Source organism: Lygodium microphyllum, chromosome 4, assembly GCF_053477565.2.
Source record: "Lygodium microphyllum isolate KBCC chromosome 4, Lygodium_microphyllum_v1.1.10, whole genome shotgun sequence".
Classification (NCBI taxonomy): Eukaryota; Viridiplantae; Streptophyta; class Polypodiopsida; order Schizaeales; family Lygodiaceae; genus Lygodium; species Lygodium microphyllum.
This window is the reverse complement of record NC_141138.1, coordinates 87,872,302-88,016,480: the sequence shown is the minus strand read 5'-3', so window position 1 is coordinate 88,016,480 and position 144,179 is coordinate 87,872,302. Positions and strand designations below refer to the sequence as shown.

General features: G+C 41.4%; 1 protein-coding gene and 1 pseudogene across 2 annotated transcripts; one reads left to right on the top strand and one right to left on the bottom strand.

The window, feature by feature from the left end:
• The first annotated feature begins 57,447 nt into the window (after positions 1 to 57,447).
• On the top strand, positions 57,448 to 143,122 carry APC2 (anaphase-promoting complex/cyclosome 2). 2 transcript variants are annotated; one of them, XM_087676193.1, is made up of 15 exons: positions 57,448 to 57,741; positions 70,607 to 70,705; positions 71,696 to 71,939; positions 72,120 to 72,556; positions 72,655 to 72,726; positions 72,805 to 73,049; positions 79,859 to 80,278; positions 80,359 to 80,560; positions 80,651 to 81,004; positions 81,108 to 81,227; positions 81,309 to 81,397; positions 81,611 to 81,692; positions 81,872 to 82,075; positions 113,090 to 113,158; positions 142,571 to 143,122. In XM_087676193.1, exons 1-15 carry the CDS (start codon positions 57,526 to 57,528, stop codon positions 142,691 to 142,693), a joined length of 2,976 nt encoding a protein of 991 aa, XP_087532319.1. In that variant the 5' UTR covers positions 57,448 to 57,525; the 3' UTR covers positions 142,694 to 143,122. The 2 variants fall into 2 exon arrangements, with proteins under 2 accessions (XP_087532319.1, XP_087532321.1); XM_087676195.1 differs by lacking the exon at positions 70,607 to 70,705.
• On the bottom strand, positions 90,216 to 92,962 carry LOC148037276 (uncharacterized; annotated as a pseudogene).
• Positions 143,123 to 144,179: the final 1,057 nt, after the last annotated feature.

Here is a 144,179-nt window from a genome sequence, read left to right as displayed (position 1 = left end):
AACGGTTCATCTCCCCAAATGTTGTCAAGGAACGGAAAGAAAAGGGCCTATGCTTTAAATGTGGAGATAAGTACACTGCTAATCATTCCTCCAAATGCCCGTACAAGTCAGCTAAGATCAAAGTTCATAGCATGTATGTCATGGAAGATTGGCACAATGAAGAGGATGACCTGGCCATTGACCAAACTGAGCCCACGGAGGATGTTGATCATGAGTAGTTCTATGACTTGGAGGATGGGTTTCCCTTTGACCCAGGCAGTGCACCCTCACAGATACTTGATTTAACATTCCACCCACCTCCCACTTCCCTTTGCTCGATCTCCTTGGATGCTTGGACAACTTCGCGTAGCCCTAGTACCCTTCGCATTCAAGGTAGTATCAATGGGAAGCATGTTTTTATCATTGTGGATAGTGGAAGCACGCACAGTTTTGTCAATAAATCAGCCATTGATCGGTTGAAATGTATTCCTATGGCATTACACCACCCCTTGAAGGTCCAAGTAGCAAACCGACAAGAAGAAATCACTACACATGTATGTCCCGCAGTTCCCTTATGCTTGGCTTAAAATTATGTGGCACTGGTTGATCTAATTGCCCTATATATGGGCCCCATTGATGTTGTCTTGGGTTGTGATTGGTTGAAACAATTGGGGAAAATTGCTACGGACTTCTCTCAGCTTTACATGGAATTTATGATGCATGGGTAGCCTATCCACCTAGAGGGAGTTCGAGACCATGCTGATTTTCAGCTCATTACAGCAAAGCAACTCGAACGGGAGTTTATCCTCCGTGAAGAAATCTATGATAACCAAATTGAAAAGTTTTATATTAGCATGTTTATAATTTGCAAATGTTCTCTCCAAATGAAATGAAATTTAAATGGAGTAATTTTAAAATAACATTGTACACATGTAATTCTTTTCACAAAGCCCAGAGATGTTGAACAAGAAGTTGACTTATAACAAGACCATTGTTCCTTCACTGACAAATTCCTAGAGTACAAAAACAAAAGAAATATCGAGTCAAAGCATACATATAACTTACATAGGCTTTGTCCAAATGAATTGAAACTTAACCATGGAGCAATAGAGATAAAGTGGCAATATACCTCTGACTCTCTTTGCAAAGAAGCCCAAAGATATTAAAGAAGTTGAGTTTTTAAAAAATCATTGTTCTCCACCCTTGAAGACTCTAGGAGTAAAAAGACAAAGGAAAACCTTAGTATGCATATAGCTTGCATACCTTTTGTCCAAACAAGATAAAATTTAACTATGGAGCAGCAAAAAAACAAGACAACATACCTGTAACTTTGTTTATGAAGAAATCATGAGATGTTGAAGAAGAAGTTGAGTGTTCAAAAGATCATTGTTCTTGACTGTAGAAGACTCCTAAAGTACCAAAACAAAAGAAACTACATGTCAGAGAATGCAGATAACTTGCACAGGTTTTGTCCAAACGAGATAAAACTTTACCATAGAACATCCATGAAAGAGAACAATATACCCATAAAGTTTTGTGATGAAAATCTTAGGGCTTTGATAGAACAAGCTCTGCTCTCATAAAACATGTGAAACTCACTCTATGTTTATGTAGAGGAAATGAAATTTCATAAGGTTACAGATAGGGCAAGCGACAATGAGGCTGTAAGATTTTGTTAGAAAAGAAGAAGCGGAGAAAGAGATATGATAAATTTGAGTTCCACCTAAGAAAGAGGGTGTTCACTCCTTAAGGGGTGAAAAAGAGAGTCATATTTCTCCTAATAGGCTAGGGATTCATAGCTACTTGCCCAAGAGATGGAAGATCAACATGTACTTTTACCTTATCTTTTGGCATCATCCTTTTCTTTTGGTAGCTAATGTACTCTGTTGGCCTAACATTATATTTATTTTTGTAACTTTTAAAAAGTTTGGATCATTTTAGAACATTTTAGTACTTTTGGTATTTTTTTGCCAGAATAGTTTTACACACTTTGAAACCCTTTAGTAGATTTTGGTATATTAGGCTTGGTGTTGATCCTCATGTGCATTGAACACCATATGGATAACCACCAAGCAAGGGAAGCCCTTCACTGTGGTGGAGGGTACCCACATTGCTTGATGGTGATCCTCATGTGCATGGAATGTCCTACGAGTCACCACCAAGTGAGGGAGGCCCCTCACTAGGACAAAGGGCCCCTATGTCGCTTGGTAGTGACCCTCATGTATACTAATCATTGTATGGGTTACCACTAAGTGAGGGAGGCCCTTATTGCATAGAGACCCCCCCATTGCTTGTTGGTGGTGACCCTCATCTAGACTTTTTAAGAGGAAACCCCATCGCTTGGGGGAGGACCCCCATTGCTTGGAACTTTTTCAGTATTTTTGGTATTGTTTGATCCTTTCTTATATTTTTCAATATCAAATATTGTTTGGTACTTCCTATTGCTTGGTGGAGGATCCCCCATCCCTTTATAGAGGCCCCCCATTGTTTGGTGGGGTGACCCTCATGTAAACTTTTTCAAAGGCCCCTCCATCGCTTGGCAGAGGATCCCCCCATTCTTTGATACTTTCTTGTATTTTTGGTACTATTGGATCCTTTTTATTTTTGAATATCAAATATTTATTGGCACTCCGTGGTACTATCTAATACTTTTTACACACTTTTATTTAATATATTTTAGTGCATTTTGTACCCAACTATTTTTGCATTTCAATACCTTGTGAAACATTTTGGCATATTTTTTGTGTATTTTGGTACATTATGATTTACCTTTTGGTGCTTTTTGATAATATTGGTATTTTTTTATAGTCTTTTATTGATGACATTTTTATGTCTATCATGTAGATGGAATGTGATTTACTCGCACCAGAGAGTCAAGAGGTTCAGGTCTAGAGTGATTTTCTTGAATATTGATTGCAAAATTGGAGGGAAACAGAAGGCTTGCATTGTTTTTTAGACCCCAGGTTGTGGATGAAGGCAACACAATCCATGTTTTAGGGACTTGCATTGCTTGTGGAGAGTCTTTAGACTCTGCCTATGTGGTGGATTCTTTCATAATGGCCTCCAGGCAGCACTAGTGCCACCCCTTGTGTTTCACTACCACGCTTATGACAAACGACGTGTGAAAGCTAGATGCAATCATCGAATCCTGAAAGGGCCCAAGAGTTGGGCTCACAAGAGATATACTTAAGAGAGTAAGTAACTATTTTCTTCTTTTTCATATTATGTGCATTATTCTTCTTTTTATTATTTGTTATGGGTCATCTTGCTGAACTTTGTAGATTGTGGGGCTAATGTGGCATATGTAGACAACCATCCTATAGACAAGGACTCGAAGGGTCTTGGGCATGACTCTAGTGATGTCAAGGAAGAGGTGATGAGGGACCCTAAACCTAACAATGACTAGGAGTTGGTGTGAAAATGCATGCAAAAATACACATTGAGACTACTATTTGTGAAGAGTAGAAGGGGGAGCAGGAGGAAGAGAAGGAGGTCACTATGGTTCCTGTTTCTAGAGAGTAGAAGGGGGAACTAGAGGAAGAAGGGAAGCCCACTATGGTTCCTGAAAATGAGTAGAGATTAGGAGAAGATAATATGTAACTCAACCATTTTTTAAGTTTGACTATTTTTTTAGTCTCCTGCACATACCTATTTTTTAAACTTATTTTGTAGCCTTAAGATCGTGGTAGCTTGAAGAGGAGTCTACCATGGAAAGTAAGCTTTCAAGTGATGTTCCTACAACCAAGGGCAGATTTATAATCATTGATATTCAATGTGGTGCTCTTGAAGGAATCAAGAGAACCTTTTAAATAGGATTGGTTATTAGAGGGGTCCAAGCTAGTCCAAGTAGTGAGGATTATTACTATATGGTTAGGCCTAAAGCCAAAAGGTTCCTATTGGCACTAGGAGCCAAAGCAAGTATCATGGTTTAGAGCTCTTGTAGAAAGCTAAAGCTGATGCAGATTTTGTTTGCACGCTTCCCCTTCATATTGGCCAATGAAAAAAATAGTTAAAGCTACTTGGAGACCGATGGTATTTCTATGTCATTTTGTAGTCTTCTTATTGATTAATTCTTACATTCTTGTTTTTGTATGAACATATGTATTCTCTTAGGATGATTATGAAGTGTGGCAAAAGAGTTTTTTCTATATCCCTTATGTTGATGATGAGCAACATTGGAAAAAGCATGTGTTACTAAGAGCTTTCGAAAAGCGTAGAAAACCTTTGAGAACTGTTGCTATAAGTCTCTAAAAAATGAATATGAAAACTAAGTTGTATGTTCCTACATACCAGAGATTGAGTCTTGTAGTAGTTTGGCATATCTGATGGTGGATAATGTCGAGCCTTGGCTTCAAGGGTGGATTGAAGATTCCTATCCATTGGCCTACTATAGGTAAAGTCCAATGTATGATGTCGAAGATGACTTGAATTGAGTCGTGATAAATTTCTTCATTTAGATGGAAGGCTATTCATATCAACCTAAAAGGCCAAATGTATGAGTTATTCTACCTAGCATGTGACATCCTATACAATACAGCCCCAATGTATAGAAGCATCCTAATACTACATGTTGTTCTTATTTCTTATATCAAATTATCAACATCACTCAGGCTTCTTCACCCTACATGGGTTCAATAAGGCAAGGCTCTCTAATTGCACCCTTACTATTTGCATTGGTGACTCAACCTTTATTGATGCAAATAGATTATAAGGTGCAGTGCAGACTAGTCAAAGGGCTTCCTAGAGGGCCTTAGGAGCTGGAACCTTGAGGGACTCTCTAAGTTTATTGAAAGGTTAGAAGCAAGAAAAAGTTTTACACTAGGGCTTCTATGTCACTAGACTATTCTAAAAGTGCATCATTGGATTAGGTTGCTACATTGTACGATACCACATTATGTACTTATTTTTGTATCAAATTGTCAATATCAAGACCCTTTTGGATGATTATGTGGTGTACGTTGTGATTATGAGATGATACGATGTTATGGGTGGTAATAGGTGGTGATATCTGAGATTAAAAATGTCAATGTTGATTATGGTATCTTGGGGAATTATGTTCAAGAGGTGATCATTGTGTTGATATGGCCTTTTTATCACTTGGTGGTGACCTTTGTATACTGTGAACCGCACATGGATCACCACCAAGTGAGAGAGCCCTATCACAGTAGTGGATTTTCCACTTATAGATTAATGGTGGCCCTCGTGGATAGCAAGGGTGAGAATCACGTTAATATGGCATGTTTATTGCTTGCTGGTGACCTTCGTACTATGAACCCCACATGGATCACCACCAAGTGAGAGAGCCCTATCATAGTAGTTGAGTTCCCTCTTATAGCTTAGAGGTGACCCTCATGGATCGCAAGGGTGAGAATCATTTTGATATGGCCTATTTATCACTTGGTGGTGACCTTCATATACTATGGACCCCACATGGATCACTACCAAGTGAGAGAGGCCTATCACAGTAGTGGATTTCCCTCTTATAGCTTAATGGTGACCCTCGTGGATAGCAAGGGTGAGAATCACAAATGCCAAGTGTAGTATATGATATTGTGGGTGGCAATACGTGGTGATCTTGGGGCTCTTAAAAATATCAATGTTGATTATGGTATCTTGGGAAGTTTTGTTAACCCCCATTGTATGTGAGTACCTTTGAATGGATCACTACCAAGCTAAGGAGGTTCCTCCCAAGGGCATTATGGCCCATTATCACTTGTTAGTATGCTATGTGTGGTGTGAATCCCACATGGGTCACCACCGAGCAAGAGAGTCCCATCCCAATGGTGGAGTTCTCTCCTATCACTTGGTGGTAAACCTTGTGGATAGCGAGTGTGAGAACCATATAGTGCCAAGTGTGGTTTTAACAATGTTTCATCTTAGTATTATACAATAACCCTCTATTATAGAACCCAACATAACTTTGGTACTATATTTTGAAATTGAATGTCTATTCCAAGATCAAGAAGAGTGCACAAGACAAATAGAGAACAATCTTGGGGTTTTAAAACAAAAGGTGATTGAAGGAGACAAAAAAGCTCATGTGCATTACATTAGTGACAACATTGCTATATTGGGTACAATTTGCAAACACGAGGCTTGATATAGAAACCATAAGGGCACTTCTTCCCTACCTCAACAAAAAGCTTTGATAAGGTGCAATTTCTTGGATATTTTGTCACTGCACCAACCATCTTCGGATTAGCATTTGCCTTGGTATCTCCTCCAATGTCACCATGTAGGCTATCAATTGTATCCTCGGCTATTTGTATGTCCGTACTTGCTCCTGAGTAGTTTCTTCATAGATCACTAATCCTACAATCATCCACTAGCTTTATATGATTGTTAGGGACCATGTCCTTCTTGGTGACTTTTGCCTTTTTCTTAGCCCCCCTGCCACCCCCTTTCAAACCCATTAATAGCCCCCTCCCCATTTTTTGTATCAATAGAATTTGGATCCCCCTCAACCCCTAATGGGGTGTGGCACCGCTTCATCAATTGAAGAGTATTTTCCAACCCTAGTATACTCCACATCTGTCTTGTCATCCTTGATGTTCTTAGGTTCAATAGCACCAACTCACAAGTTTAGGTCTTATGGGACGTTTGTCACCTTCTCCATACTATAGGACTCCTTGACTAGAAGTAGATTTTGTTGGCCATGGCCTATCATATATCACATTATCTACTATCTTTCCATATTTGATGACCCCAACCACATGTTTCTTATTTGCACAATAACCGCAGGCAATCCCAAATGCATGAGCACACTGAATTAACATTGTAATCCGTATGTAAAATAACATTGACAAATAATCATGCCAACTTACTCTCACACTATAGTGCCTAGTGATCCATGCCTTTTCCACCACGCAAGTACTTTAATGTTGCACCCTTCCAATGAAGCAAAGGAGATGGTATTGATGTTGGCACTCAAGCATGAAGCTTTCCATGACATGTGTTGCTTCAATCAACTCCCCACACACATCACAAATGCCAAACACATGGATTGTCTACAATATGTGGCCTGTGGAAGAGGGTGAACCTCTTTCCTTTCTTCACATTAGTGATCATCTGGTTGACAAAGTCCATGTAGACCTTTCATTCCTTTTAAGAGGCCTCTAGTTTGTCATATTGTGATTGTTAAGTGAAACAAATAAAGAGGATTAAACTTACAAAAAAAAAACATCACAAGAACCAAGTACCAAGGATCAAAAATTCCAACCATAATACCATTACCAACCATTGTAGCAATGATAGCCAATGTATCAAATGTACCAAAGAGCATCAAATATCCACCAAAATATACCAATAATAGTTAGAAGTATTACCAAACGAAATATTTGTATCAAAAATAGCACGAGAAAGTACTCATAAACACCAACAGTACCAAAGAATACAAGAAAACACTTAGTACCAAAGGAACCAAAAGGTACCCAATATACAAATTCAATAGGTTGCTTCATGTACCATAGAGCTTTAAGTACATTGAGTTGCATAAGAACTACCAAAATATACTCAAAAGAAATAGATGCAATACTAATTAGCTTTTTAGTAATGAGAATAGCTAGAGAGTACCTAGAAGCTCCAAATGTTACTGAAATGGCTTCCAAAGTGAGACATGTATCCAATAATACAAAATGCTACAAAAAGATTAAGAGAAAGTACCAAAAAGCACTAATTGTACCAATGGTTCAAAAAGAATGTACTAAGTTCTACCAAATGCTTCAAGTACTAGAGAGCTTAAGATATAAGAAAGCGTACAAGAACCATCAAAATATCCTAAACAGGGCATGAGGCAATACAAATAATCATTTTAGTAATGAGAATAGACAAGAGAGTTTCAAGAAGCACCGAATGGTACTAAAAGGGTTCCAAGAGTACCAAATGCATCCAAAACAACCATGTGCCACAAAAGGATTAAGAGGTAATAAAGGACCAATTTTACCAAAGGTTCAAAAAACACAAACAGAGCATGAGGCAGTACAAATAATCATTTTAGTAATGAGAATAGACAAGAGAGTTTCAAGAAGCACCGAATGGTACTAAAAGGGTTCCAAGAGTACCAAATGCATCCAAAACAACCATGTGCCACAAAAGGATTAAGAGGTAATAAAGGACCAATTTTACCAAAGGTTCAAAAAACACTTATAATCCTAGAGTACCAAAAACCACCAAATGCACCCTACATTTTTAAGTACCAAATGCAACACTAAACGCAATGCACCAAAGAGAACCAAATGTATCAAACTAGATCAGATCAATTAAATACTTTGAGAATGTACTAAGTTCTACCAAATGCTTCAAGCACTAGAGAGCTTAAAATGTGTCAAAGAGTACACAAAACACAAAAATATACTAGAAAGAGACAAAGTCTATACCAATAAGCCTTTTAGTAGTAGGGAGAACAACCAAAGAGTGTTCCAAGGAGCACTAAATGGTAATAAAAGATTTCAATAGTACTAATTGTATCCAAAACCACCAAGTGCTCCCAAAATATTAAGAGATAATACTAGGAATAAATGAAGACAAAGTATATTGAGTATACCTACTCAACCTCAACCTCTTGTTCGAGTCATTTTATGTTCTCACTAACCCTGAGACATTGCAACATTATGGTTGGCTTGTTCCTAGGTCAACTTCCACCTCCTTTACCTCTGTATTATTATACAAAGTTTACTATCAGAGCTCTTGGAGGCACACTTTTAATGTCATCTTTTATGTGCTTGGCCACTACATTCGACCTCTCGTACATGAGCAATACCTCCTTCTCTTGCTAGATCATAGCCTTTAGCTCCAACAGCCTATTTAGTATACTCTTGGTCTTGCCAAGCATCCTCTCCAATAATGACTCCAACTCAGCAATGTAATCACAAATCGGCCCTGGTTACCTAGACCTTGACTCTATACAAATGTTGCTCATAGATTTTGTGAAGTGAGGCTTCTTTCTGGGAGGGACATTGGCCTCGAAGGCACCATTTTCCCTTCTCCATGTCTCAATATTCATTTCCAACCCCCTAGCCTACTCTTGCACATATGAATTACACTTTTCCCAAACTTAGCCCATGCCAATTTGTGGCTTGCAAGGTTTTCTGTCCCATCATGGAATTGCTTAAACTCATAGTAGCAGATTTTGAAGCATTGGTTCCCTTCAGTTGCTCCTCTTGGTCCAAGACCGTAGGAACCAACTCTTCCCACAGAAGAGTCTCAGACCACCCTGAAGCAATCAAGGCGGAATAAAAGCCACTGAAGCAAGATAGTAACTAAGAAAGAAGGGTTAGCACCATGTCTTCAGATGTGATCACCTTCCCTACATTTTGAACCTGCATCTGAAGCTGCCATAGCTTGTTGATATGCTCCTGAATGGATAACGACTTGTCACATTTGTGGCAAAACAAGTCACTAGAAGAAGGATTGCCCCGACAAGGAGAAGAAGGAGAAATCCTCAAAGGATTCCGGAGTGGTGGTTGCTCCCTTATCAGCTACTTTTCCATTTGGAGATGATTTAGGATTCGACCCTGCTGGCTTTTGATGCTGCGTTGACGGCCCCATTTACTCAGGAGTTTAATAGCTTTAAACTCTTAAGGGCCATTCATATTGTGATAAGTCAATCAATAAGTGAGAAGCTACAAGGAAGTGAAAAAGTAAAGATCTCGTATTCAAGATGACTGAGTAGAAGGTAAGACATTGGCTGGACTGTGGGACGCATGCCTCTAAAGACAAAATTTCGACTTATGTGTTTTCAAGTAAGCACTTGATCCATTTAATAAAAATATGTAATATGAAGTTATAACTTTCTTGGTTTAGAATTTTTATAAAATGTCTTAAAACCTTTCTTTCCACTCTAAATGGTTGTTAGTATTTATGTATGTCTAATTCTATTTTTTTTAAATAAAAAACTGCTAAAAATGCTTTAAAATGGCATATATAAATTTTTATCTCTCTCCATCAACAATTATGTGATCCATTTAATAAAAATAAGTAATATGAAGTTAAAATTCAAAAATAGTTTTTCTCGAGTAAAAATTATAATTTTTATTTTAAATAATTGTGTTTAACATTAATTAAAAGTGTGATTTTTTCATGGAAAAGCTGAAAGTAAAATTTTTAATGCTTTAGTGAATTTTCTAGAAATTAAAGAAAAAATTAATATTTTTAAAAAAAATATCCATATAAATCATGGTGTTTCTGATTTGACACGATTAAGAGTATACACATTGTGTTAATCTATGTCATATGGGGAGCAAATAAAAGAGAAGTGTAAGGGTATTTTATGATTATTGCTAAGGTTGGAAATAACTACAATCACTAAAAATTTATAAACAACATAAAATTTACAATTTATTTATATGATGGCATGAGGGAAAGCCTCAACGTTTATGCTGAAATTTTACATGTTATTTATATAAACAATGCTTTGATGATCATTAAGATAAAGAGTGGAGGGCCACTAAGATAATTGATAATTAAGGGGGAGATATTGGGTTTCAAATGAGCTCTGTGTGTACACGAAAGGGTGTGGAAGGAACATGTCTTTATCTTGCTTGATATTAGTTAAAAAAGAGAAAAAGAAGGACATTACCATCACAAAATAACAATGAATTAATTATTTCAACATTAAGGAGCAACTGTGAATTTCAAAATATGGAGAGGGGTTATGCTTTTAAATAGAGACATAAGAATTATAAATTTCTGGAATGTTAGATGATTATTTTAAATGTTTGTCGATTAGTTAGTAATAAAAGGAGTTTATTATATACAGGCAGAGAAAAAATAACTTAAAAGGAACTTAAATGGAGATGTGCAAATAGATCTATTGGATCTATGCCCTAAAACCAATTCTCTTAAGGATAAACATCCTAGGCTTAGTATCCTAGTGCCCAGTATAGAGACTTAGTTGTGAAGATTTAAGAAGTGAAGTGCAAGACTAAGTAAGCTTATTGAGTTCTAGACATTAGGTTAGTTGGACTACTACGAACGAGTGTCGTAAATATGAGGGAAGGTGAGATAGAGTTAACAAGATTAGTGCCAAATATCACATATCTAGTGCAACAACCCTTAGGTGTTGACTTGGCAACCTGATTAAAAGTGGCTTCTGTCATTTTTTGGTGCATTTGCTAGGTGACCAAGTGTAGTGGAACAGGTGGTGATTCTCCTTAAGATATTTGAATCCTAGGGCACATTTGTAGGAAGTTAATGAGTGATTAGGAAGTCTCTTTCTTAAGAGAATATTTTTCAAATTTGCCCCATGATTGCCAAAGGCAAGTGTTAGATTAGGCAAGGGAGACAAAATTAGTAGAGGGTGGCAATTATTTTGTCCCGCAATTCACTGTGGACATAGAACAATTATCTCATTGAAGTTGGGGCTATAACGATTGCACGCAAACCATAGTTTTATTGGCAGCGCATTTTGGGCTAATAGATGCAGTTGAAACAAATACAGTTAGTGTGTCATACCACTTTGATTGGTATTATTGTAACACTTATCAAACTTTTAGAAGAGTGGTATGGGATGAGGTGGTGCCTTGGATACATGTATCTAGAGGTTTAAAAGTTACATTTGATACAAAAGACATTAGAGAGGTCGCAGAAATTTTAGGCTTAATTCCTGAGTAAGAAGAAAAGTTACCTTATGGAGAAATAGACCAAGGGTTACCAACCATTCTTAAACTTCTAAGCGCACATGCAATCAAGAACCTAACTTTAGAGCTCTAAATAAAACATGCAAAATTTTGGAGCATGATAGTAATAGCTATTTCATTAATAGTGGATGAATTCAAAGGAGAGATGGAGACAACAAAATGAAGCTCGAGATCAACGAGCTAGAGAACGTGCGGCATGACAGGAGGCTTGGCTATTAGAAAGGCTTGAAAGGGTGAATACATTACTAAACCTGGGGAGAGACGCTATCTCTAACTCAAACATAGAACCTTTTAGGCCTAGCATATCATTCAATAGAACACCATCAAAGGAAAGTGAAGCATATTCATATCAATGGGATCGAGCGGCCTCAATGGAGTAGACAAAGTAGTGAAAGTAGAGAGATGAAGCTAATGCTATAGTAGGGAGTACCGAATTGCCCTTTGATTGGGATTTAGAGTTAAATTTTGGATTTTGCCAATTATTTAAGGAGCCAAAAGAGGTTCGGTGGTGGATAGAGAAAGTAGCAAATTTTGAACTATGGTCTTTGTTTAGAATTTTCCACCAAGGAGATTCAATTCAAGATGTGCCTGATTTAGATTTAAGATCCTTACTTAAGGAGCCCAAGGAACCTGCATGGTTTGATATTACCAAAGATTTAGGGCTAGAGATATTATTTAGAGAAACAATAGCTTGTAATCCAGTAAGATTAGTTGAGTTCACCCAATTTGGAGGGTTGTGGGATGAAGATCCTGATGCACATATGCAAAGGTTTCGAAGTGACTTGTGTCGCAAATGAGATAGTGGATGATGATCAAAAACTCCATATTTTTTTGGCAACATTAAAAGATGAAGCAACAAGATGGTACAGTAACCTAGCCGTTCAATAAAAGGAAACCTATGCTGGCCTATCAAGAGCTTTCCTAGAAAAATTTCGACGGCAAGGTTTCCAAGATAGACTAGCCCTTCAATTGGATTATTTGTCCCAAGGAGCAACCGAAAGTGTCAAACATTATATTGAGCATATGGAGACATTTATTCGAAAGATGAATCCCATGCAAAAACATAAATTTATTGATGGGCTTAATCCTAAAGTTCATTAGCATGTTAGCCTACAACAGCCAACTACACTGGCCGATGCTAAAACACATGCTAGATGGTGGGAAGAAGTGCAACTTAGCCAAAAATGACGAAGGGATTTATTTAAAGAACCTCGGATGGAATATCCAAGCACTTCAGGTAGGTTACCTAAGAATGTCTCTTACGTGACTATTCCCTTAAATCCATATGTACCTCAATTCTGGCCTATATGATGTAGACGGGAATGCCCTCTATGCCGCAACCTCAGTCCCCTCTTGAAGAAGTGAAAGTAGCTGATATTATTGCAAAATCCTTAGGAAAGTTGAAGGAGGAAATCATGGGTGCAGTACAAGCACCCTTGAAAGAAATTTATTCAATAACAACACAATCTTCTAGTGCACAACAATCTTTGAGCAATTCAACTCCAAACCCACCTAGATCTAATATCTGGTGTGGTAAGTGTCATGGTTATGGACATGTGGCTACAGAGTGTCCAACACCTTCCAAATTAATGCATGACCATCCATTGTTTTGCACTTTTTGCATTAAGACAGGGCATTTAAATACAAACTGCTAGCATAAGATAGGTCAAGAGCAACAACAAGATCATTCAATGCAAACAAATTATAATTACATGGATTGTAATAACACAACTTATGAGATTGGACCACCCAATAAACCTTTTAGGCCGCAAGGATGGCCAACCTAGGGTAGAAACCCTAAACCACAGCAAGACAACCATAGCCACAGATATGGAAGCTCAAATTTCTTCAAATTTTGGACTTTCCCAACCTCCAAGGCTTCTCTACTGCTATGTACAAGTCGGATATACTTCAAGATTGAAGACATTGAGGAGATTTCAACCCGTGGAGGACATTGGAGCTCAAATGTAAGGATTATTTTGGGGCTTTTCTTCAAGAGGCTTGAATCTTTGATATTCAAGTGTTCAAGCAAGGCCGGGGTATTGATTCTTCATGGATTTAATCATATTGGAGCTTGTATGGACTGATTCCATGGAGATATCAAGCTTTATGATGGATTTATGGTGGAATTGGAAGAATTCTTCCATCAATGGGATTGGAGCTGTATCTACCATATTCTTTAGACTGAGGGCTACTCTTTAGGCTGCGTTCCATGATCTGATGGAGGTTCTTAGTGATGCACCTGATAGCAAGTCTCTGACCTCTGATGTGCCTACACTAGAGGCTATTCCTAAGCATCCTATATTTGATAGTTTAGTTGATAGGTTTGACTTAGATAGTGTAGATGATTTAGGGTTTACTTTTATTGTTTGTGTTAAAAGATTTTAGGGAGTTTGAAGATTTTCATTTAGATCTTTTGTTTTCTTAGTCTTTTGGGTTTTTAATTTATTCTATATTATAAAAAGAAAAACAAAACAACACAAATAATCCTTTTTTTTTTAACTTTTAGAGTTATTGATAGCTTGTAGGTTTTAGCGCACTTTAGTTTAGTTAGTCTTCACATAGTTTGGTAGTTAGTTACACACACAGTTAGGGTTCTCCTTTTAGTGCTATGAGTTAATGATGTTTCAGTGTCGATAGGGGAGTGGCTATACATGAGACTAGGACTTACAAGGAGATCCATAATCTTGACAAATGTTAGTAATTTTAGAAAAATTGCAGTGGATAGCATGATTGATTTTTTTTGCTAAGGGGGGCTTAACAATATTATTTTTCAAAGGATTTTTATTGTTTACTAATCTACCCGTTAATGGTGTATTGATTAGCATGTGTGTTATGTGTAGATTTAGTTACCATATCCAGTGGAGAGCTACTATTTCAAAGTTTTATTGATGATGGTTCTATACAAGTTGTTTCATATCTATCTTGAATATAATTGTTCTTTTATGATAAAGTAGAGAAACGAGTATAACTTTCGTTACTAGGAACTCTTTGAAGACAAGTTCGTAAACATAAACACCAAACTAAAATTACCAAACTAAAATGTTGAAGAGCCATATTTATAAGTATTCAACCTATGTAAATTTTGAGACGTCCACCCACAAGGGATGGGATTTAGCACCAGGGAGTGATTAAAAAGGGGGTGAGATGTGTGCATGACTTAGTGAATTTCATTCCATGGGTGTCTGATTAGGAATTGAATAGAGTTTTCCCTTGTCTTTTCGTCACTTTTCTAGCGATGTGGGGTAGCTAAGCAACAAAGTTCTCTCCATGAAATTTTGATAGGAGTAGCATGGAAGAGAGATGTTGAGCTAGTGGGTAATCTTTTGCTTATCATTTGCCTAGGCAGACTGACTAGTATTATGTGCTAGATTAGATTCTTCGAGCAAAGTTGTTGAGCTGAACTTTTTGACCGTTCAATTAAGTGATGCATATTTAGCCTTCTAGTTCATCCTTTTTTTTAAAAACCCCAAAACTCTAATCCAAATAATAAAGTTTGGAAGAGTATATATATTTATTCTTCGAAATTAAAAAAATAAAGAAAGCAAGAAATGAAAAATGAAAAAAATGAAAAAAACACCCTAAGACTACAATGTTTTTTTTTAAATTTAAAAACAACCAAAAGAATATAATCATTGCCTCTCAGGTCCTAGTAGGCTGTAGGGATTTCCTTGACGGGTGCCCCGCATCCGATGCCTTGCATCTCTTTGGGCTTGGACCTTTTGGGAAGGAGAATAAATATATATACTCTTTTGACTTCGAAAAGAAAGTCCCTTATAAAAGAAAAAAAAAACTCTGGATAGTTGGAAGTTAGGGACCATTGGTTGGTTATTCTAGTAGAACATAGAGGGTTAGCAGCTTAACCCTAGGTGTCCTATTTGGTGTTATAGTATTAGCTTGCCTTGTTTGGGTTCTTTGTTAGGCATCGACCTTATCTGTGATGTTATTTCAAAAGCAATATTTATAGTAGGATAGTAGTGTGGCATTTTATTGTCTAGAGGGATTATTGTTGTTTAGCGGCTCTAGAAAGCTTCCTAGTTGGTATATTCTATGCAATGGACGAAGCTATGTTATGCACTTTAGTGGGGTGATTGAGTAAGGGGAATGTTAGTTTTCATAAGCTTTTGCACAACTTAGTTGAAACATTTATCTTGCTTATTTTATTATATGACCCAAATAAGTATTTTCCTACCTTTTCAGTGTCTACTAGTTTTGTATGTGCAATTTTGCATATCTTGTCGATGTGCTCACGAGGACGCTTTGCAATTAAGTGGGAAAGAGTATATTTTTTCTTGAAGTTGAGTAGTAGTGCTCGTGGTAGTAGCTATGTTCGTGATATTGGATGTTCATGATGTCAATGTGCTCGCAAGGACACTTCTCATTTAAGTGGGGGAGAATGACAACACATAGAAAGATACCAAAACATTTCCTTTTTTTTTTGGCAATATTGTATACAATTAGTACATTGTTATCAAAAGGTTATATTAATTCTATGTAGATGCACTCGTAGTTATTGTCTTTGAAGGACGGTCTAGCAGTCCAACAAGAGGAAGGATGCTACATTGAGCATAGTGCTTTAGGATTTATGTTGGAGAAAAAGGGGTTATTGTTAATCTTCATAGAGGTTATAAATTGCAAGGCAAGCCAATAGGAGCAAGTTACCAAGAATGAAAAAATCTATTTCAAATTCTGGGTGGACTATTATTGGAGGTGCAATGAGATCTGGATGCCTTGACAAATTGCTTGAGTTTGATGGAACAAATAGAGGATGATCTTACAAATGAGGTGAGGGAAGAATATGGACTAAAGCTTCCTGATTCAAAAGGCATGAATGTGGATAAAGTGGAGTTGTTGTTGTGTAGAATAGAGGAGCAACAAGGTTTGAGGGCTAAGTGGGAAGAAGATATGCAATGCCAACTAAAGAAGATTAGCATATTGCAAGCAAATACTCAAGCATCCCTGTGCTTTAGTACTCCCGTGAACAAAACAAAGTTTGATCGTGCTGCAAGTCACCACCATCTTGTTCTCCAACAAAATAAACATGTGCATGAGATGAAATTTTATCACAATCCTACTCAAAGCAGAAAGAGCATTGGAGTTTTTATTTCCTTGATTGAATGGATGCATGGGGAATATAATTTTTTATTTTTTCAAAAAAAAAATGTTGCAATACGATAGTAAGCAGGATGAGAAGGGGTGTGAGACATGTCGTGGAGAAGGAAAGGGGGATGCCAAGAGGAGAAGGAGAAGGGGGCACCAAGAACCAGAGATGGAAAGGGAGAGGAAAAGCCATGAATTAGAGAGAGTGGAAGTAGAAAACACGAGGAGGAGAGAGTAAATAAAACCTTGGGCCATTTGGCAGGAAGGGGGGATGATTATGAAAAGGGGGCGCCATCAGGAACACATCACCATGGAAGAAGGAGAAGAGGGCACCTTTAATGGAGGGATGATTTGGCTCAAAGACCACACGATTGATGCTCCTAAAGCTAGAGAGGATTCATAAATCATCATTAGTACCAATGGAATCCAAATTTCTCTTATGCTCCTCCATCGCTCTCCCTTCTTCATAATGGCCAATTTGGAGCCTCAATATACTTGGGCAGACTGAGATTATAGGCTAGTAGAAGTTCTCCTCTTCAAATCGCCCTATCTCAGGTGCAGTTTGGTGGAGAGATGGGAAAGATATTGAAGTAGTTACCTTCTCCTCATTTAGACGTCACCTGTAAGGAAGCCATAGCCATGGATTTTAAGCTTTTAATTATAGCTTACTAGGTTTAAACTCTTAACGAGGAAGTGAAAAAGTGAAGAGCTCACCTTCGAGATGACTGGGTGGAAGGTAGACCTTGGCTGGGACTGCGAAACTCACTCCTCCAAAGACAAAATTTTGACTTGTGTGTTTTCAAGTAAGTGCCTCATCCATTTAATAAAAATAAGTAGTATCAAGTTATAATTTTCTTGTTTTAGAATTGTTATTAAACGTCTTAAAATCTATTTTTCCACCCTGAATGGTTTTTATTATTCATGTATGTCTGATTCTTTTTAAAAAAAGCAAAAACAGTTAAAAATACTTTAAAATGGCATATATAATTTTTTATAAAATCTCTTGCTAAACAATTATGAGATATAATATTTTTCTCATAATTTGTATATTTTGAAAAGTTTACTAAAAATTTTCAAAAAATTTTAATATGTTTTAAAATTCAAAAATAGTTATTCTCGAGTAAAAATTACAATTTTCATTTAAATTTTTATGTTTTACATCAATAAAAAGTGTGTTTTCTCATGGAAAAGTTGAAAGTAAAAACTTTAATTCTTTAGTGAATTTTCTAAAAATAAAGAAAAGGAAAAAGTAATTTTAATATTTTAAAAAAAGAAAATATCCATATAAATCATAGTATTTTTTATTTGACATGATTAAGAGTATACACATTGTGTTAATCTATGTCATATGGGGAGAAAAAAAAAGAGAATTGTAAGGGTATTTTATGATTGTTACTAAGGTTGGAAATAACTAAACACATTAAAAATTTATAAACAACATAAAATTTACAATTTATTTATATGATGGCATGAGGGGAAGCCTCAGCGTCTGTGCTGAAATTTTACATGTTATTATATAAACAATGCTTTGATGATCGTTACGATAAAGGCCACTAGGATAATTGATAATTAAGGGGGAGATATTGGGTTTAAAATAAACTATGTGTGTACATGAAAGAGTGTGAAAGGAACATGTATTTATCTTGCTTGATATTAATTAAAGAAGAGAAGAAGAAGGACATTACCATCGGAAAATAACAATGAATTATATACTTAAACATTAAGGAGCAATGAGGAATTGCAAAATACAAAGAGGGGTTACACTTTTAAACAGGGACATAAGAATTATAAATTTCTGGAACGTTAGATGATTGTTTTGAATGTTTGTTGATTAGTAAGTAATAAAAGGAATTTATTATATATATGCAGAGAAAAAAAACTTAAAAGGAACTTAAATGGAGATGTGCAGATAGATATATTGGATCAATTCTCTTAGGGATAAACATCCTATGCTTAGTATCCTAGTGCCCAGTATAGAGACTTAGCTGTGAAGATTTAAGAAGTGAAGTGCAAGACTAAGTAAGCTTATTGAGTTCTAGATATTAGGTTAGTTGGACTACTATGAACGAGTGTCATAAATATTAGGGAAGGCTAGACAGAGCTAACGAGATTAGTGCCAAATATCACCTATCTAGTGCAACAACTCTTAGGAGTTGGCTTGGCAAGCTGGTTAAAAGTGGCTTGGTATTTGGCCTGGTATTTGGCCAGTCAAAAATGTCCTATGAAAAGTCGGGGTGCATGTCAAATCCTAACACTGCTTGGGATGCGTGAAACATGTATAAGGTGGCTACTAAATTTTAAAGCCTTTAGCAGGCTTTGACTTATTTTTGAGAATGTAAATTTTACATTTATACATCAATACAAATCTATGTTAGTATTTTTTTCTTTAAATACTAGAGGGGACAAATCTTCGAACGCATGTTTGTGCATAGAGCACTTCTGGTCAATGGTGACATCAAAGTAAAATTATTGCATAGTTTTAGTTCTTAAGAATTAAAATCGAATAATAATGTTGCTTTGATGTCACCATTCACCAAATGTGTCAGTATGGTAGACTACATGAAGTCCTAGATAAATGTGGAAAAACACAAAACAAACAAAGTGAATCCCAAATAAAGTAATACCATGGAAGCTTGCCTCTAGGTTTTGTTGAGGACTTGTCTTCATCACCAAAGAAGATTAATGTTTTCTCAGATTGCTCTATGGAGTAGCTATCCTTACTTACACCAGTGTTTGGGATTTGCTTCTACTTTGGAACAGATCATGATGTCTTGTTGGTGCTTTGAGGGGATTTTCATCCCCTCCTCATGCCTCATCATTGGGGGTTTTAGTGGGGTGGATTTTAACTTTTCTTATCTAGGGATTTCTCTCCAAAATCCAAATTAAGAATTAATGGAAGCACCAATTAGGCATAGATAAAATCGATCCTTTTCTTGTACCACCAAACTATGCTTTCACTCTCCAAGGGCTAGCTTTCCCTTAGATTGTGATTTTTTTCCCAATGGTGTATATTATAAGTTGCACGACACTTTCTCTATCCTTAATTTCTTACAGGGCCAATAATTGACCTCAAATCTCCCATAATGCAAATAATCCTTCTTTTCTAAAGTCCTCAATGTTCTTGAGCTTCTTGATTAGGCCTCCTACCCCATGCAAATGACATTCCTTTGAAATCAATGCTTCTCACAAAGGATGGCCACCCTCCTTTTACCATGGAGTCTCTAGCCCATGCAAATGTTAACTTTCCCAAAATGAGCCATGGCTTTAGATAAGCCCATATAGAGTGCAACAACCATTGTCTTTTTTCAAAATGTCTCGTCTCTGAGTCCTTTTTATTTCATGCCATCCATTTAGTACCCTTGGTTCCATGCATTAGAGCAAAATAAGGACCTTTTATATTTTGCATATTTACACATCCTTTAGTCTTATACACTTGAGAATTTTTTCGGCATTACTAATAAGGCAATCGGCTTCTAGCCTCATGAAATTTTTATGACTTTTAGTAGTAGGATCTGAAACCATATCGGTCCTTCTACTTCTTATTATGCCCATGTGATAGGACAATATGATGTGTAGTCTCAACTGCAAAAGGTCTACTTTCCATGACATAATGTATGAAATCTTATTTCATTGCAAGGGCATGCCACTAGGTGATTGTATCTTGAGCATTTCCTTCTTACTTGTACATAGAATAAAAATGCTTCTCTATATATTTTGCTATGTGTACTCATTTGTGCTATCTTCACATTACTTAGGGGATTTTTTGACTTATTTATGGTAGATTGGTCTTTGCATGTAAATATGTGACAACATCTTTTGCTTTATTTTGTGTGTAGAATTTAGTGTCTCAAATCTAATCTCAATAGCCCATATTTTTGCAGTATATATTGTATGCCTAGGGATCATACTTTTTCGAGAAGTATAGATCCTTGAAAATGTGGAGCATGCAAGGTATGGAGAAGTCACATTATTGTGCTTGTGGTGCATATTTTAAAAATATTTAGTACAAAGAAGGTCATTAAAAATGATTTTTTCTCATCAAAATATTCAACTGATTCTATAGATGCACTTTCATCATTCAATCACATTAGAAGGTGCAAGGGTGACAACTTTAGCAAAATCTATTAGAAATGAAATATGAGCTCACAATAGTGAAGGATGGAGAACTAGTAATGTAGCAAGTACACATACCACATGGTGTAGAGATAATACTAAGGCTCCAAATGGACTTCTCTCTAAACCTCTCTCTCTCTCTCTCTCTCTCTCTCTCTCTCTCTCTCTCTCTCTCTCTCTCTCTCTCTCTCTCTCTCTCTCTCTCTCTCTCTCTCTCTCTCTCTCTCCTTGACCCACTCACCCTTTAATAAGAAAGCATGTAGTTCATTTTCATATTCACTCTTATTCATCCCTAGGGCTCTGAACTTGCTCTCTCCATAGGATGGCTTGTATGAAGCAAACCATATGGTTGCATATGCTTCTTGGGAAACCTCCAAAGCTACCACAAAGGCAAGGATGAAATTTTTTGAATTTCTCACATCATGAGGCTCTTCTTTTGCCTTTGGTCAAGGACATTTGACAACACCAGAGAGAAGACTATGCTCGATAAGTAGAAAGGGAAGAGACCATGGGACAACAATGATGAGGACATCTCCATCGAAAAAGTGAGACCTATGTGCCATTTAATGAGGGTGGAGATGAGGAGCACGCTTTTGGAATGAGAAACCACAATCAGATAGGGTACACTGAGATGAAAGGAAACATAATGGACATGGTAAATGGCTTATGGGGATGCTTGCCATCAAAACCTGGCTCTTGTGCAAGAATCCCTTATGCTTCTCGCACCATAGTAGCAATCGACCAATCTCCCCTCCACCCAACCAATCACATAAGTAACACAATCTTGCCAATGGGGCCAAAGAGTAGGTTTATTTGCATTCATGCACATACATGTACTTATGTGCAAATGTGTGTACTTGTGCACACTTATGTGAACTAGTGTGTACTTGAGGGCACTGGGACTTGCATTTGTACTCAAACGTGCACATGCATATATACTTGCAATAGTCCGCTATAGTACACAACATTGGGTACTTGCACATAGTTGCACTTGTATACAATACATATACATTGTGCACTAACTTAGCAAAAATAATTTAAACCCTTGAGCACATCTTAGTATACCCTTCTTCTCAAACTACATCCTCTTTTCTTAAGGAATGAGAGGGAGCTCGTAAAATAATAGTGCACTACAATAGTGTACTATCCTTGCACATACACATTAGGGGCGTTTTGAGGTCTCGAAATTGCCTTTTAGGAGATAGAGAGAGAGTGCTCTAGACATATAGGAGCAAAGCCTCAATAACATAACTCCTATTTTTAAAAAGAAAAAAATAATTTTATGTGTGTGTATATATATAAAATAACATTACAAATTTGTATTATCAATATCTATTTTTAGCCTCTTATATTCGTGATTATGATATTCTTTGCATTAATGGCATACAATCTCAACATCTTTTATTTAAATTTGATATGTCTAGATTAATGATAATGACTTATGTAATCTAAATTCAAATTAGTAAAAACCTTCGCACTTTATTTTTTTCCTCCTTTCTTTTATCCCTCTCATGTTTTTCCCTCCTTTATGGTAGCCTAGTCCTCTCTCTCTCTCTCTCTCTCTCTCTCTCTCTCTCTCTCTCTCTCTCTCTCTCTCTCTCTCTCTCTCTCTCTCTCCATGGCAGATGTACCTGTCTTTGGTGTTCGATGTATGGGCAAGAAGAAAGATGATGGGAAGGCAAGAGCCATTGTACGCACTCTATTGGATGCATGTAAGAGAACTATACTTTTAGAGAGTAGTTGAGTATACCTCAAGGGAACATATTTTTCTGTAAATGAGGATTGCACCCGCACGCAATAGGAGGAACATCGAAAGTAATACAATAAGCGAAAGAAATCTAGTGACAGCACTTCAAAGGATGCATAGGGATGCGCGACCCATGAGAGTTACATGCTTGTGAAGATGTTGTTTTGGAATTACATAGGGTTTCCATGGCATAAAGGTGAAAGCATTAATGCTATGGTTGGTGATAGTGACATTGTGTTCCTCTCTGAGACATGGGGGCAAGAGACATGTAGAATTCTAGATATCCTAGGGTACATAATTCATAGTGCATATCAACCACATGTAGGAAACAGAGGGCAAGGAGGAGTTGCATGCATATAAAAATGTCATTTGGAAGGAATGATTGATGTATGTAAAATAGACTGACATAACTGGTACATATGGATTATGCTCAAGCACACTACACTGATGTACATTGCGGGATGTTACATTCCACATAAGGAGTCCCCCTTCTATACATGACATGAAGTGGATTCGCAAAAACCTTTTGAAGATTTGAGTATGGATGCATGCACATATATGCAATAAGGACATATGATGGTCTTAGATGACTTAAATGCGCATATTGGACGTATGCGAGGAAGGCTCTTTGCTGGGCACCGAAGGCCACTTGGGCGGCTTCTGCCTTGCTCTCTACAATGATCTTTTCCTTTTCTACTAGAGCAAGGCGCCGTGCCAGTGTCTTCACCCTCTTTTCATTATGCACTGCCCACTCCTCTGCTTTCTTGTTCATTTCCTTCATGCTTTCCCCTTGCTTCAAGGTCAGTATCATGAGCCTTTGCTCTTGGTCCTCCAATTCCCTGATCATCCTCTCCTATTCTTCTCTCTCAGAGTTCAACTGATCGGTTAGGCACTCAATCTCTTCTTGCTACTCCTCCATGTCCTGCTTTCTTTTCTCATCCCTGGTGTTGAGCTCAGCCATGAGCTCTTCAACTTTAGCAGTTTTTGTAATGAGCTCCTGGTATTGCATTATCAAGAGCTTATGTTCTCTTTGCATCTTCACCAGCTCCTGTGTTTCATTCTCGAGTTGCTGCCTCTAGTGCTCTTCTCTGTCATCCTTAGCCTTTATTTCTTGCTTGAGATCTACGATCTCCCTTTGTTGCATGGCTATTATCCTTGTTTTGTCAAGCTAGAAGGTGGCTATTGATTCCTTCTCAGCTGCCAACTCAGCCACCGCTACCTTTCGTTCCTCCTTAGCTCTCTCCAACTGCGAGAGTAGCTCAGCGACGTATTCGTCCTAATTAGCTGGCGACGTCATCGTTGTTTGGATGGGTGTTGTTGAGGCCTCCACCTTTTTTTGTTTAGGATCTTGCCTAGACTCTGCATCTGTGGCCGGCCGCTTTTGCCCTGAAGACGTGGTTTCAGTGCTCGTCCCCTGGGCTATCTCCTTATTAATGAAGTACTGCATCCATGCCATAAGATTTGATACGTCTGTAGTGGTGGGGATGCTGGGAGTGATGGAGGTTGGCTCTGTGGGAGGCACCAATAAAGTAGGAATTGGGTGGATTGGGGCCTTGCCCTTGCCCTCAGTAACAGTGGGCGGCACAATCTCCGGCATTTTTGTGCTTGACCCTGGCCTTTCTTCTCTATGTGGGCTTAAACTCCCCAGTTCATCAGCTCTGCATTGTTCTTCGATGGACCGGCATGTAGCTTCAGTCAGGTCCTCTTCCTCCTTCCTTCTTAGTTCTTCCTCTTCTTCATCAACCTTTCTTCGCCTTTCCTCTTCTGCTTTTCTCTGCTCTTCCTTCTTTTTCTCTTTTTCTTCCTTTTCCTTTCTTTTTCTCTCCTCTGCCTCCTACTTTGATGCCTTCTTAGCCTTCTGTAATTGCTCCTTTTCCTTTTCTTCTTCCTGTTTTTTCTTCTTCTCCCTCTCCTTGGCCTTGCTAAGGGACTCTCTCTTGGCCTTCTCTAAGTCCTCTTTCTCTTTCCTGTGGCCCTCATCATCCTTTTTCTTTTTCTTTTGTGCTGCCTTCTTCTCGGTCTCCTTGACCTGCTTTTTGCTTCTCTGTTCTTCCCCTTCTTCCTCAATGTCTCACTCCTATCACTGGACCTCTCTTGCTGTTGATGAGGAGGTGATCTGTCAAGTGTTTCCCCCTCCCCCTCTTCTGCCTCCTGCGCCTCCTTCACGGCCTCCTGGATAAGCGTCATTAAGACACCTCCATACCTGATGTAAGAGGCCTTGGATGAAGCTTTCTTCCTCTCTGTAGCCTTGGATGCTGGAGACCCTCCATTTGCTGGCACACTTCCTAAAGCCAATGCTTTGGCTGCCTGGTCGATAGTTTCGTACATACCCGTTCAAGTCAACTTCATCCAGAGTGTGGGCCGCTATGTTCTCCAGCACAGGCATGCTGATTCGATGCATCAAGGAGTTGTAGCACTGGTTGGAAAAGAGGACATGTACTAGCTTTGCTTGCAGCCTAGCTTCTGCGTCGGGGATGTCTAGGATGTTGATGCCATCATTGGTGAGCACCTCCTCCTTTTTCATTTTCAGCATCGCATAGACATCCCTCTTCTGTTTTCTCTCCACCTTTGGCTCCAATCCCAATGCCTTCTCCACCAAAGCTGGGTCTAAACGGACCTGCACCTGCTTGGCACTTTCTCCTCTACCCATTGTCACTGTGGCGCATTCTTGGTCTGGGTCGTATGATCTAAGGAACTCTACACACTTCAGGTGGTCTGGCTCTTGTGAGAATTTTTCAAGGTACTTTGCTGAGGTTACATTGCTCGACCACCCTCCTTGCTGCTTCCTTCCTAGCCACCACAACTTCTATGTTGCGGACGGTTCGAAACTTAAGCTGGCCGAAGGCGCGGTTTTCTAGGTGGATGTGATATTACTCTCTTTCCTCGTCTGTGAACAGGAGTCGGTGGGTGCGGTCTTGCTGCAACATCTTTTGTTCCTGTCATAAACTGTAATTTTCATTAGTGCTTGCGGCATAACAATTTGCTGAAAAAGAAAAACTCTATGCTTTTGAATGAATTCATTAAGATCCAATGTAGATTCTCATTTTCAGACTTTGACTTTTTGCCCTTTACTTCAAAATTTTCATGCACTTTTTCTACCCCATCCATTTTCCATAATATATGTCTATGTGCTTCACTGACTTTCATTTGATTTACTGATTCTGATTTGATTCACCTTACCCCCCTCCCCTTCCAGCTTGAGAAGAATTCTTCCTAGGATTTAGGGTCAGAAGGTTAAGGGCCTTTGGCATGGAGGTGTAGGGGTTACTTGTGAAGGAGCCAAGTATAGAAATTGGGATTGTATTCCAATTGAGCTTCGCCGTCCAGATCAAAGGGTTTGATCCCCACTTGGGTGATGTATGTGAGAACATCTGTTAGGAAGTCACCAGAGTTGACTTGGCTAGCAACGTGTAACTCTTCCTCGGTCTCAACAAGCGGTCAAGGTAGGGGTTTCCTTTGATGTGCTCTTCTATAGGACAGCCCCGAAGAGTGGTTAACACTCGATATGAGGTTGGTGTGACATATGTGGGGTCGTACTCTGTTGTTTTGATAGCGCGGCGCTGCTCAGCGTTGGTCATTATTCGGCATCCTTCAACTTCCCATTGCAACCTAAGAGCGTACCAATGCTTTAAGAATTGGGATTCCGTCTCAACAAGTCTTAACAGCTCTGCAACTTCTTGGTCAGTGATGGCAGAAGTGGTTCGCTGATCATAAGACGTGATGAGGCATTGTTTAATTGCTTGATCTTTAGAGATCTCACTACTGAGCAATTTAGCAGCGGAGGTAGCGGCTTTTGCAAATGCGAATTCAAATGTTTCTCAAGAATAAGGCATCGTTTGAACTTCGATTGTGAAGGATTCATCCAATAGGCCTAAGTCCAAGCGATCATAGCTCAGAGCTAGCGATACAAAAGTGGCGTCCAATCGCTTAATGCAATCCACCACGTCATCCCCTGTTTCTTCAACTAAATCAGCTGCTAGTGTGAGAAAGGATTTCCTCTCATAAGAGGGCCTAAGGCCTGTGGGTGGTTGGGGTTTGGTAGGACTTGAGCCTTTGGCAATGAAAAGTTGCGGTGGTGAGTGCTCTTGAGCTTACGATTGGGTCGTTGGGACTATGGCTGGGTTAGCAATAGCCTCAAGTGACGGCCTACTACTTTCAAGATGGATTTGGGAAGTCGGATCGACTCTGGCTGGTGATGACTCTTGTGACGGCGGTTGTCGCTTGGGTCAATAGGCTTGGGCGACTCTCTTGGGTTCATGCGTGGATGAACTTTATGGTTGCGGGTCATGGAAGCTCTGCGGCTTGTGGTTTTGAGGTTTTACAGTTTTTGGGATGATCAAGCTTGAGGCTATCGTACGAGTGGTGCCTTTGGTCGTGTGGGCCTTAGGTATCCATAGCCAAGCATTGCCCTCATAGTAGCCTTGTCTGTGCAAGAGGGCTTTGGGGACCCATCTTTGACTGATTATGCGTCTATTCCTGTAACTTCATTTGGGCCTCCTAGGTTTAGAGTTTCTGGTCTTATGAGGGTAGGAGCGTCGACTTCGAGGCGGTTGTTGCGGCTATTTAGGCATCCATTGAAGATGAGGCTGTTGGGCCTTAGCTTTAGCTCCTATGGGTTGTGGTCTATGAAATTCGGGGAGTGGCGGCCATGCATTACCCCCCTCCTTAGACTTGACTATATATGTTTCTATCAGTGGCTTTGTGGCCGGGATGAGGTCGGCAGCCCTTGCTGAAAGCTGTAACAATGCGAACGTTGCCTATTGCGAGATGGATGCACTGGGACGCGTAATCAACATTGCAATGAGCCTGCTTTTTGAAAGTTCACCCCAGCAGCGACTCCGTGCCCGTGTCTTTAGTGTCTGGCAACATGTAAAAAATCAGTGGTACAGTCACAAACTCGATAGAGACGACAGCTCTGCACTTGCCCAGAAGTGCGTATGAGTGGGCCCCATATGGGTGTAACTTGGCGGTGGTAGGTTGAAGTTGTGGTTTGCCAAGTTGGGTCCAATGATCATGAGTTAAGACATTGCAGTCTGCTCCCTCGTCAATCATGGCATTAAAAGTGCATGTTTGGTTGGCAGTGACCGTGATATGGAGGTATGCGGGCTCTACAACTTTCTCATCCTCATCATCGATTTCAGTGATTGAGGCTACTCGAACTTTGACAGGCGGTTCTAACATCGGTGGCTCATGTAAAGGATGCGTAGGAGGGTAGTACTTCTTGACACGACTGCCATTGAAGAAGCCTATTCCTTCACCGTCTAGGGTCTCAAGTTCGACATTGCCTACTCGGCTGATTGCACAAACTTTGAAGGGTCCAAGACCTCTAAATTTCATTTTTTTCTTATGCCCCTTAACTGAGTAGAGGAGCACTAAGTCATTCGAACTCGCGCTACTTGATGTGCTAGTCAAACCAGCTCTTGCATCGGGCTTTCTCACGGATCAACGCATGGGTGGCTAGAAGACGAGTCTCCGAGAGGCATTCGAGTTCAACTAGGCGTTGTGTCCATGCCTCCTTCCCTTCCCATCGTTCTTGAAGCGCTATTCTCAGGCTAGGAACGAAGAATTCTAATGGTAGAATCACTTCTATTCCATATGTCAGCCCAAAAGGGGGGTTTAACCGACAGCCATTTTATAAGCTGTGCGGTAAGCCCACAAAGCTGCCATCAGCTTGTTGTCCCAGTCACTACGTGAAGCAGAGACAACTTTGGTTAGGACATTGACAAGAATCTTATTCGTCGATTCGGCCTGGCCATTTGCCTGGGGGTAGTATGGCAAGGATTTGTGATGGATGATGAGGAAGGTGGACAGGAGATGCACGATCACTTCATTGATGAAGTGCGTGCCTTGGTCACTGACCAGTTCGATGAGGCAACCGAATCGTGAGATCACTTGCTCCCACAAGAACTTAACAGTCGTTCTAGCTTTGTTTTTTCAGGTTGCTCTCGCTTCTGTCCATTTAGTGAGGTAGCCCGTGGCTGCAACGATGTACTTGGCCTGTGAATACTGTGCCGCAGGAGTAATCGGTCCAATGAAGTCAATTCCCCATTTTTCGAAGGGTTGTCGAGGTTAATTCCATTTGATCCTTGCGAATCGGAACCTTCGTCCATTGGCACTCATCACAGTGTTTGATAAATTGTGTTGCATCGCGGAAAAGCGTGGGCCATCGAAGTTGAGACTGCAGCACCTTTCGTGATGTCATATCCCTGCTAAAGTGCCCTCCGACAATGCCGCCGTGCGCTTCTGAGAGCACATCGTGCATCTCATATTCGCATACGCATCTGCGCAACAATCCATCTTGCCCCAGCCTATAGAATTGGCCTGCAATCAGCTAATAGGGCTGGATCTTAAGGATTAATCATCTAAGTTGGGCTTTTTCTATCGGTCGGTCAGGCAGTCCGTGCTCCATCACATGGACTATGTCATCTGGCCAATAGGGCGTTAGATCAGCCTTAAATAGATCTCTTTCGCTAGAAAGGTTAAACAGATGGGTGTCGAGTAATTCATCAGCAACACCTTGTCCCGCGGCTTCTCCAGTGGGAATGCGTGACATGTGATCAGCCATGTAATGTTGTTTTCCCTTCCGTACCACCACGGAGAAGTCAAACTCTAAAAGCAGAAGGAGCCATCGAGCTATACGTCCTGTAGCGCAAGGTTTTTTTACTAGGTAGAGCAAGGCTTGATGGTCCACGAAGAAGGTAAAGGGCATGGCCAAAAGATAATGCCAGAATTTCTTCACCACGAATACCATGGCTAATCCCTCTCTTTCCGTCGTTGAGTAGTTCATTTCCATCTCAGTGAATTGTCTGCTACCAAAGCTCACCAGTTAGTCTAAATTGTGTTCTCCAGGTTTACACAACACTGCCCCCATGGCAAACTTAGAAGCATCGATATGCACGTGGAAGGTAATGGTCCAATCTGGGGCTCATAGGATTGGTGCTGTGGTTAGAGCCTTTTTCAACTCTTCGTATGCCCGTTGGCATGCTTTGGTCCATTCGAAGACAATAAGCAGCTTGTACAAGGGTCTGGCGATCAACGCATAATTCAGTACAAACCGCCGATAGTATCGAGTATGGCCTAGGACGCATTGAACTCCCTTGTAGTTGTTTGGGGGTGGAAGGTCAACAATGACCCTGACCTTCAAGAAGTCAGTGTCAATGCCGTTATTCAACACCACATGCCCTAGGATGCATCCATGCTTCACCCAAAACTGGCACTTTAAGGGGTTCAAGGAGAGACGATATAAGCGACATCGCTCGAAGACTGCTCGAAGTTTGTCTAGGTGTTTGATCCAGGTCGAGTGGACACAGAGATCGTCGACAAAGACTTCTAACTCCTTATGAAGCATGTCCTTAAAGATGGTTCACATGAGGTGTTGGAAAGTGGCAGGGGCATTAGTCAACCCAAAGGGCATGACTATGTAAGCAAAGACGCCCCACTCAGTGGCGAAGATAGCCTTATGCATGTCCGCAGGATGCACTTGCACCTCATTGTACCCTGAGAAGTCGTCCAGAAAACTGTAGGCTTCCTTGCCTGCCACTCTCTCAAGCATGTGCTCGAAAACGTTTTGGTCTCCATCTCTCTTATTGTCTCTTGAGTGAGCTTCTCCTTGTGCATTCTGTGTGTGTTCAGCGCAGCATCTTGAGCAAGTCCCCCCACCACGCGATTCTTGACATGGTATCAGAGCCGCGCCACTAAGAGAGGCTGATTTCGAAGACTAAAGTGAAGGAGAAGAAGCAAGGTTGAAGCAAGCAAGCAATGGGTAAAAAAGCTCTTACATTCTCTACTTCTTCTCTTGGATAGTACCTGTGGAGGCACCCGAAGAAGGGTCGGGCAAAAATCTCAGATTAGTGAGATTTGGTGTGCAGGAAGAGCACTCTGTATTTTGCAAGTAAACCCTTTAGGGCCTGCCACAGTTATTTTGGGCATTTGAGGCCGTTTTAGTCCCCGTTTTAGAGCCACAAGGTTGTGGACAACAGTTTCAAGGTATACTGTGACTTCGGCTGTATTGACCGAACATGGGTGCACAGGTTACAGATTTCAGATCTATAAGTTCAAAGGTGTTTATCAGCTAATAAACACAAGGTTTATCTCCAAACTGGTTGCAGATTGCATGTATTATTGAGCAGACAGTGAAAAAGGCTGTCTGGTGTATTGCTCTGCACTACAGGTCGAGGATTGCAGAAGATTTGCTTGCTGTTTGGTATTAGTTTTGTGATAATGGTAGAGAACAGTGGAAACCCCATCATTGAGAAGCTCGACAAGAACAACTACCCTTCATGGAAGTTTTGTGTCACGAACTTCCTTATTGGAAAAGGCCTCTACAAGTTTGTGTCAGGTGAAGAAAAGGAGCCAGAGGTGAGTGATCCTCCAACTACAAAAGAGACAAAGGCACGAAAGGAATGGAATACAAAAGAAAAAAAGGTCATATATTGGCTGTCTACAATAATTGACAATAATATGCTGGGACATATTAGAAATGCAGAGAATTCATATGCAGCTTGGACCATACTTGAAAGTATGTTTTACGTAAATACAAAGGCACGAAAGATTCAACTCAAGCAAGAGTTGAATACATTGAAGAAAGGGAAGATGTCTATCAATGAATATGCACTGAAGGTAAGGAGCATTGCAGATGCCTTGGCAGTAATTGATGCAATGCCCAATAATGATGATTTGGTGTCGTCTACCTTGGGTGGACTTAACAATGAGAAGGCTTTCGATGAGTTGGTCTCTCTTATGATCACTGAAGAGATCAACATGCAGAGTGAGACATCTGAAATAAGTGGTGAACAGGTCCAAGCTTTCTACTCCACTTCAGGAAGGGGACGTGGCAGGTTCTCTTCAAGAGGCCGTGGTATAGGACATGGTAGTGACAACCAGTAAAACAGATTGAATCAGCAATTTGGCGATATGCAGGTTTCAGGAGGTCGTGGTAACTTTAGAGGCAGGGGGAGCTTTAGAGGAAGAGGTGGATGGCAAAATAAAGGTTCTAACAACTCTGGTATTGTGTGTCACTACTGTGGCAAAACAGGTCATATTGGAGCCCAATGTTATGTTAAGAAAAATGATATTCGCAGTGGTAAGTTGCAGCAAGGAAACTATGCATCGTTATCATGACAGAATGAAGACAAAAATGAACGTCTGTTTGTTATGCAGTATATGCTGAATGCTGTTACAGGAAAGGGAACACATAATGATGTTTGGTATATTGATTCAAGTGCATCCAATCATATGACCAGCCATGCAGAATGGTTTGTAGAGATGCAGGATTTGCAAAATGCAGGTTATGTGCAGACGAGTAATGATTCATGCCACCCAATTTTACACATTGGAAAAGTTCCATTGTCCTTGCATGATGGTAAGACAAAGAGTCTTTCAGATGTATTACATGTGATATCTATTACAAAGAACTTGGTGTCAGTAGGTCAAATGGTAGAGCAAGGGCTGCAAGTCAGATTTATTGCAAAGGGCTGCTTTGTAAAAGACTTCAATGACAAGTCCAGGTTGGTAGCAAAGGGAAGCAGAGTTGTGGACGTATGTTTACTCTGGATGCTGGAATTCCTACTATGAATGCTGCTATGTATGCTAAAGGAAAAGGTGTTGTTGCAGATATTGAAATTTGGCACAAACACATTGGACATGAAAATGTACAAAGGCTGAAATTAATGCAGTCCAAAGGGTTGGCTACAGGTTTGTCTACATTTAGAGTTTCAGAATTTCATAAGCTATGCGAAGTATGTCAGTTTAGTAAGCAGGCAAGACAACCCTTTTCACATGATAGAGATGTAAGCAGAAATATCCTTGATGTTGTGCATACAGATATTTGGGGGCCTACACAAAATGTATCTCTTGGAGGCAGTTCATACTTTGTCGCATTCATTGATGATCGTTCTAGAAAGCTGTGGGTATATTTTATGAAGGAAAAGAGTGAAGCGTTTGAGCACTTTAGAACTTTCAAGGCTGCAGTTGAAAGAGAAACAGCTTGAAAGTAAAGTGCTTGAGGTCAGATGGAGGGGGAGAGTACCTCTCGAATGAGTTCAATGATTTTTTGAGGTCTCATGGGATAAAGAGACAGCTCACATGCAGGTATACCCCACAGCAAAATGGGGTTGCAGAAATGAAAAACAGGCATATTGTAGAAGTTGCACGCGCCTTGATGGCTGAAAAGAATATACCTAAGCATTTTTTGTCTGAGGCCGTTCATACTGCTATTTATATTATGAACAGAACTCCCATAGCTGTAGTTCATGGGATGACTCCTGAAGAATGCTTTACTGGCAAGAAGCCTGATGTATCACACTTGAAGGTATTTGGATGTGTTGCATATGTTCATGTGCCAGATGAGCTACGGAAGAAGCTTGATCCAAAGGCAGAAAAATGTGTTTTTATTGGATACTCTTTAGAGCAGAAAGGGTATCGTTGTTATAACCCTGTCACATGTAAGTTCAGAGTGAGCAAGGATGTCATCTTTGATGAAATGAGTAGTTGGTATGCATCTAGTGGTGATGCATTGGATGATGATGATGATCATGACACTTATGTGCAGGCTGAAAAGCAAGAATCGCGGACTCTTAGTGGACCAGAGACATCATCTGGTAGTCCTTAGTCTGGGAGACAAAGGAGTAGCTCTACATCTTCAGGTGTATCTAGTAGCACTACAGGTAAAGACGAAGGAAATAATAAAGTGTCAGATGGCATTGATGCAGTTCTTGATGGAGACTCCAGTGGCTCAGAGAGCTTGGATGATGAGCTTGGTATTCCTTTTGTCAGGACACCAGGTGTGCAGAGAGCTCATAGTAATGTAAAGGCTTCATTGAGTGATCTGGTGGTACGCAGATCTAGCAGGGTCAGATACCCTATTAAAAGATTTGGTTTTGAAGGTTATGCAGCTCACCATTATGTTTATATGGTGAAACTAGTTGAGGATGTTGAGCCCACTTGTTTTGAGGATGTTGTTGGTCATACTCATTGGGATGCAGCAATGGATGAGGAGATGGCTGCATTAGAGGCCAATAAGACTTGGGATCTAGTATCATTGCCGAAGGGCAAGAAAGATATTGGATATAAGTGGGTTTATAAGATTAAGCACAATGCAGATGGTTCTATTAGTAGGTACAAAGCTACGCTGGTTGCAAAAGGCTATGCCCAGACATATGGCATAGATTATGAAGAAACCTTCAGTCCAGTTGCTATGATGGCAACTGTCAGATGTGTGATTGCTTTGGCAGCAACCAAAGGTTGGAGGTTGCAGGAAATGGATGTGAAGAATGCCTTCTTCGATGGTGATTTGCAAGAAGAAGTGTATATGGATCAGCCAATAGGTTATGAAGATTTAGAGCATCCCATGTATGTGTGCAGGTTGAAGAAGGCGCTCTATGGGCTCGAGCAAGCACCTAGAGCATGGTCTGACAAGATCAGAGAGTATCTTTTCAATATTGGCTTTTATGTTTCTGATGCTGATCACTCACTTTATGTGAGAAAGGGAGATGCAGGTTTGGTTATCATAGTCATCTATGTGGATGACTTGATTATTACAGGTGATAGTGATAGTGGGATTGCTGAAGTTAATGAGTTTTTGAAGAAGAAGTTTGAGATGAAGGATTTAGGTGAGCTAAGGTACTTCCTTGGCATTGAGATGATCAGATGTGATGATGGTATATGGCTGTCCTAAAGACAGTATGGCTTGGATATGTTGTCCAAGCATGGTATGATAGCATGCAAACCACTTTTAGTCCCATTAGAGCAGAATGTAAAGTTGAGTGTTGATGTTGGGGATGAGATAGAAGACCCTACTATGTTCAAGAGGATAGTGGGAAGTTTGATCTACATGACCATTACAAGACCAGACTTGAGCTATGCTATTGGTCTTGTGAATCAGTTTATGCAAGTACCTAGAAAGCCACTTTTGGATGTAGTCAGATGCATATTGAGATATGTGAAGTCCACATTACATTATGGACTTTTCTATAAGGTAGGTACAGATGTACAGGTGTTTGGATACACAAATGTAGATTAGGTTGGTAGTATGTCTGATAGAAGATCTACCAGCGGATACATGTTCTCTCTTGGTAGTGCAGCAGTTACTTGGAGCAGCAAAAAGCAACCTACAGTTGCTTTGTCGAGTACAGAGGCTGAGTATAGAGGTGATGCTATTGCAGCATGTGAGGTAATATGGCTACAAAAGTTATTGGTTGATTTAGATGTGCAGGTGGAAGGTCCAATTGTCATTTATTGTGACAACATGAGTAGTATACAATTGGCTAGGAACCCTGTGTTCCATACCAGGACAAAACATATTGAGGTACACTACCACTTTGTGAGAGAGAATGTACTAGCAGGTGAGATTGACTTGGTGTATGTCAACACACAGGATCAGATAACTGACATCTTCACGAAAGCATTAGGTACAGAGAAGCTTCAAAAGTTTCGAAGCTTACTTGGAGTTGCAGAGATACAGTTGAGCTTGAGGGGGAGTATTGAAATGACAAGCTCAACACATGCGGACATTGATAATGGACCGCCTGGTTTGATGGGTCCACATATCTACACTTAGCACATCGATGGTCATTATGACTTTCACATGGTGTGGGAACCTTCACTCAACCGCCAAGACCCATGGACCGCTTATTGTTTCAAGCGTTCCAAGCCAAGCACTAATGGCTACCTTTCACATAACCGACGCGCCATCCATATCTACGGGTGTAGTGAGCTTACCTCCGTGCCATTCGAGTTACCTCCTCTCCCGCACACTCCGGTAGCTCCACGATCCAAGTGCAAGCTTCAAGCAAGCTCAATCTTCCCGCTCCAAGTTCCAAGCTCCATTGCCGCGAGCAAGATAAGAGAAGAGAAGAGAAGAGAAGAGAAGAAGAGAGGAGAAGAGAGGAGAAGATGGAGAGCTTCTCCTCCTCGGTCCCTCACCCTCACACACTCACTCCCTCACACTCTCACACTCCCTCTCTCAAGCACAAGCTCAAGCAAGCAAGAACAAAAAGAAGAAGAGGAGGAGGAGAGCTAATTTTGGCCACACACAAGAATGAGCTTCTCATTCACTTTTCAACTTTATATACAAAACCCTAAATCCCTTTTGGGCGGTCATCCCCTTTTCCCCTTTTTACATGGCCGGTCGTAGCCTAGGCCCTTTTTTCCATTGTCATTCTATCTTCCTAGCTTCCTTTCCACCACCCATCTACATTTACAAATTGCATGGGTCAAAGCCCGGCGCTCTTTTACAAGATTTCAGGGTGCACCTTTTTATTTTAAAATGCGCCTTTCCCCTTTTGTAATTGCCTTGGACTTTTAAGGTTGCCCTTGCGCTTTTGGCCTTTTCTCCTATTCTTCTTCAGTCGGGCTACCTTTTTTCTGCCTTTGCCCTGCGTCTTTTTTATTTCCTTTTGCTTTCTTTGTGTTGGGGTTAACACATGGCCACTGACTCATTACTTACTATATTCAGGTTGTTACACCTATTTACAACTAGCATAGTTATAGCGCCAGTCGACTAGTGTAGCCGGTTATGCATTGTTTGACTTAGTAGGCCACTTTCCTTTATGTTGTATCTTATCTATACTTTGTGTACATTGTAAAGTGTATGGAAGAAGAAGAAAAAAACCAGCAAGAAAACATTTTGGCCTCCATCTCTCTTCTTGTCTCTTGAGTGAGCTTCTCCTTGTGCGTTCTGTGTGTTCGTCGGTGCAGCATCTTGAGCAAGTTCCCCCACCACGCAATTCTTGACATCTCTCAGGTCTGCATTTTCTAAAGACGACCAATTATCAGGGCTAAAATCCCATGACTGGCATAATATATGTTAGGTTTGTACTACAAATGGATTGTAATTAGCGTGCGCATTTTGCTATTTGGAGTGTAGTCATTATTTATAATGCTTTCTCATTTGTGGCAGTTTGTACTACCGATCGCGATCGCAGGATGTCTTACTCCAGAAATACGCGGGGCCATTTACAGGTTGTTGACATTGGTGCAATGAATCTTACAGAAAGAGATTAAGACGTTCTCTATTGAATCTGCAAGGCAGGGAGTAGTGGAGATGGTCTCTCTCTTTGAGAAATACCTACCCACCAGCATGCTCACGATACAAATCCACCTTCTTTTGCATCCTGTAGATGAAGTGGAGTTTGTTGGACCTGTCCATACGCGATGGATATTCTTCTTGGAGCGCTTCATGAAAACCCTGAAAGGCTTTGTGCGACAACGAGCTCGGCCAGAAGGTAGCATGGCTGAAGGTTGATTGGTGTCTGAGGCGTTAGTGCATATTTCACAATGGCTACCAATGGTGGATCCAGACAACGAAATGCTATGGTCGCTAAAGGATGATGATAGACTGACTGGAGATATGGTGGTTGAAAATGGGATAGAAAAAAGAATGGATGCCTCAATGGAGAAGAAGGTGAATCGCTTTTGTATGTTGCACCATGCCTCTATGGAGACGTGGCTCGCCAAGTACCAGATCCCTAGGCAAGATCGAGAGGAAGCGCGAGCTGAATTCCGACACAGTATGCATCATCGACCAATTTGATATCTCGAGGGCATGGAGGAGATGCCACAGTTCATATCAACGCGATGGTTGCATGGAGCTTTGACCGCAGTGTCTCGCGAAGGGACAGAGGTCTCAATGGAGGAGTGGAAATTCTCCAGGGGATGTAGTTCAAAGATGATGAGGGGTTTAGGATTTGTAGTATCTAAATTTTATATGTGACATATAATTTGAGTGTTTCAATGTACAATACAAAATGCATAGTGTAGCGTAGTCGCAGGGATGGCATTTTCGCATGGAGCGTATTGACAAAATGCACTCCACAATGGACTGTGGTATCATGGCAAGGTTCGAGCAAGAGAGCCGGCGATAAGCAACGGATCCAAACACGGTTGTGGATGAGATGGAGTATTTTGGAAACTTGCAAAGTATTGTTACGGTGGATTACCATAGCTTCTCCATGATACTATTCGATGTGCAGTGGTTCAAAGTGGTACTTGGAGGAGCTGGAGCAACAGTTCGACGAGGTCCATCTGGATTTCTCAAAATAGATTCCGAAAAAAAATGGATGGATTTGCGCGACACCTTTGTGTTGCTGGCCCATTGTGAACAGGTGCATGGACTCATTTGTTTGCTAATTGTATTATGACATGGTTTATGTCACAATGGTTTGAACTCTCTTGTACATGTTTGTGAACAGGTAATCTTCTATCCAAACCCCCGACAACCTCGATGGTGGTATGTTATACCTTCAACTCCCCGAAGTGCAAGAGTATATGATCAAAGTGATGTTCCGAGCATAGATGAAGATAATATGCAAATAGAGGGGTCGATATTGCAAGGGGTGGAGGCCACCGAAAGCTTGGAGCCAGCATTGGCTAACAATGATGGAAATACAGGAGTCCAAGAATTCTTTGAGAACGAGGTGGACTCATCCTTTTGTGGTGACATGTCTATCGACCTTCCAGTGTATGCGGAGTTGTGTCAGGAGATTGACATGGGACCATAGGATACTTCATACTTGGAGCATCCACTTACTCAATTCGTTGACCAATCGCTTATAAGAGTACATAAGATATGCATTTTAAGTGAGATCTTTTTTTTTAGGATTTATATTACTGTACTTTGTATGATTTAAATTGATTATTCTAACATTATTTTTTATCTGTGCAGGTGACATTTTCAAGATGAGTCGAGGGATGAGCGATGAGGAGTTACAAGATATCTTCACATGCATGTCTCCAGACCAGATCGTGAGATTCAGAGATATGGCAGACCAGGAGCTGTCTCGGTCTTCGTCAGGTTACTCTACTAGATCTACTTCAGCGTGATCGAATGCTTCAGCTTCGAGCAAACGAGCTCGATGCTCCAAACTTGGGCCAGAGGAAGGGAGTGCTTCGGGGTCAGGGGGATGCTGCAGAGATACGGATGCAGTGAGCCCGTGGTTGACACGGGATACAAGTGCGACTCCTCACTCTTGTGTCCCTTCCAGGGAGCATGGCTCAGGCTCGGGTGGATAATGTGGAGGCACGGACACGATGTCTCCATCTCATCGTTCAGCTGGAGTTGCATCACCTGAGGGATTTGTCACACTTGTGGGAATGTCTACTCCAGTTACTCCGGCTTTTGCTTAACCGTCAGCAGGTGGCACCCCTATGGGTGCCACTCCGAGAGATATTACCCCGGTCGGTACACCAGATGCACAGGGGTCTCCTAGATATGCCCAAGAGCATGGTCGCAGATGGGAGAGGACCCATCTTAGGCAGACTCCAGGGGGATATGGATATCTAGTCGATGATAGGTCAGGAGCCATCATCATGAATGATGAGGGGAGGAGGGTGATGACTCGCATGAGAGAGTTATGCCAACAAGTTTTTCGGCACAACGTCTTAGATCATTGGAAGAACATACTAGAGGGGAGCAAGGACTACATAGTAGCATCCTTGCATGAGGAGTTTCCAGTTCCAGCCTCAGTAGATAGATTTTCTACGGGGTGGATGATGGATTGCATGCGTGCATATATGTCACACTAACACAAGGCAATCAAGAGTGGGGCTACAAAGCCCGAGTGGTTAGATGCGGACGACTGGCGCCAACTGAGGAAGGAGGCTACAGATTCTCCAGGACATTGGAGTCAGCAGTGCGAGGCGACGAGGGCATGACTCAAGGCCGGAGTGGTCCATCATCTTGGGAGTGGCGGCCACAGGACATATTTGGAGGACTTTGTGAGTTTTTCTTTTGTTTTGCTTGCTTATTTTTTTGCAATATCCTTTATACTGACAATCATGTTTCTAACAATTAGCATTTTGTTTTCTTTGCAACACTCCATTACAAATCGCGATCCGACCGGCCTTGAGACTCGATATGCAGAGAGACACGGTCTCACTTCATTGATCGATCGACTGTATAGATGCGGTGGCCCTGTAAGTCACTCATCTTTCTTGTTTGTAGTTACCGTGTTTAATTAGAATGCATTATTGTATGGTGGACTGATGTGTTGTTTCTTTTTTTGCAGAGTCTGTTCGATGCTCCTTTGCGGTGAGATGAGCTTTCGGAGGGCGAGGATATGTAGCTCGCCCTTGGATCCCTGGAGCTAACACACCTTTATTTTTGGGTCGCCTGATCTATGTAGACATATTCTATGTATTAGTGATATCTTGTCATGATTGTACTAATCGCTTATTATGTGATCATGTATTTATTTCATGTATCAATGTTATGATTTCAGTATACTTTGTTTTTGTTTGCAAGCGCATTGTACACAGTGGAGAAACTATTTTGTATGGCTCTAATAAAGCACACAGTGCTACATGTTTCCTTGCCACAAATTTTCCCCCCCTGTTATCGTTGCTATTAGCGTCGCAAATTTTATTGCTCATGTCGTTATTGGCGTCGTTATTTTCATCGCAAATCGTCACTATTAGCGTCGGTATTGGAGTCGGTATCGACGCTGATACCGACGCTATTTGCGACACTTATATCAACTCCAATACCGACGTTATTTGCGACGCTGATACCGACTCCAATACCGACGCTAATAGCGACAGTGATACCGATTGTTCTATGGCGTTGCCAATAATGACGCTTTTTGCGATGACAGGGGAAAATTTTGTTATTTGCATTTTCGTCGCTTTTAACATCGGTATAAGGCCTATATCTTGTAGTGCAAGATACCAAACTATTTGAACTTTGAAACCAATCTTTCAATGGCTACAAATCTTCTTCTTCTTTCACAATGTTATAGCCTTTAAATTTTATTAAGATATGTTAAGCAAATGAGGAAGCTATATCTTCTTGATTCCACATCCTTGCAATCTTCAATCCCAAGCCTTGAACCTCTTAAGCAGTATCTCCTTGTCTTTTTTTGAGCTTCTTCAACCTCATGTGCAACAATGGTTGCCTTTCTACCTCACAACCTCAAGGAAAGTGGCTCTCATACTATGTCAAGACACATGGTAGAGTAGGAGTAGAAAGTAGATTAGGGAGAAAATAAGAAGAAGTGGAGAAACATGATGACACAAAGTAGATTTGATTGAATTAATAATGAAGCTAGTACATTATTTTATAGCTTTTTAGCTGTGCCACTCTTTCTTCTCTTTACTTATGGGATACATTGCATACATTTGTGTCTAACCTCTTCGACTGCCACATCATCCATCATTATCCATCTACATCTCTTATACCTAGTTCCCATACGCATCAAATATGCTAACAAGCATGATTTGTTGGTTACCACCCATATGACCCATACCATAACCTCTTGAAGAGGATCTACCATGTCCCCTTCTTGAACTTGAGTAAAATGATTGGACCTTTTCACAACTTCTTTAAAATGATTCACCTTGCATCTTGATATTTTAGTGATCATAAAATAGACCAACTCATCAAAATCTAAAAACAACTTACATGTATACACAGAAGTAACAAAAGATTTCTATGCCTTATTATTAAGGCCACCTAAAGTAGATGTGACCAAATCATGGCCATCAAGCATTACATCAATAGCTATAAGGCATCTACAATGCTTCTCATTTTTAAAGCATACTCATTTACAAGCATCTTCCCTTTCTTCAAGAAATTCAACTCTTGTTTGAGTTTAATCTTCCATACCTTTGTATTTACTGAAAACATATTCTCAAAGGTTGTCCCAGATGAAGTTTTTGCATTTTTGATATACCGAGGCATAGTGTTATCAATGATCGCAAACAACCAATACATGAAATTTTTGTCTTTTGCATTCTATTATTTCCACACCTTTAATTATTTCATAGGATTACTTAGCTCTAGTCCCTTTTCATCACCTAAAACAAATTCATAGAGTCCTTTTCCAATAAGGAAGTTCTGTCACATGGAACTTTCATGATGGGTAATTGTTCTTGTCTAGCTTCTTAATGATAGGATTTTCATTGTTCTCAGCCATTATGATATAATAAAGTACCAAATAGTAAGGAAAACTTTTGTGCTTATTTGTAGAATATGCACCATTCTTTTTGCACACTAAATCTCACAACAATTTGAGATTTTTACTTTGCCCTGCTTCTAGTGCCTTTGCATGTGCTATCCAAGGGAAAGAGAGAGAGTATGGGAGAGCTTCTTATTGATTTCTTTCTTTCTTGAATCCTTACTCCTCTTCTTTACTTTAGCCTTCAAAACTAACCTCTCTCAATGGCATTGCTAATTCAAGAACACAAGAAGAGAGATGGAGGCCAAAATTTTTTCTTGCTGGTTTTTCTTCCTTACACTTCACACAATACAATGTACATATAGATAAGATACAACAAAAAGGAAAGTGGCCTACTAAGTCAAACAAGGCATAGCTCACTATATTAATCAATTGGCACTATAAATATGCCAATTGCAAGCAGGTGTAGCTAACCAAATATAATAAGTGGTATGTCAATGGCCATGTGAGGATCCTAATGACCATTGATATACCAACAAGTGTAGATGTGAAAATCTATCTAACCAGGTGGCCCATCATCAATATCCACATATATTGAGCTTGCTATCTCAATACGAAAGAGTGACTGCATCAAATTGTGTCATTTGGGTCATGGAATAATCTTTGAGCCTTCAAGCTTTTGGACTACAATGCATGAAGATAAGACAGATGGGTTCACAATACCTCGAAGCTAGTCTTGTATTCTTTCTTTATTGGTTTGGAGAGAGGAGTGCACTACTAGTTATATTAGAGCGTCAAGAAGATAAGGTGAGAGATTGTCACCAATGCAAGTGAAGAAGAAACAAGAAAAGCATGGGTAACATAGATATGGGGATTCATTATAAAGATAGCAAGATAGCAAGAAGAAGGCCATCTTTGTAGATGAACAAGAAGATATATATAAGCTATAGAGATCTTCTTGAAATAAGAATGTGGGTTTATGATCTAGGAGAATATCATGATGCTCATGATCTATGGCAATTTACTTACTAGTTGTTTGTTCCAAGTGGTGAAATTTGGTTTGTGTGCTTGGTTTTTGGGAGATAATTATTTGGATTTTTGATCCAAGTGGATATTAGATCGATTGAGATGAAGACTAAAAGATGTAACATATACTAAAGGATGCATGAGTTAAGAGAGGATGGATGTCATACAATTATGAAGGCATGCCTCTTGGAGTTAACTACTTTTAACAATGTGCTATCTTAAATTATTTCAATATCGATGCTCTTCATACAAGCTCTTTTTTGTGTGAAAATACTTCATATTTGCGAGTCTTGAGTTAAGGTTTGAACTCTTGTGGCTAAAGGATAGGAAGAGATTTCTTTTTAGATTAAAAAGGCATGACTTTACGAGCAATATCAAGGCATGAACTAAAGGGGAAAAAGGGAATAATAAATGGGGTGTGCAAACATGAGGGGAGATTAGCAAGGGAAAAATATATTAGTCCTTTGTCATCTATCTACCAAGCATAATGTGACCAGTGTCACATGTGCACACCACATAAAATAAGTCACTATCATGTGGTGAACAGAGAAAGAAAATCCATAAAAACAAATGTAAAATGATTGATTTTTATAGCAACATTTGTAATACTTTATTGGGTTAAAAAGCAATTGTCCTCAATTGATAAACAAACAAAACTACATGGGTGATTAGCTGTTGCTAATGGTATTGTGCAATGAATTACACTATATTAATGAGAAAATCCAAAGCATCTATGCACTGTCTCAATGCAACAAATCTATACATACCCCTATGAAAATAAGGCAGTCATGTATTTTCATGAAACTCTATCTCATGCAGTGAATCTATGGCCATTGGACATTAATATGGTTGTGAGTGGTAGGCAGTTATTAGATGGTTGTAAGTCAAAGTTAGTGTTATCTTTTGAATCCATTGGGATCTTCTACTTTTATATTTTAATAGATACCTATAATAATGTTGGCCCAAGCATGGAGCAATGTGTGATTAATTTAATAGAAAATGAATGAGAATGAAAGAATTAATTGATGCACAAGTATTACTAGATCACAAAGAGATTGTGTATTAATAATTGAGAGAGAGTACAATGCTCGAGGCAATCACACTAAATAATGCCACTCTTGTGTGCTAATGATGAGTTTTATAATAAAATGAAACCCTAACGGCTTAACCATCATAGGAAACCTTGAAATAAACCCTAACCTTAGTGCCCTAGGCACTAAGAGGCACTAGGGGCAACAATTGCATTTTATAGTTTAAATGCCTAGGGAGCTTGGATTATGGATCAAGGGCATCAATGAATTGCCCATGACATGGCCTACAAAGTCCCCTCCATGAAATGGGCAGACTAATTTAGGAAAAACGACAAAATCCTAGAAGATAGGTCATGATTGCACAAGTTCATCCAAGTAGATATAGCAACCTATGACACCATAGAGTATGAACAACATAGAACAAATGGAATTCAAGTTCAAGGCCTTTCAAAAAAGCCTAGAACTTTGGTAGAGCAAGAGACTTCGTGAAAGATCTACCAAGTTGTCTTCAGTGAGTATGTGAGACAACTCTATTTCTCTAACTAACATCCACTCACGAATATAGTGGTAATAAACATCTATATGCTTTGTGCGGGCATGAAACACTAGGTTTTTTGCAATGGCCAAAGCACATTGGTTGTTAGTGTAGATAAGTGTCAAAGCTATCTGGTGCACATGATGATCTGCAAGTAACTTGTGGAGCCAAACACACTCCATTGTGACTATGAAAGCTACTCTATACTCAGCTTCACAACTAGAAGTGGCAGCTGTAGTTTGTTTCTTGCTAAACCAAGAAACAAGAGATGTACCTAAGAACAAGTAGTTGCCACTATGAGAGACACAAGAATTTGAACATCCAGCCCAATCACTATCAAAATATCCATTTAAAGGGTGTGAAATATCAGCCTTGTAGAGAAGGCCAAGACCTTGGGTGCCTTTAAGATACCGAAAGACACTCTACACTGCCTACAAATGAAGTACTAAAGGGCTGTGCATAAATTTTCTCAACTGGGACATAGCAAACTAAAGATTGGGCCTCATGTGACATAAATAAATCGAGCATCCAATAGCCTACTAATACAAAGTAGTATCAAAGGATCCGCTACCATCATCAAAAGTGAATATGAAACTAGGCTCCAAGGAAGTAGACAATGGCATTTTGAATCCTCAAATTGAAAGCGTTGAAGAAGCTATCTAATATATTTGGACTATCTCATAATTATGCCCCCCTCAATGATGGAAAATTGGATACCCAAATAATAGTGAGGTAGACCAAGATCTATCATGGCAAAGGTTTGTTGTAAATCAACTTTAAATGCTGCAATTTGACCAACATTGATCCTCATGACAAGTATGTCATCAACATATAGCACAAGAATAATAAAATCAAATCCCTAATGTCAAATGTAAAGAGTAGCCTCTGTAGGGTTATTCTCAAAATCCAAGATGCAATAGATGAGAATGTATGTGGGTGTACCATGCTCATGGAGCTTGCTTTAAACCATACAAAGCCTTCTTGAGACAAAAGACTTTGTCCTTAGAGCCTTCAACTGCAAATCCTGGAGGTTGAGAAACATATACCTCTTAAGTGAGTATCCATGGAGAAATGTCGTCTTGATGTCTGGCTGATGCACCTCCCAATGAAAGTGGGCAACAAGGGTGATAATACTCCTAATGATAATAATGTGAGAGATAGGGGAAAAAGTCTCCTCAAAGTCAATTCCTTGGCTATTGGTCATAGCCTTTGACAATAAGGCGGGGGCTTTGTACTTGTCAATAGAACCATCAGACTTTCTTTTAATTTTATAAACCCGTTTGGTACCTATTGCACGCTTGCCATGAGGCAAGTCTCATTCTAATGGATGGAATCGATCTTTGCCTTCATTACTTCCACCCAACAATCATCAAAAAGAGCATATTTATAACATAAAGGTTCTTCATTGCATGATGTAGCCGCCAATGCACATGCAAGAAGATTACTTGTTCCTTACAAGCAGAGGCTCATGTATGGGCAACCAAAGAAAGAGGTTGCTTGCTGTCTTGAAGGGTATCTAGCAACTAGCAAGAGACTCTTATAGGCTATTGAATTTCAACCCTTGTGTCCTCCAAGTGATCAAGAATAGGGGGTTGCTCTTCAAACAAGGTATCATAACATTGTTGTGGTTGTAAATCAAATTGAATAGATTGTTGTAATATATCTATAGGTGGTTGAAATGAAGGCTAAGAAGAAGCGTCAGCCAATGAACTATTATGGAAAAGTGGTAGTAGGTTGTCAAAGATGTTTGAAGCATAGTAGGCTATTTTTGACAATCCAGCAAGGGGTGAGAAGCATTTTTAGCAAAGATAACATTTGCATTGACAATAACCTTGCTTGTAAAGGGTTGATAAAGATTGTACCCTTTACTTTCAACACTATATCCAATAAATATGCAACGGAAAACCTTATCATCTAGCTTATGCCTTTTCTGAGAAGCCACATAAGCATATGTCAATGATCTAGAAATACTCGTATGGGAGAGAGAAGGCTTGGAGCTAGTCCATGCCTCATGAGGAGTGATGGTGTGTAAAGCTCTCATGGGACACCTATTCAAAACATAAGCAGCACATAGAATAGCAAAAAATATCGTTATTGGCGACGCCATAGGACAATCGATATTAGTATTGTTATCAGCATCGTTATTTGCGTCGGTATCAGCGACATTGATACCAACGCAAATAGCAACGCTAATAATGACACTTTGCAATGCATTTTGTGATGCGTGCAATAAATTTGCGATGCTAATAGCAATAGTAACAGGGGGAAATTTTGTGGTAGGGCAGCTTCAGTAATGTGTACAATGCTCTGTAAATAAAGGCAAAGTGTACTTAAATCATAACACTGATATATGAAATAAATACATGATCACGTAATGAAAGCGACCGGTACAATCATGGCAAGATACTACTACTATTACATAGAAAATGTCTACATAGATCATGTGACCAAAAAAGAAGAGTATGTGAGCTCCAAGGATCCAAGGGTGAGCTATAGATCCTCGCCATCCAAAACCTCGTCCTGCCACAAAGGAGCATCGAAGAGACTCTGCAAAAAAAGAAACAACTACGCATCAGTCCACCATACAATAATGCATTTTAATTAAACTTAGTAACTACGGACAAGAAAGATGAGTGACTTACACGGCCGCCGTGTTAATACAATCGGTCGATCAATGCAATGAGACCGTGCCTCTCTACATATCGAGTCTCAAGGCGGGTGGGATCGCGGTTTGTAATGAAGTGCTGCAAAGAAAACAAAATATAATTATTAGAAACACGATTGTCATTACAAAGGATATTGCAAAAAAATAAGCAAGCGGAACAAAATAAAAACTTACAAAGTCCTCCAAATATGTCCTGTGACCACACTCCTAAGATGATGGACCACTCCGGCCTCTAGTCGTGCCCTCGCCGCCTCATGCTGCTGTCTCCAATGTCCTTGAGAATCTGTAGCCTTCTCCCTGAGCCGGTGCTAGTTGTCCATGTCTAGCCACTCGGGCCTTGAAGCCCCATTCTTGAGTGCCTTGCATGCGTCCAATTATCTATGTGACATGTATGCACGTATACACTCCATTACCGTAGGTTCACTGCATCCAAATCTCTGCAGTATCCCCCTGAACCACTCCTTCCATCTGGCCCAAGTCTGGAGCGTCGACCTCATCTGCAGGAAACTGAAGTATCAAAGCGCGTTGAAGTAGATCTAATAGGGCGGCATGATGGTGTCCGAGACAGCTCATGGTCTGCCATATCTCTGAATCTCGCCATCTGATCTGGAAACATACACGTGAAGATCTCCTGTAGCTTCTCATTGCTCATCCCTCGACTCATCGTGATGATCTAAATATCCATAAAGGTCACCTACACAGACAAAAATTGATGTTAGCATAATCAATATAAATCATACAAAGCACTATAATATAAAACATAAAAATTTTATCTTACTTAAAATGCATATCTTATGTACACTTATAAGCGATTCGTCAATGAATTGAGTAGGTGGATGCTCCAAGTATGAAGTACCCTATGGTAACATGCCAATCTCCTGACACAACTCCGCATACACTGGAAGGTCGATAGACATGTCACCATAAAAGGATGAGTCCATCTCGTTCTCAAAGAATTCTTAGACTCCTGTATTTCCATCATTGTTACCCGATGTTGGCTCCTCTACATGCTCCAAGCTTTCGGTGGCCTCCACCCCTTGCAATATTGACCCCTCTATTTGCATATTGTCCTCATCTATGCTCGGAACATCACTTTGATCATATACTCTCACACTTCGGGGAGCCGAAGGTATAACATACCACCATCGAGGTTGTCGGGGGTTTGGATAGAAGATTACATGTTCACAAACACGTACAAAAGAGATTACACTATTGTGACATGTACCATGTCATAATACAATTAACAAACAAATGAGTTTATGCACTTGTTCACAATGGATCGACAACACAAAGGTGTCGCGCAAATCTGTCCATTTTTTACGGAATCTATTTCAAGAAATCTAGATGGACCTCGTCGAACTTTTGCTCCAGCTCCTTCAAGTACCACTTTGGAACCACTGCACATCGAATAGTATCATGGAGAAGCTATGGTAATCCACCGTAATAATACTTTGCAAGTTTCCAAAATACTCCATCTCATCTATAACTGTGTTTGGATCCATTGCTCGTCGTCAACTCTCTTGCTTGAACCTAGCCATGATGCCACAGTCCATTGTGGAGCGCATTTTGTCAATATGCTCCATGCGAAAATGCCGTCCGCGTGACCACGCTACACTATATATTTTGTATTGTACATTGAAATACTCAAATTAGTTGTCATATATAAAATATAGATATGACAAATCCTAAACACGTCATCACCTTTGGACTACATGCCCTCGAGAATTCCCACTCCTCCATTGAGATCTCCGCCCCTTTGCGAGACGCTACAGTCAAAGCTCCATGCAACCATTGCATTGACATGAACCACGGCATCTCCTCCATGCCGTCGGGATATCGAATCGGTCGATGGCGCGCACTATGTCAGAATTCAGCTCGCGCTTCCTCTCGATCTTGCCTAGCGATCTGGTACTTGGCGAGCCACGTCTCCATAAAGGCATGGTGCAACATATAAAAGCGATTCACCTTCTCCTCCATTGAGGCATCCATCCTTTTTTCTACCCCATTTCCAACCACCACATCTCCAATCAGTCTATCATCGTCCTTCAGCAACAACCATAGCATTTCGTTGTCTGGATCCACCATCGGTAGCCATTGTAAAATATGCACTAATGCCTCAAACACCAACCAACCTTCAGCCATGCTACATTTTGGCTGAGCTTGTTGTTGCACAAAGCCTTTCAGGGTTTTCATGAAGCACTCCAAGAAGAATATCCATCGCGTATGGACAGGTCCAGCAATCTCCACTTCATCTACAAGATACACAAGAAGGTGGATTTGTATCGTGAGCATGCTGGTGGGCAGGTATTTCTCAAAGAGACAGACCGTCTCCACTGCTCCCCGCCTCGCGGATTCAATAGAGGACGTCTTAATCTCCTTCTGTGAGATCCATTGCACCAAAGTCAACAATGTGTAAATGGCCCCGCGTATTTCTGGAGTAAGGCAACCTGCGATCGCGATCGGTAGTACAAACTGCTACAATTGAGGAAGCATTATGAACAACGGCTGTACCCCAAATAGCAAAGTGTGCATGCCAATTAGAATCCATTCGTAGTACAAACCTGACATATCTTATGCTAGTCATGGGATTTTAGCCCTGATAATTGGTCGTCTTTAGAAAAGGCAGACCTGAGAGAATGCATCATACCCGTCAGAGTGCGGATAGACTTGACTACTTGCTTTACAATGCGCTCTTCTTTAGTGGACAAAACCCAAGGAGCGCGAGGTAGCTGCACGTGACCATCAGCACTCGACTGCGGCCAAAGCGCCTCCATCTTGCCTACCTCCTTCAAATCCATTCATGCCTCTATAGTGTCTCTCTTTCTTGTGATGTGGTCCCGTAGCAAGTTGCCCACATTCTTGAAAATATGCATGGGATCCAACAAGTGGTTGATCTGTAAGTGGGTCCAATATAGCAACTCGTAGAAAACTGAGAACCATCGCATTCTGTTTGGATGTGACTTCGTGTGGACCATTTTCAGCTCATACTAGCTTGCGACATTCATACATGTTGGAGATCGTCCAAGAAAACCTTCCCTGAGTTCATGACCCTCTGGCAAGAAAGCGGCGTGTCCTTGATATACCATCTTCTTCATGGTTTGTGACCTTCGGGAATCTAACTATGGTCCGCACAATGGACATACATGATAACTTGAGGTAACCATACATGTTCCAATACCTCTATCCAGTGAATAAAAGCTTGAACGAGATAAAATATAGATATTACCAATGAGAATGGAAGCCTATTTACCTGAGCACTCTCTGAATCCCGGAAAGTCATGCATCGTCCACATGACAGTGGCTCGAATATTGGCGGACCGTCGACCATCATGCTTGCTCATATCTTACACGGTGACCCCCTCCTCCCACAAAATCTTAAGCTCATCGACTAATGGACGAAGGTACACGTCCATATTTTTTACTTTGTAGCAGCTGGGGACGAGTAAGCTTAGGATGAGATGTCCCTTCTTCGTAGAGAGCCATGGAGGGATATTGTAGTTGACAAGGACTATAGGCCACACACTGTAAGAAGTTGAGCGCAGACCGAATGGGTTCATTCCATCCATTGCAAGACCGAGCCGAAGATTCCTTGGCTCTCAGGCAAAGCCTGGGAAGGTAGAGTCAATGTGGCTCCATGCGTGTGAATCCACTGATATTCGTTGAGACCTATTTTGCACATGCCACGTTGTCAAGCTCGCCATGCCGGACGTACAAAACATGTGGTTTATGCGGGTATAAGCGAAAAGTGACTGAGAACTTTTTGAGGGATGGTTTGCCCTTGCAAGTCCGGTCGATACCTGTGAGCATCACAATTTGGACATGTCTCCATAGTCTCGTATTTTCCTCAAAACAGTATGCAATTGTTGATACATGCATGGATGCTGTTGTAGTCCATGCCAAGCTTTCGTAAAACATGTCGTGCATCATTACGAGACTCATGCATGGTATTTGCAGGTGGTAATATATGATATTTCAATAACCTAAAAAAAATCATAAAACACCTTGAAAAAGCATAATTTTTTTAAATAATAGTGTCAAAAAGAAATCAACGAAGCGTACGTACAAGGTACCTGAACAACTCAGTTACACTCGTATCGCTCCACCCGTATTTTGCTTGCACACTTAGGAGTGCAAGCAGTGTCTTCAGGTGAGATACTCAACACACATCATATAATGGTACGGATGTTTCCTCTCTAAGCGGATCAGAAGTCTCAACATCCATGTATTGATGGTATAGATTAGGTGGTGCCTTCCAAGTGGTGGATTGGCTCATGCACTCCATCCATCGCATGCCCATGAACTCTTCTAATTGGCTGCGAAGGGTGCACTCCTCCTTGGGACGAGACGTCACCTCCTTGGATAGAAAATTCGCCAGCCGCACCCAATCTTCTTGTATATGGTATTCAATTAGCTTGCAAGTACAGTGCATGATTGATATTAACTTTTCTTACCGTTTGCTAAAAATCCGCAATCGCATGATCAATGATCTCAAATTGAAACTCGCCGAAGCGTCGTACGTGTTCTATAGACAATCGACGTTTTCGTCTAATTGCTAGCTTGCATTGAGAGCAAGGACATGGGACACACTGATTAAGATGCGCCTCGTGATCTTGAACAATAAGACCTTCATCGTTTTCCATTTTGTCTATGTTACGACAAACAATTTGTTTTTGTTATCATTCTTTTTTTCTTTCTTAAATTATTCTCCTCTCCTTCCATCTCTCTCTCTTTTTTCTCTTTCTTTATTATGATGTATGTATTTCCTCTCCCTCTCTCTCGTTCCTTCTTCTTTTTTCTCTTCCTCCCCCTCTCTCATTTTCTTTAACGATCATGGCTACGACTACGATGAAACCACAACCGCGACTATGACTACGACTACAACCACGACTACAACTACGACCACGACCACGACAAACAATTTGTTTTTGTTATCATTCTTTTTTTCTTTCTTAAATTATTCTCCTCTCCTTCCATCTCTCTCTTTTTTTCTCTTTCTTTATTATATTGTATGTATTTCCTCTCCCTCTCTCTCGTTCCTTCTTTTTTCTCTTCCTCCCCCTCTCTCATTTTCTTTAACGATCACGGCTACGATTACGACCACGACCACGACTACTTATATAGAGATGAAGAGAGAGACAAGAGTTAGGGAGAGAGTAAAGTTAGAGAAGAAGAGAAGAGAAGTGAGAGAGGTAGAAATTAAAAGAGAGATAGAGAGAGAAAAGAGATAGGGGAGAGAGAAGGATTTAGGGAGAGTATAGGAAGAGAGAAAGAGGGAAGATTGAGGGAGAGAGAATGGTTGAGAGAAGAGAGAGGAGAAAGAGAGAGAGATCCGACTAGAGCATTTGACACCCATAGCCAACACACCGTGGAGAACACAAGCACAAATTGACTACGACTACGACTACGACCACAACCACGACCACAACCACGACTACAATTCCCCTTTACCATTTACAACTCACCCACCTTCTCTCCACACTATTGCACACTACAATCTCTATGAGGGCATGAGATTGGGATCTCCACAGATACCAAAGCATGATCTGTAGCTTGATGGTTGCATATATACTACTACTTCTCATGGAAGAAACCTTAAAATAGTTATTATGCTCAAATACATGCTTGTTAGAGCAGAAATTTGTTCCTAAGACTATTCTAAGGATAAAAGAGGGTTAATGATAAAAGATTATCCTTCCTTGCAAGTGATTTTATATTATATATTTTAATTAAATTTGATAGTTGAAGATGAGTTTCCTAAGAGATCTTGTGGTGATGCTGTTTTAGTTTTTGCGAAGCATTAGAATGATGCTGTTTTAGTTTTTTGTATTTGTCTTTTTAAGAAGAGATTGATTTTTATGGAATATCTAAAGTTATTTTTGGATTTACGTTATGAAAAATGAATGTTTTTCTAACTGATAGGCTGATTGCCTTTGTTGTATACTTCTACAAAAGTTCTTGTGTCCTCATAGGTGGATATTTGCTTACACACTAAACCTTCCCCAAGGTTAGTGGCTAAATCCCTTCACCAAGGGGATAGTTTGAGCGTGGTGGAGGCTAGGACAAGCCCAATGTATGGGAGGTCTCTTTGTAGGAAGAACATTATGCTAGGAGGCGCAAGTGTGCTAGGGTTCTCTAGCCATATATCCCTTAGGTTTGTTGAGGATCGGCCTAACCCCTATGAGCCTAGGATGAGCTTATTGTGAGGTCTTATTTCCTTTTCTCTCTTTCTCTCCCTCTCTCATTTCCTCTCCCTCCCTCATCCTCACCCTCTCTTTCTCTCTTTCCCTATTAGGTTCAATGATTTTTCTCTTTTTTTCTCTCTCCTCTCCCTCTCTCATTTTTTTTCTCTCCTCTCCCTCTCTCATTTCCTCACCCTCTCTCACTCTCACCCTCTCTTTCTCTCTTTCCCTATTAGGTTTAATGATTTTTTTCTCTCTCCTCTCCCTCTCACATTTCCTTTTTCTCTCTTTCTCTCCCTCTCTCATTTCCTCTCCCTCCCTCACCCTCACCCTCTCTTTCTCTCTTTCCCTATTAGGTTTAATAAATTTTCTCTCTCCTCTCCCTCTCTCATTTCCTTTTCTCTCTTATTTTTTTCTCTCTCCTCTCCCTCTCTCATTTTCTTTTCTCTCTTTCTCTCCCTCCCTCACCCTCACCCTCTCTTTCTCTCTTTCCCTATTAGGTTTAATGATTTTTCTCTCTTTTTCTCTCTCCTCTCCCTCTCTCATTTCCTTTTGCTCTCTTCCTCTTCCTCTCTAATTTCTTCTCCCTCCCTCACCCTTTCTCTCTCTTTCTCTCTTCCCCTATTATGTTTAATGTTTTTTCTATCTTTTTCTCTCTCCTCTCTCCTCTCCCTCTCTCATTTCTCTCTCTCCCCTCCCTCTCTCATTTCCTTTTTCTCTCTCCCTCTCTTTCTCTCTCCCTCCCTCTTCCTCTCTTTCTCTCATTTCCTCTCTCTCTCTCTCTCAATATATAGAAATTATACAAAAAACAAGTAAGAGAGAGAGAGAAAACACAAAAACAAAGCAAGAATGGACAATGCACTCACCGTAAAGGCTCGAAGAAGGGTTTGGCGGCTCCTCTTCGCCCTCCATACACCTACTCCTCTTCTTCGCGAACGGCGGCGGCGGCGGTGAGAAGCTTTCTTTCTCTCTTTCTCTCCCTCTTAGCAAGATGGTCGCTCTCCCTCTCGCTCTCTATTTCGTGAATTCACGAAAAATGACGTACTCGGGTTTCGGCCTGTGTTTTTTTGCTCTGGGTACCGTCGCTATTTATCGTTGCTAACGCCCGTCACTATAGGTTCATATCCTTGTAGTGTGACTTTAGTATACCATTAAGAGTGATGGAAACAAGTTGATTACTTGGAACTTCTTCATCAATATTTAATAATTGCTTAATAAAATCTTTGATGCTAGTGAGATAGGCATACTTCTTTCATGCGAACACCTTCTCGTTGCTTACATAGATAAGCAACACATGCTTCATTGTGCACTTGATATAATGATGTGAGCTTATCCCATGCTTCCTTGGATGTCTTGTATAATCTAATGTGTGGAATGATGGTTCTCTTCATGGATAAAGCAATTAGGGCATGTGCTTGGGTATCACGACTATCCCATCGAATCTTATCTTGAGTGGGAGGCATTGTGGAAGAGGTAAGTGATTTGGCATCATGAGAGCCACCTCACAATGTGGAGGTAGGAGGTGGTGCTAGTGTTGAGAAGCCGGTCTTTGCTTGGTGCCATTCGCAATATGCCATAGATTCTTCGTGGCAAGAATATGTCGCATCATGTAAGCTCACATTAGGTAATCGGTGCCATGCCACCAGTGCCAGGCATGCCCAATAAATCATTATTATTATTTACCATGAGTGGAAATCAATAATAAAATAATATTTTCCAAGTGAAGAGAGAGAAAATAGATGCCCAAACAATAATAAGCCGTTGATAGAAGAGATCATGCCTATCTCAACGAAGTCGAATAATACGAAGAATAATATTTTTTCTTATTGTTTTCCTACTGAGGAGAGACAAAAATATGTAAAAATAATTATTTTTAAAAATAAATATTATCCAATCAAGGCGATAATCAATAATATATTGAAAACATATATTAATGGCTAAAATTGCACCGATAATGCTGACAACAAAATAATAATATGAAAATTCACCCAACAAATGCACCAAAATAACAAAATTTATATTCACTATTAGGAAAAAATAGGGCCAACATCCAAATAATATGATTTTGGAGCATGTCATGGGCCAAGAAAACGAATTGAGGCAAAAGCCCTAATTTTTGGGTGCCTCGGTGGTGGAATTGGGCAAAAGCCCCAAATTTGACCCAAAAAATGAAGAGAAATTGGATAAAATGTTTATCAAAACATTTTTCAATGCCATGCCACAATGTGAATGAACCTTAATATTGATGAAATATAAATCTACTTTATGGGATATTGATATTACCACACTTCTCATAAGCTTCAACCTTTGGATGTGAACGTTTTCAAGTCATTAAATGCTTCTTTTTGTAAAGAAAGGACAATTGGCAACGTAGGAGATAACATACTCAAGTATGCCTTAAAGTGAATAGGCATATATACAAGGTCAAGGGGGAAAATAGAGCCTAAAGAGGGAAAAAGTGCTCTAATGGTCCTAAGTGTGTTCACACACATTAGTATCGAACTTGCACAGAAAGTAAGGAGAGTTATATTATATTTGGAATGACCATAGACTCTAGGGAATGGATGGCAATTTTATGTTGGGTTCATGTTGTTGGTAATGCCATTCATGGATACTACATCTTTAAAGCAAATAAGATTGGTGGCAATTATATCCAAGATTGTGAAGAGGGAGTTATCCTAGCCATGCAAAGGAAAGCATGGATGGCAAGGGAGTTATTCTATGCATGGTTGGATCATTTTCATAAATGTATTGATGAGTCTACAGGCTTTGTAAATAGGCACTTCCTAACTAATGATGGCCATGGTAGTCATGTTTTCATTTTAGTTGTTGAGAAGGCTACTTCATGAGGTATTAATATCATCACATTGCCAGTCCACATTTCTCATAAGCTTCAAACTTTGAAAGTGAATGTTTCTGAATCATTGAAGGCTCACTTCTATAAAGAAAGGGGAATTTGGCAACATAGGAGACAACATACTCAAGCATCTAAGGGTGACTTAGATTCAATAGTAGCCAAGAAATTCAATATTTCATGCATATGGCCTCCTTATCCAAGAGCTCTACATTTTGATGGGATGCCATCCTAGCACATGAATGTAATTAGAAATTCAAACTTTTATGCATATGGCCTCCTTATCCAAGAGCTCTATAGTTTGATGGGATGCCATCCCAGCACAAGTCCTTCTAATGATGCCCTAAGGATTTTAGACAGATTGCGCTTGCCTCTAATAAAGGTTTTAGTGCACTTAGGGAGGTATTTATGGACTATACCAACAACCTTATGTTGACATTAGTCCAGTATGTTGAGAGCTTAAAGGCAAAGAATGAACCCCCCACATCCCCCCACCCCTTAAAAAAAAAAAAACAGCCAAGGCCAAGGAGGAGAAAAGACTTGAGAGAGAGCACAATAAGAAAAAGAATTTAGTAGTAGCAACAAAATTACACGAATAGCAAAGAGAAGCACAATGATCTGCAAAGCTTGCAAGAAGGGCATGGAAAGCTAAAGAACTAGTAGTTGAGGCATGCCTTTGGGCAGTCTTGTGGGAGGGTGCAATAGCTTCTAATAATCACCCTTTGCAAATGCATATTGATGGTCCTCACCACCGAATGGCATATCTGGAGAAGTTGTAGCACAACATACCACCAAATGTCCATTATAGAATATGTGACTTCCTTGATAGCAACTAGCATCTACTATCCTACTATCCCTTCTTTTTGTATCTACTATCCTATCCTATAGTAAGCTAGCAACCATCTTATCTCAAGTTATCAATACTCATACATCACCCCTTTTTTATATCAATTGATAAAATTTGGGTCAATTATCAAGTTCAATTTTGTTGCCATCGTATCACTCCATGCTTCTATTGCATAGGAAGTCATTTTGATTCTCATATATTACATCAATTTGTTTTAATGGAAGCTTTGCACAATAATTGGCCACAAAACAAGGAAGAGGGTACTAGTGAGAAGAGACACCTACATCTACCTCTCAGTAATTGCTAAAACTTTCTATTGTAGATGAGTAGGCCAACATCAAGTGCAAGAGGGGGCAAATTAAAAGGTATTGATGGCACAAATTACAGACATAAATATAAAAGAAAGTACTACCAAATACCTTGAATTTCAATGTGAGAGAGAGAGAGAGAGAGAGAGAGAGAGAGAGAGAGAGAGAGAGAGATCCTGGCATGCAATGTTTCTCCATTGGAGTAGCATTGAACCACCACCATGCAACACTATTCTCCTATTAGGCTGTTGTCCATTCCACATTTGGGGAGAAATATTCGACACGTGGCCTGGGAAGGACTGATTTCTACTTAAAAAAAATTCAAAGTCAAATTCACCTGTCGCCTTCTTCCCCAATATGAGGGTGGGCGAGGCAGCCGTTTTACACAAGAAGGCCTTTGGGCTGGTCCAAAGGTATTCTTACTCGCTAGGTAGGTAGTGAGACTCGAAACTCTTAAAAAAATAAAAAAAAGCGTGGAGAAATTTCCATTAATAATGTGTAAAAAAGAGGAACAGACGCGAAACTCTCTTGCTCTTGTTTGTTAAGTAGAAATTTTGAATCGGAGGTTCGACTGGGCATTTGGCGTGAACCAAGCGGGACAACCCCCGAAGGCGTATGGAGAGTGCATTTTCCTCCATAGACGCAGGAAGGCTACTGGAGATCACTCAGGCATGGGGCATTTTTTGCAGCCATGCATCGAGTCTGCTGTCATCTTCCACTGCCCACAAGCAGCACCCTTCCGAAAACACTGCGCTCATTCAGAGCATAGCTCTGCTTCACGGCCATGGATTGCAGACTCTCATGATTGAGTATTTTATGCATCTTCTCGAGGTAAGGGTTCCCTGTGCCCCATCTCAAAGGGAAGAAAAACACACACGCACTTACACAAGTCTTCTAATAGAACGTGGGAATTCCTCTCTATGCATGTTGTGAACAGAGATTGCGTAAAATTTTGAAGCTGGCCCTTTTTATTCTTGTAGAACTGGCTAATGGGCATGCTCTTACCTTAGGCCTGTATCACCTTGCCACCGGCTTATTTTCAGGGGAAGTATTCTTTGCCACTAAAGTAAAGGTCCTTTGCTCCCCACTTTCCTTTTACTCCTTCTAGATAATGGAGGGTTTCATTTCACTCCTAGATAATAGAGGGTTTCATGGACGTGAAACACCATTCTCGTTACACTCTTGCCTATAAATTTCCTATTCAGGCATTTACCTCCTCAATCATGCAAGATTATCCAGTTTTCATTGATAATCTTCTTGTTCGGTCGTTTAGGTAATAGGTGGCATCCTTTCCACCCAATCTTGTATTACTTTGTGGGCTATTATCCTATGAAGTTTGGCTCCTTGCTTGTGCCGTTAAGGCCATTTGTATTAACTGATTATTCTTAATTTTTGGCTGGATGTATTGGAATTAGTTTAAAGGAATTCCATTCTCTTTTTGAACAATAATTGTCACACACACACACACACACACACACACACACACACACACACACACACACACACGTACACGTGCCCACGCACGCAGAGTGAGCTCCACTAGAGGCCAAATCTGCCTTCTCCCTCTATTAGAGACCAAATTTGTCTCTACATGCAACATGTCTATCTCTTGAATATAACAGCTATATAGGAGCAACAACGATCTGTATAACACATTGCTGGATGGATATCTTGTTTCCATCCTCAATTTGCTTTTGGAAATGTGAAATGCATTGTTTTTGTTGAGAAGAGTGCAAGCTTTGATAGAAAGTCATTGAAGAACAACCTTTATCAACCTAAAGACTAGTTTGTAATTTATGAAGAAAAATGTTCCTGCAAGTCATACTTTGCAGGATTCAAGAGCAGTTTGTCTTGCTTCAACAAAACACAACTATGGCTAATTTTTTTTTTTGGAGAGATTGCAATTCTTGCTTTAGACACTGCATGTATGTATTTTTCTGATTCTGTACATATTTCTTATTTCTTTTTTAAGGTCTACCATGGTTGCTAGAAGTAGTATAGGTCTTAGGTCTTTCACAAGTAGATTGGTCACCATTTCTTGATCTCTCTATGGTTGGTGGGAAGAAGCAGTACCTTCATGTGTGACAAGCTGTAATCTCTTCTAGGTGTTATATATTTGTCAAAGAAAAGATCCAGCCAAGTAGTGACTCTTGGAGTCATGCACATTGCTCAAAGAATTGTAGAAACTACTCAAGAACATAATGGACTAACTCCTCCCAAGTGATGGCGCTTTGAACATGAGAGGTGAACAGGCTAGTGTAGACGACATTGTATTTTGAGATGCTAGATGGGACAATAGAGCCATAGTCATGCCATCCTAAGCCTTGCTTTCCAGGGATGCAAGTTCATCTTGTATCTCCTCCATCTTAGTGATGTGATCTTTCATGGTCGGGAAATTTGTAACAAAGATCTCTTGTAGCTTCATGTGGAGGGTTATCCCATGGGCAAAGGCTATGACTTGATAGAGTGAAGATAATCAGGTCCAAATCGTGGAGGCATTGTGAATGAGGCAAACATTGATAAGAAGTGATCATGGCAGCTCATGGAAAGGGAGGAACGGGCTTGAGAGTTGAATGGAACCGATGAAGCTATTGAAGTTGTTGAAGAACCAATCTATGGGTCCATAATGGGATGGTCCTAGATGTCGAAGATGCACTTGATCATGCAAGATGAGATGGCCCAAATCTAGCCATCAAGCTTGTCTTTCTCCAAGAGATTGATAAGGATGGGCACGTGCATTGGGATTGCTGTAATGGCCATCCATGGAATATAGGATGCGGTAGTAGGTGAAGGGGAAAAGAAGGGGTGGAGGATGGGAGGGAGGTCATAGCGCACATCTTGATCCGTAGCACCATCTCTTCGTTTTTTGCATTGATCCTCACAATGTGCACGGTCATGATTGTCCTCCCGATAACCCTTCAGATCTTGGTGGTCTTCATGACAATCTTTACTGTGACGGTGTTGGAACATTGGTCTTCAGAGTTTTGGCTATCCCTTTGGTGGTCCTCATGGTCTCTATCGTATTCTTGGTCCACTTGATTTTGCCAATTGTATTGGTTTGACAAGGCAAGTTGTGTGTTGATGTCACCTATTGTGTCCACTTGGCGAAGAGTTTCTAGACACCTTACTTGACCTAAATAGGATGAGTGGTGTTATATCCTTGGACATTTGGATGGGTGCTAGTAGCATTGGTCACAGTGCTTATGAAGTGACTTAGTGCGAATGCACTAAGGGCCTAAGGGCACTTCGAGGTTAGGGAAACTGAGTCCTATTTATAGGACTCAAGGCCCTATTGTGCACATAATTGTGTGATTACCACTTTGGAACTATTGGCCCCTTGGTTGACGCATTTGCACAGTGGAATGCCGTGGGCCAATGGTATGGGATGCCAACCCTTGGGATGTGATCATGACTTGGAGTGTTGCTACCTCCTAGGCTTGGGGTGAGCTCGTTTGGCTCTCTGGTTGGAGATGAGTCTAATGTATAGTCCCTTTTATTTGTGGATATGGCTTGTATCGTGTCTCTGTGCCGGTTGGATCCTAGGGGTATGTTTCAAGTGGGCTAAGTGAGAAAATGCAATAAGAGAGAGAAAACACAATTGTTATGAATCTCTGTCATAGTAACATGGGATTGCCATTTTGTAGCTTTTCGTCCCAATCCTAGCTCGTTCCAAACCCATCCCCATGTTAGAGCCCCCTCTCATGGTTGGTGACAAGGGATGGCCATTTAGGTCCTTATTCCCGTTCCTATGCTTGTCTCCAAAACCCATCCCATTTTACTATGAGCTCCCTATGTAGTGCTTGGTCCTAATACCATGTGAGATTGAGTGATAGAAGCAAAGGAATGCGAAGAGATGAGATGAGAGTATTAGATTGTTAGATGAATGTAGAGCAATATAAGCAAAAAAATGAAGCTGTTATAAACATAGAGGACTCAAACAAAAGAATAAGAACACGTGGGAATATATGCTAGGGTTTGCACTAAGAAAACATAGGATGTACAAACATGCCTAAAGCACAATAACTTAGATAGTAATGCAATAAATGCAAAAACCCTAATGCAAAATGCAAAAACACACACAAACAGAGGAAGAAAGGGAACTTTGAAGTGAATCAATCAATGTTCTAAATGATGGAAAGGGTGTACAGAATGCTTAGAGGCAAAGCAATGAATGTAGTTGGAGTGTGATGCTGAGTGAAGATGGATCCAGAGTGCTGTAACCATCAGTTAGAGCTAAAAGAGCGCTGAATGTGAAAGGGCAGTAGACTGGTCACCAAAATGCACTAGTCTAGAGGCTGAATTTGGCAAATCTAGAAGTCTAGAGGCTGAATTTGACAAACGCAGCAGTGTACCACCCAGTAAAGGTTGGAAACCTGATCACCAAGGCTGTAAATGGCAGGTGACAGCAGGCTGAAGGTGTGTTGACGCAGGGCATCTTGCACAATAGCAAAAATGTAGGCTGAATGAGAAGAATTGATGTCAACTCTGTTGGTGATGATGAGCTTGTAGCAAACACAACAGTCTTGCACCTCTTGACAACGGGGCGACAATTGAAAGACAAGTGCTAGGGGTTGGAATAATTGTGGCTGTAGCAATGGAGTGTGTGCGCACTGATGTGATGTGCAAAACAAGGATGGGTTGAATGGTGGGCAGCCTATCTATTTATAGATGCAGAAGGATCTTCCCAAATTAGGGTTTTACTTATGGGATGTAGAAACTCTCTAGGACCATACACCACTTAATGAAACTTTGGTAATTTACATGTTTTGGGGCTGGTTTAAAGAGCTAATCAATTTGTAATGCATTTTAAACTTAACACCCCCTCTCACGCCCGAAATTGGAACCAAAAAAGGATTTGAAGAAATGCTCAAGCCCATGTTTACCCCAAGGTGTCCCAGCCCACCTCAAAGCAACTAGGGCATCAGACAGTGTCAGAAGTGGATGCAACAATGGAAGCGTAGAAAACAACTGTAATAGATTGCGTAAAACAAAAGTGAAGAGAAAAGAAGAACACTGCAAAGAAAAGAACAATGCACAAAGAACTTAGAAAGAAAAAGATGCTCGAGAAATGGAATCCCTATACCAAGACATGAGATAGTATAGAAACAATGTGAGTCACTAGTTGTATGGGCTTTGGCATTGGCTCTCTCTCTCTCTCTCTCTCTCTCTCTCTCTCTCTCTCCATCATCCTTGCTATGGAAATATGCAAAGTGATACAATGAATACCATAGGAGGAGGGAGCACTTGAATAAATAGGCCAGAAACATACCATCAATATGATCAAGTCAGCTAGCATTAAATGCTGGGTGATCGACCAATGATAAATGCCTAAATCACCATGACCAATAAAAAATTCTTAAAATATCTCACTATGCCTAGCTCACTGAAACATGCACAGACTCACACATGAATGGACATATCCGCTAACATCCTCTCTTAGATCATGGGTGATTGGTTACAATACAATATACAATGATAGTAATCCATCATACTATCCAACTCCTAGGCAGTGGATACCTAGGCAGTGGGTACGCAAGCCATTAGCAAGGTGTCTTGGAGAGAGCCGGATGTCGATGTTGATCGTGCCAACTCCTAAAAATAGAGAAGAATCATAGCGGCTCTCGAAGTTTGTCAGCAATGCCTCTGAAGTAGCACATTTGATCATCTTGTCATCAATGCCACAGTGCATAAATGACCATGGATTCTCCCCCTTTGGCTAGATTGCCAAAGTGTCCCTTCATGTGAACTCGGACTAGGAGCGAATCCCACTCTTTGTCAAACAACCCATCATGAACTTGAATGTCAATCTGAGATCTAGGATTTGAAGACATGCCAAAGTTTGGTCGATTTGCCAGGGAAAACCCTCTTAGAATTTTTTGCACTTGTATAAAAGTATAGATGAGGTTGAACCACCCTACTCACCACCCTCTCACTCTCCCTCTTTGGCAGCACTGGAGAGTCATAAGGGATGTCCTACATCACTTGTACTAGCAAGTTGGAAGGGAGGCCCCTATAGCCATTGCTAGGGCTGCATGGCAAGGTCCTAAACCTAGACTTGTAGAGGACGAAGACTCATTGAGAGAGCGGTCACCCTTCGTCACCATCAACTCCCCCTTCCGCAGAGTTGCTAATGTTCTCCTGTAGCCCTTTTGAAGATGTCCCTTCTTATCACAATAATAGCATTGAGACTTTTTCTTCGTCTATATGTGACCCCTCTTTGAAATTGGAATAGTTGGAGCACCAAGAGATAGCATCCTCCCCGAAACTTGGATTTGAACACAAGAAGACTTCAACATAACACTTGTAGATGAGTAAACAATGTTTGTATGCTGATCATCGGTAGGAGAAGCGTAAGGAGCCATGAAAAGGGAGATACTGAATGAGAAGAGCAGTAGAGGCAAGGGATCTTGAGGGATAGGGATGTGCCAACAAAATAGGGTCATAACAGTTTCAATAGTTCAAGTAGTAAATAAAGCACATAGAGAAATGATCAACAGTGACTAGAGTGTAGTGAAAGATGTTGGGGGTAAAGGCGCCTCCGCCTAGCCGCCCGTATATTATTACACTGACAGTACCCGCCATTGTACATTGCAGATGGCGGGTGCCCGTCACAGTCACTTATTCTTTATTCTTTTAGTGTCAGTTTGAATAAAGGAAGGCCCGGCCACACTTTGTGGTTGTTAGAGTTCCCATTTCTTGTCTCTCTCTTTCTTGCTTTTGCTCTTTCGCTATAGTTCTCGCATGTAAGCTTCGATCCTTCTCACCTTTCAACTGGCATGAGAGCTTGGCTTCCCGACTCTTGAGCTTGTGTCGTGGCGTCTTCAGCTTCCATTCAAATCCCTATACTCATTGCGTCTCCATCCTGGCAGCCATAGCCGACTCCCTCGAGCTCCCGGCACTCCCGGACTTCCCGAGCGCCTTCCCGGCCCCTTTGGGCACCCTCAAGGTATCGTATCAGATGTATACACTCACTCTCTTCAGGGTTTATGCTAGTTATAGGTCATGTAGGAAAGGGGCAGCCATTAGTGAGCTCCCATTTGGAGTTTGAAGCTCCCCCTTCAACTTGGCTTGATCAAGCTTTGTTGAGGCCTTGTCATTGGCTTCTTTGGCCCCTTTGTGGCCCTTTCCAAAAGCCATCTGCTGCCATGTGGTCAAGAGGACCCCCCAGCCTATTCATGTTGGCTGCGCCATCTGTTCCAACTGTTCGTGATCTTCTTCAGGAGCCCCCCTTCCCTCCTTGGCACTTTAAGGCAGCTTCACAAGTCATTTTCACTTGTCTTGACCCTTGTTTGAGCTTGGATGCTATTGGAGCTTTACTTGGGCTTGACATTCGATTGTCTGGAGCATATTTGGCTTGCTAGATTTTATTTTGGGATGCACTTGATGTCTATGGATGCTATATATGGATGCTCTATTGCCTATATATTCGGGATGCATCATTGATACTTGATCTTGGATACTTGTCACTGGTGCTTGTACATGCTTTGTTCGAGCTTTGTTGCTTGATATTTACGGCTTTTGTGCTAGTGGGAGCATCTTTGGATGCTTGACAGACATTGAGCAAGCGGTCTATACTATTTGAGCTTTTGAGACTATTTAGGATTTTTTATCCTTTGGGATAAATTATAATGCATGGTTCATATGTCTTGGTTCCTTCCGATGCTTATGAGCTGACTCTTTGACTTGGTCCCTTTTCTTGTGAGTTGACACCTACTTGTGTCAAGTCTTGGTAGTGGCAGGTACACTTTGCTCTGTTGACTGGGGGGTGTGCCTACTCACTGGCAGATATTTCATGACATGTTTCGGTGTTGGATTCATGCTTATCGACTGTCATATGCGTATGTTATGACCGCATGATGTTGGTTATGGTCTTGGCAATATATGATTGACTTGGGATTCGCTTTTGGCACAATTAGCTCTTATTTACTGAAATCTGACATTTATTATAGTAAGCTGAAATCTACAGATTTTGAGCACTTTTATGAGGGTAATGCTTACTATTTGATGTTATCGTGGTCATATTTGGTGGACAGGTGTTTCTTTTGGTAAAATCCACTCTTTCAATCAGTTTTAGCAGTGATTTTAGTGCATTTTCTGCTAATTACAACAACTTGCAATTTTGCCTTTTTGCATTGATTTGGGACAATATGGCTGGTCATTTGAAAGACACAGCTCTCTTTAACATTGCCAAGTTGGATGGTACCAACTATGGGTATTGGAAGTCCTAAATATGGCAGGTTTTGGTGCAGAAGTTGCAGATTAAACCCTTGCGTTTTAAAGGTGTCAAACCTGAGGATATAAATGATGATGTTTGGATGGAAGTTGATGCGCTATGCAAGTCTATCATTATTTTGTCACTCTCAAAAGAGGTCCACCATAATGTTGAAGATGAGAATCAGAGTGCATGGGATTTATGAGAGAAGATTCTGGAGCTTTATGCACAGCAGAGTCTTGTGTCACAGATGTATTGATTGAAGCAGTTAATGAACATTCGCATGAAGGAGGGGTCATCCCTATCATCTCATTTCAGTTAGTTCGGAAGATCTCATCTGTCATTATTGTGGGGAAGCAGGATTGAAAGATGACTCAGAAGAAGACAGAAGACGATGAAGCCAGAAGAGAAATAACTCTTCTCCGTGAGCACGAGTGATCCGTTTCTCCTCCTAACCACGCCTAGATAAGTGCTGGCACCTCTCTCCCCGTTTCCTCTGCTAGCCGTTCACTTTTGGTGAGTCCTACTATTCTTGGACTCTCTTACTCTCTAGGCTCCCCTTAACCCCGTTCGGGCGCCCAAGAGCCCGGACGGTCATCCTCGTGCGTGTTTCCCTAGATTTATCTTAATGTCACATTAAATGTCACATTCAATATTTGTGACCTTAATGTTACATTAAATATCACTTTTAATGTCACATTTCCTTCCCCTTAAGAATCGGGTTCGTCCTCGACCTTAGCGACCAAAGCATTTTGTTGTCTGGATCCACCGTTGGTAGCCATTATGAAATATGCACTAACGCCTCAGACACTAACCAACCTTCAGTCATGCTACCTTCTGGCCGAGCTCGTTGTCACACAAAGCCTTTCAGGGTTTTCATAAAGTGCTCTAAGAAAAACATCCATCGCGTATGGACAGGTCTAGCAATCTCCACTTCATCTACAAGATGCATAAGAAGGTGGATTTGTATCGTGAGCATGCTGGTAGGCAGGTATTTCTCAAAGAGATAGACTGTCTCCGCTGCTCCCCACCTCGCGGATTCAATAGAGGACGTCTTAACCTCCTTCTGTGAGGTCCAAACGATACTTGGAAGGTCTAACTGTAAATCGGGAAACCTTTTCGTTAAAGTACTTACTCGCTCCCATGTTGAGCTTTCTTCTGAACAATCTTTCCACTTAACCAAACATTCTTGGTAAATAGTATTCCTTGTTCGTCTATTACGAACATTTAATATTCTTTCTGGTTCATGTGGATTAGATTGGTCATTGAATAGCTCCTCAATATCATCATTTAAGATTAGATTATCCAAATCACCCAGCTTCTTCCTTAATTTACTTATATGAAAAACTGGATGTATTTTACTACCAGCAGGTAGTTGGAGCTTGTAAGCCAATTCTTCCACCTTTTTAAGTATTATGAAAGGACCACAATACCTTGGTGAAAGCTTTGGACATTGTCCCTTTTTCATAGTTTTAGTTTGTTCAGGCACCTTAAGATAGACCAATTCTCCTTCTTCAAAGGAGATGTCTCTTCGGTGAGGATCTGCATATGCTCTAGCTCGATTTTGAGCCTTTTTAATATTTTCTTGAGCAAATTTTAACATACTATTCATATCCTCCAGAAAGTCTTTAGCTGCCTGAACCTTTTCCTTATGCAGTCCTACTGCAAAAGGAGCTCTGGGCTGAAACCCATACATTAACATAAATGGACTATATCCAGTGGAAGAGTGCTTGGCACTGTTATATGCAAACTTTGCTATCGGTACATACTCTTCCCAATTAGTTTGCCTTTTACTTACATATGCCCTAAGCATATCTTCAAGAATTTGGTTAACCCTTTCAGTTTGCCCATTTGTTTGCGGATGATCCGCCGTACTCATGCTAAGTTTAGTATCCAATTTCCTAAATACTGCACGCCAAAAATGGCTATCAAATTTTCTATCCCGATCAGAAACTATATTTGCCTGAAGGCCATACAATCGGTATATGTTCTCTACGAACAATCTAGCCAATTCTGGTGTTTTAACATCAGTTGAAGTTGGAATGAACCTAGCCATTTTGGTTAACCTATCCACAATCACCCACACAGAGCTGTGCCCCCTCTGTGTTCTAGGTAAAGCAACAATAAAGTCCATGGAGATACTCTCCCATTTTCTCGAAGGAATTTCTAGTGGATGAAGAAGTCCTCCCATTTTCAATCTTTCAGCTTTATTAACCTGGCATTTATTACATTTGACCACATAGTCAAGGACGTCCTTATTCATTCCAGGCCAATAGAATTGCCTTTTAATAAGACTATAAGTCTTATTAATTTCTGGATGTCCTGCGCTAGGGGTATCATGACACTCAAAGAGTATCTGGCACCTAATTTCTGTATCTTTCGGGCATCTAACAAACTACTTAATTCATTATTAACATTTAACCCATAAACATAAGAAAATTGTTGCTTTATATTACAGAAAGTAAAAGTGTTCTGTACAGGAAGAGACCATAACATATATACCTCACAAACTTCCTTCTTTATCAGCTTTTGAACTTCAGTAGAACACAGTAAAGGATTATCAGATACTTCATGTTCACCTTGAATGACAAAAGTCTTACCATCCCTTTCAAATTCCAGTGTATTATGGTGATAACTACGTTTTAAGGATGGTTCCAATCCCCATAGCCACTCCCTCCTTAGAGCAATATCAGCTCTTTCCATGTTCATAATTTGGAAATCAAGTTTATCTTTATATCCTTGAATCTCAATTATTGGATACCATTGTATCCCATATTTTATTGTCTTGGCCTTGCATCATACGAACAACATATTGATGCCTACTCTTTTGTTGGGGAAGTTTCAATTTTTTGACAAGTGCATAATTTATAAAATTATGTGTGGCAGAGTCATCAATCATGACTCTAACCCTCTTTCCAGCTATCAATCTATGTACTCTAAGTAAATCATGTGGCCCAAAAGTAGGCTGCCACATAGAAGTTGACATACAATACTTATGTTGTACATCCATGTGCAAGACCTCTAAAGATTTGTACTTTTCATGGCCCTTTAATTCTAAGGTCTGCACTACATGGATTTGTTTTTCTTTTTCCTTGCCCTTGTTCTTATCCTTTTCTTTGTCTTCCCCCTTTTTTTTTTGAGGGCAATTCCAAGCAGCATGGTTAGGGGATAGGCAATTGAAACACAGCTTTTCTTTTTTGGCCTTATCAAAGTCATCTGGACTTAACTTTGGCCTTACAAATTGTTTCTTTTCAAAAGGTTGTTTTTTGCCCTTAAAAAATGGCATTTTCCTTTTAAATTTGCCCACAAATTTCGAGGTTTCCAATTCCTTAGACTTGGGCTCCGTATCAATGAGACTAGTGAGTGTACTTGGACGCATACTATCTTCATTGATTAATGCAAATTTAATTGCCTCTTCCAGCGTCTTAGGTGAACTCCTTTTTACTTCCTTTTTACAGGCTTTATCTAGTCCCCTAATGAATCCTTTTGTCTTTTGAAATTCATCTATTCCTTCCAATTTGAGGATTATCTCACGATATTCCTCCAAATATGTCAGCAGGGGTCTTCCCTTTTGTCTGACATAATCCCAATCTTTCCAATTTCTTTCCATTTCATTTTCAAGAAGGAATTCTTTCAAAAAGACAGATTCAAATTGAGCCCAAGTTTCAGGTATTTTATTTGCCTCCTTTAAAGTTCGCCACCATTTATACGCTTTGGGCCCCAAAGTTAAACTAGCCTCCAGTGCTTGGAGATGTGGTGGAGTATTTTTGAGTTTATGTAAATCTTCCCATTTTTGGAGAAAATTAAAGATTGTATCTTTATTTCTATCTTTTTCCTCCCCGTGAAACTGAGGGGGTTTCATATCTTTTAGAACTGGATTATCCCTCAACTTGTGGTGGGGTTCCTTAGGATCTCGCATAGTCACATCTAAATCTTTCGATGAAGATGGGACATCCGAGGTTTCTATCTTATTTTTATTCCTTTCTAACAATAAAGTTAATTGAGATTTTATTTCAGTGAGTGTTTGAGTTAAAAATTCCATTTGAACCCCTTGAGCCTGCACACGAGCAGTAAGATCATCAAATTGTTCTCGTGTAGCAAAGAATTCTTCCCACTGTTCTTCTTACATCTCTGATTCATGGGGATCTACCATAGGGTGGTCCCCAGAACTAGAACCTTCCATTACTCCCTCTTTCCCTTTTTCTGCCATTAATACAGTGGAATTGGAAAGCAAAGATAAGAAATTTGCATACAAAGTAAAGTACTTCCCTGGTTTTAATGGCAGGGCTACTGTTGTTGGTTTTATTAATAAGCCCGAAGAGTAAGGAACAATTTTTGTCTTCCCGGACTAGACCAGTCACGCTGGAAATGAAGTTCTTCGCAGAAAACGGGACTATCACGTGAACCGCCAATATGTCTTTTATTTGTAGAACAAGTCTGACTGATTTCAGTCAGCTGGTGGCGATTTAAGTGCTGGCTTCAGTCGGAAGGAGACGATGCTGCTACCAAACTGCTCTTTGAAGACAGCTGTGACGTGTATGACCTGAATACTGTCTGGCGCTTTTTGTCACGACTACAACAGTCGTTTCACATTTTGCCTCACGCCTCTGATGCTTTTCGTCATGGCTACAGCAGTCGACTGTCGTCTCATGCTTTGTCTTACACCTTTCCTCTTCCTACTACGTGTCACACTTACGTGACGTGGCACAACCACGAGTTACAACTTCGTGTGGAAATCTTCGACGATTGACGGATGATGGGCGATGACCTTAAACGACTGACAGATGACGTGTCATGTCCGTCGAATCGTGTGGCTCTGATACCAATGTCAGGCGACTGAAGTAAAATGTCAGGCGATTGTCAGGCTGCCCAGAAGAAGATGATGAAGACTAGAGAAAAGCAGTCCGATACAAAAATGAGCACGAGATCTCTTTCACCTCCCAGCCTTGCCTAGTTCATTGCTGGCCACACTCATCGTGATCCGATTGCTAGCTGTCAAACCTTGGTGAGTCCTACTATTCTTGGACTCTCTTTAATTCTAGGCTCCCCTAAACCCCGTTCGGGCGCCCAAGTTCCCGGACGGTCATGCCTTGTGCATGTTTCCCTTAATTTACCTTATAAATATAACATTTTCCCTTTGGTGCAGTCTATTCCTTCATTTCTCTGCATTCATTTCAGCCTCTCTCTTCCCTTCTCTCTCTGTGCTTGTGTTTCTATTCTATTGCACTCTCATAGTATTCTACTTGTCTTTGAGTTTGCTTGGTCTAGAAGGCCCTTTGTAAATATTTCAATTCATTACTTCAAACTTCATGAATGAGAGAGAGAGAGAGAGAGAGAGAGAGAGAGAGAGAGAGATTTCTGCACATGGCTGAGCACTAGTCACTGCACATGTAACTTCACTGCTAACTTCAATGTTGGCCTATGTATTTTCTATGGATGCTATTTTTTCTTCAAAATGACTCTGTATTGGGTTTTTTTCCCCAGAATTCATTCAAGGATTACTGCTCTACAGCATTTTGGCCACAGTTTGACGATTTTCCTGTTTTTAAGAAATCCAGCCATGAGACTGGGAATACTTCGGAGGTGAGTTCTAAAGAGGCATTCAAAAAATGACATTTTAGCACAATGCACCCAACAATAATTAAAAAGCTCAACATCTAGTGCATAGAAAGGTTAAAGAATGAAGAAATCATTTCTAAGATATCAACCAGAATGTTTGTGGCTAATTGTCATCAAGTAACAGTTACCAGACGACACAGAAAACAAAGCAGGTTATTGTGGGGAATCTATAAGTAGCAATACTATATATTTTTATTGTGTGCAATGATCTTAGGTGCCATAGAAGAGAGGAGCGAGGAGTGATACTGGGAAAATAGACCATACACACACTTGCTGAGAGGAGTGAAAAACAGAGTCCATACACACTTGCATGAGTCATGAGCAGCACTAAACTTGCTGGCTGATCGGGATACAAGAATTGTTAGATGGTTTACTCTTTTAATACACGAATCATTAGACTGCTTAAATATATGACCTGAGTAATGGCACTTAGATGTGACACATGTGGACAATATAACTGTGCTCTTAAATCTGCCACATGCTTTAGTCTCATCCTTGTGTTTTGGACTTGTCACTATTTGAGCATAGGGCCAAAAGATCAACTTAGAGTGAACTTTCCCAGTCCTTACAGTGAGATTCAGATGAGTGATTTAAACACCCAGAGTCCAGATACAAGAACTGACCGGGCAGTTACGACTTTCTACATTCTTGTGTGGTGGGCTTTAGTATTTTTGAACGTTTTGAATTATGTCAATATGTTAGAATAATCTATCTGTTCAGGAGTTTATCAGTTTCATAGAAAGGTCATCTATATTTGCACACGTTTACATGCATAGCTGTGTTCTTAAAGTATCTTTGTTGTGTTAGCTGCACTCATTAGATCAAAGCATTGCTGTGGTTTCTTTTGAGGGGTTGAGGTACGAATGAATGCTATTGTGCAATGCAGATAGCTTGGGCCAGTGCAAATGATTGGGCATCTAAGTCTGCGATTTTTGACTTCAACCATTCCTGCAGCTGTACCAGTGGATACAACATACTCTTCCGGTTGCTCTTCGGGATGTATCCAATGTCAAAACATTGCAAGAAGAAGCTATCTCATTGATTGTAAGTGCTCTGCAAGGTTGCTGTGTGGAAAGCTCAAATTGCTCCAGAAGCATGCAGACCTTTTCACATTCAGCATTAAATGGTGAACTTTCTCACAAGTACCAAATATCTGTCACTGCTCTGCTACTTACTAGTGCACCAAAACATTTCTCAGGTTGGTTTCTGATCTTCCTCCTCACTGCTGAACTAGGCCTCTTGAATGAATGCTTTATTGATTAACCTAGCAATGTTTCATTTGACAAGTCATCTGTGGGTCCATCCAGTAGTGAAATTCATCTGATTCATGAAGTAAATTTGGGTGGATCCTTGACCTATTTTGTTTTTGAGATTGCAGAAATATTAAACCTCTATTTTAAAGCAAGGTTGGAAGACTTTAGTAGGTCAGCAAAGGAGCATGCTTTTTATTTCAAAGGCACAGATGAATCAGACAAAGACGGATATGAAACACAAGCTGACACAGGATATCATAGTGAGAATGATGATTTGGATAGCTTTCCAATGGCTTCAAGATGTGAAGAGGCTATGGAAATCAATGGGGAAGGTGCTATGTATCATACGCCAGATGGTAAAAGGGAGGACCATGATGGTGTGCATGATATGGAGGGCATTATATTCCCGTCTGATGCAGGCAGCTCTCTATTGAATGCAGCTGAAGTTGCAGGTTCTTCATGGGTTGCAGAAGTTTCTGGTGTTGTTCGAGTTTTACAGAAACTAGGGTTTTCTGCTTTGACGGAAGAAGCATGTGCATGTGCTGTATACTCCCTTTTAAAAGTAAGACTTATGACAATCAGGAGTTCCTTTGTATCATAGAGCATAGCTGACTGCTCTTGCTTGCTTCTGATAGCTGAGACAGTTGTTTTTGTTTGCAGGACAAAATCCATTCTGTTGCTTCAAAAAGTTATGAGAAGGCTGTTCTCGGTCCCATCCGGAAGTGGATAAAGGTATTCCATACTTGTGTCTTTTGCTCTGATCTTGATGTAAAAGGACATGAATTCAAATGCTTTTTTCCTCCCCAACAGGCTATTCCTTTGCAGTTCTTGCAAGTTGTGTTGGATTCAAATAGTCCAGTGAAACAAGAGTCCACAGGCTCTTGTGTTCTTCCCTCTCCGCTTGCTTCTGCCCATTTACAGCAGTTTGGAGGCAGTGGTGAGGCAAATGATAGGCTTGTAAGGTGGCACTTGCGGCTTGAGTTTTTTGCATATGAAACATTGGGAGATCTAAGAATCAGTGAGCTTTTTGACATAATAGTCGACTACCCTGAAAGGCAAGTCTACTGCACATTGTTCTTACTGGTCTCCCTTATGTAACTAGTGGTCAAGGATGTGGCTAGGGATGTGAGTACATTGTAAATTAGTAGTTTCTTGATAGTTTTACATGAATTCAAAGAATTGTGTCTCCTATTACTTGCTGCATACATCTGCTGCAGTCTGGACTGTTTACTATACTCAATGGGATGCTGACACATGCGGTTAAGTTGCCTATTGTTTTGTATTGAGTGCTGTTTCTGGACTCGGTTGTTCAGGTAGGCATTCATGATTAAGCAGTGAGTAAAATGCGCTTCATTGTTTGCTGAGTTAGGCAAACTTCTGATTTTGTAGAAACTTGGAGCACTCTGAAAATTATAGAAATATATATTTAAAGCCAAGGACTAGTGGTTCCCTTATATATTTGTAGGCTTACAAAATTTTAGCAGCTATTATGTGTGGAGATTTAAAAAATGTACAGGAGATGTGAGATCTAAGGTTTCGTATGATTAGAAGTCAAGAAAGGAAAAGTAAAACTGGTTTTTGGAAGCAAAGTATTTAGAAAGGGAAGGTAACCATATACAATGTACATGGATGGAGTGCTATCATGCACAGTTTTTAGTAGGAAATGGTGTCGTGTACATGCAAATGATCTAGGCTTTCTCCTGGTACGTGTTTTGAGGTTTTAACCCCCATTCAGAGTTATTGGCACACCTCTGATGAAATATACAAGTTTTGTATGAGAAAATAGCAAAGTAGTCGCAAAAGTCAAGCATAACAAAATGTAAGAAACTGACCCTCTTGGTTTAAGATGTAGCTGCGGTTGGAATTCTGCATTTGACAAAGTGGTGCTTTTGCACTCTTGATTGTGCTCCTTTTGGCCAGTGTGTATCAACAAAACAGTGCTCCACTGAAAATAAATGAAAGATACATGCTATCTCCATGCGATTTATGAAAGACTTTGCACGTGAGGTCTTTGCCTTCTTATTATGTAGCCAATCCTTGTCTCTATGGAAGTGGATGGTCTAGTGATAGTCAAAACATGGCTTTATTCAATATTGAGTGGCATTCCATGTGGGAAGCCTTGTGCTCTTTACCCATCTTCTTTCTTGAATCAACCAATAATTGACTTGGGGCCGCTGTGGGGTGCTACTTTGGCTTGGAGCTGTTGGAGATGAGAAGAGGTTTTCATCAATTGGCCTCCTTTGCTCATTACCAAGGCATTGTAGAAGATTTTGGCCCTCTAATGAATTATGGGGTTTTGTAATCTCTCATTTTTGGTACTTTGGTGGTTATCTAGTGTAAATATATTGTACAATGTCATATGCATAACAATCTAGAGGCCCTCTAATGAATTATGGGGTTTTGTAATCTCTCATTTTTGGTACTTTGGTGGTTACTTAGCGTAAATATATTGTACAATGTCATATGCTTAACAATCTAGATATTTGTGTATTTCTATGAGTAAATGTTTCAAGGGAATAGGAAGAATAATTGTTTGAGACTCAAGATACAATTATGGAGAAATAATCATAGGCAAGAGATACAGAGAGAATTAGAGAGAGAGAGGTAGTTCTGCTAAATCCAAATCTTTTAGGGCTGAGTTCAAGTTATAATCAATGTGAGAGTAAGGAAAAGCATTATTCACTATCATAGATCATGCAGAGATGTATAAATGCACACTCGCTTACACACATATAATAGCATGCAACAGGTCAGCCAATTCCTTACAAGAAATGCTTTACTAGAGGTCCTAAAAGTGAGCTTTTAAGTATATTGTTTGAAAAAATTGATAGAAAGAGAGTAAAGAAATTCAGAGATTTGATAATGAAGGGAGAGAAGATGATAGTATTTCCGATCTGAGGTCTACATTTGGCAAATGTTGATTGGTGCGCTTCCTCTTGCTTTTGCTCTCTTCAAGCGTAGGATTTCCAATGGTTGTTGCTTCTTTTGTCAGAAAGTAGAAATCCCTTGCCATCGGTTCCTATCAGTGTGCAGTGGTGCGGAAGCTTATGATTGAGATTGAGAGAGAGAGTGAACACGGAGAGAGAGAGAGAGAGAGAGAGAGAGAGAGAGAGAGAGAGAGAGAGAGAGAGAGAGAGAGAGAGAGAGAGAGAGAGAGAGAGAGAGAGAGAGAGAGAGAGAGAGAAGAATGCAGATTTGCAATATGAAGAATGCTGAATAAGGAATACAAATATGTACACGGGCGCAGTTTGTATGTCTGCATATCTCCATCTTGATGAGATTTGTGTTTTTGCCTTATGTTAAATATTTCTTCTACTATTCTATCTAAATTGATTGGGTTGTCTATTAGCATTAACTTTTAAGTTAAAGGACCCTTTTTGAGTCCATATTTCCCCTAATGCTCTCTCTCTCTCCCCCTTCTCCCCTCGATTACAGAGATGCTTTAAGAAATAATATAATTTTTTGGAAGGATGGGAAGATTCATATAAATGAAACTATTTGGTGTCCCCATCTCAAGGTAGTTTCTACCACCTTGTGTCGATGATGTCATCCTACTGTACACCTTGAAGCCTGAAACAGTCAATACGATCTCTGCCCTAAAGTGAGCTTGGAATTTGCTATCAAAATGTGTCAAAGTGTGTTGGAAATTTGCTATATATAGCGGAAAATAGTGACTAGCAAAAATAGCCGTCAACTTGCTAAATTTGGCCGATTGCAGGACAAAACTGTCCGACTATTGACTCATGGCACTTGTGGCCGATAGCTGAGGTGGCGACTTGGCTCATGTGGCCATTTGCTAACGTGGCGATGACTGTGCAAGGTGATTATATTGCTACCTGTGCGGGGGATGACCAGATGACAACATCTCTAACACTCCCTCTCAAATCTTGGACAGCATAAGGCTGAGGGATTTGGAATGTTGAGAGAGCAAAGCTTGGGGAACCACCTTTGTAAACAAATCTACTAGATTGTCCTCTGTCTTGTAGTAAACCAAATCGATAGTCTCATCCTGAAGCTTCTCTCGAATGAAATGGCGGGTTTCAGACCAAGGCAATGCAACTTTCATTGTCATAATGTCATAATGAAGTGTAGTAGGACCTATGGGTTGGGAGTCAAGCTCCTCCAATAACCTTTGAAGGCACACCCTCTCGCAAGTGGTAGAAGACACCGCTCGATACTCCGCCTCAGTGGAAGATACGACAACCATGGGTTGCTTCTTACTACTCCATGCAACAACAATTGCACCCAAGTTAAAGCAATAACCTGTCGTGGACCTCTTGTCGTCCACATTGCTAGCCCAATTTGAATCGCTCCAACTTGTAAGCACAAGATCAAAACCATATGTACTTTTTGGATACAAGATCCCTAGATTGGGGGCCCCCCCTCAAGAATGGCAAGATCCTCAAAGCAGCTTGCCAATGTAACTCTTTAGGTTCAGCCATGAACCTGGCCAACAAATCTACAACGAAACACAAAAAAAGACGAGTGTTGAGAAGCCAAATCAAGGACCCAATAAGCTATCTGTAATGGGTAGATCTGCCAAAGGTGAATCAACACGGGCTATGGCCTTCCTGTTCAAATCCATAGGAGTCGATAGGGACTTGCATTTGTCCATCTCAAACGTAATCAAGAGCTCTTGCATATACCGTTGCTGGGAGATGAAGATCCCCAACTAAGTCTACTAGATCTCATGCCCTAAGAAGAAATGGAGAAGTCCCATGTCATATCTTGAACTTCTCGTAAAGTGCTACCTTGGTTGCTTTGACCATTTGTACATGATCACCTATCAAAATCAAATCATCCACATAGAGCACATCAAAGCATGTGCTCCCTCCCTTTGAAATGTGGACATAAAGCTATAGATCGGCTGTGGAGCGTTGATACCCCAATCTTTGGTGGAGGAATGAGTTTATCTTCTCGTTCCAAGCATGTGGAGCTTGTTTGAGGTCATAAAGGGCCTTCTTCAAGCTGTAGATTTGACCATTTAATGAGGGAAAGCCAAGAGGCTGCTCAACATAGATTTCCTCCTTCAAATCACCATAATGGAAGGTAGACTTCACATCAAGCTGATAAATTGGCCATTTCCTATGGCTGGCTAAGGCAAGAATGGCTCTAATGGTAGCCATCTGAGCTTTAGGTGCAAAGGTGTCTTGGAAATCCACCCCTGGCTGTTGTGTGAGGCCCTTTGCAATGAGCCGTGCCTTGTGCTTATCCAGAGTACCATCACTGTGATATTTGGCCTTAAAGACCTATTTTACACCAATCACAGCTCATAGCTAACATCATTGCTTAGCACCATAGTTAGAGGGCATTGCCATAGATGGTAGCTCATAGCTAGCATCATTGCTTAGTACCATAGTTAGAATCATACTCATATGGTCGATTGAACCAGATATGGGGAATTGGTGATTTCATACCCATATGGAAAATGGCAAACATACTTGACCGTTATGAGATTAAAAAACAGGGTCCCTAACATAAAACATATGCGGCTTTTGCAAAAGTGCCTCTCATGCAAGGACAACGAAGTTTGAAAGTTGAAATTTGAAGTTTAAGCTTCTGCAACTCTCCGGATAATGTATATTTTCTTCCTCTCTTTAGAAATAACATCAGGGTCACATATAATTCAGTCCCAGGGGCTGAGATGTATGCCAATCATACTTCAATGCCTGTTTATGTTTGTTGTATGGAAACACATGGAAAAACTATGCTTCGTACATTTGGACTGCCTGATGTAGCTGCCATAGGTCTATTGGATATATCCATTGTAGAGACTCTCTCTAAGATTGGATAGAGGTTGCCCATACCCTTGGAAGGAGATTGCAGGGTGGTTTGGAGACTATAGGAGGAGGAGAGATGCTGTTCTAAATATCTGGGATTCTGGCTCTTTATTTCATTGTCAACTACACATGGTTGGGCACACTAGACCTCATTGATTATTCAATGAGGCCCTGTAATAGAATCACTTTCTTCTATAGTCCCTTACATGTTTATTTTTGTACTTTGCCTTGGGATACTTTGTCCAGAGGGGATTTATTAACGAAATTTTCTTTTCTCTACGGAAAAACTGTTGTCTTTGCAAATTTGGATCGTCTCTTCTCTAGAAGGGATGTGCTACTTTTACTGATAGACACTAGGAGACGAGTTTCTTTTCATTTCCTTGTTTAGAAGGATGGGTAACTTATAACAGAAGAGTTGACAGAGCACACTGGCTTTAGCAGACAGAGGATTGGAGCAGAGCACATTGACTTGGAACCCACTTGTTGCACTCAGGAGGGTTGATTCTAGGACAAGACTCTAGGCATCCCTTTTTTGTAGCTCCTAAACTAGATTGGGGGGGGGGAGGATTTAGATGAGCAGGATTAGGAAAATTCTCACTGTCATTCAGCATTGGTCCATGCATGGTGTCTGCCAGCCCTTTCTGGGGTATTTTGGAGGAGATTGAAGGACATTTTCAAGCCGAGGAAGATTTTATCTTTCTTTTGACTATTGGTACAAAGCAGTTTCACTGTCAGTTGCTGGCTGGAAGTTAGTATAGGCCCAGGAACATGGTCAAGTTGTATTCTGTAGAAGGGAAGACTTAGAGGCAATCCATTTGAGACTCCCCCCAGGCTTAGCAAGTTGGGGAGCCCTTAGAATTGTGCTTGACTAAATTTACCACAAGATGATAGTGACCAGGGGAGAAATAGCGTGAGCCACAGTTAACAGGGTCCACTTGTGGATATGAGGACTTTTAGGGGAGCATGGTCTGTCAAATATCTGCTCAGTAGAGCTGAGACCAATCCCAACTCTAGACTACTCTCACTCAGAGCGGATCATTGCCAGTTGGTGATTGTCATAGATTGGTAGCATTAAAGCTTAATATATTTGGACGAAGACATGCAGCAAGGCCATAGAACAGCAACCTACTCTAGTTCAGAGACCCATGTATGGATGGATTATTCATAGGCTGAGAGGCAGATGCAAGAGACTACAGGGTGACTCACATCATATGAGCAAAAGGCAGAAGCTTTCTTACATACTTGGGGAGACCAGCACCTTCCTCAGTTGGGATTTCCCACATGGCATGGCATTAGACTGCCAGAGTGGTCGTCCTATTAGTATTGCATTTGTACTCGACATGACCCCCTTGAGGAGAGAGGCAGGGTGATGGCATCCTGTTGTACCTATGCTATGATTGTCGGTGATTATCACCGAGGTAGAATTCCTCGTCTTGGAACAGAAGAAATGTGGTTTCCAACCTACTTTGGCGGCTGTATTGGCATGTTAGTGTACCTTTTTGCTTGAGAACTCCTACATGTGGGAGGGATTACTCTTGTAATTCCATGTTTACAAGCAAGTTTTTATGTGGCAGAAAAAGATCTAGGTTGCTGGCTTGCTATATAAAAAATCCGAGTTCATGGCAAACATGACACATTAGTGTATAAATAGCTACATAGATGTTTTAACTTTGTAAAAGTGTGCGTAGAAGTACTTTCTATTTCTTTCTCTATCTCCTCTCAGCACCCTCTTCCTCTGTTCTGTAGTTAGTAGAGCTCCCTTCTTTTTCACATTTTATATTCAAAAATCTCTTCAATGATAACATTGTTGTAAATGCAATCACATACTAGAACAGCAATAATGCAGCTATATCTAACAGAATTCCTGAAATGAATATGGATAACTCCGTTTACAGGCCCCATTGCTCCAGCTTCCTAATGGATTTGAAATGGTTTGGCATGAAATTCGGTTGGTATTAAATAATGTGCATTTGAAATGGTTGAGAATGGAACTCAATTCTGAAGATTAAATATGTTATGTTAATTAAAGAATTGATGCCAATGACACAGGTCTTATTCTTGTTTGGACTTTGTTTTCTTTCCAGCTTGGCTGCTATAGAAGATTTGCGGCAATGCTTGGCAAACACAGGACAACATACAAAGCTTGTTGAGTCATTCCGTACAGCTCTTCGGCATCGATTGCTCACTGCTGGTGCAGCTACAACTGATATTTTACTCCAATACATTTCAACCATTAAAGCGCTTAGAACAATGGACCACACTGGGGTCTTCCTTGAAGCTGTAGGAGAACCTATAAGGGAATATTTAAGAGGAAGGAAAGATACAATCCGATGCATTGTCACAATGCTGACAGAGGACACAGCTGCTGGTAGTACCTCTGCCCTTGGTGGGGTAGGGGAGAGTCTTTTGGAGGAACTTAGCCGTGGTTCGACTGCTTTTGATAACATAGACAGTGAAGATGAGGGAATAATTGATGATGAAGAGGCGTGGACAGCCGCTGAACGGTAATGAATGTTGATTTATGCAGAACATTGGATATCTACACCTTATGCTCTGCTGTGTGAAATGTTCTGTAACCTTGCAGTTGGGAACCTGATCCAGTGGAAGCGGATCCCTCTCGAACAAGTAAGAGCAGAAGGTCAATGGATATAATTGGCATGTTGGTTGGCATCTATGGTTCAAAGGAGCTTTTTGTCAATGAATATCGGATAATGCTGGCTGAGAAGCTTCTCAGCAAGTCAGATTATGATATTGATCGAGAGATTCGAACTTTAGAATTGCTTAAGGTAGGGTATTCAGATGTCATGGTGAAATAATCTTAAGTTCAAAAATTGTTCTCTTAGTATAGATGTCACTGAAGCTGGAGCTCTGACCAGCTGCGATTTGGAGAGAGCAGCATGCATAGCTGTGAGATCATGCTTAAGGACCTTGCGGATTCAAAGCGTATAAACTCAAACATCAAAGCTTCTTATCCTCAGTCCATAGTACAGTCTCCTGTCCTTGGAGGCCTTGGAACTCAGTCTGCACCGATGGTAGCTTCATCATCGAGAAATGGAGATCCTGGATCCAGACTTGCTGCTTTTGTTGCACGTGCCAGGGGAGTATTCTCACAGGCTGAACATCCAGATGGCAGTTTTGCCAATCTATCTGGAGAAAAGAGAGAAAACAATATATGCTTGGAAGTCCTTGATGCTACAATAATTTCGGCATTGTTTTGGCCACCATTGCAGGTATTTATGTTAATGAATGTGTTTTAATTAGGCAAACTCAACTTGGATTCTGATAACATTGAATTTTATGCGTGATACACTTGCTTGTGGATAAACTGTACAGGCTGAGACTGTCAAAGTGCCACATGCTGTTGATAAAGTTCTTGAAGATTATGCACAGAGGTACCATGCATTAAAGGCTCCACGCAAGCTTCAATGGAAAAAACATCTTGGGAGTGTTAAGGTTGTGGGAAGATCCTTTTGAATTTTGTTGTCTTTCAAGCCATGCTCAATGCTTTGCTAAGAAAATTCATAATATATGCAGTTGGAGCTGCAATTCGAAGATCGTGCAGCACAGTTTATGGTTTCGCCCATGCATGCATCTATAATTATGCAGTTTGAAGAGCATTCAAGGTATGTTCTCATCCATACCTTTGGCACTCCATAGTTTCCAGAGAAGCATTGTTAAGTCCTATTTACTGGAAGTTCAAGTTTAGCTTAATGACAACTGAATCTGTATAATTTAATGGATATTTTGAGAGATCTCAGTTCTTCCGAGTACATTTTACTCACAGTTAGATTTGCTATATGTCCACTAATGAGATTTGTGGTAATGCTGCTATTTAGTTGGTCAGCTACAGATCTGGCTGCTGCCTTGGGAGTGCCTGTTTCAACTTTACGTCGGCGAATTATGCTATGGGTTAACCAGGTGTACTTCTTGATAATGGTTTCTGAGTTCGGCCATTCTAGACATTGGATGGATTGGAAGAATGCTAAAATAATGTGGTCTAGAGCTAGCTCAGATATTAATCTGCTCCTAATAACCCAACCAAAGGATAGTGTCTCTTGCTTTGTAGTGTTTGATTTACTGTGCTTTGCTTTTGCTAGGGTGTGGTTCTTGAATCATCTGGTGCCAAGTTAGGGGAATCTTACTACACTATAGTTGAAAACATGGGTGATGCTGGGAGCCGCAGTGGTACTTCTACTTTTCGGACCAATGATTTGGCTCTGCCGTTGTTAGGAGAAGATGAGGGAGAAAGTGGAGTTGCTTCCATGGAAGACCAGCTGCAGCAGGAGATGAATGTTTATGAGGTTCAGATCTATCCACTCTGCCTTTAAAAAACACTGTTTCACACTAATCATTGCTTAAATATAAGTGGTCTTTTGTCCATATGAGTGCTTCTTGTCTCATTCAACTATCTGAAGGTGCGATGGATTTGTCAGCAAAGGTCTAGCCTGTGGTCATGTGGCTTTTCATGTTCATGGTAATGCATTGAAAGCACACTGCATGATTTTAATGTCTTTTTGTCAAGTGCCACTGGTGACGTGCAACTGAAAAGTTAGTCATTCATACTGAAGAGGCATGATGATGCTTGAGTGAGAGAGAGGGGATGGGAGAGGCTTGAGCCTTGAGCATTGATAGATTGATGCTTGAAGAGGGAGGGGCTGGGGGAAAGAGGAGAGGGAGAGAGAGCTTCACCACCAAGAATCAAGATGCAAGAGAGGGAGATGAGAAAGAGCACCTTTTGTAGATGAGAGAAGAGTGTGGGAGAAAATAGGGATCCAAGAAGAGTCAAACAGTCAAAGAGTGCTGGATGGAATCCAAGGGGGGCTGGGGGAGTAGCACATAGCTGAAAAAGGGGGTGCACCGAAGTATTCAAGGCTTTTCCACTTCCCTAAAGTGCCACACAAGACAACACGGATCATCCAATGTGGATTGGGAATGCATTTATCCCACGCAGGAGTGCACCACACGTGATGGCAAAAGGTGCTATTTTTTTCCTACGGATCCGTATGAATATGTATAGGATGGTATAGTATGAATCATATAGTACGAACAATACCGTATGTTGTACGAAGGCAACTATGCCCCCAACTCAATAGAAGTTATCTAACTGTAGAACTAACTCTAAATTTAGTGACAACTTATTGACTTAAATGTGTTCACACTGCAAATTGTTAGAAGTATAGCATGGGAACCTTGTGTAAGCAAGGGTGCATGAGGAAAGGTGAGGTGTGAGAGGTCTAGAGAACAGGGGAAACCCTAACACTAGCTCTAGTAAGGCTATATATACATGGCAAAAGGTCCCCCTTGTGCACACATTTTAGTGTTGCTACTTTGATATTTTGATGCAAACTAATTGACTAAAACATTGGGTATTGCCCATAGAATTAGCAAATTCTAACACCCCCTGCAGTGCCAATGTGATGGAAGTATAGGAAAATCAATCACCAAAGGGTAGTAAGTTTAAGGACTTTTGAAAAGCCTCTAACTTCTCATGAGATAGTGCTTTGGTACGAATGTTGGCAACATTTTCTTATGTAGGAACATACATCAAACTAATCTCTCCTACAACATCTGTCTTTAGCATAATGGCAATGTACCTCAATGTGTTTTGTGTAAGTATGAAACACAGGATTCCATGCCACTGCAATAGGACTTTGATTGTCAAAAAGAATGCTAGTAGGAATCTCCAGAGAAATTTGTAGATCAGCCAACAATCTATGCAACCATACGCATTTCAGTGTTGTTGTGAAGTTTACATTGTACTCAGCCTCACAAGACGAGGTAGTCATTGTAGGTTGTTTCTTACTTGGCCACAAGTTGCATGAGTGGCCCAATAGAAACAATGTCCACCAGTAGATTGCCTAGTATTTGAATCACTAGGCCAATTTGAATCATTATAAGCTTGTAGGTGTAAGTCTCCCCCCTAGAAATAATAAAGCATATGACTGATTATCTTGCAAATATTTGAAGATCCACTTAACAGCTTGTCAATGTACTATCAGTGGGTTGCATATGAACTTGCTCACATGGGATACTACAAACTATATTTCAAGACGTGTGTCGCAAAGGTAACTAAGATAGCCAACAACCTAGCTGTAAATTGCAACATCTGACATGTCTTCACTATCATGTATGGACAGCTTTAGCCTTGGCTCCATAGGAGTGTACATAAATTTGCAACTTGGATATGAAACCTATGCAAAAGCATATCCATATACTGCAATTGCGCCATGATGATGCCATGTTGATTTTGGGTGAATTGAAACCCTAACTAGTAGTGTAAACAACCCATATCAGACATAGCAAAGCATGTTTTAGTTCATCCTTGAAATCCGTAATTTTATGCTCTTTTGGTTTGGTGAGTAGCATATCATCTACATATAGAATGATAATCAACAAGTTCTCCCCTCCCCCCCCCCCCCCCCCCCCCCCCCAAAAAAACGCCCAATTCTCAATGTAGAGAGTGGGTGTTGTTGGACTATTTGTGAACCTAATATTGGCCAAATATGCATCAATCTTAGCATACGATGCACGAGGAGCTTGTTTTAAGCCATAAAGAGCTTCATGCAATTTGTAAACCATGTGCTCTTTGCCTTTTACCACAAACCCTCGATGTTGTGTCACATAAACATCCTCATGGAGGTTACCATTCAAGAATGTTGTCTTGATGTCCAACTGATGTACTTTCCAATTATAATTTGCAGCTATAGCAACAACACATCTAACTGTAGTCATATGGGATGTAGGAGCAAATGTCTCCTCATAATCAATGCCCTTCTTTTGTGCATAGCCTTTGGCTACCAAATGTGCCTTGTACCTGTCTATAGTACCATCAACCTTGTGCTTCAGTTTATGGACCCATTTGGTTTCAATGGCTTTTTGCCAAGTGAAAACTCACCAAGATTCCAATTGTTGGTGGTAGCAATAGAATCCAAATCTTCTTGCATAGCTTGGATCTAGTGTACATCTTGTTGGGCTTCTTCCAAGGAAGTAGACTCATCATCATTATCTAACAGTGAGCTCGTAAATGCATATTCATCACAAGAATTATCTACTTCTAACGAATTAGCCAAATGAGTCTCCTTTGCACGATGTGCTGCATGTCTAGCTTTTGTATGCTGAGGCAAGGGAGCATCCATGCTACTCTCATGAAGACTTTGTAATGGCCATCTTGTGGTGATTGATACGCAGTGGAGATTTAATGTTGGGCAAGGAGAGAGAGAGAGAGAGAGAGAGAGAGAGAGAGAGAGAGAGAGAGAGAGGAGGGAGCAATGCACGATGTGTGGGTATGAAAAGATGTACCACTCTTTAGGTTTTTGATAGTTATATGTAAAGGACTAAAGTACAAGTGCAAGGGTGTATTCACACCCTACCCGAGCTTGTATAAAAGGCATGGCGGCCCTTTATTCCCAACAACCTCCCACCTAAAGGTAGTATACCTGAAAGTCGAGAAAAGAATCAGCTAAGTCTAAGTATGTACGAAGCTGAAATACATATACTATCCAACTCGCATCGTGTGTCGGCAATGAGCAAACTGCTCTGTTGCTAGAAGTCCCTTTGTGAGAAGATCTGTAGGATCATCATCTGTGTGTACCTTGATAAGGTCAATGCTTTTGCTGTCAAGTGTATCCTTGATAAAGTGATATTTCACTTGTATATGCTTCATCTTTGTATGAAATATGGGGTTTCGTGCTAGCATGATAGCACTTTGACTATCACAGTGGAGGACAGGAGTCTCAGTAATGCCAAGCTCTTCCACCAGACATGAAAGCCACAAAGTCTCCTTGCATGCCTCAATGGCAGCTACATACTCTGCCTCTGCAGTAGACAATGCAACACACTTTTGTAGCCTGGAGATCCAAGAAATTGCTTCCCTTGTCAAAGTGAATACATACCTTTAGGTAGACTTCTTGTAGCCAACATGATCAACATAGTCTACATTCGTAAAGCCAACGACATATGCTTTTTGCTTTCCAAAGCAGATGTACACATCGTTTGTGCCCTTAAGATATCTCATGATACCTTTTATTACTTCCCAATGCTTTCTACCAGGATGTGCCATGTATCTGCCATAGAGACAAGGAACGACCGTTCTAGCCTATAGGAACGGCCTAATGCATTCCAAACCCTCCAAGGAGGTGAAATGGCCAGGGAACGTTCCCTGCCATTCCCAAGGCCGTTCCCCTTGCTGTTCCTTGTTTGGAATGGCCGTTCCAGGCCTGTTGACTGAAAATTAACGTTTTTTCCGGTTTTTTCTTTTTGCTTGGGTCACACTCCTTCTATCACATTTTCACCCATCTCCATTGCCTAATGTGCACACACTGATCTCTCTCTCTCTCTCTCTCTCTCTCTCTCTCTCTCTCTCAGGTTGAAGATTCAAAGTGTCTAGACAATCCACAAGCTAATTAGGAGTCCATGCAAAGTTCAAATTTGATGCATTATCAACTCTTGCAAATCACAATCAAATTTCAGCCTATCCTCAATTCCAAGGTATTTAACCATTTATATTGTCTAATTTCAAGGGAAATTGGGATAATTGGGCCTTGGGGCAATTCAAGGCATGGGACATTTGGGTCAATTTCAAGCATTGAGGGTATTGGGGCAATTAGAGGGACATTCTTTGGGGCAATTTGGGTCATGCAGGGCATATTTGGGGCACTTAAGACGTGCCGTTCCCCCCTTTCCCGTTCCCCGGCCTTGGACGTTCCCTTTCCCCGTTCCCGTTCCCTTTCTCCGTTCCAAGTAACTATGGTATCTGCTAACCACTCCCACCGCAAATGCTATGTCAAAACATTTAGCAACCATAGTATGCACCAAGCTACCCACAACTGAAGCATATTAGATCTTAGCCATTTCAGCCTTTTCATAATTAGATGTATGGCTGTTCTCTGCATTGAGTTTCACATATGGAGGTAATGGTACACCAATTGCTTTCTCTTCCTCCATATTGAAACGTTGCAAAATCTTGGATACGTACTCTTGATGTGATAGATAAAGAAGACCTTTTGATCTATGCGTGAGTATACCCATGCCAAGAATATGATTTCCTTCACCAAGGTTCTTCATATCAAAGCTGTTATGTAGGTCTTGCTTCAATGTGTCTAATGCATGAACATCCCTACCACCAATCAACATGTCATCCATGTACAAAATTAGTATGATAAGGCTTCCATCTGCCACCTTCTTGGTGTACCATTTAGGCGGTTCTTGTTTCAGCCCATACAAGCTTTTGTTGAGTTTACATACCATCTTTTCTTGCCCCTTAGCCACAAAACCTTTTGGCTGTTGCATATATTTGTCCTCATGTAGATCACCATGTAAGAAAATAGTTTTTACATCTATGTGTATGAGTTTCATGTCCTCACATGCAACCAAGCCCAATATGGTTTGTAAAGTAGTCATTTTGACCACAGGAGAAAAGATCTTATCAAAGTCAATCCCATATTCTTGCTTGTACCCTTTGGCAACTAGCCATGCTTCGTACTTTGGCAAGGAACCAGAGGTGACCTTCATTTTGTAAACCCATTTGCATGGTAGGATTTTTTGCCCCTTAGGTAAATGCACCAAATCCCAAGTACCATTTTTCTTTAGAGATTCCATCTTTGACAGCATAGCTTTATGCCATTTCTTGCTGTCCTTTTTGTCCATTGCTTCCTTGAAGCATGACGGTTCACCACAATCTGTCAACATGATATAATCAACAACATAATTTGCACCAAGAATAAACCCATCTGGCTGTTTAGTATTTTCAGTTGACCTACAGATCCAATGATCAATGTTTGCTAGTTGTTGAAGCTGCAAATCTGCATTAACAGCATGCTGTTTCAAAGGTTTAGCATGTAGTATTGCCTGTTCTAGCTGTTCCAAAGGCACATTTTCTTGTTGAATCTGTGGTATATCATAGGCAACTTTTTCCTGATCAATTTCAGCATCATTTCTTGCATATATAAGGTCATTTAGAGTAGGTATTTGCTGCTGTACAGCGGCCACTCTTTGTTGTCCTTTATGTATTTCTTCTCGGAACACAACCCTTTTCAGTTCTTTTGTCTTTTCGAGTTGTTTATGCATATGATTTTCCCGGAAGATTACATCATTTTTGCGTACAATTTTCTTTTTTTCAGGATTCCATAATTTAAATCACATTTCTTCCTCATCACCATATCCTAGGAAAATACATTTACAAGGCTTTGGCTCCAATTTGTTGCGTTGTTCTTTGCGTATGTGCACAAATGCCTCACAAGCAAACACTTAAGTGTGTATACAAAGGTAGCTTGCACGACCACACTTCTTGAGGACTCACCCCCCAAAGACCTATTTGGTGATCGATTTACTATATCGCTGTCATAACAATCTTTGCCCAAAATCCGTGAGGTAATGTAGCATGAGACAGCATGGCGCTGAGCTTTTTCTGAATAGCCCTATTCATACGCTCTATGATATCATTTTGGGGCGGATTATAAGGGGCAGTGAGCTTCCTTTCTTGCATATTTTCCGGGGTCCTATGTGTTGAATTTGCATGAAAACTGCATTGCAAGTACATATCAAGATCAGATTTGACCCAAATTTTGCAAATTTTCCAAAAGCTCCAAATTATATGGGGTGCAATGTGTTGAAATTCCAAGAACTGCACCTATCTCACTGCAATTTCTACATATGTGTGAAAAGCCTCAATTTTTATGAGACCCGAGGATGTTCAAGAATACGTAAATTTTACTTTGATGAGTAATATCTTTTGTGTGTGCCAAAATCCCCAAATTTCGGGGTTAGGAGCGTGCCTAATTTTTGAGATTTGTTGAACTATGCTTGTGTGCATGTAAAGGGCCGTAAATTTTAAACAAAGGATAGACCTTTGATGGAAAATAAATGATTTCTTAAAAGAAAAAGGCATGATGGGCGACAGTTGATTGGCCGTTGAATCCTGTGCTCGCGTTGACTTGCCCTGCTACACTCGTGTCGACAACATGTTTGGATGACCTACTGACAAATTGCCCGTTGAGCGCAGACCTGTCTGCCTCGTCGAGGGTCTGCTTGCCCCGCGTTGAGTTGTGTCGTTGGTGTCTGTGTCGAGGCCTAGGACGTTTGGATTGCCTAAGTTGAAGGGCTCGATCAATCAATACTCCTTGTCTATGTGTGGACTGTGGCAGTGAGAGAGGCTCTTGTGTGGACTGTGGCTATAATTGTATTGAAGTCTTTTGTGTCTCCTTTGCAAAGAAGTTTGTGAGCTGCCTCTGTGAAGGGCCTTGGTGTCCTGGAGCAGCTGTGTTCCTGAGGCGCATGTCACGAAGTCGTCGTATCTCAAGAAGACAGAGGCCAAGGCATCGCTGATCGGTAAAATCCATGACTCTGAATAGTGGTCCAAATCTGTCTCTAAAGAGACAGTGGAAATGACCACGGACCTCATAATATGCTGGGCATCGGCAGATATAATGCTCCTTTGTCTTTGGCTCTAATTGGCATATCTGGCATATGCGCTTCTCTGGTGGGGTGGATCTATATCTGCCAGTCTCAAACTCTAGCTGATGTGAGGAGGTGCGCAACTGGCCAATAGTACATTTGATCCCATGGGAAAGGTGGGTGTCCATGTATCTCGAGCGAACAATAAATCCATCATCTGTAGTATGAAGGAAATGCTCGCGGTAGAAAGCCATCTTTGTCCCTAGCTCTTGCCCTAGCATCAACCATGCCCGCCTAATATCCAACTTGGTAAGATCCATCATGATGATCTTGCGAATCTCTAACCTGCTCAGATCAAGAGATGGTGCATCAAGGGAGTATCGGAAGGGGGGTAACTTGTCCATGCTAAAGCCATGCAGCTCAAACCAGGCCGATATCTGTGCATACCAACATGAAGTATCACCCTCTCTGGCAAGCTGCCTGGAGGACTCAAGGGCCAACTGTGCATATCTGTGTTTAGGTAAGTCCCATAGGCTATGTATGTATGCGACCGATCAGGTGAGGGCCTCTACCACAATCAGTGTAGCTGCTAGCTCGGATTTGATGATCTCATGTGGCACTGAGGCCTTACATTTGATCATCCTGGATATCATGGACACTAGGGGTTTCTCCATTGATCTCCATCCGTCATAAGCGCGCCCTGATCTGCTACGGTGGTCAAGATTGGGCCCCCATATCTGTACTCCATAAAGTAATGTGGATGTGACCAGTGTATCGAAGAGCCATAGCTTGGTGCGGGTTTCTTGGAATTGCACCTGTGAGCACATCCTCTCCAAACCACCTAGTGCTGTGCATCTGCGAGTCAGTCTAGTGTCTGTTGCCTCTCGCATAGAAAAGGTGGGCCCTGTGAATCAGACTCCTAGGTATGTATAAGAATCCACATACTCTAGCTCCTCAGATCCATATGTGAATTTAGGTGTTGATCTCCTGACCCACTGTGGTGTAGTATTAAATACCATCACCTTGGTTTTACCAAGGTTCACTGAAAGCCTACTGTCCAAAGTATAGGAGTGTAATGCATCCAAGTGTCTTTATAGACCCTTTGGAGAGTCAGCTATCAATACAATGTCACCTGCATACAATAGGAGAGGTATCCAAGTGCCAGCTAGTGGAGCTCCTCTATCTCCTTCTTGTGAAATATAATCAGCAATCCCATCTTTGTACAGGCCAAATAATGTCGGAGAGAGGGGGCATCCTTGCTTCACCCCAATGGTGGAGTAAATAGGTGCCGAAAGGCCCTCAGATGTCTAGACTCTGCCTACAACTCTCTCATATAGTGCCAAAATACCCCAACTGAGCTCTTTCGGTACTCCCATGGCATGCAATCTATGTATCAGCCTGTCTCTTGGTACTGTGTCAAAGGCTTTGCGGAAGTCCACAAAGCAGCAGTAGGTCCGTCGGCCATGGGCCCTTCCCTCCTCAACGATCGCTCTGAGTGTGAGGATGTGATCCAATGTGGAGAAGCCTCTCCTAAAGCAAGCTTGCTGTCCTTGTGCTCTAAGACCCCATCTCTCTGCCCACCTGCTTAACTCATGCTCAAGGATGGAAGCATATAACTTAGCCAATGTATGCCCAACCATGATAGTCCGATAGTTACTGGGTAGAGTAGGGTTCCCTGACTTGAGGATAGGCACAATATTGTTCGTGGTCCAACTTTCTGGTAGGCCTTCACTTATGGCTTTGTTAAACATGTAAGCTAGGAATCCTGCCACCAAATCTCTAGCATGGATCAAGTGCTCGGCTACTAATCCATCATGATCTTGTGCCTTTTCTCTGCTAAGTCTGTCAATGGCCTCTCGGACCTTACTTTCTGTAAAGAAAGTGGTGGTCTCTGGACAAGGCTCAAGTAGGTCAGGAAGAGGTGACTGACCCTCCACAGTATAAAGACTAGCTGCATACTTCTCCCATACAGCGGTAGACGTAATAGGTGTGGTCGGGCAATGCTCTCTGAAAAGCCTCCAAGCCTCTCTAGAGTCCTGGCTCAAGAATAACTAATATAGGTCTCGCTCTAGCTGGGCCAAGAATGTTCTCTTCTTCCACCGCGTGAGGCGTCTAAAGAGTATCTGTGTTTGTCTGTGGGTAGTGGACCCCAGTGCTCTCTCTCTCTGTAGCCATGCTCTGGTCTCACGGCACTCATCATCATACCAGTTGTTTTGAGGTGTCACCCCGGTGGAGGCTTTCTGTGTGGGTCGTGAGTGTGGGAAGGCTACACCTGCAGTGATGTGTAGGGCCTCACTGAACTGCTGAGTCAGCTCCTGTAATGGAACGTCGGGGTCTGCATCATGTAACAATCTAAGGATCTTCGCCTCATAGATATCCTCTGTCTCTTTGAAAAAGAGGTATCTCGAGTGTTGGGGAGCTGCATGATGGGTCTCCGTGTCAGTGAATTGGAGGTCGATGGTGAATGATAGGAAGGCATGATCCACTCTGAGAAGGCGTGGGGATATTGAGAGGTCTTGGATGTGAGATATCAACATCGATGGGGCAAGAACATAGTCTACTGTGCTGGCACCCTGTCGGTGAGGATAACATGTGAAGGCGCTGGATAGGGGGTATCTAGCCAGGCCATTGAGAAAAGCCAACCTGTGTGCTGTGCCCATCTTCACAAGGTATCTCCCATATTTGGTGACTTCCCCCATATCCTGAGATGTCCTCTCCAGCTATAGCTCTGACACATCCTGCTCTTGTAGCATCTCCTCAGATGCATCAAAGAAAGACACTTGATGGGAGGCTGTCTTGGTATTAAAGTCTCCTAGTAGGATAACCTCTCCCTCCTTCGAGAACTCCCAAATATCCTTATCCAAAGTCACATATGGTGATTGCCCCTCGGGTGGGGCGTATCGGGACATCATAAGGGGGAAATAGCATATGGCAACATACAAAATGCGTTCCTCACCACGCACTCTTATCCACATGTATCTGACCCTTGCTCATCTCTGCGAACTACGTGGATCATCTGCTGTATCTCCTCCCTGAATAACACTGCTAGTCCTCCTGACCCGCGATTACTGTGGTTTGTGTGTGTCTCCTTCTTACAAGCTGACTCCCACCTATAGCTTGTCACCGGTGGAAGTGTAGTATGTGGTCCCTGATGTGTCTTTGAGTAGAACACTATATTTCTCCCTCTGAATGTCTCCTCAAAAGCTCCCACATCCAATCTGAGGGCTCCATTACAGTTCCAAATTGCCACTGCAAGGCTGGTTCCATACGTCTCACACCGTCATTTGTGGCACCTCTCCATGACTACCACTCTCCCTCCTTTGTAGAAGGTGAGTTTGCCCTCGTCCCTGGCTGCCTTAATTTTTGGCATGCACTCCCTCATGTGGGCTAGTTGGGTTGGTGTGAGATCGTCACCCAGAAACACACCGGTCCCCTTCAATGTATGATGTTGAGCTAGGAAGTCTCTCCTAGCCTCCATGGCGGGGAAGCGGAGAATGAGTGCACGCTCTTTTGAGCTCTTCCCTTCTGTGCTTTTCTTGCCCACTCTCCAAGCAGAGACATGCGTATCTTTCTTAATATTCATTAACGTGTATAGCACCTTGGTGTCCTCATCCACTTTTTCATGTATCTTCAGCCTCGTCATGCGAACATGGACTGCTCTCATTTTCCTTTTTTGTTCCTCCTCCAATGTGTTATTGATTATGATTGTTGTAGGTGCGCGTGCTAGATGTTTCCTTTCTTTGCAATTTGATCCATTGCTCCGTCTCCTCTACTTTGCTGTTGGGTTTCTTGAGCATCTCTGCCCAAGAAAGAGCCTCCTTCGTCGTCTCTGAGAGAGAGAGAGAGAGAGAGAGAGAGAGAGAGAGAGAGAGAGAGAGAGAGAGAGAGAGAGAGAGAGAGAGAGAGAGAGAGATGCACAGTGTGTGGGTACGAAAAGATGTACCACTCTTTAGGTTTTTGATAGTTATATGTAAAGGTGTTGGGAATAAAGGGCCATCGTGGCTTTTATATGTGCACGGGTGTGAACACACCCTTAGCACATTTGTACTTTCATATATATCGATCTAAAATCTAAAGAGGTACACTAGTCTTTTGTACCGAACATTAGAGGTGTCGTGCTCACTCTCTCCTTTCTACTGCCCTCTACTCTCTGTGTGCGTTATCCGTCGTGTTTACTCTCAGCTCAGTCAAGCTCCATCAAAATGGTATCAGAGCCACAGGTTGTGCACCCTTCCCGAAGCCTGTGACGGGCGTCAGGTTGTGTGATAGGCGAGCAGGAGGTGCAGGCTAGTAGGAGCCTCAAGTGTCGCAAGTGATAAGGAAGAGTTGCAGGGTCGCAGGTCACGTGATAGGCACATGACAGGTCGACAGGGAAGTCGGGCAGACGGGAGAGCAACAGTCAATGTGCAGCAAGGGGTCGAGGAGCTCACGAACTTGGTGGTAGACAGGATGATGACCGGGACCAGTCGTCAAGAATCTAGTATGCGCCTACCAGTCCATGCGGTGCCAAGCGGCGATAGACAAAAGTCGTCAATGTGGGGCTAGGTGGCAACAGGCAGGTCAATGAATTTTTTTTTCTCAGAAATATCTTCTCTCTTGGGCGGGCATTCGTGCGTTTGAGCACAGTTCAGAATTTTGGACACATTTGTGCCAAAAATTTGGGGATTTGTCCAGATTTGATGCAAGCAAGACAAAATAGTGATATTTGTCTTAGAAATTGCAGGAATTTGTGATATTTTGCCTCCGACATTTTGGGCTTTTCATGTACATGCAAGAATTGGGCTGAAATTTACCCAATTTCTTGACATTGATGCACATTGGACCCTGTGCAATTTGGGGCTTTTGCTGTTTGGGAGAAATTTGTGCGCCATTTCATCATTTTATGTACATGTGGGTTTAATTCCATGCAATTTGGACATCTAGCTCTTGGAAAAATTTGGGGGTTTTGCTGAAATTTCTCTCTTTTGCCAAAATTGGCCTATTCTATTCATGTTAGAGACAGTGTAGATGTATGATTGATGCTTTGAGCACAAAAATTTTGGGGCTTTTGACCATGCATGTCAAATTTTGTGCCCGTGGGTGCATGTACAACAGAAATTGCAGCTAAAATTTGGGACTTCTCATGTAATGTGACGTATTTGTCCTTGGAATAGTTGTAATCAGTTGTGGAGTGCTATAGCACAAGGTTTAGTGCTTCTGAAAATTTATTTGCAGATCTGAAATTTCTGCTTTTTCGTGGTTATTTATTGCTGATTGGTACTTGTTTGTACCTTGGGCACTTGTGTGACAGTTTGGGCCTGCATTTTGCTGAATCTTTGGTCACATTTGGGCTGAAAATCATGGCTAGCAGCAGTGACAGCAGTTATCTCATGCACATTAAGAACCTTGAAGGAGCACATAACTTTGCAGTTTGGCAAAAACAGTGCTATAATATTGAGTTGCACAAGAAGCAGGCAAGGTGGATTAAGACCAAAGGGGCAAAGCCCGCATATATGGAACAGGAAGATTGGGATGAGTTAAATGAACTTTTAGGCTCAACCATCGAGCTATCGATTTCTAAAGCCTTGTTGTTTAACATTGAAAGTTTGGATTCTGCCTATGCTGTTTGGACTCGAGTGGAAGTACCTTTTGCCCAGAACAGTGCCGCAAACAAAGTTTATTGGCTGAAAAAGTGTATGGATTTGCGTATGAAAGAGGGTACATCAATGTCTACTCACTTGAGTGAGTTTAACTTCATTTTCAGCCAGCTGGTTGCCTTGAAATTCATGATTGATGAAGAATTTAAGGCTACGTTCTTGCTTTGCACTCTGCTAGAGAGTTGGGATACATTCATGACTGCTATGAGCAATTCTAATGCGATCCTTATGTATCCTGATGTAGAGAGTGCTCTACTCATGCAAGAAATGAATCGGTAGAACAATGCATCTAGTAAGTTTTCCAATGCTTTGCATACTAGGGGTAGATCATGGCAAAAAAGCAAATTTGATAGCAAGGGATGTAGTAAATCACATGGTAAGGTTGTTGAATGCCATCATTGTGGCAAGAAGGGTTACTTTAAACGTGACTACTACAAAAGGAAGAAAGAGAAAGAAAGGGCAAGAAGACAGATAATAGCAAGGAAGAGAAGAAAGAGAGTCAGCCTAAGAAGAGCAATGCCAAAATTGAAGAAGTAAATGTAGTCACTGATGATAGTGACAGTGGGAATGACATACTCATTGTCTCTAGCTTTGAGCACAAAAATTTTGGGGCTTTTGACCATGCGTGTCAAATTTTTTGCCCGTGGGTGCATGTACAACAGAAATTGCAGCTAAAAATTGGGACTTCTCATGTAATGTGATGTATTTGTCCTTGGAACAGCTGTAATCAGTTAAGGAGTGCTGTAGTACAAGGTTTAGTGCTTCTGAAAATTTATTTGCAGATCTGAAATTTCTGCTTTTTTGTGGTTATTTATTGCTGGTTGGTACTTGTTTGTACCTTGGGCACTTGTGTGACAGTTTGGGCCTGCATTTGCTGAATTTCTTGGTCATGTTTGGGCTGAAAATCATGGTTGGCAGCAATGACAGCAGTCATCTCATGTACATTAAGAAGCTTGAAGGAACACATAACTTTGCAGTTTAGAAAAAACAGTCCTATAATATCTAGTTGCTAAAGAAGCAGGCAAGGCGGATTAAGACCAAAGGGGCAAAGCCCGCATATATGGAACAAGAAGATTGGGATGAGTTAAATGAGGTTGCACGCTCAAACATCGAGCTATCAATTTCTGATGCCTTGTTGTTTAACCTTGAAGGTTTGGATTCTACCTATGCTATTTGGACTCGATTGGAAGAACTGAATGCCCAGAACAGTGCCGCAAGCAAAGTTTATTGGCTGAAAAAGCTTATGGATTTGCATATGAAAGAGGGTACATCAATGCCTACTCACTTGAGTGAGTTTAACTCCATTTTCAGCTAGCTGGTTGCCTTGGAATTCATGATTGATGAAGAATTTAAGGCTACATTCTTTCTTTGCACTCTGCTAGAGAGTTGGGATACATTCAGGATTGCTATGAGCAATTCTAATGCAATCCTTGTGGATGCTGATGTAGAGAGTGCTCTACTCATGGAAGAAGAAATGAATCGGTAGAACAATGCATCTAGTAAATCTTCCAGTGCTTTGCATACTAGGGGCAGATCACAGTAAAAAGACAAATCTGATAGCAAGGGACGCAGTAAATCACATGGTAAGGATGTTGAATGCCATCATTGTGGCAAGAAGGGTTACTTTAAACGTGAGTGCTACAAATGGAAGAAAGAGAAAGAAAGAGCAAGAAGATAGATGATAGCAAGGAAGAGAAGAAAGAGAGTCAGCCTAAGAAGAGCAATGTCAAAATGGAAGAAGTAAATGTAGTCACTCATGACAGTGACAATGGGAATGACGTACTCATTGTCTCTTCACACTTTAGTACACATGCTTTACTTGTAGATACAGACGATGATATGCACACTTGGATTCTAGATTCAGGTGCTTCCTTTTATGTCACCGCTCACTGTGAGTGGTTTTTTGACTATACAGGGGGTGGATATGGTGTTGCTGATCTTGGAAACAACTATACATGTGACATTGCAGGTATTGGTAGTGTGCAGTTGCAGTTTCAGCATGGTTCTATCTTCACTCTTCAGTATGTATGGCATGTACCTTAGCACAAGAAGAGCTTGATTAGCACGGGGTAGCTAGATGACGATGGATTTCATATCACCTTTGGTAATGGGAAATGGAGGATGTGTAAGGGATCTAGAGTAATTGCGAGAGATTGTAAAAGTGATAACTTGTATCCTCTCCATGTATCTAGTGTGCGTGACTATGTTGTTGTCGTGATCGAGCAACCAAGTGTTTCTTTGTGGCATGATCGATTGGGACACATGAGTCAAATTGGAATGAAAGGGCTTTCTCATTTGTGTTACTTGCCTTGTCTTCTTTGTACTGATTTTGAGCATTGTGATCATTGTGTTTATAGTAAACATGCATAGACGTCTTATAAGAAATCTCTTTCGGTGAAATCTCTTCGTTTAGAGTTAGTACATTCCAATGTATGCGAGGTGCCAAGGTTATCTTTAGGGGGAAAGAAATATTTTGTCTTCTTTGTCGATGATGCTACATGGAAGGTATGGGTTTGCCCTATTCGTTGCAAGGACGAAGTGCTTGACAAGTTTAAAAAATTCTTGGCATTGGTTGAGAATCAGACTCATAAGACACTTAATTTTCTTCGCTCTTACAATGGTGGGGAATATGTGTCCAAGGCCTTTCAAGCATTTTGTGACAGCAAAGGGATAAAGAGGGAGCTCACTGCCCCTCATAATTCGCCCCAAAATGGTGTTGCAGAGCGTATGAATCGGACCATTCAAGACATGGTCCGTACAATGCTGTCACATGTTGCTTTACCTCATGGTTTTTGGACAGAGGCTGTTATGATAGCCGTACACTTGATTAATCTGTCACCAAATATGTCTTTGGGAGGGGGGAGTTTTGGAGAAAGCGTGGTCACGCAAGCCACCTTCGTATGCAGACTTGAAAGTGTTTGGCTGCGAGGCTTTTGTGCACATTCGTAAAGAAGAACACAATAAACTTGAGCCAAAGTCCTATAATTTCATTTTCCTAGGATATGGTAATGAGGGTGAAATGGGGTATAGATTATGGGATCCCGAGAAAAGGAAAATAGTATACAACAATGATGTTATCTTCTAGGAATATGGCATTCAGAAACAACCCAAAAAGATTGAGGAGGTCCGTAGGGTTGTATTCCGGGAAGAAATACTATTTGGACAGCAAAATGTGCATGATATACATCAATAAATATTTTTTGTAAATGAACTTGCAAATGCAGAAAATAATGTTGGAAATGATCAGCCAGGCATTGTCCATAATGATGAGCCACTAGATACGCAGGAACGAGAACAGGACCCCTTGAAACGGGGGGAAAACCCAAAGTTAGGGAACGGCGCGCGTGCACGTACGCACACGCGCACACACACACACACACACACACACACACACACACACACACACACACAGAGAGAGAGAGAGAGAGAGAGAGAGAGAGAGAGAGAGAGAGAGAGAGAGAGAGAGAGAGAGAGAGAGAGAGAGAGAGAGAGAGAGAGAGAGAGAGAGAGAGGCTTGCGTGTATTTGCCTCCCGTGAGCTCTTCAATAGGCCTCTGACCGGCATACGTACTGACACAACATGGCTGGCTTGGGTCTAGATTTTATAGACCAAACGGTGGCAGCTCTTGGTCCGGATTTTGATACCGAGGAACCTGAGGATATGGTTCCCTGCACAGAGGAGATGCCCCCTTGCTCCTGACCTCCAGGCTGCGGGCAAACGTACCAAGCATACCTCGGCCGAGACAATGGATCATCAGGATTGTTCCTATGCTTAGGTTGCTTCGGATTCTGTGGACTGTCAGGATGTTGATTGGGAGTATTTGTTGGAGTTTGCCAACACTCTACTTGGCGATTATGTTTAACATAATCAGGAAGTCTTTTCAGACTCTGCAACGGAAGATGTTCTGGAAGCCACTGTCGACCCGAAACATGTCTTGCGCTCGTTTTCAGTGTTTTATGAACGTGCTGTGATACTCTTCTTCACTAGTCGGATCCCACTGCTTTCTCGTATTCGCCAGTGGCTGCACAGTCTGCTACAAGGGGAATGTGTTGAAGAGATTTTTGTTGGGCCCCGCGGTTTTTTTGAGGTGTTGTTGAAATTTGAGATGCACCGTGCTGTTCTCCTGTCTAAACTGCCATTGTTCGTTGATCGCCGTTTGGTCCATGTTGTGCCATGGCGCCCAATGGCACATTTTCAGCGCCTGCTGCAACGTGAATGCCCTGTGTGGGTTGAAGTGGAAAACTGTCTGGCTGTTTATTGGCCACTATTAAAGGACGCCATGGCCGTTGTGGGCACTGTTCTGGTCCCCCCAAGCCTAAGGGCCATGAATCGTAACCGTCTGTGTATGTTATGGGACACTGCTAGGAAAAGGCCTGTGTGGTTACGTATCAATTGCTTTGGCATGCATCCTTTACATTTTCGTTTGAAATGGGGCAACTTTGTAGGACATTGCTTTTCGTGTGGAAAATTGGGGCATTTTATGGCTGAATGCCCAAAGAAGCACCACACTTCAGATGCCGAGCATGTTGCGCTGCCCATGGAAGATATGGTGTGTGATGCTCCGTCGCAGGATGCCATCTAGTCACCTAAAGTTTTGGATAAAGGGAAACAACAGGTCTCGGGGTTGGATTCCCGTTGCAATGATTGGGTAGATGTACGCACGAAAAAAGGCAACAGGCTTGTTGTTGGCATGGTGGATACTGTGGCTACTGCCTCACCAGATTTCATGCGTACGTATATGCGCAGGAAAGAAATGTTGTCTTCAGAGCACTCTGCTCCTGCTATGGTTTCCTCTGCTCCCCGTCAACAGCCACCTAGGAGAGTGTATTCGGATGGTCCAAAGGGTCCACCTACTAAGCTGGCTTTTGATACTAGAGGTAACGTCATTACCCCATGGGATCCTCGTTATCCCCGTTCCATCTCCAAGATAGCGGATATGCCATCTACCTCCAAATCTGGTCGTCAAAACTCTTTTGCTGTGTTAGCCGATTTTTTGGATGAGGGAGTCCTGGACATTCTCGCAAAAAATGTCAAATCGAGACAAGCTATGCCTCGTACCTGATTTTCTTTTGAAAACACATGAAGATCGCCACGTGGAATGTGCGAGGAATTTGTTCTCGCCACAAGCAACATGCCATGTGGATTGTATTGCATGAGAATCAGTGGGATGTCTTGTGTGCTGTTGAGCACAAGAGTTACGATGAAGCAGGAAAAGTTGTGGATTGCCATGGCTTTCATTTGTTCTATGCAGGGACAAATGCCAGGCAGTATTCTGGGGTGCTTATGATTGTGCATGAAAAATATCAGCCGGTTCTTATTAAGAATGATGTACATGGCCGCTTTGTGGTGATTGAAGTTTTATTCGAAGAAGAGATCTTATGGTTACTTGGCCTCTATGCTCCGAATGATCCTTTATCTTGCCGAGAGCTTTGGCATACTTTGCAAACTTCCTTGTCCCTTGGCAGACGGGGTTTTTTGATGGGGGATTTCAATATGTGTGTTGATTCTTCACAGTCCACATTAGAGCATTCGGTAATGGATGCGCCAAAAAGTCGTATATGGCAGGAGTTGGCTCTTGCCTTTCTTAAGCAAGATCTTTGGTCTTGGCTGCACCCTTCTTCTACGGGGTTTACTTTCCATTCTGCCCAGTATGCAACAACATGGTCGCGGTTAGACCGTATTTACATCATGCAGAATGATGATTTTCTTTCTGAGATACTCGAAATGAAAGTGTTGCAACAATATGCCTTGTCAGACCATTTCCCTCTCCAGCTTGAGCTCCTTGCACAGCCCATTGCACCTTTCAAGCAATTTCTGGATAGACTCCCTTTGCGTTTCAACTCGTCTTATTTGAAGCATGCAATCTTTCAGGGCTATATGCAGCAATTGATTGATCGATTCGTATTGGATTTCTCATCTCAGGGCACTGCTTCGTTTGAAAGATTGCTCTCTAATGTGCAGCGGGTTGCTCGGCAGTATGGGATTCATCATGCCTCTCTTTCTCGGCGGCATCGACAAGCAGCGGAGGACCTGCTGGCTTTGGTTTGTTCTTTGCTGGTGGACACTCCAGATGATGTATTTCTGTTGTCACTGGCAATGCGTCTGGCTGATCTTAGTAAAGAGTTTCAGTTGAAATCTTATCAGCAGGTCAAATTGCAACATCTGACGGAGACTTTGCAAGATACTTCTTGTCAGACTCATAAGTTCTTTCGAGCTCTCCATGCCTCTCCTGCTCGCGAGAATATGACTAGAATCCAGGATGCAGACGGGCAAATGGTCCTTGATCGGCAGACTATTGTGAATATGTGTAGGAATTATTTCCTCGACCTTCTTGGTTCCACTTCTCCTCCTTCAGGCCAAATTGCTCATGCTCGTTCAGTTTTTTATGATCTGGTCCGTAATCAGATTCTGCAGGATATGCAATCTACTCTGGAGGCAGATATTTGTGAGGCGGAGGTTATGGATGTTCTGTTACACTTGCCCAAGGATAAAAGTCCTGGCTGGGATGGTCTCACCAATGAGTTCTTTGAGATTTTTGCCACCCAGCTCGCGAAACCATTGGCGGCTTTGTTTCAGCAGGTGTGGGAAACGGGGATCATGCCGTCCTCATGGAAAGAAGGACTTATTAAACTGCTTCCAAAAGTTCCTTCGCCGTCCATGTTGAAACAGTGGCACCCAATTTCTTTGATGGGTTCTATGTATAAAATCTTTTCCAAAGTAATGGCGAACCGGCTCCATAAGTATCTTCTTGCCATTGTGCATCCTCTCCAATATGGTTTCATTAAGGGCAGAAACATTTGCACAATGTATTAAATGCGCAACTGGCGTTTGATTATGCAAGGCATTCTAATCAGGAGGTCGTACTGGTTCAATTGGACCTGGAAAAGGCTTTTGATTATCTGGACTGGTCTTTCATTGCAGAACTTATGTCTGCTATGGGCTTTGGTGCTCGGATGTCTCGTCTGATCTACACTATCAGTGATGTAGCGTCTTCGCGAGTCATGCTGAATGGAGGCGTTACCAAGCCAATTGTCCTTGCCCGCTCTGTGAGACAGGGGTGTCCTTTGAGTCCCCTCTTCTTTGCCCTTGCGACTCATCTAGTTCTTTCGATGTTATCTCACATGGCAGCTTCTTCTCAGTTAGCTGGATTGTCACTTCCCTTTGGACAGTACTTCATTAGTCAATCCTTGGTTGATGACAGCTTTATGGTTCTACGTGCAGACAAGGATAATCTTCGCAAAGCATTAGATGTTTGGGCTCTCTTTGGTCAGGCTTCCGGTCTTCGCATCAACGCTTTGAAATCAGCCATTCTCAGCTGCACGGAGTCGGATTTGCAGTCATTGGACTGGCAGGGAATGGTTCTTCCCCGTGGCTCCATTGTCAGGCATCTTGGGTACCCTTTGGGTGTTGATGTTCCCCCAAAGCAGCTACTACAGTGCATTTCACAGAAACTGGCGGCTAAGTTTTTGTATTGGAAGTCTCAGGCCTGGCCCTTCCATGTTCGCTTCAAAGTACCCCAGACAATTATGTTGCCAATGCTCACATATTTCTTGCCGTTGCTGCCCTGGACTACTACTACACTGAATGCTCTTACTCAGTCTATTTGTTTCATGTTATGGAAGAAGGATTCTTTGCATGCAGGCATTTCCTGGATTTCTTGATCGCATGCGTGCACCCCCAAACGCATGGGTGGAGGGGCTATTTTAGATGCCCAAACTCATATGCTGGCACTCTGTTGGTCTCTTTTTCGCGCCATGTACTCGGATCATCATCCATGGGTCATTATAGCTCGTTATTTTCTTGAGGATCATGGGCTTCTGCATGGTAATACTCAAATCCGGAGTTCTTGGTGGCATGTTCTTAATGCCGATTCTCGGTTCTCCAGTTCTTCTTCATCTCTGCTTGCCCATTTGGTGTGTTCTTGGAGACTGGTCCTCCGGAAGGCTCAGTGGCATCCAGCGGAGGATCGCTTAGCTACTAATTCTTTTCAATTGGAATTGTTGGCAGTCTCGCGGTTAATTTCATGGGAAGGCAAACATGAGCTTCGACCAAAATTCAACCGCATGGCACGTTTGGGCTTAACTTCGGTAGCGGATGCCACCCTTGCCAGTCGCAATGTGTTGATATTGTTTCGTACAGCCAGGAGGCTTTTCAGGATCCCTCGTGGATACAGGTCTTTATGGGAACAACTCTTGATGGTGCTCCAGAGCAGACAACCCTTTCCTGCCCTTGCTACGGACCGTCCCTGGCAGGACTGGGACTTTGCAGGCCGGCTGAATTTAGAAAAGGCTTCAGCTAACCAGATGTATCATCTTCTGATTAAAGATCATCAATGGCTGGTTACTAAAGCTAATACTCTATGGGGATTGCATAAATCCCGGTCATGGTGGAGGGTAACTGTGATGGAGGGCTGGTTGAACAAGACACCCTTCAAATATAAGGTCTTTCTTTGGAGGGTGATGATTGGTGGTCTTCCGCTTGCTTCAACCCTTTCCAAGTGTCGAATCTCCAACGGCAACTGTTTCTTTTGCACCACCATTGTGGAATCCGTCCGTCGTCGTTTTATTTCTTGCCCTCTCGTTTAGAAAATTTGGTCATTCTTGTTAGCCGTTTGGCGAGCAGTGGTTGGTTTCTCGCTGCGCCCGTTTGATTGGGTTTTTGCGTGGCCCAAATACCCCACACCGACACAGCCACATATGAAGATCTTGTTTCACTTTCTTCGATATTGGGGCTGTTGGCATAACTGGACCATTTGGAATGCTTTTCTTTTTGATTCCGCCTATAATGTTCAACGGCATATTGTGCGGCTTAAAGGTCTCTTGTATTGGCAAATAGATCTTCTTCGGCACTCTGACATGCTCCCTTGGGAGGACTTACGTCCCTGGCATATGGCAATTTCCTCTGTGTCTTTGCCATGACTTTGTAACTCTTTGATTGTCTGGTTCTTGTAGAGAGTCAATGTGTACACACGATGGGGTAGAGCCATCGTGTATCTTGTAATCATGCAAACTTGTACCTTTTTCGTAATTAATACAATTACCTTTTACGAGAGAGAGAGAGAGAGAGAGAGAGAGAGAGAGAGAGAGAGAGAGAGAGAGAGAGAGAGAGAGAGAGAGAGAGAGAGAGAGAGAGAAGAAGAAGAAGAAGAAGAAGAAGAAGAAGAAGAAGAAGTAAGAAGTTATATTAATGTCTTTTAAAGACCAAAACTGGCCTATGAGACAAACTGTGATACAACCGATGAGGTCCAGCTATCCAAAATAAAAGTGCTGAATGAAAAGCTAAAAACTGGAAAATGAAAATACGGTGCTGTGAGTGTGATAAGTGTCGTGTATGTGTATGTGCGTATGTAGCTCTGGTACTCCAGATAATGGCTACAAAAGGGGAACAAATGTTGGTTGTGATAGGGGAACAACTGTCGGCTGTGATAAAGTGGTGCGATGTGTATATGTAACAGATGCAGGGAGATATACTATCCTGGGATGTAGTAGCAGTCTCGTCGAAGAGAGAGAGAGAGAGAGAGAGAGAGAGAGAGAGAGAGAGAGAGAGAGAGAGAGAGAGAGAGAGAGAGAGAATTAACATTTAAGTCTTAGAATCTAGAGAGACAGATCATATCAACCATAATTCGTGAAATTAGAGATATAATAATCAAGTTTCAACAATAATAAAGATTCAAAACATTGTAATCAGTAATGGATTGTAGCATTCATGATTTAACATTGTAATGAACAATGTTGCAAAAGTCCAACAAGTGTTCATTGCAAAGACATAAAATATGCACTAAACTTTAAAGTCTAAAGATTCAAGTTACAAGAGTCCCAATTTCCAAGTCAATACAGTAAAGTTCCGAAAGGCTAGGTGCTAAGGCTTAAGCGCTCTGATTCATGAAAGATGGCTCCATTGTGCCTGAATGCTCATCCTGTTGAACAATATCCTCGCCATCACTATCACCACTATCATCATCATCATCGTCATCTTTTTCCCAACGTATAAAAGAATAAGCCTTTGCAATTGATGTAGGAGCTAGCAAGTGAAGATTGGAGCTCACTTAAACTAGGTCATTCATCTTTATTGTACCAAGACGATTTCTATTCTTTGAGTGAATGTGATTGAATGAGCTCCATAGTTGATCTAACCAAGAAGTGCTAATTGTTTGGCTAAGAATATGAATAGCCAAACTCTGCAACTCTGGAGCTTCTGCCCCGTAGTCCTCCCACCATAAAGCAGCCCCAATATTTATCTTGTCCTCTAGTGCATTGTTTGTACCAAACATCCCTAATGTTTACCGATACACAGAGAGCTAATTTTTAATTTTGCATTGCATTTCATGGCTAGGATAAAGACTGGCAAGCAATGTGTTCCAAGCCTTGACCACCTCAAGGTCTCTTTCTTGCATCTTTCCTCAAAACTCAAGATCAAGCACTTATGCTGTAACATGCATAGGATAGTCATACTCATTCCATCTATTGATGCATAACTCCTTGATCTGCTCATCCCTGTCTGCATTTGGTTTCAAACTCTCCAACCTCTCAATCATGTGATCCATATCTTCATAGATCTTTCCAATGCATGGATCCATGCCATTTGCAAGCCTCAACATGTGCATAATAGGATCAATCATTTGGTCGGTGCGATTCACCCCATCCCAAAAATCTCTATCAGAGACATATGCATTGCATAACACAGCAGTAGCAATGGCAGCCCCAGTCCAATTTTCATACTCATCACTAGCAAATAGCTCCCTAATTGCACCTTTGTAATAGTGCAATTGACCAAGCATAAGAAAGCTATATGCAAATCGTGCATCCAAGTATTTGAGAAGTTATTTGTCACTTCTCTTGCGAAACTCAGCATGCAAGTACCGATGATTTCATATAAATGTGATAATCTTGTTGCCTTTTGCAACAAGAGATGGAATCCATGGCAAGTCCCCAATATCCTTCAACAAGTTATTCAAGCAATGCGCCATACATGGACTAAAGGTGATATGTGGATACATTGCCATTAAAATGTTTGCTCCTGTTTGTAGGTTCAGATTCTACCACAAACTGCACTACATTTTTTGCTCCAACAGCCTACACTACCTTGCACCACTCGGATGCCAATACATCTGCACTCTTTCCAGTCTTGAAGCATTGCGACTACCAATAAAGTATACATCTCCACGAGAATATGCAACAACGCCATGTATGGACCTATGGCGTGTGTCACTCCATCCATCTGCTATCAATGTCACTCGATTTCTTACCCATTGATTGCGAATATTTGCTGTTGCAATCTCTATGGCTGCTTTGTCCTTCTGAAGCAATGTAGTCCTGATAGTTTCTGATAAAGGGGGCTTATATGTGGATCCATACTCTGCAATCTTTGTCACCATATTTAAAAAATAATTTGACCTGGCTGATTTGAATGCAATATGGTCATGGTAAAAAAAGCGTGTCATTGTTGCATCTGTTTCCTCTTTTTTCTTTGGTTCCCATGAAGTGTGTAATGAACTCTGTCTAATGCCACGACCTGTTGCCACTAATGGCCCACGAGAAGGCTGCGTAGCCACTAATCTTGGTGGTCTTCTACATGAAGCACCATGCCCTATTGGCCTTGTCCATGTTGTTGGATCCACTGCTATATTTGGAGTCCTCTTGGCATGTGAATTCCCCATAGAAGTGGCTATGCGGTCAAGTAACTCTTGTCTTTTCTCAATTGATACATTGGTGCAAAAATGCACCTCTTTCCCCTCCTCGTGTAGAAGATGGGCTCTCTTTTTATCAGCCCCACTAGTGCGAGCATAAGAGCAAAGTTTGCATTTCCAAGGGCGAGCCCCTCCACCTCTCGATGGCACCCCTGCATCGATCTCATCCCACCATGACCAAGTAGTGCTTCAACTTTGTCCAGTTGGTTTAAGTACGTGTTGAGGATGATGAAGATCCCATAGATGTCAATGCTACCATCTATATAAAAGTGACAAATAATCAGTAAAGTTCAATAAAATTGCAGAAATTTGCAGCCAAAATTTCAACATGCGTGTGTTAAATGTTTGCTAAAAATGCCAGAACTTTGGTGCTACTTCAGCATGCATTCCTTTTACATAAAATGCCATAAATTTGGGGAATTCTAGTCTACATTCCCTTGTTGAAAATGCCCCAAAATTTGGCGTATTTTCAGCTTCCAAATTTGGGGCAATGAGTGACTCAAAATGCCCCAAATTTGGGGCATTCCAACCTGCATTCCCTTGCTGAGAAAGCCCCAAAATTTGGCGCATTTTCAGCTCCCAAATTTGGGGCAATGATTGATTTAAAATGCCCCAAATTTGGGGTCTCTTTTAGATCCTGGGATGATGGATCCCAATGCCCCAAATTTGCGGACATTGTAGCCAAATTTAGGCCCCATATTCCAATCCTTGAGAAAGGCCAAAATTTTAGAGCAACTACCAACAACTGAAGTCTGATCCAAAATGCCCCAAATTTGAAGGAGAATCAAGATAATGATCCTCGAGGCCTCACCTGATCGCGGCGGGGGAGTGATGCCAGGCAAGAGAGGCATGCCATACAGGTGGGTCTCGGGAGCAAGTGGGAGTAGACAGTTGGGGCAAGCAAGAGCAGGTGGGAGCAGCGGTAGAGGCGGGAGTAGGCAGTCGGGGCAGGTGGGAGAAATAGCGGGAGCAATGTGAGCGAGCGATATTGCACGGGAGCAATGGGCGGGACAATCGGTGAGAGTAGTGCGAGCGAGGGACAGTCGAGGGGCAACGGGCAATGGGCGGGAAACGGGCCAGGGAGTCACGCCCGCTGAAACGAAAGTATAAAAAAAAAAGAGTCCACTGCTGGAACAGCCTTCCAAATAGTGAACAGCCTTGGAACGGCGAGGGAATGGCCCGGAACGGGAGGGAACGGGCTGGAACATTCCGCCTGCGTTACCTGGGGTCAAACCTCTCGGAATGCGTTAATCTATTCCTATGTGCCGGAACGGGCGTTCCCTGTCTCTATGGCAGGGACAGCTAGGACAGCAAGTTGTTAATGTTGATTTGTAGGCTGAAATGGTAGGATAGCAAGTTGAAAATGGAAATTTGGAGGCTCAACAACCAACAAACAATGATCATTGGGTTAGGGGATTGTCTGGGGCTACTAGACAATCTGATAGATTTGTTCGTGGTGCAAACAATGTGGCTGATTATGTCATGTTGATAGACTGTGGTGAACAATCTTGCTTCAAGGAAGCAATGGACATACAAGACAGCAAGAAATGGTATAAAGCCATGTTGTCGGAGATGGACTCTCTTGAGAAAAATGGCACTTGGGACTTGGTGCAGTTGCCTAAAGGGTAGAAAACCCTTCCATGCAAATGGGTTTACAAGATGAAGGTCACTTCTGGTTCCTCGCCAAATGTACAAAGCAAGATTGGTTGCGAAGGGGTACAAGCAAGAAAATGGAGTTGACTTTGATGAGATCTTCTCTCCTGTAGTTAAGATGACTACATTGAGAACCATTTTGGGCTTAGTTGCAGTTGAAGATATGGAGCTTATACAGATGGATGTAAAGACTACATTTTTACATGGTGATTTGCATGAAGACATATATATGTAGCAGCCTGAAGGGTTTGTGGCTAAAGGGAAAGAGGAGATGGTATGTAAACTCAAAAGGAGTTTGTATGGGCTGAAATAAGCACCAAGAGAATGGTATCATAAGTTTGATACATTTATGCAGTCTCAAGGTTTTCATAGAAGTCAAGTGGATCACTGCTTGTATCTTTGTTGGTGTGATAGTATTTAGTGCCTTTGTTGGTGCATGATTCAAGACATGATTAGTGCTTTGAAGACCCTTAACCCAAACTTATGTGCGAGTCCCTTACTCTTAAGCATATATCTGGTCAACTCTATGAGTGTGCGATTTTCTCTTTTAGCCACTCCATTCTATTGAGGTGTCATCCTCATAGTGGCTTGATATGTGATGCCATGCTCAAGCAAAAATGTCTCAAATGCACGAGCTACTCCATTTTGTTGAGTTGTCATCCTACAATGGCTTGATGTGTAATTCCATGCTCAAGCAAAAATGTCTTGAATGCATGAGTCATATGCTTCCCCCCCCTCTATCTATGCATAGAGTCTGCACCTTCAAACTTGTCTCTACTTCCAATTTCGCAATGAAGTCTTTGAAGTACATAGTACATTTGATTTGCGTTCAAACCATACACCCAAGTGTACCTAGGGCAATCATTGATAAATGTAAGGAAATACAAATGACCACTGAGTCCTCTCATCTGCATAAGATTGCACACATTAGACTGTATGAGCTGCATTTTTGGACAACACGCACTTTATCATCCTTCTTAAAGGCAAACTTGTGCATTTTGCCAAAAGGCAATCCTCAGAAGCATGGGGAGGTGGAGTATCCAATGTAGGCAAAGCATCAACCATTTGACACCTATGAAGTGTCATGAAACTAACAAAATTCATGTGACCATAGCAAGCATGCTAGAGCTCTACATCCTAGTTATACCACTTTGGTGTAATATCTTATGCTCACATATATGTTATCAAGACGCTCGATATCGCTATTGGTTTGGATTGGTTCATTTACATTCTCTGTTGTGCGAGAATTTATGCACCAATGAAAATGATTTTATGTTATTTTCTAGAATTTTTGGACTCTCTCTCTCTCTCTCTCTCTCTTTCTAAGCTGAGTTGGCACTTCTTAGATAACCTAAAATCAAATCTAAAATAAGAATACAAAGCATGTTTTCTTAATAAAGCATCCCCATTGTTTGCCCATTCGGTTGCATACCTCAAGTTTCTCGTGTGAACAAAAAAAGGTTGATAGAAAAAGAAAAGAGAGAAATGGATAGGTTTCCCCCAAGGAGTAAGAGTGCTAATGGCTAGAGCATTGTGAAAACTTCTCTCATACGTGTCCAACAAAAGTAGGCCCTTATAGAAGGTACCTAATAATTGAAGAGCGTAGTCAAGCTCTTTATCTTTGACAATGCACTTGTCATCCTCAAAGATGACTTGGAATTCTTGCTTATTGAAAGTTGAAGTGTGAAATGGACAACAAATTCTTTGTGATACCATGTACAAATGAGACATCTAGAAGCATGAAATCTGGGCCGTCTATAGTAGTGATTAGTATTGAACCAATGCCACAAACATCATAATTTTTGTTATTATACATGTAACATGCTTCCTTGCAAGGGATGAATGCAATGATGTGGATAAACATTTCTGTGAAGTGATGTGCTTGGATGTACGATTGTCAAAATACCAAGTATGCTGCGTTTCAGCAGCATTAAATGCACTATCAATCATGGAAGTGTCATAACTGTATGTCAAGAATCCATAGTCCTCTACAAAATTGGCTGTAGCATCCCCATCTTATTTCTTCTTGGCCAACCTTCTCTTGCATTCATCAATGGAATGTTTTGGTTTCTTATAGTAGTGGCATTTCCCCCTTTTCTTTGTCTTACCTATGTCTTGGGCAACCTTGTTAGATGGCTGTCCTATGTCAATCTCTGGCTTATTTTTTTACATACTACTTTACTTTTCCCTTGCCTATATATTTAAAGAGCATGGCTACATCCCTTAACGCATATCAACATTTCTTTGAGTCTGTTCCTCTCATAATAACATACCTTCCAATTCCACAAAAGTAAGGGTTGGTGCTCCCACCCTCAAAGATGAATTCAACAAGGCGTGAAAGCCAAGATAGGACTCTGGGAGTGAATTCAGAGCGACATTCACAATTTCTGCATCCGAAATAGCATCATCAATATTCAAGAGTTGCTCGTGTAAGTCCCACAAGGTGATCAGCAATGCTATCACCCTCATCCATATGTGCATTAGTCAGTTTTCTCCATAAGTAAGAGATTTTGGCTTCATTACAAGTTGCAAGCATGCATTCCAAGACATCCCAAGCTACTTTAGACGTCTTACATCACCATATACGAGGTATGGTAGCTCTCTTAATTGACAAGGCAATCAATGACAAAGCATGTGCATCCTTTGAATACCCTTTCCTTTGATCTAACGTAGGAGGAGCAGGGGCAGCAATAGGAGCAACTACATGTCCTTCAGCACCATGCTGAGGTGTTTAAGGTGCAAGCTCACGCCGTCTTTGCAAATCACTTGCGACATAATTCCAAAGATCCTTCGCAATGAGTAGATTGTGCACCATCAAGCTCCATAGGGGATAGTTGGTGCCTTCTAGATTGTCCTGGTGAGTGAGGACTCACAAAATGTTGCTATGTCCCAGTTGTGATTTGACATTGCTACACATTAATGCACAAATTGAGCAGCCAAACATTTTCAAGCTGAAGTGTGAAATGTACTTAGTTGAGTATCAAAATCCCAACACGGGATACTAAAGCAAGTAGAAACTATCAAAACTTGTCAATCTCCTTGAAAAGTGTGCTCACTTTGCATAAAACAACACCCAATCTACAATCAACAGCAATATAGTGCTGCAGTACATGCACCTCGAGATGCGTGCCAAACATTAAATACAACTACTTAATGCTGAAAATGCCCCAATTTCATTGCAATTTTCCAAATGTATACAAATTTGTCGGCCCAATGTTACATAAACAAGGTAATGTTGTTGGAGTACCTATCCACTACTTTGGGATGCATGCCACGCAAAACCCCCAAATCTTGATGAAGATTTGAGAAATTGCAGAGATTTTATACAGTTTGAAAATTTGATGGAATGCTGCCTCGGGAGGTGTATCAACAGCAATCAGCAACTCCACGGCACCTTGAGATGCATGCTGGATGCGAGAATCACAAAAGCCCCAATTTCTTGTGCAAATCTTGAGGAAATTGTGTAGTATCGGCACTTTAGGTGAAGATGTACATGTAGGACTTTGATTCGGGCAAAAGCCCCAAATCTCTATCGTCTCGAAGGCCAAAGATGTTGGGAACTTTGAAGTCAGTGATGAGCTGAATGTCACACAACAAAACGTTGGGTGTAACAGGCGTTGTTGGCAATAGAGGTGGCAGCATAGCCAGAGAATAGGCGACTATAGTTGTCCAGCTAGTAGCGTAGGGTGACAGGCACCATGGTGGTGGATAGAGGTGGCAGTGGGACCAGGAACAGGCAGGATGGACAACATCGTAGGAGTCAGAGTGGTGTAGATGGTGGTAGGGTGGTGCAAATGGCCAACTTGTGTGTGGCATAGTGCTGATTGCAACACCAGGTTGTGGGACCAGCAGTGGTGTTGCTCCTTGACAATTCAGAGGACAGTGGGAAGGCGGTTGGGCTGTGATAGGTGGTATTGTTGGCAGCAGAATGGCAGGAGTTGGCAGCAGATTTGGCAATAGAATGGCGAATGACAGCATGGCTGGCATAGCTTCTCCCTCTCCTCCTTTACAAGATGTCGAGTTGACTGGTGGCTGAACAGTAGGATCTTGGCAGAGTAGCATTGGCATTGGCTAATGGTGGCTGAAGGGAACCCGCACATGTATGGCTTTGATACCAAATGTTGGAAACTGAACTGGCGATGGAGAGGAGAGCAACGAGAGAGTGAGTAGACACTATGAGCTGAAACGATAGTGTACTTGCTGAACCGAAAGTGATAGAATGAAAATACAACCTTAGGTCTAAGGTAGACCAAACGCCTAACTCAATTGAAGTTAGCTAACTATAGAACTAACTCTAAATGTGGTGACACAACTCATTAACTTAGTTGTGTTCATATTGCAAACTGATTGACTAAAATTGGGTACTGCCCATAGAATTGGCAAATTCTGACAGAGCAGCAACAAAACACAACTTGTAGATGGTGTCTGCTAGTGTAGATTGGCTCGAAACAGTCGCAACAGCAGCAAGTGGGCTGGATGCATGCGCCAACAAGTGAACAGCAGCTTGAATTGAGATATCCTCCGGATGACGGGGTGCGGACGGCAGAGATAGGGTGCCAACAATTTGCAAAACAAGATGGGGCTCAGTGGTGGGCAGCCCATTTACTTATAGATTGATAGGGTGTGGGCCTGTCTAGTGTGACAAGAAATAATGCCAAACTGGATCTTTTGTGATTGATTGTTCTTAGCCTCCTCATTATGAAAATGGGGTAAAAATGCTCACTGCAGGGTGCCTTTATGACTAGTTTGCTCTTACAATGAGCTGTGTGCAGAAAGTCAGTGTCATTTTGTGTTCGTGTTGCACTTGATCTATGTATATCACTAGCAAGGCATGACTTTGGTCGAAATCAAAAATACAGTATTCTCTATTGACATGTTCATGCTGCATGGATGCAATTAAATCTTAAGAGTAATAATGTCAATCTAATATGTCTTAATGTTTGGTGCAGTCTTATGTTCTGGGCATGCTCACAAACTTTGATTCGTTGCCACTTGATCGGGTACATAACATGCTGAAGGTAATATTTTATTTTGGACACGTTATGTCATCTACCTTCTTTCCAAATCTTTATTATGTTTATCATAACTTTATCAGCTATACCCTATTTGTATACAATTCTGCAAAGTAGCTCTGATTCCACTTTTATGTGAGTTGCACCAGAGTTTTTTTACAAATATCTGTCTTGTTGGAATGGAAAAAGGCAATATTGATTTGCACCTCTACGGCTATATATCAAAGTGTAGATAGATAGAGAATGTGCAAGAAGAGAACTATATATGGTTAGGAGATTCTTCCACGTTCATATCAAGGCCACTGTATTGACTGTTGGGTATTTTCTTTTAATTAAATATATGTGGGCACTAAAATTGTTGATTTGTGCATGTTTATGTGCATGATTATGGTAAGCTTAATGTATGTAAGTTTTTTGTGCACTCAAACTGTAGATTTATGTGTGTTTATGTGCATGATTATGGTAGGTTTAATTCGTCGAAGTTTTACATATATAAACCTTAGTTTATGTTTCATAGGTTCAAACCCATTAGCCTTCTTGGTGGGTGAGACCTTTTGAAATCCCCATTCCTAGGAAATATGAGTGTTGCTGGCTTGTAGTGGTGTTTTGGTTCAGTTGCAATGGCTCAATAAATATGACTAGCCTTCTTGGGGTGAGATTATATGAAACTAAATAGCATATAGACCTTATGGAGTACAGCAACCACAAAGAGTGTATAGCATTGGGCCTAAGGTTTGATCCTTTTCCAAAATTGCCCCATTCATCACGCTGCACGGGGGGGGAGAGAGAGAGAGAGAGAGAGCTTTGAAGTTTGAGATCGATGGCGGGGAGACGGACGGCGACCTGCCGTGACCCTTCTGCTGCCGCGGACTGACTCGCTGGCTTCTGCACGTTGACTTGCCCTGTTGCTGCACAGCCCGTCTGACCTGTCTGACCCGTCGCGTGACCTGCCATCTGACCTGCACGTCGACCTGCCCTGTCCTGTTTGCTATCAGACCCGCTATCGCCTGCCAGACGCCATCGCTTGTTCGACCTGTCAGCCCTCGCCTGTCAGACGCCGCCCGCGCCTGTCAGCCGCCGTGGTGCTCGCCCCAGGTAACAACTCGTCTGTGGCAGTGTTTCACAGGGCACACAGATCTTTTCTTCCTCCCAGCGAGAGGCAGCATCCACCGTTCGAGCCTGAGCCTGCGCCTGCGCCCTTGGGTTCTGTGACTTGTGCACGGAGACAGAGCAGCCCTGCCTTTACACACACACACACACACACACACACACACACACACACAGAGAGAGAGAGAGAGAGAGAGAGTGAGTGAGTGAGCGTGAGTGAGACAGCAAGAGAGTGAGAAACAGAGAGGGAGGACAGAAACATGGCTGGCCTGGATATGGCTTTTATCGACTAGACGGTGGCAACCCTTGGTTCGGATTTGGATACGGAGGAACCAGAGGATATGGTTCCTTGCACAGAGGAGATGCCTCCCGGTTTTGACTTTCCGCCTGCGGGCAAACGCTCCAAGCATACTTCCGATGAGACAATGGGTCATCAGGAACGTTCCTATGCGCAGGTGGCCTCTGACTTTGGGGATTCGCAGGAGATTGACTGGGAACATTTGCTGGAGTTTGCCAATACTCTGCTTGGCGATTATGTCCAGCATAATCATGAAGCTTTTTTTGACGTGGGAATTGAAGATGTTCTGGAAGCTACGGTGGACCCGAAAACTGTCTTGCGCTCTTTTTCGGTGTTTTATGGCCATGCAGTTATACTCTTCTTCATTGGCAGGATCCCAGTGCTTTTCCATATTCGCCAGTGGCTGCACTATTTACTACAAGGGGAGTGTGTTGAGGAGATCTTTCTTAGGCCCCGAGGCTTCTATGAGGTGCTACTGAAATCAGAGAAGCATCGGGTTGAGCTCCTGTCCAAACTACCATTGTTCTTTGATCGCCGTCTGGTCCATGTTGTGCCATGGCGCCCTATGGCAGACTTTCAGTGCCTGCTTCAGCGTGAATGCCCGGTGTGGGTTGAAGTGGAAAATTGTCCGGTTGTCTATTGGCCTTTGTTAAAGGATGCCATCGCTGTAGTGGGAACGGTGCTAGTTCCCCCAAGCCTAACGACCATGAATCGCAACCGTTTGTGTATGTTATGGGACACTGCCAGGAAAAGGCCTGCGTGGCTTCGCCTTAATTGCTCTGGCATGCATCCTTTGCACTTTCGCTTGAAATGGGGCAACTTTGCAGGACACTGCTTTTCGTGTGGAAAATTGGGGCATTTCATGGCCGATTGCCCAGAGCGGCAGCCGTCTTCAGAAGATGTGCATGTTGTGCTGCCTATGGATGATATGGTGCTCGATGCTCCGTCACAGGAGGCCACCGAGCCACCTAAGGTGTTGGATAAAGGCTTTGCCTTTAGGGGAACATTGTCGCATAAAATGGCCCATGTCGTAGATGGTTGCTTGTAATAAAGCTAAATTCCACAGCAAGCTTTTAAACTGAGAATACAAGAAATAGACATAAAATGTAAAGTAGCCATAGCCAAGGTGGCTTGGCAAGAAATGATATTACCAATGTTGGTTGAGAATCAAATGATGAGAGGCTGCAGCAAGGTATGCATCCCAAGCTATGGTGGCCAAGAGTATTCACCCTCTTAGATGGTGGGAGGTTGAAACCTCAAACAAGTAATGTTTGTAAAATGGCAAAAAGATGCTACACATGTTATACCTCCACCTTTTATACTTACCCTAGACTAAGGCATTTATGCTAGGCAAATACAATTACCTTTTACGAAAAGAGAGAGAGAGAGAGAAAGAAAGAAAGAAAGAAAGTTATATTAATGTCTTCTAAAGACCAAAACTGGCCTATGAGACAAACTGTGATACAACTGATGAGGTCCAGCTATCCAAAATAAAAGTGTTGAATGAAAAGCTAAAAACTGGAAACTGAAAATATGGTGTTGTGAGTGTGATAAGTGTCGTGTATGTGTATGTGCGTATGTAGCTCTGGTACTCCAGATAATGGCTACAAAAGGGGGAACAAATGTCGGCTGTGATAGGGGAACAACTGTCGGCTGTGATAAAGTGGTGCGATGTGTATATGTAACAGATGCAGGGAGATATACTATCCTGGGATGTAGTAGCAATCGTCAAAGTCGCTAATAGCAGGTGATCCCTCTTGGATACAGGATGTGGTACATCGGCGGTGGAGAAAGAGTAAACTGGAGATATGAGATCCAATGTGTCGAGTGTCGTCGGATCTCAGTCTGCTGTCGATGTAGATCAAGAATCCTCCGGATCTCCTGTCGGTGTGGCTGTGGGGTCCGAAACCCACGGATCCTCGTGCGGCGTCGGGTACGCTGGTCCTCAGCCTGCTGTAGTGTGAGCCCGGAGGTCTGGCTGGAGGCGGGTACAGTAGCTCTCACTCTGTCTGTCTGAAATAACTGTGTAATAGTCGTCTGGGTGGGCTCCTCTCTGACTGGGACCCGCTATGTGCTCTGCTCTTTGATGTGCCATGCCTCTCCCAGAAAACGGCCAAATGATCTCTGATCCATATCAGTCATATATCCCTGAAGTGAGCTGCTCAATGTATATCTAGATCTCAACTCTGAGTATGCCGGGCATCTGAGAACAAAATGCTCCTCACTCTCCACCTCTGATCTGCAAAGGGGGCATATCCTCTCCTCTCGTGGGATGCCACTGGCTCTGCCACTCTCAATCATAAGCTGATGTGATGATACCCTGAGCTGTCCAATAAGAACTCTCAATCGATGTGGCATATAGATCTGCATATATCTCGGAATCTCTATGAATCCCTGCTCTGATATGCTCAAGAACTGTGTATAATAATGTGCCATCTTCGATGGCAGTGGCTGTGCAGGACTGACCCATGTCCTCTGTATATAAATATGCCATATCTCCTGTCTGATGACTCTGTTCCTCTCAGAGAGAGAGAGGGTGTAAGTGGGAGTCTGAGTATTATATAGAAGATGTGGGAGTCTATCAATGTCCAGCCCATGTCTATCAAACCAAGCTCTAGTCTGTGCATACCATGATGTGGTATCCCCCGCTCGAGCCATCTCCTGAGATGCCATATATGCTCTGTATGCAATGCGATCTCTGTCCATATCCTGAAATCTGTGTAGGAAGCAGACTGTTTGAAATAATGCCTCGACTAGCCTGTGTCCTCGAGAAAGTCCCTGAAGCTGCTGTAAAGGTGACTCCCAAATATACATATGATCCAGTGACCTCAATACTCCCTCCTGCTGCCATGAAAATACTTTGTCTGCGTATCTGAGCTGATGTATGGAATATAAGAACCTTGGTTTTACCAAGGTTCACTGTCATGCCTCTCTGTATGCAAAAATCATCCAATGCTAATAAATGCTGCTGTAATCCCTGAGCTGAATCTGAGACCAACACAATGTCATTTGCATATAGTAAGATATGAACTGTGGCTCCACTGAGATCTATACCTCCACCGGCTCGCTGTTGAATAAACTCTGCTATCTCATCAATGTATAGCCCAAATAGAGTCGGTGAAAGTGGGCATCCTTGTTTCACACCAATGGTGCTCACAAGGGGATCCGATATACCTCCCGGACATTTGACTTTGCTAGTAACCCGCTCATATAGTGTATAAATACCCCACATCATGTCATCATCCACCCCCAGATCAAGTAGGCGTCTGAAAAGCCTCTCTCTCGGAACCATGTCAAAGGCTTTGCGGAAATCCACAAAGCAACAATACAATCTCTGTTTCTTCACTCGTGTCTGGTCGATCAGACAACGGAGAGTGAAGATGTGGTCTATGGTAGAAAATGCCCGTCTGAACCCTGCCTGTCCGGGTGTGCGCATGCACTCTCTCTCTGCCAGCATGCTGAGCTCCTCCTCCATCACCGTGCCATAAAGTTTGGCCAAAACTGGCCCAATCATGATGGTCCTATATGTGTTAGGATCCATAGGATCCCCTGACTTGTGGATAGGTACAATTGTGTGCTCTGTCCACGAGTCAGGGAGCCCCTCAGACAATGCACGGTTGAAGAGGTGAGCAATGAGTGGAGCCAATGTGTCTCTGCCATATATAATATGCTCTGCCTGAAGATCAAACTGGTCTCGAGCTCGGCCATGCTGTAACCGTGAGATAGCATGTTTCACCATACTAGTGGTGAAAAAGGATGAAATACCCGGTCTCGGTGTACATGGTGTGGGTATCAGCGGCTGTGCGGGTACATGATATAAACTCTGTGCGTAGTCCAGCATGTTAGACAGACCCCCTATCCATACGAATCATGAAGTACTGCAGAATTTGCAAAATGGATTGCGAGTAAGGTTGGAGGGGGCCCTTGCTTGAGAAAACTCAAGATGGCAAGAGTGATGTAGAAACATCCGGCCTCATATTAATGAGCCAAATCAGGGACCCAACCAATCCGTTACTAGACTTTTTGCATGTTAGGTCTTGGACCCTAGGTCCATGGTGCAAGAATTAACCGTATTTGAAGGCTTTGAAATGAGTGATGGATGGCCTTTGTCCAAAATAAGCTTCACAAGGAGTGATTAGACAATAACAATTGTTTTTGCAGATGTTAGAATTTGCTAATTCTATCGGCACTACCCAATGTTTTAGAGTTAGTTCTAGAGTTGAACTAACTCTAGTTGAGTTAGGGATATGTCTAACCTACTTAAGACCTATTGTACTTTCATTCTATCATTCTAGCACTTGTATCTTTGGAGTGTAGAACTGCTGCCCACTCTTGCTAATTGTGTCGTGTTCACTTTCTCTCTCTTTCTCCATTTTCAACATTTGGTATCAAAACTAAACACATGGGTTCTCCCTCTCCATTGCTCAGCCGATGCCACCCATGCCTACTCAGTTGACAAAGGAAAAAGAGCTACTGTTTTGGAGGGAGGAACTGTTGTTTTGGAAGAGAAGTTGTTGTTTTGGAGGTGCTGTTGCTGTTGTCAACTTGCACATAGTTCCATACGCAGTCTTGCACACGATCCTGTTCACATAGCCTCTGTCAGCCGTGCTCATGATATTCTCAGCCCTACCTGCTATTTTCTTAGCCTTGCTCGTCATTTTTTCAACACTGCCCATCATTTTCTGCAGACCTGAGAAAAAAGATAGAAACCTTAAATTTTCAAAGTTATGGGTTTTTGAAAATTTCTGCAATTTCTCATCCATCTTGCTCTTCTTATACCCAATTTCGAAGAAAGATTCAATTTTTGACATTCCATGCCAAGAAATTTAGGGATTTTCGACCGACTTTTCCAATTTCTAAAATTTCCTAAAATTTCTTTGAGGAAATTTGGGGCTTTTACCCGGTTTGAGTTCATGTGCATGAATCTTTATAAAAATTGTTAACATTGCACAATTTCTTCGACATTGGTTTGAGAAATTTGGAGCATTTCAGTATTTTGGCTGAGATACATATCACAATGTGCATTATAGCTATTGGCTATTGTCGACACATCTTCGGAGTTGTCATTTCTAGAGAACTTTGGATTGTAAGATATAAAATTTTCAATTTCTTTGAAATTTTATGAAGAAATTTTAAACTTTTATCCGACACACATTTTAAGACAGAAAATAGATAATACAACAATGACTTGTTGTGATAGTTAGATTTGGTATTAACATTTGGGAAAATTTAGTGAAAATAACATCAAATTATTGTAAACTATATCTTTGGGCTTGCATTTTAGGGCATGTGCAGTACAATAGTGCATTGTTGTCATTTGTAGGGTGAATGCTGGTTTGTGTAACATTGGGCACATTTGGCAAGATTTGTGACAACTTAGTACTTGCATTCTAATCTAGTGGGGATTTTTGGTACTTGGAAGAGTACATTCTATACTTTAGCATCGAAGTATTTAGTTGCTAATTTTTGTGTGTCATTGATAACATGGCACGTCAAGGGCATAATGATCAGAGTAGTATCCTTGGTGTCCTCACTTAGCAGGACAAGCTTGATGGCACAAACTACTTGTTGTGGAGTTTGATGGTACGCAGCCTTCTAGTGGTGAAGGATTTGTGGGACTATGTCAATGGTGATGTGCAGTGACTAGGAGGACTTGCACTTCAAACACATCAGCGTAATGCTAGAGGAGAGGTTGTTGGTGCTTCTGCTATTGTCCCTCCTCCCCTCCCCCTCCTACCGAGGATCAGTGGAGGTGGGGCTATCATTTTACATATTCGGTCTTTTAGGACCTCAAAAGTTGCTTGGAATGCAGTTGAGTGCATCTTTGTAGCACGTAATGAGGCTAGGCTATCTTATCTCGGCAAAGAGCTGGCTAATGTGAACATGGATGAGGGTGATAGTATGAGAGATCGCCTTAGTGTCTCTAAGGGGGCGAAGCAGTCCTTTATATTTGTGGAGTTGAAAAGCCTCTTGTTGCAAGAGGAACATACTCGGAAGAATATTGCATTGCGTTTGGGTAATGTGGCTATGCTCTCAAAGTACAAAGGCAAAGGGAAAGTCAAGCAAAATATAAAATGAACAAAAGGTTGATGTTAGAAAGCCATTATGTAAGGTTGTCCAAGACATAGAAAAGTCCAAGAAAAAGGGGGGAAAATCATTAGTGCAAAAACCATGGTCATTATATTGATGAATGCATGAATCAATTGGCCAAAGAGAATGACTCGGTTTTGGTTGTCTAGAAGACATCAACCAAGAAATCTATTGATGGTGAAGCCTTAGTCAACTTTGTGGAGGACTATGCATTTTCTACATGTTGTTTTGATTCTTTGACGGCTGATTCAGCATTTAATGTTGATGAAATATAGCGCACATGGTATTTGGACAATGGGGTGTCAAAGCATATTACTTCTAGAAAGTCTCTTTATCTCTTTGTATTCAGACCTTGTTGCGAAGTGTGTTACATGTGCGAACAACAGTAGTTGTGATGTATGTGGCATTGGTTCAATCACGATTACTACTGTAGATGGTTCCGATTTCATGCTTCTGGATGTTTTGTTTGTGCTTGGCATTACAAAGAATTTGTTGTCTATATCTGCTTTTAATAAGCATGGCTTTCAAGTCATCTTTGAGGATGATAAATGTATTGCTAGAGATAGAGAGACAAACTATGTACTCAAGCTATTCGACACCTTGTATAAGGGTCTCTTTTTGTTGGATATGCATGATATACACTCTCATGATGCTCTTGCAATCAATACTCTGTCGCCCACAACACAGAATGTAGAGCTATGGCATACCCGTTATGGACATATGAGTGGTAGTTTGATGACCCTTTAGAGGTGTTAGATGGTAGATGCATTGCCTCTAGTGGAGACCCCACCTCCTGTGCATGAGAGGAATGTATTTTGGGCAAAATGCACAGGTTTACTTTCAAGAAAGATGGTGTAGTTCGTGCTGTCCAGAAAATGTAGTTTATTCACTCCGATATCTATGGTCCCATGAGGACACGTGCACTTGTGGTTCATCTTTATTTTGTCACCTTTATTAATGACTAATCTCGATATACATCGATGCATGGGTTGAAAGAAAAATTTGATATGTTTATGCATTTTAATATCTTGTTGCAAAGCTTGAGGTTGAAACTGGTTTGAAAGTGCAAACACTTCACACGGATTTGTTGGGGGGGGGGGGGGGGGGAGTACATGTCTCGTGCTTTTGAGACATATTTGATTGACAATGACATTACATATTACACCACTATAAGAATGACACCTCAGCAAAATGGTGTTGTTGAAAGGAAAATTGGACACTTAAGGAGATGACTTGTTGTATACAGAAAAGCAAGGGGCTGCTATATAAATTTGGGTTAGAAGGCCTTCAATGTGCGTCTTTGGACCTAAAGAGGATAATATTGCAGATTTCAAGGCTGAATTAAATCATGCATTGCTATGTGAGATATGGGTTGCCTACACTACTATTTAGGGATTGATTTTACTCAAAATCAACATGGCATTATCATGTCATAGTCACAGTATGTGGACAAGCTTTTATATAGGTAAACATGCAAGATTGCAAACCTATGTGCACTCCCATGGAGCTAGGTTGAAAGCTGTCCATGCATGATGGTGAAGAGATGTTTGATGTTGCAAATTATAGCCAATGTATTATTTATCTTTGTAACATACACTATTTTTCTAGCTCACCAACTTTCGCTATAATTAGAGATTGTAGCCCTACCAACCTCAAAAGCCTCCTATGACTATAACCTAAGAAAAATCGAGCAAGGTGAAAGAGCTTCTTACCTGTTGCTTGGTTGCCTTCTTTTGTGCTCCGACACCTTCACCTTAGTTTTCAATGAAGCTCCGCACAACCATGGAACGTCTCTGATATCATGAAAACAGACAATGTTGCCCTAACATTCAGTATGCAATATCTTAGGTGAACTAGGATATGCATAGCCCATTGGTAAATTGTTCAATGGATCTTGAGATATTTGCAAGGTACTCAGTCACATGCATTATTATTTCCTGGGGGAGGGGAGACTTGCATTTATAGGCTTACAGTGATTCAGATTGGGCAGGTGATACAGACACTAGGTAGTCTACTAGTGAACATTGTTTCTCTTAGGGCAATTGATGCATTTTCATTGCTAAGTAAGAAACAACCTATAGCGGCTACCTCCTCTTGTGAGGCTAAGTATAGGGCACCCTTCACTATAATAGTGGAATGTGTATGGCTGCATAGATTGTTGACCAATCTACATATTTCTTTGAAGGATCCTATACCCATTCTTTGTGATAGTTAGAGTACTCTATTGCGGTCACACAAAATCTTGTGTTTTATGCTCTCACGAAACACATTGAGGTACATTACCATTATATCAAAGAGAGGTACTATGCAAGAGAGATTAGTTTGATGTATGTCTCTACACAGGAGAATGTTGCAGACATTTTCACCAAAGCATTTCCTCGTGAGAAATTTGACGCTTTTCAAAAGTCCTTGAACTTGCCACCCTTTGGTAATTGATCTTCTTGTACTTCTACCACGTTGGCATTGCAAGGGGCGGTATTAGAATTTGCCAATTCTACGGGTAGTGCCCAATGTTTTGGTTAGTTGGTTTGTGGTGTGAACACAACTACATTAATAAGTTGTGTCACCACTTCTAGAGTTAGTTTTAGAGTTAAGTTAACACAAGTTGAGTTAGGGATAGCTCTAACTTACTTAAGACCTATTGTACTTGCATTCTATCATTCTAGCACTTGCATCTTTTGAGTGTGGAACTGTTGGCCTCTCTTGCTAATTGTTTTGTGTTTACTTTCTCTCTCTTCCTCCATTTCCAACGAATGTGATGTGGTGGATGTTGTCTCAGCCTAAAGGATGAGGTAGCCCTAATGATTAAGCTTAGAGCGAGCCACCTTCAAATAGTTTGGTTTTGTTTTGTTTCTTAACTACAACATGCTTTGATGATCTATCAACATTGATATACCCTATTTGAATTCCATGGGAAAAACACTAATATTGATTCTGATTAGATGTGAACTCATCATGATAGTGTGCTCCCATTGACCGTGAGTAATTTGCCTCTCCACTATACTTGTTCAATAACAAAACCTCTAAAATGCCTTAAGAGCACACAATAACTTATTAGCAAGCAACATGAAGTAGATAGCCCATATGGGCCATAGATATTCATTTGGACAAGTTGAAGACGAGTAGGAACTATGTGGTGGGAAAGACATCTCTATGATGCTTGCCCCATATTCATTTGAAATAAGCTACCGGTAGCATGGTCTGAAGATAGCCCTTCCACAAAGAGAAATGAATACAAAACCAAGGACAAAGCACACAAAATCTATGTGTATGGCTCTGCCATTGATCTCAAAAATTGAAAGAAACCACAATTCTTGCTCTTAATAATGAACAAATTCATCATCTTCATTATCCTTCATAGCTTCCATTGCACAAAAGTGAAGACGAAGGGGAAAAGGGAAAGAGAGAAAAACTTTTTGCACTGAGGAGAGAGGAGAGGGAAAGATTGGCACCATACAAAAGGAGAATGTGGGATCTTGGAAGGAAGGGGAGAAAGAGGCACATAATTAGTTGTGCACTCCACCCCACCTTTTTGCCAAAAGACACCAACACCCCTTCATATTTTTATTATTTCTTTAAATTTTGATACATTTGCATTCACAAGGCTGTGGCCTTCACATTTTAATTCTTTCTAGCACTTTACAAATGCATGCATGTACACTTTAATATATACCATTTATTTATGATGGATGTGCCCCCCTTATGTAAGTTCTCCTTTTGGTGATTTTGTAACATTGTGAGTATAAATCTCTTTACAAAAAAATAGAAATGCGATGCATGCATGAATGTTTTCATGCCTTGTTTTTTTGCTTCTTTGGGTGCCATCATTTCCTTCCACACTAAAATGTGAAGTGTCCTCGCAAACCTTGTCAAAGAAGAGCCATTGTCAAACATAACAAATTGATGAAACTGTTAGCAAAACAACTTGGATGATGAGGCCTAGCCTTGGTAGGGTATAGGGACTCGAAATCCACAACCACCAAAGTAAGGGAAATCTTGTCTCAATCACTCTCATGCTGAGAAACTTGCATATTCTCTAGAAAATAGGGTTCAATCTTCCACATGGATCATGAGAACAACTTCTCCATCAAATTTCTTAGCTGGTGAAGGCAGCCTTGGTGTCTAGTTGTTCACATATAGATGGAAGGGAGATTAAAACCCAAATGTGAACCATAAAGGGTCTTCATATGGAAATAAAGGAATGGTGCCCATATCACGAATTGGTAGTATAAACTTGTCACTTGATAGATCCCCTTTGTCTTGCAAATTCTAAAACTAATGTGTGTGGGGAGTCATATATAGTTTTGGCTAAGGAACATGCTATATAACGGCATGCCAACAATCTGGCTCACTCTTCAATGAACTCAATGTCTACAATTCCAAGAGGAGAATCTTATGGAAAGGTATTCTCTTTGGGCATAGTGAATACAAAGCAACTTTGCACATCAGTCATTATGACACCTTCATGCTTGTAATCTTGTCCAAGAAAACTAGGCTTTCCACGCAAGGTTCACACACCAAGAGCATCAACATCACAATACTCTACGAGTCCAAGCAAAGTGGGCAAGTAGAATCCCTTGGACCACCTTTGGGGAGATCTCAAATTTGAGATACTTGCAACACGTAAGGATCAACACCACCAACTGCCTCCACACATGAGCACACTTCTAGTCACTTGGCTTGAAATGTGAGCAAGTATGGCCTTCTTTAACTCCATAGCTCCACGAACTTCTTTCTTCAAACACCGCCTTAGGCATCTGCTCCTCCACATCAACAACTTTGGCCTACAACCACCTCCACAAGAAGTTACACTACACTCTCTCTTCCTCCTCTTCATAGCCACTTGAGCAACAACTCCAAGACCTTTGCCACTATTGATCACATCCCTTTGTTGATGACACTCCTTCCTTTGTCAATGGCACTTGCCCCTCGTCTCATGATAGCCGAGGCTCCTCTTTTAGCCGTTGGAGTCTCGAACATCCATTTTATCAAGCTTTAAAGCTTAGCTTTTTGCTTTCTCACTACCTTTTGGGTCATTAATAGGCATTGCCCAACTTTGAGTTTCCATCACTATCTTTAGTCTCTTCTTCACGTCTTTGCCAATATGAGTGTCCCCATCTGCTTTGCATTGTTGAATGTCATTTTCTTCAGCTTGGTTGCATTCCATCAACTCATTTCTCCATACCTCTCTCAATGTTAAATGTAGGGTGGCACGATGGCACATCATCACATTGCTAATTTAGCATATAATAGGTTCACCCTTATCCACAGCATCACACTCTTCGAACTAAGGTACATCCCATGATGGTCATCTTAGGTTACCAACCTAATACGTTCTTGGTAAAAAAAGGTTGATACTAAGACATCAAGCTCTCCCTAATTGAAATTGACCACATAGACATGATCTTTGGTCTTCCATGCTATTAGGAACATCTCCATGATGATACACTTGCTTTCATTGCCAAGACATTAAGGCTCCAACCTTTGCATTAATCATGGTCCTTGCACTAAGCCAAAACCTTAGAACTCCTTCAATCAATATTTTTTGATCTAGGAAAAACCTTGCTAGTCATGGGAGAAAACCTTGGAACTCTCTTGTACAACATCACAAGAAACCTTGCGGCTAAAGCCATCCAAATCTATCTTGCCCAAAGGCCCAAAACAGATCCTTTTTTCACTTATTGTAGCCAATCCATGTGTCATCACTTCATTCTCAATTTGGCTTGGATCCTTATGTAAAAGCCTCACATCGTGTTTGAGATCAAATTGAAGAATGGCATTCTTCTTCAGCTCCCCTCAGCCTCCTCCCATGAGAGACAGTGGCTGTTCGTATAGTGGTCAAAAGGTTTAGAAGTGGCAAGGTAGGAAAGAAGCATTTTAAAGCAAGGATAAAAGTGGCAAACATGAATAGAATTATAGAAGTAACAAAGTGTTAAACAAGTCTCAAGCCTCATGAACCTGTTGGGATGTAAAGGTCCTTTATTCACCTCCGTGTATTTTACACGTTTATATACATTTTATTCTTTGTGTACCAACACATTGTTGGTACACCCAAATCAGTTCGTCACTCTTACTCTCACTCACTTACCTGTTCACTTCCTCTGCTGCAAATCTCCACGCTTCCGCTACCCGCGCGCTCCAACAACTGGTATCAGAGCTTCGGTTAAGGTGCTCGCGCTCCTCGGAGTCCGGGTGAGACATCTCCAGTGTTTCACTCGCGCGAAATCAACAGGTCGTTTTTGACAGGCGACAGCAGATTCAGTCAGGCGACAGGTCGTTTTTGACCTGGCAGGCAGGGACAGGTCGTTTTTTGACGTGGCGACAGCAGGACTGGTCGTTTTTGACAGGCGACAGTAGATTCAGTCAGGCGACAAGTCGTTTTTGACCTGGCAGGCAAGGACAGGTCGTTTTTCATCAGGCGGCAGCAAGACAGGTCGTTTTTCATCAGGCGGCAGCAGGACAGGTCGTGTTTGATTAGGCGACAGTAGGCGACAGGCTGGCAACAGTTTCCGTGGCATCAAGTGGCAGTTTCCAGGTCACGACAGCAGGCGGCTGGTCAACGGCAGCGGATTCGTCACTTGTTTCAGGCATTTTTCCTTCATTTTTTTAAATTTCCTGCAAGCAGCCCCTTACTGACGGGGGTTCGCGCGTGGAAGCACAATTTTCAGATTTCTGCAAATTTGAGCCTGGAAATTTAGGGCTTTTCCCAGATTTGATGCTGTTTATGCTTGACAGTGACATCTATGCCAGAAATTGCAGACATTGTGCGCATTGACCTCAATTAAATTGGGGATTTTTCCAAATTTGTTGAAATTTTGCTCATCCGAGTAAAATTTCTTGGCATTGGACCAAGAAAAATTGGGGCTTTTCATGTATTGATGTAATTTTGCTCAGCTGAGTTAGTTTGGCTGACATTTGCGCACATTTGGACCTGGAAATTTGGGATTTTATGCAGAATTTGATAAATTTCTGCATTATTTACTTGTGCAATGGTTGGTTTATGTAAAAACAGCAGAGGATTATTGCTGGTTATGCAAGAACAGCAGTGTATTTGCTGATTTAGCTTGTGCTCTTGCAGTTCAGTGTATTTACACTTATACTTGTGATAAAAATGGCTGCAACTTCTTCCAGTTTTGACATTAAAAGTTTGATGGAAATCAAGCGATTTGATGGTCAGGGCTTTGATCTTTGGAAAGATCGTATGCAAGGCATACTGTTCTTAAAGGATTGTGAGGATGCTTTGCAAAAGGATAAACCCGCACAAATGTCTGAGGCGGATTGGGCCAAAGTCAATAAAAAGGCTGTGGCTTATATAAAGATGGGTGTCACTGATGACATTTTGACAAACATTAAGGGTTTAGACATTGGTCATGCAATATGGGAGAAGTTGAAAACTACCTATGAGATCACCACACCTGTTAATCAGGTGCATTTAATACGCAAGTTGGTGAATATGCGGCTGGATGAGTCCAAGCCTGCAGCTGAGCACTTGAGTGCATTTACTGGCATTTTAAATCAGCTCAAGGATGCAAGTTTGGATTTTGATGATAAGTTGAGGGCGATCTTTTTGATCATGACATTGCCTGACTCTTGGGAGACTTTGGTTGTTTCTCTCAGTAATAACCCCAATCTCACATATGATGGTGTGAGGGGTTCGATCTTGAATGAAGAAATTAGACGTAAGTCTAGTGGAGAAGGCAGCAACTCAGCTTATAATGTTAGAGGCAGGGCTGGAAAGAAAAATGCAAATGCTGGACAGAGAAGCAGGATCAAGAGCAAAGGAAAAGAAAAGAGTGATGTTACATGCTATCAGTGTGGTCGGAAGGGCCACAAGAAGCCTGATTGCAGGTATTACAAGAAGGAACAAGAGAGAAAGAAGAATGTAGGAGACAAAAAGAAAAAAGAGGAAAAGACAGATGCATCTGAGGCAGGTAAAGGCAAGGAAAAGGCTAATGTGGCCTCTAGTGTTGTCATAGAGGAGCTCTCAGATGCAGAGGCTGATGTATTATGTGCAGTGGATTATGATGCCCTTGTATGCCACATGCAGGATATGCAGATCACCAAGGCTGATGTGATTGATGCACTTTTGTCAGTTGATGATTGTGTCACTCAGACTTGGATTGTAGACTCTGGTGCCTCTTTCCATGTGACTCCATGCTTGGAGTGTTTTGCTACTTTTGATGCAGGATGTTATGGCAAGGTTTACCTTGGAAATAATCATGCTTGCAGCATTGATGGGATTGGCACCATACACTTGTCTTTGGATAATGGGCAAGAACTTGTGTTGAAAGATGTCAGATATGTGCGTGGCATCAAGAAGAGTTTACTATCTGTTGGACAGCTTGACTTGCATGGTTACACCACACTGTTTGGTGGTGGTTTGTGGAAATTAAAAAGGGGTTCCATGGTGATTGCTAAAGGAACCAAGAAGGGCATTCTGTATTGTCTGCACTGTAAAGCTTTAAAGTTTCTTGCAATTGCTGAAATTGGCTGTCATTTGGAGTTATGGCATAAGAGATTAGGCCATATGAGCCAGAAAGGTCTTGATGTTCTTACCTCTTTGAAGAGGGTTGATGGAAAAGGCTCTAAACTTGATTTTTGTAATGACTGTCAGTTTGGAAAGCAAATGAAAAATTCCTTTTACTCTGGTGTCTCCCGTAAGTCAAATGTATTGGACTTAGTGCATTCTGATGTATGTAGCATGCCTTTGAAATCGTTGAGTGGTGTTGCATACTTTGCCTCTTTTATTGATGATTGTTCCAGGAAGATTTGGGTTTATTTGTTGAAAAAGAAAAGTGAAATGTTTGCTGTTTTTAAAACTTTTCATGCATTCGTGACCACTCAGACAGGTAGAAAGTTGAAATGCTTGAGAAGTGATAATGGGGGTGAGTTCACGTCTAATGAATTTAAGTCCTTTTGTGACTTGCATGGGATCAAGAGGGAGCTTACAGCCCCTTACAGCCCTTCTTCAAATGGTGTGGCTGAAAGATACAATAGGACTCTATGTGAGAGAGTGCGGTGCATGCTGTCCATTGCTAATCTCCCTAATGAATTTTGGGGAGAGGCACTTAAAACCGCGGTTCACATTTGCAACCGCTCTCCAAACAGGTCCTTAAATAATGGCATCCCTGAGGAGGTTTGGTTTGGCAAACCGGCCTCATATGACCATTTACGAATATTTGGCTGTGATGCTTTTGTGCATGTTAGAAATGAGCTGAGGAATAAACTTGACCCGAAATCCACCAAAGGCATTTTCATGGGCTATGGTGATGAGGGTGAATTTGGCTATAGAGTGTGGCTACCTCAGTCCAAGAAAATTGTTCGCAGCCGTAATGTTGTGTTTAATGAGGCAAAGTTGTTGAAAGGTACTTTAGCCTCTGATGAAGACATGAAAAAGGTCAAATTTCAGAATTCGCAGCCACCTATTACTTCAAATGATGAGCCTCATGGTGCTGTACCACAGGCTGAAATTGATGATCAGCCGGTTATCTTCGAGCCAGATGATGATGGACAGCAAATAGAAGCACAGGGAGGTCATGGACAGCAAGATAGACGTGCTGATTATGAAAATGCAGGTGCTGGAAATGAAAATGAAGGTGCTGTACAGCATGAACAGCATGCTGAAAATGGCTTACAGCAGCCAATAAATGCTGAAAATAACATGCCTCCAGATGTAGATCCGATTCCTGAGAATGTAGATCATTGGGTACGCAGGTCTACACGCCCAAGAAGGCAGCCACATAGGTATGACCCCTCTTTGCATTATGTGATGCTTACTGATGAGGGTGAGCCTTTGACATATAAAGAGGCTAAGTCATGCAAATTCGGCAATAAGTGGGAGCAAGCTATGCAGGAAGAGATTAAATCTCTGTATGCTAATGATACTTGGGATCTTGTGTCGTTGCACAAAGGAAGAAAGCCTCTTCCAAACAAATGGGTTTACAAAGTAAAGACAATTGATGGGAAACCCAAGTACAAGGCAAGATTGGTTGCCAAAGGGTATGCACAGAAGGAAGGGATTGAGTTCCAGGAGGTCTTCTCACCTGTCGTGAAGATGACCACACTACGTGTGCTTTTTGCTCTCACTGCTGTGTTGGATTTAGAGCTGTACCAAATGGATGTGAAAACAGTTTTTTTGCATGGTGACATTGATGAGGAGATCTACATGAAACAGCCCGAGGGTTTTGTAGTTCCTGGAAAAGAGCAGTTGGTGTGTAAACTAAAACGCAGCTTATATGGGCTGAAACAAGCACCACGGCAGTGGTACAAAAAGTTTGACACTTTTATGCTCTCTCATGGGTTTACGCGAAGCCATGCAGATCATTGTTTGTATATGAAAAAGGATACAGATGGCAGCCCTATCATACTTGTTTTGTATGTGGATGATATGTTGCTAGCTGGGAAGAGAAAAACTAGCTTGGATGCTCTCAAAGATCAACTGAAATCAGCCTTTTCCATGAAAGATTTGGGGAATGCAGAGCATATATTGGGCATGAGGATTCGTAGGGATAGAACGCAGAAATTGTTGTTCTTATCTCAAGAAAAGTACATTGAAAAGGTACTGGACTGATTTAATATGACTGAAGCTAAGCCTCTTGGAGTACCCTTACCTCCATACCTTAAGCTTAGTAAAGCCAACAGCCCAAAAGATGACATGGAAGCCAATGCTATGAAGGGAGTCCCTTATGCATCAGCTTGTGGCTCTCTTATGTATGCTATGGTGGCTACTTGTCTAGACATTGCTCATGCAGTGGGAGTTGTCAGCAGGTTTATGTCAAATCCTGGCAAACCACATTGGGAGGCTGTCAAGAGTATTCTTAGATATCTGAAGGGTACACAAAGAAAGTGTATTTGCTATGGGCAGGGTGCACTTAATCTGCAGGGTTATTGTGATGCAGACATGGCAGGTGACTTAGACACTTGCAAGTCCACTAGCGGGTATGTCTTTACAGTTGTTGGAGGGGCCGTCTCTTGGTGCTCCAGGTTGCAGAACATCGTTGCACTGAGTACTACTGAAGTTGAATACATATTAGCTACTAAAGCTTCTAAGGAAGCTATATGGTTGAGCAGACTTGTAGAGGATCTCGGCATGTCTATGAGTACTCCAGTGTTGGGATGTGATAGCCAGAGTGCTGTGTATCTGGCTAAAAATGCCATGTATCATTCACGCACAAAGCATATTGATGTGCAATATCACTTTATCAGACAGATTCTGGAGGATGGTCTAATCACATTGACCAAGATCAAAACACAGGACAACCCTGCAGATGTTCTCACTAAAAGTCTAGGCAAGGTTCAGCATGAGCATTGCATACGACTAGCTTGGAGTTGGTTAAAGGTTCACTCCGGACCTTTAAGTGGGAGGTTGTTGGGATGTAAAGGTCCTTTATTCACCTCCGTGTATTTTACTCGTGTATTGTTATGTTGTACATGTGAATGCACCCTTACGGGCCCTAAGTATAAATACATTTTATTCTTTGTGTACCAACACATTGTTGGTACACCCAAATCAGTTCGTCACTCTTACTCTCACTCACTCACCTGTTCACTTCCTCTGCTGCAAATCTTCACGCTTCCGCTACCTGTGCGCTCCAACAGGACCTTGTCAAATATTCAATATATAAATGGATTATGGAAACTACTAAAAGTCAATCGTAAGTCTTAGAGAATGTATCATGAGTCACGACTCATGCGGAGTGTCCTCCTCACTGTCCTCAATCTCCTCATCCTCCTCCTCATCACTCTTGTTGCTAGAGTTGGAGCTCTCAAGTAGATCCTTATCAATGGTTGCAGTGGTACTTGTACTAGCTGCATTACGAGTATGAGCTGCTGATCTTGTAGTTCGAACATGCATCACAAGTTCCTCATAAGTTCATAGAGTGCTAACTGTCATGGACTGTCTGGAAAGGTTGTAGCCTATCACAATTCACAAATCCCAAGGTTTCAGGTAGAAGGATGATTGCAAGGGAAAACACACCACTTTCAGGTGCTTCCACAAGGGAAAAAGGCGCTTTCATGATAGGGCACACTTTTTTGGGCCAAAGCGTCACTTTCCAGCCACTAGCAATTTTTTAAATGTATAAGAAACATCTTGAAAAGGTAAGAAACTTTTCTTACACGTTTTGTATGTTTCCTACACGTTTCCATGCAACTATGGCTGTTGGACAGCCGTCCACTCCTTGAGCATTTGTTGCCTTACACCTAAGATACTCTGTATGTTCATTGAGTCTAATTCATCATTTAGAATCTCTTCTTTTGTCTGGTGTTTTTCTTTGCTCATTAGTTTGTGGTGTTCATGTACTCCATTTTCTTTACAAACCCTAATGCATCTTCACACAATGAACACAATGAATATAGTAGAACTTAAAGGTGAAGAGAACTCGGATTGAATGGAGAATGAATGAATAAAAAGCTATGCTGATATGAATATGAGGAACCTCTTTGTGTCTTGGGTGGACTAGTGAAGAGCTGAGCTGGAAGAGGAGTCAGAGACAGCGATGACAGATCCAAGAGTATGCGGTACCTCGAATGGATCTCAAAATGCAACAAGCTGTCTCTGAATGTGATCAGCTGCTACAAACAAAGATCGGAGTGACGAATCTGTTTTGAACAGGCTGATATTAGAGGGCAGCAGCAGGGGGACCTGCTGGACTGTCAAGCACAGTGGTAGCAGCTCCAAAATGCAGGCTGTTGATGAGACGTAGACGTGGCTGTGTGTTCAATTGCGCCTGGAGGTGAACCATGATATGGATTCTAGGCAGCAGCTGCATGGTGAAAATGTTGTTGCTATGTGACATGGACATGCAGCCATCTGCTCCAGAGAGTTGGGTGGCATCTCAGCAGTAGGAGGCTGGACATCACTCTACAATTGGTGATATCTGCCAGTAGGGGTGTGTGGACAGTAGTGGGATGTAAGCGCCAGCTGATGATTGAAGCTACACTGATCTGGGATGGCAAGTGATATTGAGCCTATCTATTTATAGATAAGAAACCAACCGAAGTTTGTGGGTTGACTTATGAGACACAAATTTTGTAGCATTTTGAGTTTTGGGGCTGTTTAAAAGAGCTAAATAAAGGTTTAATGTTTAATACACCCATTTTAGCTCAAGACTCCCTATGAAGCCCAAAACTGAAACTAAGAGAGATTGCAAGTGTAGCTCACCCTGTTTTACTATGAGAGTTCCCACCTTAGAGCAGCCATGGTATCAATCAATGGATGCACGATAGTTGCGGACGAACCTACCAAGACTGGAATAAAAGATTTACCCATAAGGTAGCAAAACTGGAATAAAAGATGTCACACTTAGGGAGGGAAGTTGAATAAGTAATTTGACTATGATATCTTTTGAAGCTACCATCTTCAAATGTCATTAGCTCACTCGATAGTTTCCCCATCCTCTTGATGTGATCCCTCATGATGGGGATGGTTGAAAGGGAACGATTATGACAATTTCATCTCTAAAGTGAATTTGTGACAGAGTATGTAAATCTCATAAGAATTTGAAGAATCTCAAGGTTCAAGCATTGTTCTAGCCCCTTCTATCAACCCTATCCATAGATTCAGCCTCATTAAGCATAGGTTTATGAAAGGGAATAGAGCTGGTTGTGGAAGCCAACATTGTTCCTTTATCTTCGAAAGGGAATATTTAATGCTAGTTGACTTATGGGCCTAACATGAATGTACTTGCTGATGGAAAGCAAAGAGGAGCAAGGTTCATGCCACTTGGGAACCATGGATGTAGGTGAAGAAAATATAGAAGAATACTTCAACAAATAGTGATCAAGGTTGAAAACTGAAACGGGTGGCTGTCAACCAAATTGCTAAGTGCTTGGCTACTATGGATGGTCTTCCAAATAGAAATCGGGTATCTCTTGTTGGCTGTCCACCAAAACACAAGCCTGCCATAGTCCGTCAGGGCAGAAAAATGCAAAACCAGTGCCATTTGATGGGAAGCATATAGATACCAAACTAATGGAGGCTATCCATTGGGTTGAGAATTGTTGGACATTTAATCTTGTTCTATGTTGCGTGTGTGAACACACCTTAATTCATAGGTATGCGCATGTGAAGTTGTGTGACCACATCCTTTGCCTCCACATTTAATGTGGTTCAAGGTGTGAGCTTTTGACCTTAGTTCAACTTCTATAGAAGACAAAGATGAGTAGTTCTTTATTGTAAATCATAGAAGGTGGAACTAATGAACTGAAACACGACGTCACCTCCCCAACTTGGTTTGTTGCCTTGCTTCCTTGAATTCTTGTGCTCCACTCTTACCTTCTCCTTTTGCAAACCCTTGCCACTTATTGTTCTCTTTGCCATCGTTGCATGCACTCCCGCCATCTCTACTTGCACTCCGCCTAGTTGCCTTGCTATTGTATGTCGACCTATTAAACTCTAGCATACCCTTTATTGCCCTTGAGCCCTAACCACCTTTGCAAACACACACTATTTCTATGTGCATCCCTGCTGAGCCATCTTGCTCTTGCACACTCGCTTGCTAAACCCGAGCTCAACCTTCACCAAGTTTGTTGCTGTCATTAAGCCCCCTAGTAGTTGTCCACCTGCTCCTTGTGCTAGCACATTGCCTGGTTCTCTCTACACTAGCTTGCAATGCTTGGTTGATACCTTGTACCCGTGCAATCCTTGGACTGCCTCCTTGCAACCAGCTAGTGCCGCCAACCCAATGCTTAGTCTGGTCCACAGAGTTTAAAATCACTACAATAGAGCTTGACACCTAGTTGATAAAAAGGCATCAACACCATAGATCCACCACCACAACTTGGAGGCTCCATTGCAGCCCACGACATATCTACAACCAATGCCTTGTTGATTTGCTTCACTCCAAACATAGAGCATGCCCTCAGCAAGAGAGTGTTGGCAGGTCTTCATTCAAAAAAAAAAATTGCATTTTGAAGGTCTCCATCCAAACCTCTCTCACTGGCACCCCAGTCAAGATCATGTGAGTGGTACTCATGGGAAAGGGCTTTTTTAGGGTGGAGTTTAGCTCACCCAAGCAAATGGAAGGGGCACTCTAATAGTTTACTTGATGTGAAGCCCTTGGTGACATTTTTTGATAGATAGATTGAGGGTTGGAATAACTCATCATCGGGGATCACTATTTTGATTGATAGAAATCGCGTCCGACACGTCACACGTGAGGGCCGTGACGAGGCGGGTCGTCACGAACCTAACGGTCTACATTTTCCTTTTTTTTTTTTGAAACTTAAAAGAAAAGAGAAAGGAGGTTTCCTTTCCTTTCCCTACCGGACGTTCGCACGTAGAAGCACGGAATACAAATCTGTGCACATTTGCTCCTAACAAAATTTGGGCTTTTTCCAGATTTGGGGATTTTAATGTAGAACTAGACAAATTGACTTAGAAATTGCGAAATCAGTGCACAATTGCCCATGAAATTTTGGGGTTTTTTCACAATTCGATGAAATTTCTTCAATTTCAATGAAATCTGTGCACACCGAACCCGAAAAAATTTTGGGATTTGTCTAGATTTGATGTGAGCAAGACACAATAGTGATATTTGTCTCAGAACTGCAGGAATTTGTGACATTTTGCCTTTGACATTTGGGGCTTTTCATGTACATGCAAGATTTAAGCTGAAATTTACCCAGTTTCTCGACATTGATGCACATTGGAGCGTGTGCAATTTGGGCTTTTTGCTGTTTGGGCGAAATTTGTGCGCCATTTGCTCATTTTATGTACATGGGGGTTTAATTCCGTGCAATTTGGACATCTAGCACTTGGAAAAATTTGGGGGTTTTGCTGAAATTGCTCTATTTTGGCAAAACTGACCGATTCTATGCATGTCAAAGACAGTGCAAATGTATGGTTGATGCTTTGAGCACAAAAATTTTGGGGCTTTTGACCGTATATGTCAAATTTTGTGCCCATGGATACATGTACAACAGAAATTGCAGCTACAGTTTGGGACTTCTCATGTAATGTGATGTATTTGTCCTTGAAACAGCTGTAATCTGTTGAGGAGTGCTATAGCACAAGGTTTAGTGCTTCTGAAAATTTATTTGCATATCTGCAATTTCTACTCGTGTGACAGTTTGGGCTTGCATTTGCTGAATTTCTTGGTCACATTTGGGCTGAAAATCATGGTTGGCAGCAATGACAGTAGTCATCTCATGTACATTAAGAAGCTTGAAGGAACACATAACTTTGCAGTTTAGCAAAAACAGTCCTATAATATCTAGTTGCAGAAGAAGCAGGCAAGGCGGATTAAGACCAGAGGGGCAAAGCCTGCAGATATGGAACAAAAAGACTGGGATGAGTTAAATGAGCTTGCACGCTCAAACATCGAGCTATCAATTTCTGATGCCTTGTTGTTTAACCTTGAAGGTTTGGATTCTACCTATGCTATTTGGACTCGATTGGAAGAACTGAAGGCTCAGAACAGTGCCGCAAGCAAAGTTTATTGGCTGAAAAAGCTTATGGATTTGCATATGAAAGAGGGTACATCAATGCCTACTCACTTGAGTGAGTTTAACTCCATTTTCAGATAGCTGGTTGCCTTGGAATTCATGATTGATGAAGAATTTAAGGCTACATTCTTTCTTTGCACTCTGCTAGAGAGTTGGGATACATTCAGGATTGCTATGAGCAATTCTGATGCAATCCTTGTGGATGCTGATGTAGAGAGTGCTCTACTCATGGAAGAAGAAATGAATTGGTAGAACAATGCATCTAGTAAATCTTCCAGTGCTTTGCATACTAGGGGCAGATCACAGTAAAAAGGCAAATCTGATAGCAAGGGACACAGTAAATCACATGGTAAGGATGTTAAATGCCATCATTGTGGCAAGAAGGATTACTTTAAACGTGAGTGCTACAAATGGAAGAAAGAGAAAGAAAGGGCAAGAAGATAGATGATAGCAAGGAAGAGAAGAAAGAGAGTCAGCCTAAGAAGAGCAATGTCAAAATTGAAGAAGTAAATGTAGTCACTCATGACAGTGACAATGGGAATGACATACTCATTGTCTCTTCACACTTTAGTGCACATGCTTTACTTGTAGATACAGACGATGATATGCACACTTGGATTCTAGATTCAGGTGCTTCCTTTCATGTCCCCCTCATTGTGAGTGGTTTTCTGACTATACAGGGGGTCGACATGGTGCTGCTCATCTTGGGAACAACTATGCATGTGGCATTGCAGGTATTGGCAGTGTGCAGTTGCAGTTTCAGCATGGTTCTGTCTTCACTCTTCAGTATGTACGACATGTACCTTAGCACAAGAAGAGCTTGATTAGCACGGGGTAGCTAGATGACGATGGATTTCATATCACCTTTGATAATGGGAAATGGAGGATCTATAAGGGATCTAGAATAATTGCAAGAGGTTGTAAAAGTGATACCTTGTATCCTCTCCATGTATCTAGTGTGCGTGACTATGTTGTTGTCGTGACCGAGCAACCAAGTGTTTCTTTGTGGCATGATCGATTGGGACACATAAGTCAAACTGGAATGAAAGGGCTTTCTTATTTGTGTTACTTGCCTTGTCTTCTTTATACTGATTTTGAGCATTGTGATTATTGTGTTTATAGTAAATATGCACAGACGTCTCATAAGAAATCTCTTTCGGTGAAATCTCTTCGTCTAGAGTTAGTATATTCCGATGTATGTGAGGTGCTAGTGTTATCTTTAGGGGGAAAGAAATACTTTGTCACCTTTGTCGATGATGCTACACAGAAGGTATGGGTTTGCCCTATTCGTAGCAAGGATGAAGTGCTTGACAAGTTTAAAAAAATCTTGGCTTTGGTTGAGAATTAGACTCTTCGCTTTGACAATGGTGGGGAATATGTGTCCAAGGCCTTTCAAGCATTTTGTGACAGCAAAGGGATAAAGAGGGAGCTCACTGCCCCTCATATGCCGCCCCAAAATGGTGTTGTAGAGCGTATGAATCGGACCATTCAAGACACAGTCTGTACAATGCTGTCACATGTTGGTTTACCTCATGGTTTTTGGACAGAGGCTGTTATGACAGCCGTACACTTGATTAATCGGTCACCAAACATGTCTTTTTTTTTGGGGGGGGGGGGAGGGGGAGTTCTCGAGGAAGCGTGGTCGGGCAAGCCACCTTTGTATGCACACTGGAAAGTGTTTGGCTGCGAGGCTTTTGTGCACATTCGTAAAGAAGAACACAATAAACTTGAGCCTAAGTCCTTTAAATGCATTTTCCTAGGATATGGTGACGAGGGTGAAATAGGGTATGGATTATGGGATCCCGAGAAAAGGAAAATAGTATGCATTAATGATGTTATCTTCCATGAATATGGCATTCAGAAAGAACCCAAAAAGACTGAGGAGGTCCGTAGGGTTGTATTCCGTGAAGAAATACCATTTGGACAGGAAAATGTGCATGATGTACAACAATAAATATTTGTTGTAAGTGAACCTGCAAATACAGAAAATAATGTTGGAAATGATCAGATAGCCATTGCCCATAATGATGAGCCATTGGATGTGCGAGAATAACCAGGACAATAAGCTGTTAATGCTGATTTGCAGGCTGAAATGCTAGGAAAGTAAGCTTAAAATGGAAATTTGCAAGCTCAACTGGTAGCAAACAATGATCATTGGGTTAGGAGTTGTCTAGGGCTACTAGACAACCTAATAGATTCGTTCCTGATGCAAACAATGTAGCTGATTATGCCATGTTGACAGACTGTGGTGAACCGCCTTGCTTGAAGGAAGCAATGGACAGACAAGACAACAAGAAATGGTATAAAGCCATGTTGTTAGAGATGGAATCTCTTGAGAAAAATGGCACTTGGGACTTGGTGCAGTTGCCTAAAGGGCGGAAAACCCTTTCATGCAAATGGGTTTACAAGATGGTCACTTCTAGTTCCTCGCCAAAATACTAAGCAAGATTAGTTGCGAAGGGGTACAAGCAAGAAAATAGAGTTGACTTTGATGAGATATTCTCTCCTGTAGTCAAGATGACTACATTGAGAACCATTTTGGACTTGGTTGCAACTGAAGATATGGAGCTCATAGAGATGGATGTAAAGACTGCATTCTTACATGGTGATCTGCATGAAGACATATATATGCAATAGCCTGAAGGGTTTATGCAATCTCAAGGTTTTCATAGAAGTCAAGTGGATCACTGCTTGTACATCAACAAGGCAGTAGATGGCAGCTTGATTATCTTGGCTATGTATGTTGATGACATACTGATTGTTGGCAAGGATACTCATGTCTTGGACTCATTGAAGCAAAGTATTCATGGCAGCTTTGACATGAAGGATCTTGGTGATGCAAATCACATTCTTGGCATGCGAATACTCAAAGATAGGACAAAAGGATTACTCTATCTATCTTAGCAAGAGTATATCTCCAAGGTTTTGTAGCGTTTTAATATGGAGGGGGGAAAAACAATTGGGGTTTCATTGCCTCCATATGTGAAACTCGGTACAGAGGACAACCCTACATCTGATGTTGAGAAGGATGAAATGGCCAAGATACCATATGCTTCGGCTGTTGGTTGTTTGATGTATGCTATGGTTGCTACATGTCTTGACATTGTCTTTGTAGTGGAAGTGGTTAGCAGATACATGGCAAGCCTTGGTAAAAAGCATTGGGAAGCAATGAAATGTATTATGAGATATCTCAAAGGCATAAAGGATTTGTGCATCTGCTTTGGAAAGCAGAAGGCATCTGTCGTTGGCTTTACGGATGGTCATACGGACTGCAGAAAGTCCACTTCTGAATATGTGTTTACCTCCACAGGAGGAGCAGTCTTTTGGATCTCCAAGCTAGAAAAGTGTGTTGTATTCTCTACTATAGAGGCAAAGTATGTGGCTGCCATTGAGGCATGCAAGGATGCTTTATGGCTTTCACGTCTAGTGGGAGAGCTTGGCATTACAGATTTACCGGTTCTCCATTGTGATAGTCAGAGTGCTATCATGCTAGCACGGAATCCCGTCTTTCATGCAAAGACAAAGCACATACAGGTAAAGTATCACTTCATGAGAGATGTACTTGACAACAAGGGCATCATTGAGCTTGTCAAAGTGCAGACAGATTATAATACTGTAGATCTTCTCACGAAGGGTTTTCTCACGAAGAACATTGTGCATCTCTCTCTCTGACTCTGACTCTCTACTCTTGCTCACGTTTTGCTCTCTACCTAACATTTTCATCACAGGACATTGCATCACCACTGCGCATCGCACACTTCAAGCTCTTGGTGGAGCCACACTTATTGGGCATTATCTATGGGTGTCATAGAGAAGGTGTTTGCATCCCATTAGGTGCGGACCATCACAACCTTGTGAGTAGTGAATGGTGGTTTGTGTATGTCATTGCATCTTGCGCTATAGAGTAGGCTGATGCTCTGATATGAATGAAATATACCCCTAAGATTCGCCCTATACACAAGACACAGTACAAGCCATATCTGCAACTATCATAAGGGAATGAAACATCGAACTCACCTCAACATGAACTTGCCCTTTTTGTAACCCAAAGGGCAGTGTACCCTATCTACGCACACACAATAGGTTACAAGACAATAAATTGTGCAACAATAAAATACTCACAAAGGAACCTAGAATGGTCCTGCTCAAGCTATTTCTTCAGATTGCAAAGAGATTTTTCAAGTTGGGGTACAACGGTTGCTTGTGGCAACTGATCTACCAATGCTCAATGACCTTGGCACTGCTATATAGTTGGACTCAAACCAACTTCCATCTTACATTCATTTGTAGACTTAAGCCACCCAAACCCTGAAAATCACAATACAAATGTGAGTCAAATTTGATGGAGCAATGATAATCACATCCATGGGCATCTAATTGTCTCCTTGAACAGCCTCAATGTCTCTCTCAGAAACAGGAAAGTTTCTCATAACAACTGTCCCAAATCGCTGTAGAAGTGCCCAGAAACATACAACAGTAATTCTTGCTGCAAATTAAGCTACAGGGCTGAGAAGCTTACTCCCCATGCACAGGTATTTAATCTGGCTGCCACCTTGCCTGGTAGATGAGTTGCACCTTCAATCTCCATAGCCAAAGCTCTTGAAAAAGCCACAAAACGGAGAATAACCAGCCAAAACAAGGTGTGGTTGTTTTTGGGGAGAGAGAAGAGAGCTTCAAATGGCATAAGACTCTCTCTAAATACAGTTGAGGCCCATGCAAGGGCTGCTATCCTCTAAATGATACTTGGCTGTCCAATCTTTCATAACCGGCCTACCCAAGTGGCAAGTCACACAGCTTCTCTGTGTTGCTTTGGGGACATAGAAATAGTCTTTTGATCATTCATGAGTTCAAACTATCTTGCCCTTAGGGCCAGCCTTGAGCGCATGGCCAATGTCTGCAATCAAAGAGATCTATCTTGCCCTCAGTGCCAGGCTTGAGGGCAGGGCCAAGCTGTGCATCCAAAGAGGTTTCCAAGATAGAGTTGGAAGTATCTTGCACTTGGGACCAAGCTTCAGCGCATGGGCAAGATCTACAACCAAAGAGATTTGGAAGACAATGTTTTAACTATCTTGCCCTCAGGGCCCTGATGAGAGAGCTGAATTATTAGAGACTAGAGTTATATTCAGTGGCTCCCTAAAAACTTTGGTCAAACCTTCATGTGATGAATTCAAGTTTCATTGTTTTTACCCGAGTACCCATGTCCTTCACTTGCAGTGCAATCTTCACCATGCCCACAGCTATGGGCACTAAGAATTCAAGAATATTAACTAAATATTCCATTTGAAGTCTACTTAAAAACATCGTGTTCATCCACATTTCACATTCTCGCGACAGTGGATGTTATCTATGGCACGACCTGTGATGATGATGTGATATATCTTGTGATAGGGGAGGGATGGGGGCGGGAAGGGGAGGGAGAGAGGAGGGAGGGAGATGTTAACATCAGATTCTAACATGACTTGCTTGGCATTTTTAAGATGTTTGTATCAGATCCCCCTTATGACAAGTCACTTCAACAACTGCAAAGTTTCCTGGGAGGTCTTGTGGCAGAGGAAAAGCTAGAGATAAGGGATGGGTTATACAGGAGGCGGCAGCAATGATCATGACATTCATTGGCTATTGTTTTGATGGTCGTGATCAGCCATACTGGAACAAATTTAAGTACTGTTACATAGCGACAGGCATCCTTTTAATCTTTGAGTGGTTTGCTGAAGGCTTGAAGGTTGCCTGTACATATGCAGTCAGCGCTGTCAGTATTGTTTCATCATCCTGATGCTATGTAAAGCAGACAGAGACCAGGAAACAGTACACCATGATGGATCTACTCGGGATATGAGAACGAGTATGCCTTGCAATAACAAGGAAGTTTTGTATCATTAGAGTATCAAAACATCCCAAAGTTTTTTAAAAAAAAGCTCCATTTGATATATACATTTTGACTATTTAAAAATATTTATGGAACAAGAAAAATATATATATCCCATTTTTTTCTTGAGTGGTTTGCTAAATCTCATGGGATATCCCTTACATTCCCATGAGATTTAGGAATGTCTCATGGGAATGTAAGGGTAAAGTAACAAATATTGATCTTTCTAGTAGTAAGTTGATAAATGTAAGGGTAAACTAACAAATATTGAGCTCTTTGGCCTTGTGCGAATTCTCATGTTTGTATAGAGGTTCCCTTGAGCCCATTAGAAGTCCAATGCAATGATTGTAGGGTTCTTAGATACATTCTATTCAAGTGTATTCTATACTTTACAAATAGAATTGTATTTAAAGATAAGATTGATGGTTTGCAGTAAAGTTGGTGCATGTTGCTAGGGTCAAATAAAAATGATTTTTGTAAAAAACAAACTAGTATCTACAATTTCTCTCTCAATAGTTGCTATGCTTAATTAGTAAAGGTGTTTATATTGTACTTGTAACTTTCAAACTTTAACATTCACTTGTTCATAGCTCTAAATAATAGTTACTGTGAAATTAAAATTATCTACATTGGCAAAAGAGAGATCTTATCAACAATATCACTTGAACACTTATCAATCATCTTATTTGTCAAATTTAAATATTTTAGTACATTTTTTTGGGTAAAATGTTTAGTTTTTTGTATGCATGAAATGCACGCTTGTTATTAAAATAGGGATCCCACCTTGATAAGTGTTCAAAATTTTTAAATGTTTACAAGCATTGTAATTATTTATGGTATAACTACTCTTTTTCATTTTTTTGCAAAATGTTTAGCTTTTTGCCATGTATGAAACACACACTTATTTATTAAAATAGGGATTACACCTTGACATATGTTCTAAACTTTTAAATGCTTACAAGCATTGTGTTTATTTATGGTATAATTATTCAATTCACTAGATCATCACCCTTGATTATAGAACTTTGCATGATGAGAAAAGCAAACCCCAAGGCAAAAAGGCTATATCATAATGACATTGAGATCTGAAATTCAATGTAAAAAACGTTACCAATATAATGAGGTATTAAAGATTTAATGATTATCCTTGTTATTTTATCCCATTTGTATGACAATATAATTAAACTCCAAGGTAAAAAAGACATCAAAGTAATTGAGAT

Bases quoted from the DNA above. Each gene is read 5' to 3' on its own strand.
- APC2 (XM_087676193.1), top strand. From the start codon at position 57,526: ATGGAGAGTGCATTTTCCTCCATAGACGCAGGAAGGCTACTGGAGATC. The intron at 73,050-79,858 runs GCAAGTCTACTG...TTTTCTTTCCAG, and splicing joins ATAGTCGACTACCCTGAAAG to CTTGGCTGCTATAGAAGATT. The intron at 80,279-80,358 runs GTAATGAATGTT...GTAACCTTGCAG, and splicing joins GCGTGGACAGCCGCTGAACG to TTGGGAACCTGATCCAGTGG.